The 144,179-nt window shown below is 45.4% G+C and overlaps 1 protein-coding gene and 1 pseudogene across 2 annotated transcripts; both read right to left on the reverse strand.

The window, feature by feature from the left end:
• Positions 1 to 2,699: 2,699 nt before the first annotated feature.
• On the reverse strand, positions 2,700 to 115,243 carry BNIP3L (BCL2 interacting protein 3 like). Of its 2 annotated transcripts, none has more exons than XM_086943525.1 (6): positions 114,970 to 115,243; positions 76,989 to 77,175; positions 69,566 to 69,635; positions 43,932 to 44,035; positions 40,248 to 40,397; positions 2,700 to 8,256 (listed from the first exon to the last, which is right to left on the reverse strand). In XM_086943525.1, the coding sequence occupies exons 2-6, from the start codon at positions 77,153 to 77,155 to the stop codon at positions 8,208 to 8,210; spliced, it is 540 nt and encodes a 179-aa protein (XP_086799651.1). In that variant the 5' UTR covers positions 77,156 to 77,175; positions 114,970 to 115,243; the 3' UTR covers positions 2,700 to 8,207. The 2 variants fall into 2 exon arrangements, with proteins under 2 accessions (XP_086799651.1, XP_086799650.1); XM_086943524.1 differs by lacking the exon at positions 114,970 to 115,243 and adding an exon at positions 114,738 to 114,926.
• Positions 22,095 to 22,203, reverse strand: LOC147679981 (U2 spliceosomal RNA; annotated as a pseudogene).
• Positions 115,244 to 144,179: the final 28,936 nt, after the last annotated feature.

Here is a 144,179-nt window from a genome sequence, read left to right on the forward strand (position 1 = left end):
TTCCGATCCAGAGGCGGAACGTCGAAACAAGGCTCTTTTGATGGATTTTCTCTTTGGTCCCCGTTTTCGGCGTCGAAAGATGCGGCCCGAAGCTTTCAGCTCCGAAGATTTGCTCTTCGGTAGAGAGGAAATGGTCACAGAGACATGTTTTGGTTTTGATGCTGAAGGTTTCGGCTTGGCACCGGCATGGGGCCGACTCGAGCCGGAAGGCTTTTGATTGTGTTTCGGCGCCAGGCCAGAGGGCAGGGCATCCAAAACTTTTCCTTGGTGTCGACTTTGGCCCGAGGGCTAAGGAGGGACTGGAGCCTTTTTCTTCTTGTAGTGCTGGGGCAAGGGGGTTTCTGTACTCATGGTACGCTGACCTGGTATAACTTGCTTCTGTTCTTCCATGTCAGAATCTTTGTGCGATACCCAGGTCAGAGCTTGAATGGAGTCCGTTCCATTGACTGCTAGCGCGCCCGATGTGGGAAGGCCCAATGGCCCTCCACAAGTTTTTCGATCGAAGATCTTTGAGTCGAAACAATACGCGCAGAATGGAGAATGCGATCGAGAAACAATACCGTCGAGGATAGTGGATTGCACGTCGAAGTGAACCCGAGAAAAGGTGCCCGAGCGCAGCAATTCCCATCCGAACCCGATTGCGGAAAAAGACAATCTAACAATTGAGTCTATGCCCATGCGCACTATCACCGAAAGGAGTCATCATCCATCTCGTGACTGGGAAAGACGTCTTTGAAGAAAAACAACGTGCAAATATCCACACCCAACACTAGATGGCAGGAAATGCAAAGCATGTGATCTACAGCTCAAATGCCTCAAACATAATGTTCAGAAGGCATTTAGAACTCCTGCAGGTAGCACAATACAAAATAATGTCTTTTGCAAATGATATGGTAAAAATTTGTGAAAAGCAATATTCCCCAGACAAAAACCTTTGACAACAGGCTTCTGTCTTGTGGAGGCACGCGCAGATGTAAACTTCGTTTGTAGCATAAAAGTGATAAAGAAGATGTTCAGTTGTGGGTGTTGAGTTGAAGTTCCTCAATACATGTGGATTCGTCAGATTGCCGCTAATGTGACTTCCATGAAAGAGGAACCATCCTTTACCACGCAACCATTACAACGCGCAATGGTTACATCATAGTTTTAACAGCGCAAGCCGTTACATCGACTTGCACTGGAGGGAGCTCTAGACTAAGGAAGAGTGTGAATTACTATTCAAACACCTTCCCTACTGTACGTAGACTGGAGTTGGAATAGTAATTCACACTATTCCTAAGTCCAGGGCCCACCAACACATGTCGATGTCGACTTGTGTTGTCAAAACTGCAAGGTAAAATACTGTGTTGTGATGGTATGCGTGGTATCATCATACATTCCTATTAAAAGTCCAAGACTCAATTCTTGAGGTTTAAGGTCTTGTTAAATTTCTAGATTCAGAGGACCTCCAGCAACATCAATGCCTCTACAATCCCACCTTCAACCTCCATCCAGTTCTAATATTCTAATGGAACAGAGGCCAGGACAATGCAACTGGGTTATAGATCTGGGGGAGAGAAGGAAAAGGAGAAAAGTAACATACCATAAAACCTAACAATATGCACAAGCAATATTAATGCACCATACCACAGAATGCTCACCTATAATGGATACCTAGAAACCTTTTGAACAGCTCGCAGCTTAAATTGCAAGAGAATACTTGCTCCGTCTTCAACTTCGAAGACATTTTTAACAAATATAACAATGCACCACTGCATAGAAGTCTTGAAGACCAACAAAGCAGAAGGCATAATCTTCTTTTTCAGACTTTTTCGCTCACCAATGAATAAGCACTTGCTGAAGAAACCAATATAGTGGGTGTGACAGAAGCGGAGGAAAAACTCACACAAAAAGAAAAATTTGAAGAGGTGGGAAATACCTAAATTGATGGATGACATTAAAACAAAAATGCTTCAAAATCACAGTACAAAATTAAAAACAGCAATGTCCTGAGTTCACAGTTCCTTTCTGTTACTGAATGAAAACAAAACTAACTACTTGTCACATAATGTGAGGGGAGTGGGCTACTGGCTACATGCATTAAAATGGCAGCATCAAGCTTTCTAGGTGATGCTGCCAATCTGTTTGTCCATTATGTGTGCTTCTATTGTAGGGAGAGAGATAGAAGGAATATGTAAGCAGCACATTTGATTGTAATATTAGTTTAGTGTTGAGTCACTTAAAGAAGAAAATATCCAAAGTGTTTTAAATGTTTTGGACAGAAAACACTCAATGAGAAGTGCTTCAGATCCCACACGCAGATATAGTCTGACATTTGATATTTCATGTCATGGCAGAAAAATAATAGAATGCTAAGAAAATTGAACACATTTTTCAATTCTCTAATTGACGTCATTGTTTAAGAATACAGGCTAGTGTTAATCTGAAGGCCTACTTATATGGAAGGTTAAATCTTTTCAACTGTGACCTTCATTTGTGAACGATCTATACTAGCAAATAAACCATAACAACTAAATGTTGTGAACTGAACATAATGACTTTTTTTTGAATCACGAGGTCTTTCAGATACAGTTGTAGTTACTTCACTTTATGAAGCCATCAACTCTGTAGATTCGCACAAATCCACTCAATGGACAGCAGATTAATTATGAAAATGTGGCATAAAACAATATTTTGAATCATGGAACCACCACAAAACATTTTTGGGGAGCTTTTAATGGCACAAAATCTTACAGCTACAACGAGTACAGGTACTGTAAACTGTATATAATGTTACAAAGTGCTACCTAAATACATGTAGAATGCAAAAAAATAACTTTGGCTCAGTTAAATTGAAACTGTTTCAACAAATTTTTGATAAAGACTTTATTACATTTTGTTGTTAAAAGATTAAGTAAATAAGTCCCTGCAGCAGCAAAGTGATCCTGCAGCATTTCTGGACATGCAAACATACAGTGTGTTTTTTATCATCAATTACAAAATATATTTATCCAGTTTTTTTACTGGTGAAAAAGCCTGTATTTTCATGTTAAATTGTAAACAGGTATAAAGCTTTCCATTAAAAAAAAAGTCTCAACGATTTCAAATGATAACATTGTTACACATTATGAAACTGTGGCCAACATCAAGGGCATTAGGAGAATCCTCACAAAGTGGATTGCACTGATCAAGGATAACACTACAGTGATCATACCCTCTCCAATCAATGGAAGGTTTCACAGATTCTTGAAATGAGTGGATACATATATACATATATACTTCAGCTGGGCCCAGTCGTCAGTCTCTGAAACTATCTTGTGTTCATACTTAGAAGATCATATCATATCATATGAAATCACTGATTTTACACACAGAGAGCTAAACCTTGCCCCATTTTTATACAAACAAGGTGCTTTACTAAATGCAGAGGCATGCTATTTTGTTACAGCCAGCTGTGCCAGTAGGTATCTTTCGATATAAAATAATCTTCAATGTTCTGAAAAATCTAAGAAATTTTGTGAGAAGGATACTCCAACAATTGAATTTAAAAATATCAGTCTAGGTGTCCATGATTGGCACTTCGTAATAGAACTGTATGATCACTTACATTTTAAAGCTACATACAAGTGGTTTGAAGCTCTAAATCACATGATCAAGTGTATTAAAAACTTACTTATCTAGGGGGGTTTCTGATTGACGTTCGAGTATGCAGACTCATCGCTTTACTGCGACACAGAATGAAAGGTGGAAGTATGAGCTACCATTTTTAAATTAATTAACCACCTTGCAAAAGGAAAATAAAATGTCCTGTGGCTAACAGATCCTCTAGCAAAATCACAACAGGCTTTAAATCCTGCTTAGGGGCGAGATATGCAGCACCACAGGACAGGAAGTGTGGCAGTGAGGGAGGCATGAACCTTAGAAGCACAGTGATTGATTTTCAAAAGACACACATGCAAACACACACACATACATACATAGGGTGTACTCGGATCTCAAAGATTCTTAACAGGTGAGGATTTAGATCTGGAATCAAACTTGCACTGCCTAGGAAGAAGAGAGACAAACAGTAAGAGCTCCGACTGTCGGTGTTGCTCCAGCTCACACAGCATCTCCCTATATTACAAAGCTGAAAAAAATTGCCTATTGAAATTGATATGTGGAATGAAAAGGGACAGGCTCGGTCTCTATGATGAAAGGAATCAATTTTTCAAGGGGAAAGAGAAAACAAAGAATATGACCAATAAAGTATTTCTTGTTCTGAACCGATTTTCTGAAGAAGGGGGCCAAACTTAAAGTAATTCATTTTATAGCTCCCTAAAACAGGCATAACAGATTCAAAGGAAAAGCAAATCATTATGGACAACACAAGTCACCCTCAACTCAGGATAAAATTTGCCACAGGTTACGGATTCCCAGCAGCTGATTTTGACTTGATCAGTCCGAAATCACTAGTTACAAGATAACAACGTAAAAAAAGCATCCTCTGTATAAAAGAAGACAGCAGTGAAAAGAGATCCAATAAATACAGTAACTATGCCAATACAGGAAAAAAGCTGCCTCCATCAGGTGTCCAAAAGGCCACCCAGTATCTTCACAACTAACACCAGGTTCCCACAACACACTAGATGCCCCTCAGATTCCAACTCTACGCTAAGTCTAATACTCCTGCCATGCCCCCGCCTCAGAGAAGTGCTCACCATGAACCACCAAGACCTAGTCCCCTTACCCAAAAGGAAACATTTAACATTTCCTACAGGAATGGCCATGGGAATATTTAGTCACAATGATTGCTATATTATTGTCTGGCAGAAGGGTCACATTCCATACCATGAGGAGGAGCAAATTCATTATTTAGCTTAATTTCTACCTCACCCAAACAACATATAGACACATTTGAAAGACATATGCACACACACAACGTTGACTTTTTACAACTATGGACTAAAGCAAAACTCCAATCGCATCAAAATAAATAGCTTCTTGAAAGGACATTAAAATGTTAAACTATATAAATTGTGATTGGAATCACTGCAGGGCTATATTAATTTTTTTCCTCAAAAATATGTATGTTGTGGTATGCAAGGTAATTATTTAATTTACCGTCAAGGTATGGGACATCCAAGCAGACTTTCATCTTTAACCCTTGCCTAACTTCTTAATAATAATGTTTTCAAAAGCCTAAGACAGAATAAAGACAGTGTAAAAAGTAATTTCCCAATTAACAGGTTAACTTTAAAAAGAGCTTATCTGCTTGTATGAAGCAAATGCTCCATAAAAACACAAACCCCTGTAAGGGCTCGAATCAGCAGCTCTTTGTGAGCTAGTTCTGCTCACTGCTCCTACTTTTGCTACAAAAGAACTGAAACAGAAGAGGAGTATGAAGAAAACATCTTGTAGAATCAAAGGATGTGTTTGCAATGGGTTCTATCCACGCCGTGGATATACTGCATACGCTTTATGTAAGCACAGCAGAAACCCAGTTAAACAAGGACAATTGTGCATATTAATTAAAATTTTAAATGAATGTACTTTATGCATTCAGTTTTCCACAAATCAGGCTAACAAAACGAATGCTGTTGACAGTCAGTCACATTTTGAGATTTCTTTATAAGTCATAGTGTCCTACAATGCAAACAAAATACTTGAGGTCTCTCCCAATGTCTATCTGCTTTGACATAACTACTTACATGCCAGTACTTTGTGCGCATTGCACAAAGCAGACCTAGAGAGAAGCTTGGATATTTATTATTATTCATCCTTTTTAGTTAACTCATAAACAAAGAGCAGACTAGGGACTAGCCATGTGGCCATATATCATGACGGTCAATGTAATTAATCTTATAACAGATAACCCTATTTTCTGGAGTTTTCAAGGTAAAGATGGCTCCCAGCAGCTTCCAGAGGAAGATGACTAATAAAAACAGATAAACTGAATGATTCCCTGGTAAAGAGGTGCCTTGTCGTTTTCCGCTCACGTCAGTGTTAACTGTGGTATGTCTACAGTAGGAAGTGTTGAACAAAAGCAGATGGAAAGACAGTGAATTACAATGATCAACACATGTTCCATTTCAGATGCACTCAAACCAAATCTTCAGGCTAATGGATACCAGGGTGACTGGATCATACAAACCATAGATTTTGCGAAAGAGGCCCATGTTAAGAAACAGATAGAGATATTGAGAGCTAAAGAGGGATATCTTAAATTCGTGATAAGATCACAAGCAGGCAATTTTGTTAATATGGTATAATCGAGATCCTGTCAGACATGTTGAGTAGCTGTATGCACCAAGTGCAAAGTGAAACTACAGAAGAACCTCAAGTGTCTCCTCTTTGCAAAACAATTTCTAGCACTTTAAGGTCACTTTAAAAGTGACACGTTTCTCACATTCCATATTAGAAATTCTAGAATAAAGAGTAAGATATTAACTTATGTACAATAACATTGAATGTCATTCAGAGCCATGCTACATGCGCTGAAATTCACTAAAATCTACTCAAGTGAAACATCAGTTGCCCTAGTGCTTTGTAACAATTTGGTAGTAAATCTTCACATTTAAAAACATTACAGAGACGAGCAGAGATTTCCCTAAAGTTAAATATTTTAGTATTGTTAGTGAAAACTCTATCTAGCTGCATATAATATTATAAGAAACATGGGGATTGACTGCTGGGTCGCCCATGAACATGGTACAATAAACACAAAAAAGAAACAACATTAAATACCAATTGTGTACTACCTGATTTCAGAGCACTGTTTCTATGTGGTAAACAAAAAAGGCAGATAAATATGGAGAACAAATATGTCATCCCTTTCCATTTATGAATTCACGCTGGATGTGGCATTAACTTCATAAACTGGGCATTTTGACATGCTTATCTATAAGAACAGAGGTTCTAGTGTTTCGGGGTTTCAAATGCTTACTTTTTATTTGAGAAAAAAGTGCCTTGGGCCCCTGTTCTCCATTTAAAAGATACAACGATCAACTTTTACTAAAGATTCCCTAGGGGTTTTATAATTTTATATCAAATACTCCCGTACTGATGAGTTTCTAAATAGATTTGTAATTTCTCTTTCAATGTGCATGGATTGTTCCCGCTTTGGGGAAATAACATGCTTCCATGAGGATGCTCCTGAAGACCATTTTTTATTGGTTGCATCGTTTGTCAAAGATATGCTCCTATAACTTCTGCATTCTCTGGAACCAGTTAAAACAATGCCATAACATCACATCATCTAAAATAGTGTGACAATCTTTGCAAAAAGAAAAAAAATACAACTACATTCAGGAATTTCACTAAAGGAAAGACAACATCAACATAAATATAAGCGCTCTAGTCACATCTTAAGACTTCTTAAGAGATATAGGAAAGCAAAAATGTTGGAGAAGAGAACTTCCTGTGGAGCGTTTCGTCAACTTTTAGTACGTGACTTTAGTACCAGCTAAAGGCAGGAGTCAAAAAGAGCATTAGAATGGTCATGCCGAAAGACGAAAGGTATGAAGCATACTCTTCATTAATATTATTTCCTGCTCTAGTCAAATGCTTCAATGATCAGACAATGAAACAGACAGAGCCCCGGTAAAGCTACCAGAGAACTAGATACATGCACTGCCCCTGCATGAAAAACGATCAGAGACAGGCTTACAAAAGTCAGTTTTTTACGACACCAGGAATTTATCTGACAGAGCTACACAAAAGAATATTTTAATTTCAGGTGACAGGTAAGGTTTGGCAGCACTGCTTTTGAAGTTAGGATTTTAGAAGTAACACATGGCTGAAGTGCCCAAGTCACCATTTTAATGTCGCTCAACTTTGGGGAGGGCAAGTTTTACGAAATTCAATACTTCCTTCTGTTCTACAGGCAGACACCATTGATAGTGTATCCCCTTAAAACTGGTTTTACGAAAGGAAGCAACCTCTTGTTGAGATTATTTTCTGCTGGTGGCGTTTGATGGGAAGAAGCCCTTCTGACACAAATGACTCTGGCAAATATACTAGTAGTGACATTTGGGCAAAATAAATGTAAATAAAGTGAAGAACGAAGCAGCAGGAAAGCCTCCAGTTGTGCTCCGATGCAATACTGAATTCCAGTTGAAATGTAGGATAACTGGAAAAAATGTAGAAACAGGATGCACAATGTCATGCTTAAAAATGTGTCAGTCAAATTCACTAATGTGGCTGTAATACAACTTCACGGGACAGGTGTAGCATCCGGCTCTACTCCATCAGTAGCTGCTGGTTGAAGGTGTAGTCAGTCTTTTCCCAATGTAAATGCTGAAACACAAACATAGTGCTTTAAGTTTTTTTTTTTGGCTTAACTTATTGAAGACACAAACAGTATTGTATTTTAGAAATTCAGCTTAAAAAACTTTCTTTTAAGCACACTGTGTTATGTTGCACAAGTGTCATCATGTGAAGATTAATTAATGGAATTGAAAAAGCATTACGGTCATCATAAGAGGAGGAGTACGGGATGAAAATATGCAAAAACAACGGCCAAAAGCTCCGATTAGAGATGGAAGAAATTCTTAAATACATGTTTCCTTCCAGGCTTTAGAAAGACCCACCAGCTAGAGGAGAAACTTATGCCAAAAGCTCATTTTTAGATCTATCATTAGACTTTGATGACCTAGACATCTCATACTTCTACACCAGCCTCATTACGCGACCAGGACACACCACCACACAAAAAATGTTTTGCAAGAGACATTTTCTTGCTGAACCAATCCCTTTACCAGTAACTTGTGTGACTTATGAACACAAGTTACACCTTAGCATTTAAGCATCATTTTGCACAACTTTCCTGATACTTTGCATACTTTTGGGGGAAAGAAATAAGCAATTTCACACATCCTTAACTCTAATATGCAGCTCTGTACAAACTACTACCTATTTAAATGATGATAGCTTAGCAATCTAAATGCTCGCTTATGACACCTGCTGTGATCAATAAGTCATGCGTTTGAATTCCTGTAAGGACAACTAAGATTTCTAGCCTTCCAAGGTCGCTCAACTAAAATGGATAACACCTGGTATTTACAGCACTTAGGACAGCCGGCATAGGGTTTGAAGCGATCTCTAAAATAACCATGTTATTATTGTAACTACTATGGACTAATTCTTGATATATATTTTATATGATGTTATGAGCTCTCCTTTAGAGAACGATAATGATATAGGGTAGGTCACTTACCTGATGTTCAGGTTTTGAATTCTTACTTGTGAGATTTCTTAGGGGAAAACCGGATCCCAAGGGCCAGCACAACCTGTATGTATCTAGAAGTATTACTAATCAAAGCGGAGTGAGCAAGCTACCAAGTTCCTGAAAGATGTCCCTCACACAGTGCGGAATAAAATGCCTTTAGCTTTTTTTTTTACAAGACCCCTCACACACCAACCTTGTTTGGGGCATGCTTCATCATTGGGGTCTCACTCGAGACACCTAGTGATTCACCTGTGTGATTCGACATCTGATTACAGCAGAGCTGAGGTTTTTTAGGGTGTTTCCTTAACTCAAGTGAGATGAGGGTGTAAATTAAAATTGTCTTCATGGTTGCTGATCGATGTGTATTTTTTTTTTATAATGGTACTCTTAGACAAGGATTAAAATCAGTGGTGAATGCATGGCGAGGAATTAATTAACTTTAACATCCTTCATAAATGTAGGGTTCCCGACTCTCCTATGTATCTGTACTTGGGTTCATCACTTAGCTCATCTCGTAAATTTGCCCCCAACCTCGCATACAGTGAAAGGCACCCGATCAAATAGACAAGGGAGTGTTTTAAACTGACGAGGCGTTTTATTGGTCTATAGAGTTTGATGCCCTACGGAGCGGAAAGCTGAAATAGCCCTGTCTTTTTATGCTCGTAGTTACCATTTAAAATTATCATGGTTTGTTCACCCTCCCGATTGCTTGCATATAGCTAACCTGTGCTTTCCTCTGGTGGAATATGAATTAGAAAAAGGGAGGGAGGCATTAGATTATTTAATAGTGTACGCGAGGATCGTGGTTGGGTGTTATCAGCATTATATTGACTGGACTGGGAAGTGGCAGCTTGCACTGAGACTCAATATATCCCCTATCCTGATTACCCTGCAACTTTGCACATTTTGATTAATGAATCCTACTCCTGGAAGGGGAGGGTCAACAACTGGAATCTAGTTGATTGGCGATCTTTTATTTTATAAAAATGTTATTCCTTTATTTCCCATTCTGCGATTTGCACATTATGGGAAGGGCTCACGGTTCTATGGTATTTATTGTTTTAACAGTTCTGTCTGTATTTATCCATATTTATGTTTGCCTATCTTATTTGTATTTATCCATAATTATTTTGAGAATAAATGGTGTCGTAAAATGGTACATTTCATAATGAATTTAACTTACAAACATGCACTCCTACTTTAATGCCCGTCGTGTTTCAGCAAATTAATGAGCCAAATATAACAAAACACTATACCCACAGATAAATATTAGCATTATATACAAATATATGTTAATATTTGCCTGTATTTAAGGAAATCTCAGTTTTACCTCCTCATGTTTGTATCTTCTGAGCTGTTGGCCTGGAATTTAGGAAGGCAAGATGGAGATTTACTTACAAGAATCACAATTTTCTGTATTTTTCCACTTTTAAAAAAAGACAAAGACAGAACACACATTGCTTTCTGTCTGTAATTATCAGTAAAAATCAGTACAAACAGAAAACTGGGAGCCTTAATTATGGGTAATGAACCCGCCATACTTTTAAGCATGCATTTTACTTGATTATACTAATATTGTATCAGACTGTGTGGTAGTTCTAATCCACCTAGTTCATTCTGCGATCTGCCATATTATGGGTATTGACCCCGTAGTTTCTTAACATGCACTTTATTTCATTTTTCTAGTATTTAATTTGATTGTGTGTTAGTTATAACCAATTTTGGATTTTGCACATCTACACTTGGGTCTCAATTACATTTCTTGCACATCTGTTAAAATATTTTAACAGATAGAAGAAACAGTAATGCAACAGAAAATGAATTGAGGTTAAGAATTTGTGTTATTTACAGAATCTCCCTCTCAAACTGTTTATAATCAGTCACTGCAGCTGCTGGGACACCGACTGGGAAGTAAAAACGTTGGCTCTTCTACAGAGGTTTTTGTATACTGGGGCACAATGTTATGTATATTGTGTTTTCGAATATTTACTGAATTTTTAACTTTTTGCACTGGTTTTAAGTAACTGAGCAATAAAAAATAAACTGAAACCGACACTGAAAGGCAATAATACTCAGAGCAGATTCCATCCCATTTCAGCTTTATCACTGGCTGGCAAGAATAAGGTGGATTTCTGCTCACATGACAGGATGACCTGTAAGATTTGAGTAGGTGTGGAAAAGGTCATTCACATGGCAAGTTTATTTCTGAAATGATTGTGCGGCTGATTCAGATTCGCTTACACTGCATTGAAAGATTAATATTTCTGGGTGAAGTTGGTTACATGTCAGGATTACCTTTGAACGACTGGATGTGCATTGAAATTCACGGTCATGTCACTGAAAAATTAGCAGAGCTGGGCATAGTCACTCACGGGTGAAGATAACCTCTTAACTCCTTACTCAGCTGGCAAGAATCAGTGATATATATCAATGACAGTAGCCTTGTGATGACTACGGCATGACCCGTGCAGTTATAGAGCAGAGTGACTCCAGCACTACTTTACCAAGTGGTAATAATAAAACACATGGCATGTATATTTGTAGAATGTGCATGTGCTCTGAGGTGTCTCTTAATGCTATTGACAAGTATCAGATATTTACAGTTATCCACTTCTATGCAACTTATTTGATCAATCTCGGAAAGTAAATTTCTACCTTGCCACCATTTCAGGCTAATTACAAACAAGTTTGGCAAATTAAAACATCTGCAACTAAAATATATGTAACCCCTAAAGAAAGAAAGAAAAAAAGAGGAGTGGCGACTTGGTGGGTCAAGCGGCAATGCAAAATTTTCACACCTGCCACTAAGATGAAATAAAGCAGGAATCAAGTCTGTAACAACAGTTGAAATACTTTCTGACAATAGGTATTTTGAAGAAAAAAACCATAACAATTAATTAGCTCTTAAATTAGACACCACAGATTTCTTACACTACAGTTTAGAGCTTGATAGCAATAAAAAAAAAAAGAATCTTTTCTGGAAAATTGCTTTACCTAGAGGACATTTTCTAGTAGAATTCCTATCACCATACTAGCCCTAAGACGAAGGAAATTCCAGATTCCCCTCAATTCTGGCCCTACATATTGGATGTATGAAAAAACTAAACAAAGAAACTGCATATGATGAGTACGTAGGTAATTGTTGCAACTTCAATGAAGCGTGACCCAGAACCAATATGATGCACAATTCCAGAGATCATTCCAGAAACATTTTTTTTAATTTGCTTATAAAAGTTGAGGAATGGGGGAGAAAACAAAGTCACATTTCGGTTTCAGTCCATCACCGCGGGACCAAATAACACTGGATAAAGGAATGTAAAATAATATATATTTTTTAAATATACCGGGCAATCAAAACATTTAAAATGTATTTCAGGCAAAGGTTGGTTTCCAATTTCCTTACTTTAGCATGACTTTCCATACTGCAATCTCACCACAAGAGGGCAGTAGGAAACAATAAAAGACACATTACAACCTAAATTCAAATTACAAAGTTTTAAAACACTCTTATGATGACCTTTTCTATCAGGTTTGTTAGCATATATTTTAATTGGTTTACTAAAACAATTTAAATGAGGTTATATGTAAGCATTTCTTTTCATCTTATTTTTTGCTAATAATTGGACAGTTGTTACATTTGATAATTTTTTTATGTTCTACCAAAAACATATTAATCAAAACAATTTAGGGCCAGATGAACCAACATTTTTTGCGGTTACAAAGCCTGAGATTCACAAAATCACAGGATTTACAAACACAAAAGATTTTCTAGTCTGGATAAAAAAATTTAAGAGTAGGACAATGTCCTGTTTAATGGCTTTTCCATTCCAACCTTTTCTGAATCGTAAATACGAGTAAGCTTGAAAGGGGACGTCCCCCTATTAAAGAGTCAAAATGGTATCCATCAATAGGTTGTATTCTTAAGTGCAGTCGCAAACCACTGATCAGATTCCAAGCCCCGTGTTGGGTGGCAAATGATTCACGAAAGGAGAAATTTCCCATCAGGTGCTTCTCCAATGAGAATTTCAAAAGGGGATTCACACCCCTTTGAGAGCCCCCAATGTCTTCCTACATAGAAAACAGGTTTTATGCTTTCTCTATGGGGTCAGGCAGAATTACAACAACATTTTTATTTTTCTTCAAAGAAGTAAAAAAGAACAGTACATGTACGATACCCAAAGCAAATGCAGGGGCAGTCCCTTGCTGTCTTCCATCATTAGGTCTTGCCTACAATACATATTGTGAAAACCAGCATACCATTAGTTATTTTCATAGTCACTCTCGTTTGCAATCTTTTGATTGCTTAGCTTCCGTTGGCTTCCATTCCTTTCTTGTGTTAGCTCCTCCCCATAGCATGGACCAAGTACATGTGTTCTTCCTCGGCTTTGTTCTTCCTAGTCTTTTTGCAATGCACAATTTTTTTTCTGGTTTGTTCCTGGACGTGCAATGTGCTTTTCTATTTTCAACACAGGCATATGGCTTATTTATTTTTCTTTCAACTTATCAGTCGTCACTATTGAAAATGTAGTTACATACACCCACAACTGTACTACTCTAAGCCATTCTACCCTAAGCTACTCCACGCCACTCTGCTCCATTTCAAACCACTCCACTCTACTCTACCTCAAGCCACTCCACGCCACTCTATGCAACTCCATTCAAAGCCACTGTACGCCACTCCACCTTCTGCCACCCTACGTAATTCTACGCTGCTCCATTCTACTCAACTCCAAACCACTACCTCCTCTACTCTAAGCCACTCCATTCCACTCTATGACACTCCACTCAATGACACGCTGCACCACTCTGCTCAACGCCACACCCCTTTCCTCTATGCCATTCTACTAAATGCCACTCCACTTCCCCACTCTACTTCACACCACTCCATTCCACTTTACGCTATGTGACTCTACGGTATTCTACGCCACTGCACTCCACAAACATTTAGCCATGCTGAACACAACATGGCTAAATGACATTGAAAAAACCAATGTCTTTTACATAGGTGCGACTTATTGCGTTTGCCAATACTTGTTACATTTGCAGCCAATCACCAAGGGTCATGAATTGTGACCTGCCTAATTCCTATTCTTTAGGCAGGTAATTGTACGACCTCAGGCAAATGTACAGTTAGCAATGCAATCTATTAGGAACACGTTTATACTGAAAATTACACCAGCATTCGTAGAGCAGCAGCCTCGGTGCTATTTGTACATGCCTGGTTTACGAACACTATGGATAGTACATTAGGCCCATACCAAACTATTCTGACAATAAAGAGACCCCCTATGGCCATAGAAAGCTGGAATGAAACTCGGTCACAGGAATCTTTACTCTAGATAGGGCTAATTTAGTGTTTGCTGACATTTCTTCAATTCAAATAAGTTTTTATTGGATGTTTCAGTAGCAAATAAAATAAAATAAAATACAAGTAGTACAGACTTAAAGACATACATTGTTACAAAGGAGCAGTACAGTACAATAGAGCGAAAGCGGTAAAACGTAATGAACAGTAGGTTACGCAATAGTAATGCATACCTCATCATATATACCACATTGGTCCTACAGACAACATTTGTCGGCCTATCCAGTAGATTATAGGTAGAGTGCAGTGATCTAACAGGGTAATTCCACACTGTCGGGTTGGGGTGGTGTCAGAGCAGAACAGGAGCCTCGGGGGGAGAGAATATCTAAGGTGGTTTATGGGTGGTGAAATAACGGTCAAGGGTAGACCACATCCTTCTCATAGGGGGGCGCCAAGGTGATTGTTGGAGAGCAATGTTATCCGCACCCCTTAGGCTAATTATCCAGTTGAGCCAGCAAGCAAAGGTAGCTTTGCTAGAGTCCTTCCAATTACTAAGGACAATTTTAATAGCTGCAGTGAGCATGAGATCAAGTAGTGCCCGGTCGTCGGTGTGGAGGGAAGGCTCTAGAGTGAATCCGAAGGCTAGGTACGGCAGTTCTCTGGACGGGGAGATGGGGAAAAGTTTGCTGATAAAGTCAAATATCTTGTCCCAGAAGGGGGTTACACAGTCGCAATGCAGGATGATGTGTGCTAAGTCGCCTTCCGCCCGCTTACAGTTCCAGCAGAAGGCGTCTTGGGTGATGTTATGAGCATAAAGTCGCGCCGGAGTCCAGAAAGTTTTAAGGAGGAACCAATATTTGGTCTGGGATAAAGTCGGGCTAATTTTGTGTCGCATGCAAGACTCCCAGGTATTGGTCCAGTCCGCTTCAGAAATTGGTCTAGATGACAATTCAGACCAGAACTGTGTGAGTGGTGCGGTGAGGTTGGTCTGTTGGGGGCGGATAAGTTTGTAGAGATGGGACACTTGATGTCCTAGTCTGTTTAACCTACTAAGGTACGATGGGAGGGAGGGTGGAGTTAGAGAGAGTTTCGCTTTAGTGAGGGCGGTTTTTATACTTAAGAAGGTGTAGAACTCAAGAGGCGCAAGACTATACGTAGTTTGTAGGTCTCTGAACGGGATAGGGTAAGACCCCTTCAATAGTTGGTGAGGGAAAAAGATGCCTTTCTTAATCCACTGCGAGTTCTGCAGGGGTTTGCCCTTGTATAGTATGGATCGGTTGTACCATAAAGACTCCCAATCTGAGTGGCTAATATTATGATCTAGAAATTTGTCGATTTTAAGAAGTGCTATTTTGGTGTTACGAAAGATTGATTTCGAGTGGGGTAGTATGTTTAGATTGAGTGAGAGGGCTGCAGCAGGGGTGATACCGTTTAGGAGTGCTTGTTCGACTTCCAGCCAAACTGGGGTGTAGTTCCCCTCGGGGGCTAGCCAGTGGGCCCCTTGTCTCGCAAGGAAAGCGGTCTCATAGCGCCTGAAGTCCGGTAGATTGACCCCTCCTAATGACTTGGCTAATCGTAATTTTTTTATGCTGATCCTCGCTTTTTTCCCTTTCCATAAGAAGTTGGCGAGAGTTTGATCAAGTTTATGGAAGAAGTCTTGGGTGAGGGTTAGGGGAAGCATTGAAATAAGATAGTTCACCAGGGGGGAGATCATCATTTTGATGGTCTCTATTCTGCCCCACCACGTGATGAAGCGGGGGGACCATCCTTCCAGCAGGTTTTTTATTTTAGTTAAGGTAGTCTTCTCATTTTGTTGAAGGGTTTCCAAAAGGGAATCCCCAAATTCGATCCCCAGGTATTTGACAAATCCTGATTGCCAGCAGAGCCCAGAATTCCCCAGCATGTCTTTAGTGGATAGGATGTTTAGGGGTTTGACCTCTGATTTTTCCCTGTTGAGTTTATACCCTGAATGGGTGGAGTATGATTCAATGGTGGACATCAAGGCGGCGATGGAGGACTCCGGGGAATCAGATACTATCAGGATATCATCCGCATACGCCTCTAGTTTAACGTGGGTATCGCCAAAGCTTACTCCTTTAATATTGTCGTTCTTTTTAATGTCAGCAATAAGGGGTTCCATAGCAAGGAGAAAGAGTGACGGGGAGAGGGGGCAGCCCTGTCTGGTCCCCTGCTCCAGGTCGAATAGATCTGACAGTGAGCCATTTATGGCGATGCGAGCGGTTGGGGAGAGATATAAGGCCATAACCATGTCTATGAAGGGGTTACCTAGGTTGAAGGTGGACATGCACTGTTTCAGAAAGAGCCAAGATACCCTGTCGAACGCTTTCTCCGCGGCCAGGGTAATAGCTACGGAGGGAGCATCAAGCGCCTTGGCTCTTTCTATAACATGGCAGAGGAGTCGCGTGTTGTCATTAGACATGCAATGTTTTAGGAACCCAACCTGTGATGTACTGATTAATTTAGGGAGGAGTGAGTTCAGTCTGGCCGCGAGGATTTTGGCGTAGATCTTGCAGTCTAAATTTATCAAAGATATAGGTCTATAGTTTTTTGTCAGAAGCGGGTCCTTCCCCTCTTTGGGTATAATAATAATGGTGGCCTCGCTCATGGATTTTGTTACTCCTTTTTTTGAGGCAAAAGATTGGAACAGCTTTAGTAGGGTTGGGCTTAATGAGGACCCGAGTTCTTTGTAAAAACCAGCTGAGAAACCGTCAGGGCCTGGTGCCTTATTGCGTTTGAGGGTTTTAATGGAAGCCGAGACTTCTTGTAGGGTGAGCGGAGAGTTCAACGACAAGTTCTCAGCGGCATTGAGTTTTGGAAGGCCTAAGGAGTTCAAGTAGTTGGAGCATGCTTGAGAGTCGAAGTCTAATTTATTTTTGCAAAGATCCTCGTAAAAGGACTTGAAGGTGTGTAGAATGAGGTTTTGTTTAGTTTGGACAGTGTTATTCTGATCCTTGATTGAGGCAATATTGAATTGCTTATTCTTATGTTTTAAGTAGGATGCCAGTAATTTCCCTGCTTTGTTACCTTCACATAACCTCAAGGACTTGAATTTATTAACCCAGACCCCCGCCCTCCTACTAAGAATCGCGTTATACTCGTACTTCATTTTAGTGAGGTCATTTAGGAACGAAGTATTGTGAAGGTCCGCAGCGTGAGCTAGTTCCAGGTTCTTAATATCTCTTTCTAAAGCAACAAGCTCTAAATTTAGTGTCTTGTTAGTTTGTGCCCGGACACCAATAATCACCCCTCTTATTGTGGCTTTAAGTGCGTCCCAAACATTCGCAATATCCGAGCCCGGAATATCGTTCAAGGTAAGGTAATCTTGTATGGCTGTTTCTAATTTTTTCTTGTTTTCTGGTTCCATGAAAATATCATCGTTGAAGCGCCATCTCTTCGGGGGAAGGATAGATCTGGAGCCTACTAATTTAGTTTGGATGCTGGAGTGGTCTGAGACCAGTTTGGGGCGATATTGGTTTCCTCAATGAGGTGGGTGAAAGGGCTATTAATAAGGATGTAATCCATCCTGGAGTAGGAGTTATGGGGAGTCGAGTAGAACGTGTAATCATGGCCGTCAGGGTGTTGCAGGCGCCATGAGTCTTGTAAGTCAAATTTGGAGCAGAGGCGTTTTAAGCTGTCGTGTGATCGGGTAGGGTGGTAGGTGCAATTTGATTGGCGGTCGATTACTGGGTCTAGGGGCAAGTTGAAGTCCCCCCCAACTATAAGTAGTTCATCTTGAGGTACTTTTTCGAGTATGGGGGAGAGTGAGTCCCAAAAGATCGGATCATCTCCATTAGGGCCATAAATATTCAGAACGTGGATGTGATCATTGTTCTTTAGAAGGTGAGCCATGACTAATCTGCCATCAGTATCCTGAGTGTGGGATACAAAGGAAATGTTGGATTTTTTTGCAATAAGAGTAAGGACCCCTCTCTTTTTGTGTACTGCTGAGGAGCATAAGGTGTGTGAGATCCAGTGTTGTTTGATAAATTCAGCGTCCTCGTTAGACAATTTGGTCTCCTGGAGAAGGAAAATGTCGCCCTTGGATTTGGCTAAATATTCTAGGACCTTCCTCCGTTTAACCGGGTGATTGAGCCCTTTGACGTTTAGGGAGACAATGTTTAGGCCTTCTGATATAGACATGGTGTGGGTCATGAGGCTGTAGCGAGTCGCTTGTGGAATGATAAACCTACTGAGTTAAGAGTTACCGCATAATTGGCTACGCTAGCTGACATGGCACAGCTGAAATGTTTGTGAAGGTCAGAAAAGGGCTGAAAGAGCATGTGGTAGACAATCAACCATAAGCATTTCTGTTTGTTAGAGATCCGTACTGATGCAAATAAAAGGACACAGCAAGAGGCAAAACAAGAACATAAAAGGCATACTGAAACATTCCAAGAATTTTCTCCCCCCCCACCTCCACCTCCCACTCTCCCTCCCACCCCATCATCCTCCCAACCCTCCTCCCTCCCCTCCCTCCCATAACCAGAGTGAAGGAGCAGCGACGGCAGTACCGTCCAAGCTCGACGTAGGATGAGACTAAGGTGTCATCATAATAGGAGAAATCGTAATATCTATCTAATAATTTGTAACAGGGCATAACCAGGGAATTTCAGGCTATTGGTAGAGAGCCTATAGAGGCAAGAGCTGGTCGGGTTTACAAGTATACCATTATGCAGGACTGCACAACCCTCGGAAGAACAGCAGAGTATATTGGCTATGCCAGAGCAACAGGTAATAATAATATGTTACTACAGAGTTGGACTACTAATAGTGGCTATAGGCAGGTCTTACAGCATGGACTTTCCCGGCTCTCTAGAGTAACAGGGGTCAATCTAACACGAGAGAACATTAAATCAATAAGTCTAGCTATTATTTTGTAGGAGAATGAACCTAAAGCTAATCTAAGCCATTGGCAGAGCTCCTGTACAGGCAATAGCTAGTCACAACTATGGATTTACTTTTTGCAGGACTATAACATCATGGGAAGAACAGCAGAACCCGGTGACCATGCAGGGGACACAGGTGTGAATGATCCATTTCAGGGCGCATATAACAGTAAAGTCATTAGATGAGTCTTTGAACATGGAGCTTCCGGTTCCCCAGGCAACGAGAAGGAGCAGACTAAGGACGTAGTATGGGGCCCAAAAGTAGGTGAAATTCGGTCCTACCTGACGGCGAAGGTCACTTCGGGTGCTAACTTAAACCTGAGCTTACGTTTGAAGGCATCTCACCCTTCCCCCGTGGACAAGTTTTCAGCTTCATGAGTTTCTGTCTTTCTTTTATTAGATGCCATGTTAGATGAGTCCATTGTTTGAGTAGGTGGATCATCCAAAAATTGTGCTAGCTCATTAGGGTTGGAGAAGAAGCGAGGTCTACCGTTGGTGATGATTTTAAATTTTGCTGGGCCTGCAAAGGAGAATTGTATACCTTTTGATCTTAGCTTTTCCCTTTGGGCTAGAAAACCTTTCCTGACTTCCATCGTGTCCTTCGAGTAGTCTTGAGTGAAGGTGATTTTGTGGCCTCCCCAGGTGACGGAGTGGTTGCGTCTAGCGAATTGCAAGATGGCTTCAGTGTGCTGGAACCGCAGTGGTTTACAGATCAGTGGTCGCGGGCCTTTGTATCCCTGAGGGATGAAGGTTGGAACTCTGTGAGCTCGGTCAAGCTCAAACTCATGGTTGAATGAAATACCCGTCACTGAAGGAATCCAGGCTTCCAAGAAAGCAACGCAGGAGTCAGCGTCCTTCTCCGCATTCTCCGGAACTCCAAAGATGCGAACATTTCCCCTCCTATTTCTGTCTTCCAATTCCGCATTCTGGCGTCTGAGGGAGTCAGTTGATCTTTGAAGCTGGAAAATAGTTTTGGTTGAGAGGTTGGTTTTGTCTTCAACAACACTTATTCTTTGCTCTGCCTCGTCTATGCTCTTGTGGACCGAGTTCATGTCTGCCCTTATCGCCGTAAGTTCAAGCTGCATTGTATCAGTATTGCTCTTCGTCGATTTTGCGAGATCGTGCACCTCCGCCAGCTTTTTGAGGATCATATCCAGGGTGCTGTTAAGGTCCGCTCTTGCCTTGATTGGTGAGTCAGATAGGGACGATTCTGGCTTCACTTTCTTGGTGTTCTTCTTGTCTTCTCTCTCAGCCATTTTATTGGATTTCTTTAACGGGCTGGCGGTGAGGCGGAGAGTTTCCAGCTTGACAGCAGGATCAGTTCCAGTGGAAGTAGGAAGGCTGAAGCAGGGGCTGAGTGCAGGCTCTGACACAGGCGACGTGAGCTGGCTGTAGGGTGGGCACCACACGGGATTCGTCGCCTATGTGCCTCCTCTTAGAGCAACTTTGTGAGACTTGGCGATATTCAGGATCCCCCAAGTGCTCTGGGGCAGTAGTGTACTGGGTCTTGGCGTTTGAGCGACTTGGTGTCTTGGTAGCTTGGCGATACTCAGTATTCCCCCGTGAGCCCTGAGACAGTAGGGTGCCGGGCAAAATGTGAATTGGCGGCAGGATGGACACTCAGCAGAGCTTGGAAAGTGTAGGAGCGGCCAATGTACTCTCTGAGGTAGTGCTGTAGGGACCTGGCTCGAGGCGGCAGTGCAGTGCACGTGATCAGTTTTACAGCATTGGTGATTTGGCGTGTATCCTGAGGCCCCTGGTGCATACAATGTTATTAAAAGAGACTTTGGGTACACATAGGCATGTTAGATGGGCTCTTGCTTTATTCACTGGGATCTTCGCGCCGAAAATATGTCCCAGCCGCCGCCATTTTGAGGTCAGGCAAGGCTCCTCTGGAGGACCGAGTAATGCAGGTGAGGGCGCTAGACAGCACCCATTTGGCGCGGGTCGCTCCAAATCTCTATGGGTTGTATGGCTGGTAGAGAGGCCGGGGATGGTAGAGTCACTCAGTGGAGGCCTTAGTTGCAGCTAGGAGTCGCGCCGGGTGAAGGGAGAAGCGGGCCGCCATTTTGGGGTCAGGCCTGGCCGAGACACGAGGGTCGTTTAGCGTACCTAAACTCTGTGAAAATAGCACCGGAACACTGGTGACAGGTATGCGGCGGGCTATGGCTGACATTTCTAATCGGTTTTCCTAGAACAGTGTTTCACATTGTGCAAATGCGCCATTTGCCAACAAGTTTCTGCCAGGTTTTACCCGCCACACACTCTGCAATATGGGTTAATACTCCATGAACAATTAGCTTTGGCACAAATATCGCTCAACTTGGAAGCCCATTTCAGGTGCAATCAGGAGTTTCCACCCAAAGAGAATTAGCTATGCAGGTGTAATCACGGCCTTAATCCAATTCCGTAAAAACCTAAATGTAAAGGAAAGTTAAGCTTGACGAAGGTGTAATAATAGTAGTCACAGCTCAAAAATAAAGACTTCAAATTCACAAAATTATGTTACAGCCTTATCCATAGCTCACAACCCATTACACTCAATTAAATGTACTCCCATCCCCGTCATGCATGTTTTCCATCAAAAATGATTTCACACATACAGTTCCACCTTACATAATGTACAATATCACAAATGACGTCTGTTATGCATGTGTTTTGTGAGCAACACTCCTCTTCACCCAGTCAATTTTCCTAATGGTCCCTGGGAAAAACTGGGAATGTATTTTGTAGTCCAATGTACAATCTTTAAATAATAAGAACAGATACTACACTTGATCTTAGCCAAAAGGCCTAGAAGCGATCCAATGTACAATCTTAACAAGGAAATTAAGTATGGGTTAGTGGTAGTTGATTACCACTCAAAATAGGTTGAATGCAAGTTTTTGAGTGAACCTACCACCACTGCTGTGATCGATCTATTGAGGGATATGTTTCACAGAGAAGGAGTTCCCAAAGTGTTGGTTTCAGACAATGGTGTTCAGTTTAAATCTCAAATGATGCAATCTTTCTTGTTAATGATGGGGGTCAACAGTAGCTTTGTATACTCCCCAAGGCAATGGTATGGTGGAGAGAGTGAACAGGATGTTGAATGACACGATTCAAACGGCTACTGTGGCGGATGAAATGGTCCCTGAAGCTGTACAGGAAAGATTGTGGAGTTATCACAATACTCCACATTCTCTCACTGGTGTCTCACCTTTTGTTCTGTTGAAAGAACGTTAAGTTTCTTGCAAGTTGAGTCCCAGCTGGGTGTTGGAGCACACAAATTGTGCCAACAGGACGCCTGATTTGATGCAAATGAGTGACAAAGTAGAACAAGCATTTGCAATGCAATAGGTCTCGCATTTACGCGAGTTTAAACTATTGGCATTGTAAATGACAATGCCTTTTATTTATGTTTTTAAAACCAAAACATTAATAAAAGGCAATGTCATTTACAATGCCAATACCTCAAGCTTGCGTAAATGCAAGACCTATTGCATTTAGCAAAGCCCTTGTGCAGTGGCACTGGACCATGCCCATCTAATGAGAACCCAGCCATTAAAAATCCAGTGCAACCCATTTGTCCTATAAGTGTGATTAATGCCCACAAAAACTCTGTTCAGAGCCCATTAAAAACAGAAAATACACAGCGCCCTTGACATGATGGCAGATTCTATGTCAGGACCGGAGGCTTCAGATTATGCTTTTTCCCTTCTTCGCTTTTTATTATTTAAAACACACAGTAGCCAAAAAGCAATAACATAAGCCCTAAACCTCAGAACAAAGAATACGATCTACAAACATCACTGGAATTTTTAGAAAAAACTACAAGCCCCATGAAATCCAGCAGAATAGTCCACAGTATAGTCCTTCACCGATGTCCATGGCAGCTAGGTAGGACATCCCTCCTGTGACCACTCCCTCTTTCTTCGCTGCTTCGCAGCCAGTTAAGTGTTTTTTTCCTCTCTACTCACTGGGTTTGCATTGTGGGGTAGTTTAAGGGTTTTGTGTGCTAAACGCTTGTTGGATTTGATATCGTCGACTTAGTGGTTGTGCTCTGTTTTTCCTTTCCAGAGCCCTTTTACATTGCGGGAGCACTTGCTGTTTCTGCGGTTACCTCCGGCCGCTAGGGGGAGCCAGAGCGTCTCGTTCGCCTCGGTGCGGTGCGGTTTTTCTCTTCAGGGAAAACGCGCTGAGGAGAACGACCAGTCGGAGCCTTCCCCGCCGCCTCACCGTTACGCTCAGGGCCTCCTGAGTCTGTACCAACACCCATTGCCCTTAATACGCCCCGTTGGTGGTCGGGGTCTGAAAAGCAGTTTTACCACGCTGCGGGCGTTTTTCGGGCACTTTTATTGTTTCCTGCATTTCTAACTTGTTTAACAGCGCGCAGGGAGGTGGCAGTGACCCTGTCTTCTTGAGCGTCTGCGCGCTGTGGGTTTGGTGCCCCCTTGTATTCCGGTGCTACCAGGGCCAAAAACGTTGCAGATTAGGTCTGCCCAATAAATACTGCGCAGGCTACCACCTGCTGTCCTGATCCTGTGTCCAGCCCTCCACCCCCACCCCCCCTCTTTAGTGGTGTGCAGTGGGTCGGGCAGTACAACTGTAGTGATGGATCAGGACGAATATTATGAGGAGGAGGAATCTCATCAATATTTGAATGATGAGGAGTTTTATTATGCGGTTGATAGCTCCATATACCGCTGTGTGACGGAGATTGGAGGGCCCATGGGGGAGCGCCTATCCGCCCGCATTATTCAGGAGTGTGAAAGAGTGACTCAGGCTCATTTGGGGGTCTCTGGCACTACGCCGACCCCGGTGGGGGGTGACCCCCCCAGACCCTAAGAAAGTGTGCAGGGAAGGGGTTTCTGGTGCGGCGCAGGGTGTGGACAGGGACACCTTTGAACGGTTGCGTGACGCGTTTTTAGCCAAGGCGACCGTGCCTACCCCTGCGCCTCCACCGACCCCGGGTCCTTCGGGGTCCATAGGGATGGCACCTTCGTCCCCTGGTGGTATTTCCCCGTCAGACACCGATGACGAGGATGGGTCTGTGCGTTCTTGGCGGCCTTCGGGCTCTGCCACCGAGCTGCCCCAGGACAGTTCGGGCATGCTAGACCCAGATGAAATAATGCATCTGCGGTCAGCTGCCTGGACCCCTGGGGAGAAGTGGCGAAGTTCATCGCAGGACGCCTCCACAAGCATCTTGAGAAGGAAGCAAGGAGTTGTCTGTGCGGGGAGTGCCCTAGACCCATGTTGGAGGGCAAGGTGGCCCTTACACCCGAATTGGACCCTTAGAAGGCCACATTTCTTGCGAAGTTCGTTAAAGATCCTCGCAAAGGGATTGATCGTTCCTGGCGCTCCGGTCAGGATAAGCTTTTGGATGCCATAGGGCCTATAACTAAGATCCTAGACATGGCGGAGGAGGCTAAAGTATCAGGGGCGGTTACTTCCCCGGAGGTCCTGTCCAACTGGGCACTGAGAGTAGTGGTTTTTCTGGGGAACACCAATTGCGCCTTTTGGACCGAGCGCCGGAGGTCTCTCCTAATAAAGCTGGACCCGAAACTGGGAGACTTGGCCTCTTCGGAGGCGGGGGCGGTGGCCCAGGGGGGCCTCTTTGGGGACCCCTTTATAAAAGAATTAGAGAAATTTGTCTCTACCTTTACGTCCCTGGATAGAGCTCAATTGAGCATTAAAAAGGTTTTCCAGCAGCGTTTCTCCAGTGGGGCCGGTCGCGGTTGGGGCCGGTCGCGGTTGGGGCCGCGCGACCGGCCGTGGCGGTCAGCAAACTAACAACAGAAATCAAGGCTCCGGACAAGGTCAATATAATGCCTCAGCGAATTACAACACCTTCTACCCCACCAGAGGCCAGCGCTTCAGAGGGCGAGGTGAATTCAAGAATACCGCTGGAAACAATTCAAACGGTGAGTGTCATATCGGAGGACCAGGTCCGCATTGGGGGGCGGTTAGCCTTGTTTCCGGAGACCTAGGCCGCAATCAAGTCGGACGCATGGGTCTTACAGACCGTCCGCGGATTTCACATAGAGTTTTACGATCGGCCCCGCCAAGACAGGCCTCCACACCCTATCGTTTTCTCGCAGGCAGACGCGCAGCTGGTCGACACAGAGGTCTCGGACATGGTGCGCAAAGGGGCCATTTGTCGTTCGACACAGCACCCTGCCAGGTTTTTGAGCAATTTGTTTCTGGTAGACAAAGCAGATGGGGGAAAATGACCGGTAATCAACCTCAAAGAGTTCAACGACTGGTTGGTCTACCGGCATTTCAAGATGGAGGGTATCCATCTTTTGCGGAATGTGCTACTCCCGAACGACTGGATGGTCCGGCTGGACCTCAAGGATGCGTATTTGGTGGTCCCTATTCACCCCCGCATTGTCGTTTTCTACAATTCCAGTGGATGGGCCAGGTTTTCGAGTTCACCGCCCTTCCATTCGGTCTTTCCTCAGCGCCTTGGTGCTTCCCCAAGCTGCTCCATCCGGCTGTGGAACTCTTGCGGAGCCAAGGGGTTCGGATGATTGTCTATTCGGACGACATCCTGTTGATGGCACAATGCCCCGGGAAATTGACCCTTCAGCTTCGGCAGACAGTATCCTTGCTCCAGGGGCTGGGGTTTGTGGTAAACGGCGAGTAGTCAGTTCTCTCCCCTTCACAGACGGTAGTGTTCCTCGGCTTTACCGTGGACTCTGTGCAGTGCCCCCTGAGCCTCCCTTCCAGGAAAATGGGGAAGATTTGCCACATTTTGCGCCAGACGATCTCGAGATCCCACACATCTCTCCACCAGATTGCCCGGATGGTAGGGCTGCTTTACTCCTCCATCCAGGCAATCTTCCCGGGTCCCCTCCACTATCGGGCACTTCAGCGCCTCAAAGCGCACCATCTCCGTCGAGGACTAACATACGATCAAGTGGTTCCCCTGTCGGTCGAAGTGAAGGAGGGAATGGCCTGGTGGCTCGCCCATATGGAAGCTTGGAACGGTCGAGCGATCTTCGAGCCGGTTTCGGACCTGGTGATAAAGTACAACGCCAGCAGAGCCGGTTGGGGTGCCCGTTGTGCGGAGTTTTCCACAGGCGGCGCCTGGTCGTCCGAGGAGCAGGAGCTGCATATAAACTGCTTGGAACTGTTGGTGGGGTCCTTAGCGGTGCGCTGTTGGACCAAGGATTCAGTTCGCTCCTGCGTTTTGCTCCGAATGGACAATATCTCCACGGTCCGTTACGTCAACCACCTGGGTGGCCCTCGTTCTAAAGCCCTGGCAGATTTGGCGAAGGATTTTTGGGATTACTGCCTAGCACACCACGTGTCAGTCACAGCGGAATACTTGCCGGGTCAGGCCAACCAAGTAGCGGACTGGCACTTCCGGCACTTGCGGGACTCCAGTCAGGGGAAGCTGGACACGCAGGTTTTCAGGTGGCTGGACAGTCTTTGGGGCCCGTTCTCGGTGGACCTCTTTGCATCCCGTCTGGACCATCAGCTCCTGCGTTTTTTCAGCTGGAGGCCAGACCCCCTCGCGGAGGCCACGGACTCCTTTCTCCAGGACCTGAGTCGAGAGAGGTCGTACGCCTTCCCTTCATTTTCAATGGTGGTGAGGGCGGCGTCCCATCTTCGCCGCCAGCAAGTGGACGTGGTCATGGTGACACCCTGGTGGAGATCTCAAGTTTGGTTTCCGCTTCTTCTGGAACTTTCTTGGGATTCTCCAATCCTACTCCCCCGGTTTCTGCACCTTCTTCTCAACGCGGACGGGGATCCCCAACATCTGGTAACGCAGAGCTCTCTTCGCCTCATGGCATAGAGGCTTTCAGGCGTCGTTGGTCGCTCCCAGGCCTTTCGAGACCAGCTGAGGGCTTCCTCTAAAAAGGCCTGGGCAGGTAGCACGGCAAAGCGGTATCGCTCCGCCTGGAATAAATGGTCCCATTGGTGTCTTCGACGAGACCTGGATCCCCTGGTCGCAGGCGTCCTGCCAGCTTTAAACTTTCTAGCGGAATCGGTTCGGCTGGTCTGGCCTACCGCACTGTCAACGCGATGAGTTCGGCGATTACGACAGCCCACCATCCGGTGGAAGGTGCGCCGATCGGGGAACACCCTTTTGTTTGTAGGCTCGCGAGGAATTCGCTTTTCCTTACCTCCGGAACCGCGTTAATCAGTTCTCTGGGACGTCAACCTGGTCTTGAATCTCTTATTGTCTTGGCAGCCGAACAAGTTCCTGTCTTTGAAGGAGCTGTCGGCGAAGTTGGCAATGCTTTTGTGCCTGGTCTCGTGCATGCGGGTGTCAGATGTGCGCGCCTTGGATGTCTCGGCAAGGGTTTTTTCCCCGGATGGGGTGGTCTTCACGTTGGGGCGTCGCACGAAATGCGCAACCAGGACTATTGCATTACGGAAGCCGCACGAGGCCGTCTCATCACCCACCATCGCCAGATGGGTACGGTGGATCATGCAGGAAGCAGGTATCGACACAAAGCAGTTCGGTGCCCACTCGGCGAGAGGGGTCATGACTTCTAAGGCTTTCTCGTTGGGAGCCCGTTTGGAGGATTTGATGCGTGCTGCGGATTGGTCCTCGGATTCCACTTTTAAACGGTTTTACTTCAAACCGGTGGTGGATATTGCACATTTGGTGGTAAGTAAGCTTTAAACTAGCATAATCTGAAGCCTCCGGTCCCGACATAGAATTGAAATTTGCCTAGCATAGTAACGGTAAGTTTCAATTCTATTAAGGACACTGAGGCGAGGATTATCTCTCCCTGGCCACCTGCAGAAGCGATCCCTCCCGTACTACAGTAGGTACTCAGGTTTTCAGTTGAGTGGTTATGAGGCTGATGTTCTAATGGTAGCGCTTCTAATTGCGTGCACAAGGACGTTTGGCCTTACACCGCTGATGCGGGTGTATGTTTTTTGTTAGGAAACAATGGTACAAAACACGACCAGTGACATCATGGCGTGACTCGCGCGAAGAAAGAGGAAGTGGTCACAGGAGGGACATCCTACCTAGCTGCCATGGACATCGGTGAAGGACTATACTGTGGACTGTTCTGCTGGATTTCATGGGACGTAGTTTTTTCTAAAAATTCCAGTGATGTTTGTAGCCCGTATCCTTTGTTCTGAGGTGTAGGGCTTATGTTATTGCTTTTTGGCTGCTGTGTGTTTTATAAAATAAACAGCGAAGAAGGAAAAAGCATAATCCTCGCCTCTGTGTACTTAATAGAATTGAAACTTACCGTTACTATGCTAGGCAAATTTCGATTCTATTTAATAGAAGATCTCTGTCCACACACATTACTATACTTATAGATTGTACTTGTGACTGCCTGTCATAAAAATGAAATTCCTGCATTTATCAATAGCGAAGATACAGCAGTGCTATCGCTTAAATATTGATCGCCACAGAGGCTTTCCAATACTGTCCGTAGGTCTGCAACTAATTATAGTGTGCCAGAACCTATTTCACTTTCTATGCCCATTCAATCCTTGCCACCATTCAGGAGACGGGCAGGAACAGAACAAGCCTTATATTTGCTTCAGTGATGTGTCCATCTGGGGCCTGATTGGATAAACTGCCAGGTGCTGCTAATTGGCATTGTGGAGCTATTTAGCACAGTGCTATGTATTGTTAATTTGTGCAGCTTGGCTCCATTTAGTCTTGCTGCAGTCACCGTTGTGAAGCAGTGCTGATGCAACAAACCAGAACGGTTAGGCCGGAGGAGCATTCTTCCATGTGAGACACTCTGAAGCCCAACTGGAACAAACCAAAATGACCCAGTTGCAAATGCATGAGTGTTCAATTGGGCGCAATGCTCCATGGTGCAGATTCGCCAAGTTTAAATGTGTAAAGCGGAATGCAAATATGAAAAGCACAGATTCTCATCATTATGTGGGAAAAGGCTCACAGCACATGAGCAAACTGTGCACAATGAAATTGTGCATTGGCTAACTGCTGATGGAAATGTGTTTGCGCTCTTTTACCTTAAACATTTATATTGACTCCTGGTGACATTTTAATATTGATTAAAAGAATGGGAACGTTTTTTATTCGCATAAAAGGTTTATTCCAATCTTCCTTAAGCGAGCTTTAGTATTTCACATGTGCCATTTCTTTGGCAGCAGAACTAGGTGCATCAAAGATGTCTGCAAGTTTACGAAAGCACCTGACAGACTCACGCAGGATATCGATCATTTCCACAGAGTTACGAGTGAGGATGTGGCATAACAGCTAGAGCGACTGACATCGAAGCTGGGGGTTCAAGTCTCGGCAAAGACGCTAAACAACATGTGCGCTGCGTAGGTGAGACCTAAAAAGCACAATTGAAAACAAAACTGAATTATGACATTGATAAGAAGGTAAAAGAGGTTCAGTTTCATGTTGGGGTTGTTGTTAAAGTGAAGAGACCAATGGGAGCCAAAAAAAGCAATTCCAAAACGTGCATTGTTAAGATATCTAAACATGCAGTTTTGGTGGAGAATGGTAAATGGTGGAGCAAAAGTAGTGTGGTGCCGGTGGGTAATGAAATTGCAGTAGAAGCGGACCATGAAAGGTCAGTGATGGGAGGGCACTTATTTGATCCAAAGTTTTCCTGACATGCCAGTCCAAAATCGGTTGGGTGATTTCAACGTTCCTAACACTGGTGGTGGAGATGCCATGTCTGCCCAGGATTGTGTATGTGAGAATCAATTGCTTGGTGTGCGTGAGGGAGATAAGATGGGTAGAGAGTTGAAGGAAGGGGAGGGGAGAGTCTTGGATGGTGCCGCAATGACAAGGGAAAGTGGGCGAAGAGTATGCACCCCTCAATATTTAAAAGATTATGTGTTGGAGTGAGTATTCCGCTTCTCCCTACTCTCTGATTGACACGCTTGTCATCCAACCGCGGAAGTGCTTGTGTTTAGTTTTCTCTTCTGCAGAAATGTGTTGTTTTTACTTTGTTGCTTGGGGTGGGGGGTTTGGTAGGATGATTTTAAGTTTCCTTTTGTGGTTGTGTTATGGGGAAAGATGTGTGGTGTTCTTATTGTCTATGTTCCTTTAGAATGGGAAGGTTTTAAGCTCTGTAGGGTTCTGTGTTGGGAGTTCGAGGTTTGTCAGTTGTTGCCGACACCGGGAGCTGAGGGCTGGAGCTGTAACTGGGGAGCTGTGGGTGTTCGTGTGCTGTCTGAACTAAAAGAGTATCTTCATCCATACCTAGCGTGTGCTCGTCATTCCACCGCTCAGAGGACCCCATCACAGTATGTCACTGAGAGCCGCTAGCATGACTACCTGATTTTGAACTTAGCTATTCACTTCTAAGAAATAGCAACATTGCTGCCATGTAATAAGAAGAAACTCATTACTCCCTGTGTTCCTGTCTTGCACAGTCCTCCAAAGACCAGAGCAAAGAGGCAAAATGGCGGTTGGGTGTCTCCCCATGTCTCTGGGGTCTACACAGATATAAAGAAGGCAGAAGAAAAAGCAACCAGCAATCTTCATGGCCAACCTCCACATTTTCTGTCAGCCGTGGGTCTCTTCTAACATGAACATGGCGCTCTGAGGAGCGGCTCTCAGGGGACGTGGCTTTGGGCATGAAGGTGAGAGAATGCACAATGGGTGTTGCATAAACATGTATGCATTATGCAGTTGTGAGGCTCTGTCAATCAGAAGGCACGCGCATGTAAGACGACGTATGCACATGTACGCTTTACCACACACTGTTGCTTACTTATTAAATGACTTGAATGCCATTTAAAAAAAATTATATATATACTGATCCAAGACCGCAGAGGCTACTTTGAAGAATAAATTTAGACAAGCATTTACAATGCAATGGTCTCGGCATTATTAAAGGTAGAGCTATTGGCATTGCTCATGACATTGTTTTTCTTTTGTTTTTAAAACATAAATAAATGGTATTGTCATTTACAATGGCAATAGGTGAGCATTAGAGAGTAGTAGAGAGTATTCGCAGACACAGAGCCACACAAACAGAAAGCCACACACACACACACACGCACACACACACAGAGCCACACACACACACAGAGCCACACACACACACGAGAGCCACACACACACACGAGAGCCACACACACACACGCACACACACACAGAGCCACACACACACACACACACACACACACACACACCCGCACACACACACACACACAGAGAGCCACACACACACAGAGCCCCCTCCACACAGAGAGCCCCACACACACAGAGCCCCACACACATACACACAGAGCGCCCCACACACACACACACACACAGAGCCCCCCACACACACACACCTTGAGCCCCACACACACACACACAAACGGAGAGCCCCCCCCACACACACACACAGAGCCCCTCACACACAGAGAGAGCCCCGCACACACACACAGAGTGCCTCAAACACACACACAGAGCCCCCACACACACACACACATACAGAGGGCAATGGCAATAGCGGAGCATTGATGTGTGTGTGCTCACACTGCTCACTTCACACTAGTGGAGAAGTTACTGCATGAAGCATGCATGCAAAGGGACAAGGGGGTGGGCGTTCTGAGGGACTTGAAACAAAACAGGAGTTACAGGTGAACTGAGACGGGGCACAGGAATGGTGACCAGTGCACATCAACACCATTCAAACAGAGCAACAGTGCAAAATAGTTAGAAGGAACGACCCCAGAAGACGTGCAGCGGAGACAGTGGCAGCTTACACAGAGAAGACAGACTAGTCACTACCCCCGTACAGCATTCACTACATATAGCACCAAGCCCGCTGGAGCATATCTCCTCGGGCGCAAAAAATTTACGGAGAACTGGGTGAAAGGACCATCTCCACTCCTCTATCAAAATACGAAAAGAGTCACTAAAATGCACAGTGAGGCGGCGGCTCTCTAGTAAGAAAGGCGAAGATTGAGGAGACCGGGCCTCTATAAAGATTGCAAGAGTGCCTTCGGGGGCACTTTATCGAAGAAAGAAGCAAAAGTTAAAAGCAGAACAGGACACACAGTGGTAGGGGGAAAAAAAGACTCTGACCTGATTGAGCCTACGAACGACGACTCCGCCACAGCCGAACCCCAGCCTCACGAGCCTACAGGAACTTCCGTTGGCGTCGCACAAAGCATGCCGGAAGAGGCTGAATTACAAGTTCAAGGAAGCGCCACTGTAGGATTTGGCGCTGCCTACCATCCACTGAACACATTGACGAGACAGAAGAGCCATGCAGGCGATATATGACAGGAAATTTTGTTTATTGTCTGTATGGACTTACTTATAAATATAGCACGTATATATGAATCTTCACCGAAGTCTTTCAACAGTCTGTGGCACCCATTCAGCCACAAAGCCACCATAACTGAAAATATAGCCCCTTCACCAGGAATGACTCATTGAGAACATCGTGTCAATCGGTTGGTTTTCAAAGGAGGGTGAGGTTTAATGCAACTGGGTGTTCCCAATAGGTAATGAAGAACAAGGGCCGGACGCCGTCGGACAGAAATGGCTGCCGCAAAGCTCCGAAATTTTCGGAATCTGGGGCGTGTTTTTTGGTGAGTGACGGATGACGTCATAGATAAAAAAAACTTAATCAACACGCCCCCGAATCCGAAAAAGACAGGGCTTAAAGGGAGTGACGCCCCTCTCCTCCAATGGCTGGCCAGCATTTACGAGGCTAGCCAATGGAGAAGAGGGGTGGGTTCAAGCCCTCTACACTAGGAAACATAAAATCTCGGAGCTCCGCCCTCTGCTCTACTTAATGAGTGCCTCTTAAGAATGGAAGGAGGAAAACCCCAATACTCAAGTTAGTTAGAATTGTGTCTTACCTGAGTTTATGAATACTTTTCTAGACCCCGGACCATCTTAGAACCGCTGTCTTATTGTCAAACTCTGCGTGGGGAAACGCACACGAAAAGGTAGGTTTTAAAATGCAGTAAATATTGTGATTAGGTCCCCTTCCTTAGTATCTGACTCCGCTACCTCACTGCTGCCAAGTATCACGCATCGGGTGTGACATTCACGCATTTCAGTGTGGTGTTCTGCATCACCGCACTGAAATGCATTGTCACGCATTTTAATGCCACTCTCACTCTGCCATACCAGAGCCGACCTGGCTATGCCAAGCTGCTAGCGCCGGCGGTTGTGACCTGTGCGCCGGCTCTGCTGCTCCTCGCAGACTTGTCAGCAGGCTCACTAAATGGTTAATGATCTTGTGCACTGCTGCCTGCTTAGTGCTACAATGTATCTTTTAGTCCTGCTGGGCCTGGCTGCATTGAAAATCCCGCCCGCAGGCGGTGCCGCGCTGACTCCTACCGAGACGCAGGGCGGGGCCTACCCTCAGCAGAGTGTGGTTGCATACTGGTTCTGCAGTTAAAGATATTAGCTAGGCTGCGTGATAGCACTGCTCGTACCGCCCCAGTAAATTTAAATCAATGATGAGTGTCCCGCTCTGAGCTGTCACTGCTGTGACCCTGAGTGAGTCTGATGGGGATCGCCGGGGGTGAGCGCAAATTTGCCATGACAGAGGGGTGCATTGCAGCCACCGTAGTGTGTGTGTTTAATTATATATACATATACTTTCCCTTGGGCAACTGCCTGCAGTTAGTGGGTGCCCCGGCCGTGCTGGCTTAGGGGCATGGGTGGCTAGGCTGCTACGCAGCTACAATGTTACACATAACACCCGACAGCGCTCAATGAGACCGTGTCAGTTTGAGAGATGCACTTCAGGCGGGTTTGCCCTGCCGCCTGCAGCGCGAGCAGCGCTCAGCGGGCGGAAGTTGCTTTCTGTTCGTTTTGGTGGTAATGGACCCGTGACTAGATTCGAGCCCCCGGTGTAGGCGGCTGACTTGAACTTGCACTGCTGTGAGTGCTCTTCTAACTTTAACAATGGGAGTGCAGAGGCAGCTGCTGTGCTCGCACTGCAGTATAGTGGTTCCGCGACCGGACCCAACCCGAGCAGTTCAGCTGAGCCAGACTGCGGCCGGGTGTTACCGAGGAAGTCCACAGGTCGATGTGGCCACGGCTGGAATTGCTGTCGGCTCGCCTCAGTAAGGTAATCTCCTCCTAGGCCTCCTACATTTCGAATCCTGCATGTGTAAATATGGTTTAGAGAGTTAAAGAGGGCTTTCGAGTAGACACCATCAGCGGCGATCACTTTGCACATTTGTATGATGTTGTTGTACACGTGTGCATGTATAATCCCCAGTTGGGCAGCCCCCGCCACATGACCTTCATGTTCATGTAATGTTTTCTTACATACACGTCTGCCTTGGTCACCGGCGCATCGGTATATTTCAATGAACCACACTAGTGACCTATGTGTAAAGGTGTACTACAGTTTCACTTTAAAGCACAGTGTTATTTCCGCTGCTTCACATGACGAGGCAGCGTTATTAATCATGCCATAAAATGTGCTTCAGCAGCACGCACAGTGACAGTCTTGCTCATCTTCCGAGATGCCGCCTGCGTGCCCCATTACAGCGGAGAACTGCTCACTTATGGTTTTAGGCTGTGTTAGTAGTCGCACCCACTAACTCTTTTGGGTCGGATGAATGTGAGAGCCACTGTGGTGCCTGTCAATGTAACTTCTTAGCATGCCGCACGTCACGAAGTAGAGCTTGTAGGAACAGGCTGCGGCTGGTTTGATGGTGACTGCCGCCCACAGGGCTCAGTAGTTAGTGGGCAGCGTGCTGGACTGAGGCGGACTGCTCGGTCAGCTACTTTGTTTGAGCTTATTTTCTCTTGAAATAATACTGCAGGTAGCATAGGATGTCACTCTTCTTGGAGTTTCTCATTGCTGAGATGGGTGTAATTGCTTTTATTAATATGTTACCCTCGTCTTTATTGCTTGGTGTTGCTCGCCAAAAAGTGTCACTCATAGTCGTTGAAATGTCACTCATATTTACTCTTTAATTATGAAAATGTCACACATAGCAATCTGAAACCTTGGCAGCTATGCTACCTTCATGGAGTACCATGGATACATGTCAGGGCATGAGGCTCCTTCTTTGCTATGGAAGTAGTCTTGTATCCCTAAACAGCAAAGTTTTCCCTCCCTGGTAAGTCTTTCATTTCAGTTTCTCCCATCGCAGAGCACCCTTCATTCGCGCTACTATTTCTAATATCTAATGCCCATAGAGACACTGGGATTAGCTTTCAATCATGTTAAAAAGAGGGTCCCTGGAGTAGCGTTGTACACCCGCAATACCCTCTCTCTCGTCGCCTCACTTACTTCAAAGACCGGCATTCGTCCTCACAGCCGCGCTTGGGTCCTCCAACGATGCCTTACTCTCCCTTCAGTTGCTTATTACTGTTTCCTGTGTCGTCACATGGTCAAAGCTGTATCCCGTAAATCAGTCCAGAGACAGCTAGACTGCTACTGAGTGCAAGTCCTGTATCCTGTGTATAGCAGCCATCTTGAAATGTCCGCGTTCGTCAAACTATCTCTCTGAGTGAAGACCGAAAACGGAGGATGATCAAGAGATAACAGAGGAAAAGCATTTAATAAACTCGGATCCCCGCTCGCTATATTTCTATACACGTGTCCAGGTCAAGAGAGTTCTTTAATCTTATTTACCCCATAGTGTCAACTAGCTCGAAGCTCTCATGTCAGGCACTTATAATATAGGGAATATTCTTAATACATATTCTTATAGTGGTTATATTTGAACTCTCAATTGTCATTGATTGGTGCTCTAAATTTCGCAAGCTCAGGGAAAATGCACGGTCGGGCAGAAATGGCTGCCGCAAAACTCCGAAATTTTCGGAATCGGGGGCGTGTTTTTTGGTGAGTGACGGATGATGTCACATATAGAAAAAACCTAAAAAACACGCCCCCGAATCCAAAAAAGACGAGGCTTAAAGGGAGTGACGCCCCTCTTCTCCAATGGTTGGCCATCATTTACGAGGCCAGCCAATGGAGAAGAGGGGCGGGTTCAAGCCCCCTACACCAAGAAACATAAAATATTCGGAGCTCCGCCCACTGCTTACGCAGTGCGACGGAGTCCTCGACCTAAAAAAGGGATTTTTACTCGTGCAAAAGCAGATTTGTAAATGAAGAGCAGCCGGCTACAAAGTGGAGCGGTTGGTCCCTCCAAAAAATATAAATATTTTTCTTTAAGGACCTCCAGGGGTGGTAGAGTCTTGTAGGACATGGTATAGGGATAAAGTCTGGGGGAAGCAACGGGGAGTAGGTGGGGACAGCAATCAGGTTGGCGCACAAAATAAAATAAATGAAGAGTTGGGGAGAAGGGAGCCACATGAAGAGAATTAGTTATCCAACAGAAAAAGCAGCACACAAGGGAGAGAGCAAGTAGGAGGAGAGATGAGCAACATGGAGCACAGAGGAGGGTATTTGGGGGTGTGGTAATCAGCACATGAGGGAGGGAGCTGGAAAACACATGCAGTCACCCTAAAGTTAACTAAAGGTGAGCAGTAGAATGATACAAGTCAGACAGTCAAAAAGACGGTAAGAGACTATGCTCCAGGAAGAGTTAAATGCAAGAAAAGGAAAGCAAGTCATCAAATAAGAAGCAAGCAAATGAGAAAGACAATAAAGCCAAACAATGGTAAACAATGGTCGGGTTCTCAGCCTCCTATGATGTTCTGGCAGGGCCAATGGAATTACGCGATTGTGTGGCTCCTGCACATAATTACAGATTTGCCCAATTTGCCACATAATCCATCATCTGGCGTATAATTTGCAGATTTAACCAACAAAAAAAAAATAGAAATTCTAGCTGAAATTATTAAAAAGTTACTAAATATGCAGTGACTCGTGTTGTCACGCAGTGGAAGGGCCTTTGCAAAGCTGGACTAGTCACCTTTATGTTGCTCAATGCTATATTTGGGTGTTTAACTGGTACTACTGAGGTGCAGCCAATGCCCAGACTGTTACCAAGTTGAAAAATGACCAAATAATGAAGTAATTCTATTACAAATGTGCGGCATAATTTATTTTCTTGCTGTATAATTACTCAATCGTGCTGCATGATTTGGCCTTCTCCTGCGGCATAATTCCATTGGCCCTGGGTATTGGTATGCTCCACAAGAGACTTTTGCATCTAGATAGCTGAAAGCAGTCCGACAAATAAAAAACGCATAGTAGAATAACAGGTGTATCGTAGGGTACATTTGTTATATTATACTAGCTGGCTAGATTTCTTCTCAAACACATCTAACCCCCTATTCTTCCTTGATTATTTAAATAATTTGTCAAACCCCTTTTCATCCACTACGCCATGAACCTCTAACAGTGGATTTTACTTCCATCATTCCCAGTCTGTGCTTCTGGACCTAATCATAGCTTCCTGCCACCTCCCCATAGCAACCTAGTTACACACAGTCGTTAAAACAATGCCATCTGTTTATCAAGCCTGGATAGTATTCAGAAGTTCTTCATTTGTGGGTGTTTAGATGAGAAAGTACTGTAGATTGCAGGGTATATAAAAACCCATTTGTACATTATAAATATTAGTTTGAAAGCAGAACCCCCTAAGATATTACCCACGAGGAGCACATACACTGTAGTCCTTCATCAACAACATTCATCTGTTATGGGGTGTCTGCAACAGATTCCTTTGACTATTTTACAATGCCCCCTACACGCCATTAACCTAAGAATGTAACTTGTAACTGTTGTACCTTCTGTAACAATGTGTACTTTTTAACCTATGTAACTCTCCTCATGTAAAGCGCTCTGATACCTCCAGGTTTAGCCAGAGCTATATAAAACGAGTAAATAAATAAATTCTGTGGTTAACTTGGCTCGTGCCATTTAACTGTGGTCAGGACGTTGGAGTGCTTGGAGGGCAGATTGCCTCTTCCTTGACTCCAGGTTGGGGCCATCTCTGTGGTGTGGTTTTCGAAGCCTGTTTTCCATCTTACCATGGCTATTTTGAAGACCTTTGCAGGCATGTTATCCCTTCATACGCGCTCACACATAAGTTAAATATTTTCACCAATTATGTATTTTATCTCACTTGAATAAGTGAGCTTGCAATACTGTACATGAATTTTAGGCAACGTGAGGCTACTGTACACAGTGGAAGCTATGAGTAGTTGTGTATTAAACAAAACTTGTGATTTCTCCCATAATCATGCTATGTTATAACACTGCCAAATCCTGATCTTCCTCTAAAGATGATGTACTTTGTGTTGTACTGAGGATCACTTAATTAACATTACATTTTCTAGCAGCCGATCTCACATCACTGAATAAATATTCTTTTTGCTTTGCCTAATTGTTGCTTTTTGCGATCACATAGCCAAGTACGCTCAATGGTAATGGTTTTATCAATGGTAGCATGTTTGCTCATATGGAATGCTCCATAGCTACTCCCCAGTTCAATCAGCAGTCATTACGCCTCATTCTAAAACTCTGACATGTCTTAACAAAATGGTACTGAAATTACAATTTCTGACTGTTTTAGAAAATAAATATTTTGCAGCGAATGCCCTTTCTCTTCTGCCTGGGTGGAAAAAGCAGAGAAAAGCTACAAAAGTAGCAATTTGGTTTAATTGTGTGAACAGTGAATTGAAAATGAAACAGCGCACTGAACAATACACATAATTCGTTAATTGAAAGAAAGAGAGACACAAAGTGGTTTGCTTTCCTTCTCAATTATTGCACCACCGGCTTCTGGACTCGTTCCAAACCCTTTAACACAGATTACACAGACTCTTTGCTTTGGTTATCAAACACAGATGACCTCCGACAGGACAAGCACTTTTTAACAATTTCACGGTCTCAATTTCCAACTTGAAAAATGTAAATCAATGCTAATATATAGCAAAGGTGACATTTTATTTCAATTTGTGAGGGCTGCTATATAAGAGCAATTTTAAACTTCAGGATATTCACAAAGGTAAAACTTAGAGATAGTGTAAATTTACATGTGTCGATTTACTTAACACATTTCAGTAACTTTACTACTTTTGGCTATTCATCATTTCTGAATATAAAGTTACTCAAAAGTGGCGACTTACATGCAACCCCCCCACACCCCCTCCGAACAGGGAGTGCAGTCCGTAAAATATCACTTACGACAGACCGTAAATACTTCTACATATATATATATATACATACATACATACATATATATACATACATACACATATATATATACATACATACACATATATACATACACATACATATATATACATACACATACATATATATACATACACATACATATATATACATACACATACACATATATACACATACACATACATATATATACATACACATACATATATATACATACACATACATATATATACATACACATACATATATATACATACACATACATATACATACATATATATATATATATATATATATATATATATATATATATATATATATAATATAATTGTGAAATCAAAAGGTTTTGTTTAACGCCAGACCAAAAAAGTAAAATTTAAAACAAATATGCCCCCACTGGATATGCTAGGGAGGGCACAGTAGCAGTGCCTGGAGAGCTCACAGCCGACCCATGCACAATAAAAGAAATACTTAGAAATAGTTTTTTTTTTTTTTTTAAAAGGTCGGTCCCACGCAAAGAAGTTGATTTATTTGGTCAGAAGTACACATTGTGTACACCATGAATGCTATCACTTATGTGAAAGGAGCCAATAACTCAAGTGCACTGACGCAGTGTCTCATATTGCATGCTTTGGTGGCTAGAAAGACGTAAAAGACAAAAATAGACCAATGAATTAAGAGGTCTGGCTGAAAACCCCAATACTAAGTATTATATACATATTTTTTGTGACAAAGGTTCTTAGTTAATGCCGTACCTAAAACCTGTACTTTCATAAACAACATGTTTCATGTTTTATAGGAGAGCATTTAATTCATAACAGATGCATGCCTTGTGTTAGTCCTGTAACGCTTGTACTTACCCCACTCCCAAAGCTAGAACATGAGAGATGAACAGTGAAGGAATGAACACTTTGAGGAATTCTGCAGAGAAAAGGCCGCCTTTCTTCATAGCTCCAGTCTTCCTCATGCTTAGTGAAACTGCATGCTTAGGGTGTCTGAAATGGAATTCCCTGAAAAAATACATGAAACAATTTGTTAGTCTATAAACGCAAGCTAACAATTTTCTTCCGTAGTCTGATTTTTAAAGAAAACGTTTAATTAAGCAAGTATAATAACAGGAGTACTAAAGGGAAAGTAGAAGTCCTGAGAATACTCTGGCTTTATAGACACTCTGACTATATAGACTTGTAATAAGGCAAAGTTAAGAGTATGACAACGGTATGCATGTACGGGCAGAACTTGGCTCTTGCAGCTATGAGCAAACAAAGCAGCAGCGATACAGGTATTCAAGAGATTAAGAGGAAAGTCCTTATGTCTTAAGGCACTGGACTATGCAGCACTTTGACCTTATCAAAAAAGCCAAGGAGGGAATCACGCTAGTTTCAGACTTAGGACCTTATTTAGAGAAGGCCAGATGCAAGAAAGACATCACCAAAAAGTGGTGGATGTCTCGTCCACCAAATTAAAAGTGCATAGATGTACTCTTAATGCAGCAATGTGTCAATGGCACTCTAAATAAAGTGCATGGGAAATCAGCCATTTTTTGGAAAGTGTTCTGCTACTCCAAACTCCAAATAAGGCCTTTAGTGTTGTAGGGTGTTAAAAAGGTGTGGCCTTCTGTTGAGAATGTCTTGGCTTCAAAAATTTAAAGACTTGACATCCAAGACACTCTTTCAGGAAATCAAAAATAGTAACATGGTCGTCTTCCCTGTTCGATCGTTCGGAGAGTAGTCTTTTCTATTTGGCCAATCCTCAAACGTGCTGCATCCCATTAAAACCAACAGCTGAACACTACACAGGTGTGGGGGGATTTATTAGTCCTACACCTTGGTATGCCAAAGGGCACTCTCTTACTTCTGATCCTAGCACTCACTAATGAGCAGAGGAAATTGCAGAAAGCTAGGTGTTAATCATTCATCAGCCTTTGTGGCTGCTGCCGGCTTGGAAAAAAAAAATCAGAAATTGCACTACTGTAGTGAGAATGAAACCGTATTCCATACACAAAGGAGACCCATGCTGATATTTAGCTTGTAGTGGTCTCTGGGGCCCATGATACTGTAATAAAGAAAACAGCTTCCTCAGTAAGGTCTTGGTTGATACAATAGGCCTATAAATCCTCCTGGTCAGACATGTCAGACAAAGGCAATAATGGACTGGGAAGTCAGCCAGAAGGATTCATGCGATGGTCCTTGTGAAGTGAGACCGGATTGACTAACGTCTAGAGTTAACCGAATCATCCAAAAATGAATAACGTTCTTTTGTCTGCCGACTTAGATGAGAAAACCGGGAAAAAGTAAAAACATGGAACACGTATAACACAACCCACAGCTCCGGTCTACAGAAAGGCATCCATCCTGATGACTCTAGAAACAGTCTCTAGCTGTGCCTCTGTGCCACTAGTTTCCCCCTGTTTTTTTGTGACCTTTCTGCCCTTCCTTGTGACCGTTGTGCCTATGTGCCACTCGTTTCTCCCAGTTTTTTGTAACCTTTTCTACCCTTTCTTGGGACCTTTCAGCCTCTGTGCCACTCGTTTACCCCCGTTTTTTGTGACCTTTCTGCCCTTTCTTGTGACTTTTCTGCCACTCGTTTCCCCCCGTTTTTTGTGACCTTTCTGCCCTTTCTTGGGACCTTTCAGCCTCAGTGCCACTCGTTTTCCACCGTTTTTTGTGACCTTTCTGCCCTTTCTTGGGACCTTTGTGCCTCTGTGCAACTCGTTTCCCCCCGTTATTTTGTGACCTTTCTGCGGACCTTTCAGCCTCTGTGCCACTCATTTCCCCACATATTTTGTGACATTTTCTGCCCTTTCTTGGGACCTTTCTGCCTCTGTGCCACTCGTTTCCCCCCGTTTTTTGTGACCTTTCTGCCTTTTCTTGGGACCTTTGTGCCTCTGTGCAACTCGTTTCCCCCCGTTTTTTGTGACCCTTCAGGTGTTAGCCTTCACAAGGATGAATGGGCCAGGACTTTTCACCATTTGAATAAAACATCCAAGGGCGTTGTTCCTGGTCACATGTCACATTATTAAAACAAATACAGATGAATAAGCAAAGTAGTACGTATATGGGTACTTTTCCTCAAAGGAAATCCGTATGGATACCTACTAGGTAAACCGGTAGGCCAATAACTAGCAGGAGGGGCACAGGCCCACTCTAAAAGGAAGAAGGGTGCAACAATAGCCTTCCTGGCTAACCCACCCTTTCAAGACATATGCCTGGCGGCAACATGGGCTTCAGTGCACACATTCACGAAGCACTACGGTGTGGATATACAAATAAATAAGGAAGCACAAGTCGAACAGAAGGTGCTTCAACATATATTCAACAACCAACGCTCATCTTCCACCCAGCCGCCGCAAACGTAACTAAACCGCTACAAAGTCTATGCACAGCATAGTGAATCCAGAAAGATTCACGCTGCAAAACAAACAGTTTCTTACCTGTCGGTTTAGTTTTGCAGCTTGAAGATCTTCCCTACAGTGTACCATCTGCAACCCTAACCTTACAGGGTTACAAATGTGTGTACAACCTCAGAAAATTACAAGCCTGATCCCCCAAAGAAATTGTGGTAGCTGAGCTAGAATCCTTTAGTTTGGATTCTCATGCATACCCAAAGAAATACACAAGAAATACCCAGCAAGGCGTTTCAATATTTATTGAAGCATTGTTATTCTTGTATAAAATACAGGTGCTGTGATAATCAATAGAATGAAACAGATCACAGTAATTAGCATTAGAAGAAGAGTGAAAAAGATTAACATTCCCACCATTGTGCTAAGACATTGAATATATGAGGCATGTAATTACTGTGTATAGTGTACTCCTACTTTGTTGTCAGGCCACAATTGTTTAGTCTAGTTGGATAGCGTTGTCGCCTACCGAACAATAACAATGAAATCATCTGCAAGGTATACTTTATCTTTTGTGGTAAATGTTCAGGATATTGTGATAGAATGCCTATGAAGGAGAAATGTAAGCAATGACGATTCAGAGAATGTTAACCCGCAAATGTATGTCAAAAGTCATTGTGTGTAAACGAGAAGGAAACATAAGAAGCATGAGTATGTAAATGGTGGTGTTTCTTACCAGGCCTGTTCTGGCCACGTGACACTGGGACTACAAGGGCAAGTTAACAATAACATATTTTCCAGAAAAAAACAAACATGACCAGAAGTCGAAATCTACATTATGGCAGGTGTATACAACAGTCCCTAGCTGCAAGTCCTATGAAAAGTGCATCTAACAAAAAAATAGAAGCAATAATCAGGAACAAGAAAATAGGATAATGTACACAGAGAAAATATCTGCAAAACCTGAAAACAAGAGAGGAGTCTCCTGTAGGCTATAAAAATCATTCAGGAGCAAATTAAGCTAATTACAATTAGACCCAGAAAATAGCTACTTCAGAATTAATAACTGCATAGTGCTGCTTTATGCAACTGGGAAGAGGGTGGTGGCTATTTTATGGAAAATACCGTGTTGCCAGTTATCAAGAATGTATGGTACAAGCGTTATGTCATATAACCAATAACAAGAGTTAAAAACACTTACTTTGGTGGGATGTTTTCAGGTCTACTTGACCAGTCTGATACCCAATCTGCACTTTTCTTCAAATCTTCTGGTTCTGTCTCTCCTTCAACTGCTTCCTCTTCCGACTAGAAAAAGAAACGTTATATTTACACAACATTTTAATGCAAGAGTATAACGAAATGGAGGTATCGTCTAACAAGCTAATAAAGTGACACCCTAAACCTTCAGACAATCAGGCACATCATCACCTAGAGAACGAAGAACACTATAAAATAAATTATGTTCACAAACATTCAAATACCCTCTTGAACAAAATATTTAAATGGTTTGTGACTTTCACACAAATCTGCAGCAACAAATCCACCAGACAATCTTGGGTGGAAGTGATTTGAAGGGGTGTGTTCAGGGTAATAGAGGGAGGCAAATCAAACGTTGTATATGAGAGATGGCTAGCACCCAAGGACTACTGTGTATGTAGCAACTGATAGTGAAAGCAGGGGTACGAGTTTACTTGAAGGGTGGTGCAAGGATTAAGAACTCAACTATTCAACAAAGTTAACGGATAACAAATGTAAAGTTCAAAGCAGGTCCATGAACGAAAAATGTACTTCCTCATTAAATGCTTAAGTAGAAGAATGAAAAAGAAGTAGAGAAAAATGGGTCTAACCATTCAACAAAGCCCAACAAGTTACTTATCTTCTGCAATGATTGTTCTTGTGGATACTCCATCGAACATCAGATTCCTCACCTTTGGAATATTCCCCAGGCACCACAATGGATCCGGATATTATTTGTATTTATTTATTTCCCAGCATCGCTCTGAGCGCTAAGTGGCACCATGCTGCACAATGCTGGCTCCGTACAGCCCTCAGCAAAGACAGAAATAAGTGCCACTCCTGCACATTGAAGTCAGTTTTTGGCTGGACTCCTCCACGTCCTCATACAAAGTATAAAAAAAAAAATCAGTACTAGTGTGAAGATCTCTAACTTGGGACTTTTTTAGATGGTAAGAAGAGGCCACTCCACAGAACTGGGAGGGTGGAGGATGATAAGAAAACTGTGGTTAAAGGTGGTATCCACCATTAGAAGTGTTATCGAAGGTAAGTAATTTGTTCTGCTGAACAAGTCTAACCACAGATTCCTCATCTATTAACGAGGCTGAAATATCGTGATCACAGACAGAGTGTCCTGGACTGGTTGTAACTGGAAAGAAGGCCCTGAACAATACCGTATCTAGGACAGCTCATTTGAAAGATAGCCTCTGTGAAGGAGCGAGGTATGACTTTGGCTGACTGATAGTGAGCCCAAACAATGTCAGGAGGTTCACCGTCGTCTGGAGGCGGTCTATGACTGATTGCGGCGAGCCCGCATTCAAAAGTCAGTCATTGTGGTAGGGCAAAATTGTCATCCCTGCCCACCTAAAATGGCCAGCCACCACTGTCATCACTTTTTTTTTTTAAAACCTTTATTGCACCTTACAATCTTACACAGCTTCTGGCCTACAACCCAAGGGGCCGGCCGCCATACAGTCACAACAATATTGTCTTTATTGGATAACTCTGCATATTAAGCGCCATTTTCGGGGTTCGTCTATTTCGGATTATAGTGAAGGTGCATCCTTTTCGATTATTTGCTAATCTGATTAGGTTTTTGTTTTTTTGTTTGTTTAACAATAAACAACGTAAAAAGAAACAAAGAAATCACATGTAGGTCATTAATTGTTTAAGTAAATTTGCACTGACGGTTTCCTGGCAGATTTCTGGTAAGCCTATCAGCATCTAAGCCCTCAGGGTCAGTCGCAACTTTTAGTTCTAAGAATACGTATAGGTGTGTGGTTCTTCTGTGTCTTCGCTCGGTTGGTCCCGCCGTCTCTCCCCTCCCAACACTCAAAGTACCCCCAATCCTAGCTCCCTATTCCCACTCTACCCACCTCCGAGCATCGCTAGTCGTCCTCCCCCTCCTCATCTGATGTCATTGGGTCGTCTTCCGGCAATGGTTCGCAAAGTTCTCCCCTGTACACGTTCCATGAGGTCCAAATCCTGTTCCATTTTCTCGGGTTAGCCCGGCTAGCGTACACCGCCCGTTCTGTGAGCATCACCCTGTCCATATTTTCACACCATTGTGTTCTCGTCGGCACCTCTACTGCCCCCCACTTTTGTGCTATGTCCCGCTTGGCGATCCCCATGCCCAAAGTAGCCCATTGTTGGTTATGTCTGGACAAATCGTTGGGTCCCCACACATTGAGTATGCATTTTCGTGGCTCATGGGTCAGGGAGGTTCCCACTGCCTGCGATATTGTGCGCATTATTCGTCTCCAGTACTCCTGGATGCGTGGGCAATCCCATATCGTGTGGAAGAATGTACCCTGCTCTCCGCACCCACGCAGACAGTATGGGTGTTGTGCGTGGTGTATGAGGTGCAGTGTTGTTCTTGTATAATATACTCTATGCAGAATTTTAAGCTGTACGAGCCGGAATTTAGCTGAGATGCCTACCTCTTTGGGCGATGCCAGAGCCTCATTCCATTCGTTTTCGTCCATAGCTGCTATATCTCCCTCCCATTTGTCTTTCAGCTTGACCATAGGATCTGGCAAATTGTTAATTAATTTTCGGTATGTGAACGATGTTGCTCGTTCCGGCATAAAGTCCGTAAGGAGGCGATCCTCAAGCGGGGAGGCCTCCGGTACTTCCGCCTCCGGGGGGATGGCTTTAAGCAGTGCGTGCCGAATCGGAGCATAACGGAACGATTCTCTTGAACCCAGCTCATATTGCTCTCTCAGCCGGTCAAAGGGAACCACTGTGCCTCTTTCCCATAGGTCTACCACCGTAGATAGTCCTATCTCGTGCCAGTGGGAGAAGCCCTTGCTATGTCTTAGGCTTCCCAGGACCCGAGAATCCCACAGTGAAGTGAGTTTAGTTATTCTCCCTTTCCACCCTAGTGCTGCCAGCGCCACATGCCATAGTGCTGCAGTGAGTCTCGTGGGTCCCACCAGTCTGCGCACCAGTCGCTGGTCGTATAGAGGGGCCAGTAACGTATTGGTCCCTAGCTGTGCCCGATCTGGCCGGAATGCCGGGTCGTCCTGGGGGGCATGGATCCATTGATTTATAGTTTTCAACTGCGCTGCCCAGTAATATAGTTTCAGATCTGGCAACGCAATCCCTTCGTCATACCACCCCCTGTGCATTTTAGCCTGTACAATGCGTGCCGGGCGGTTACTCCACAGAAGACCAGCCACCAACGCCGAAACCTTCCTGAAGTACCCCGGTGCCACTGGGTATGGTGTATTTTCCAGAATGTATAAAAAACGGGGCAGTGACATCATTTTATAAAGTGCTGCTTTACCCAGCATTGTTAGGGGCAACCCGGCCCAATATACAACATCCTGTTTAAGTCGTTCTATGGGTGGCATCAGATTTTTCCGCACGTATTCTATAGGATCCATGGGGACGTGGATGCCCAGATATTTAAAGGACGAACCGGCCTCCCTCAAGGGGAAGTCTACACTCAATGTCGGGATTGGGCCCTTCAGGACATACAGCTCCGATTTACTCCAGTTCAGCGTGTATCACGAGGCTTTCCTGTGCTCATCACACAGGGTCAGGAGCACTGGAATACTACGTACTGGGTCTGTTAAGTATACCAACATGTCGTCGGCGTATAGTGATATGCGATCTTCCCATCCCTCAGTCCAGGAAATTCCCTTTAGTAGTGGGGTCAATCGTATCAAGTTCGCTAATGGTTCTAAGGCAATTGCAAAAAGCAATGGTGACAGGGGGCAGCCTTGACGGGTACCTCTCCCCAAGGGGAATGTTTGCGAGATGTGGCCATTCGCTACCACTTGTGCTACCGGTTTCGCGTAAAGCAGTCTGACCCATGCTATGAATTTGGGTCCGAACCCCAGGTGTGCCAGGACCTCGAACAGGTAATTCCATTCCACCAGGTCGAAGGCCATCTTCGCATCGAGTGCTAATATAACCGCCGGTTCGGGGATCGACCCTGCTTTTGCCAACACTCCGTGTACCCTTCGTAAATTCAGTGCCGTGTTTCTGTGTGGCATAAACCCGGACTGGTCTGGGTGTATGATATCGGGCAGATATGTCATCAATCGAGTAGCCAGGAGTTTGACCAGAATTTTAACTTCTGCGTTGAGCAGGGATATGGGGCGGTATGAAGAACAATCTTCTGGTGGTTTCCCAGGTTTGGGTATTGCGACGAGGGTCGCTAGTCTTTGGTCTGGTGGGAGCTCGCCCTTAGACAAGCAGTCTGTATACATATCCAGTAGGTGTTCACTAAGCCTTTCCGATGCGGCCTGGTACCATTCTATCGAGATGCCGTTTGGTCCTAGCGCTTTCCCGGGTTTTATCGCTCTTATTGCTAATTGTATTTCCTCTGTAGTTATATCGGCTTTTAATTCTGCTGATGCCTCCGGTCGCAGCTTCGGGGTTTGGATAGGCTCTAATGCTGCCCTGGCCATGTCCACGGACACCTCTCTATCAGACGTGTAAACCCCCTCGAAGTGGTCCGCAAGTGCCTCTACTATCTGTTCGGGGCTTGTGTGAACTATCCCTCTCCTGTCTCTCACTCGTGGGATCCCTCTGGAGCTCCCCCCCTTTTTATCCAGCCAGGCCAACATCTTACTCGCCTTGTCTCCTATATCATAAATCCTGTTCTTTGTGTCACTTATTTGCCCCCTCACCTGGTGCCATAGATGTTCCGTGTATAAGTGTTGTTGGAGGTGCAAGGCATGGGATGTGTCAGGTGTGGGGTGAGTCTCATGTGTTACTGTCGCTTCTCGCAGTGTTAGCTCTAGCTTGGCCAATTCAAGTGCTTTTTCCCTTTTGAATCCTGTGATCGAAGTTATAGCCTGTCCCCTTAACACCGTCTTGTATGCTTCCCACAGCGTCGCAGAGGATTGTACTGATTCGACATTCTCTGCAAAGTAATGTGTCGTCACCATCTTAAGTGCCTTCCTGACCTTGGGTACTTTGAGGTATGCAGCCTGTATGGGGTAAATTCGTCTGCGTGTTTTCTCCTGGGTGGAGATTGTCAAAATGATCGGGGAGTGGTCTGATATGCCTCTAGGTAGAATGTCTATTGTATCTACATGCTGTATGCCGTCTCCTAATGCCAGAAAATAATCGATCCTCGATAAGCTGTTGTGGACAGTAGAGTGGAAGGTGTATTGTCTCTCTTGAGGGTGTGTGTGTCTCCATATATCAACTAGACCCATAGTGGTCAGGAAACGCTGGAAGCGGGAAGGACTCCCAGTCGGGTCTGTCTCTGGGAACCTGTCGGTTAGGGTGTTCACTGTGGCATTAAAGTCCCCCCCAAGTATAACATCTCCCTCTGGAAGGGACAGGAGGAAGTCTCCTGGCGCCGGAAGCATGACTGAGTGAAGTGCCGGGGGGATATACACCGAAACTACGTTAATGAGTCTTCCCTCCCATTGTCCTTGTAGGGCCGCAAAGCACCCCTGTCCGTCGATCTTTGTGCTCAATGGTATAAAGTGTGAGGATTTCTTAAGTAAAATGCCAGTCCCTCGAGAGCCAGATGTGAACTCTGAGTGCACTATCATTTTGTAACCTCTCCTGTCAAGCGCCTTTTAGGCCCCTCCCAGTAGGTGCGTTTCTTGAAGGAGTGCTAGGACCAGTCCCTGTCTCTTCAGTGCAGTAATTACCAGCCCACGTTTGACATGATCTCCCAGCCCTCTCACATTCCACGTCAGCAGTCTAAGGGGTGTGCTCTGCGACCTAGGCATGCTATCTACCGGACTACATGTTGGAGAATCTGCCATAGCTAGTCGTGTACTTAAGTATGTGTCTATTACGCCCTGCGACCCAGGCGAGCCGTTTCTCTCTGCCACAGAAGTAGTGCAGTTGTCTGATGATACATCTTGACCCATCTTGTGGATTTCTGAACAACCAAACTAACGTCCCCCCCACCCTCCCCATTCCCAACGTGATTAAATGTGTGTCCTGTCTCTTCATGCGGTTTGCGTTGAACATTTAAACAGTCCCCCCACGCCTCCCTCCTCCCTGCCTCCCTGCTAGACGGACCCAGAACTGCCCGCCACCCCAACTCAGCAGAGTGCTTTACCCATCCCATGAACAGTTACTTGCTTGTAGGGTGAAGTGTCCTCCGGAGTAGACATCTCCCCTGCCCTCTCTGGTCTCACCCAGGTCAGTGTCCAAATCGGGCCCCGTCCAGAAAGTCATTTTGGTGTTCATCCTGCGTGGTGCCGGGAGTCTATTCTTCCACGCCTTCCAGTGTGTTGGATTTATCCGGTGTGTGTGAGTGCGTTGATCCGTCTCTTCCCGAGGCCTGCGATCTCTGTTGACTATCTCCCCGTTGGTTCTGGTGTGTCCTGTGAGAACGGCGGGGCAGTCCCACCTGTCGCCATCCATCCAGCCAGTCACGGGCCGATTCCGGCGTGTCGAAAAACCAAACCTTACTGTCCGCTACCACCCTCAAGTCGCGCCGGGAACAGCATGGAGTAAGGTAATTCTTTGGCTCTTAGTTCCTTCTTGATTTCAAGAAAAGTCCTCCTCCGGCGCGACACCTCAGCAGTATAGTCTGGAAAGAAGGCCAGTGTGGAATTTTTAACCTGTATTGGGGTGGCCACCCTTGCTGCCTGCAGGATTACGTCACGGTCGCAAAAGTTAAAAAGTCTTGCCAGTATCAGTCTAGGGGGCGCTCCAGGCTTAGGTTTTCCCCCTGGAACTCTATGCGCCCTTTCTACGGAGAAAAATTGCGATAGTCCCTTTGGTTTGAGTTGAGTCTTGATCAGGTCTTCTACATATAGATCCATGGCTCTAGTGCCTTCCGACTCTGGAACCCCAATAATTCTGACGTTGTTACGTCTGGAGCGTCCTTCCTGATCGTCCAGCTTCTCTTTTAGTGTCCTATTCTCTGCCGTCACACGCTCCATCGCTATTTGTAGGTCAGACACGTCCTCCACTAGAGATTTTGTGACTACCTCGACCTGCTACACTCTTTCGCCCATCTTTTGAAAGTCCGCCCTAAGAGAGACTTCAGTGGCTGTGGATCCCACTGTTGCTTGTACGTGCACCAACGTCTTCATCACATCTTCCAGTGTTGCTTTCTTTGTTCCGTCGCTTTCCGGCGTCTTCCCCGTGGATGTGCGAGGCTCCGAATGGGACTGGGCCTGTGTGTCAAAAGCGAATTTCTCCAAATTGGACTGGGATGTGTTGCCTTTCGGGCCTCTGCCTGCCATGATTCTCTCAGGTGCACCTGTCGTTTGTTATGTCTATGGTATGTAGCCCCAGGGGGGATTTCTGCACTTGATATGTTGAGGCCGCGTCGCAGTGGCGTTTCCCACCGGTTTCCTCCACTCGGGGAAAGTGTGTTCACTCCTGGCGTCCGGAGCAGCCACGCCTGTCCCATCCGCTTCTCAGTTCCCTTGGCTGCCGCCTTTCGCCCTATTCAAGTGGACCAGTGCCACTTATACAGCCAGTGATGTTGATGCCTGCCTTGTCTGCTTGCTGTTCAGTATTGGCCCCCCCCGGACATCGGGTGCGTCTGCCTGCCTTCTCACTGTTTCAGGGCGCCCCAGGTTCTTTTGCGTTCAGCCGTGCCTCTCTGCCCCGGGCCCTCACTGTTGCCGTCGCCGTGTTACCTCTTTCTTCAGCCGACCTGCTCCCACTTCCGTCCGGCCACAACACGCACCAGAGCTCGGTGTCTCAGTTTCGATTTAGGCCCACCGCTGACGGAGTGCAGAACTTCACTTCCCGGCACTAGATTTCAACCGCTGTTCCGCCAGGTGGTTCCCAATCTGTCCTGGACCCGGGTTCCTCCGTCCAGAGGTCACAAATATGCGGATCAGTGTGCGGATTTATGTGGGGAAGCCGCTTCACTCACGGAGCCTCGCGTCTATGCCACCGCCATGCTAGGCTGCCAAGCCACGCCCCCCACTGTCATCACTTTTGCTAACAACCGAGGAGCACTGGTAGGGCTGAAGTAGAGCAGGGCAAACTGAAAGTGCTCCAAGCCTACTTTGAACTGAAGGTAACATCTGTGGACTGCAAGGCAGGTGTAGGAAAATACATGTCATGCAGGTCCAAGGACACCATCCAGTCACTCGGGTCCAGGGCAGACAGAATCTGGCAGGGGAGAGCATTCTTAATTAGTCCTTCTGCAGGAAGACATTCAGAGGACGAGCATCGAAAACAGGTTATAGGCACCCATACTTTTTCAGCACAAGGAAATAGTGAGAGTAGTGACCAGGGCTCGAAATATCCCAAAAATGCAGGACTAGTACCTTAAAAAATGTCCTCGACCTAACTGAAACCAACTTAACCTCCATCTCTGAAAGTGGAACAAATGTGACAAGATAACAAGATTTAAAGGCATCTTTATTGCTCATTAACTTTGTGAGCAATAAAAAATGCCTTTAAATCTTGTTATCTTGTCACATTTGCTCAGTTTTCACAGATAGAGGACAAAAGTTGTTTTGTTTTCCTACTCACCAGAAAGGGCGAGTAGGACCTAAAAATAGCTCGACCTTGTTAAATTTAGCTCGACTATGCGAGCGGTCGAGTGGAATTGCCGAGCCCTGGTGACCCCCTTTCCAGATCCAGAAACCTGTTGATTGTCCTTTGAAAAGAAATACTCACATCTTTTTCGACAGAATGGACAGGTGCTCCTTTGAGATTCATTGTGTTGTGGGGGAGGCAAGGAAAGAGTTGGTGAAGCAGAAATAAAAGGGTAGGGCGTAGCCATGCTGAACTATTTGAAGGATCCATCTGTTAGACATGAAGAAACACCAGCCTGGGAGAAAGTGCTGGATCCTGCGCCCCCCAAAGGGTGATGCGTGTTGCAAGCTAAAGCAGGTTGGTGTATGTTAATGCAGGGGAAGCGGACTGGAAGAACGGATGCCCTTGGATGTTGCCTGCCAGATCCAGGTCCCCAAAAGGACTGGGGTTTTTGCAGAAGTGGCCAGGGAGACTGACGCTGCCTAAAATGCCAACCTCCGAGACTTGCTTTAGAATTTTCTAAACTGGTGTGGAAAATGTTTGGCAGGTACCCATCGAAAGGCATATCCATGAAAAAGGCCTGTACATATCCAGAGAATTCTGTAGAGCACATCCACGCATCGCGGTGGAAGAACAAACTGGTGCCAACTGCCCTTCCCCGACAATCAGTTTTCAAGGCTGGCACAAATCAAATACATCTGGCTGCATCTTGACAATCCTAAATGGTTTGAGCCAGTGAGACCCTAGGGTTTGGCTGGCAATGACCCAGAGGGCATTTGTATATCAGTCTAATTAACAGACTTCATTGACTGAACTCTTTGCTAGGCTTGTCAAAGAGAACAGGAGTTTATTGACGGCCTCAATTCACTTAGACTCCCTATCCAAGGAAGTTGAGGGGAATTAATTGGGGTTTGACCTTACTGGTTGAACCAGACTCGGTAGTAAGATGTATAGTGAGAAAATAGGGGTCACCAGGCACCAGTCCGACATCTGGACACCTGTCTATTTACTGATGGAAAGAACAGTGCCTTGACCAGGCGCCTATTAAGATGTCGGTGAGGGACTCATTTTAAGAGAGAAAAGGTCTCAGGTATGGCTGCCCTAGGGTGTAAGATTTCCATGAGGATATTTATCTTCAACTCAGCAGAGGGCAGTTGTGGGTCCAAGATATCAGCTGCTCATTAAATTACCAATGAAAATATTGTACTCTCCTCCAAATGGTAAGTTTAACCCAGTATAGGGGGAAATATCAAGCCCACTATCCTATTGTAAATCCATGTGAAATGGTGACCATCATAATGAGGTGATAAATCACCCCATACCCAGTAATATAACATGTTTTCAACCCCATTTTAGATTACAATTTTGTCAAAACCAACAGAAGTGGAGTAAATTACATAAAACAACTGAACCAACAAGACTATTACTAAGATAGCAGTCCAGTCTCAGAGCAAAAAGTAAGAGCATAGATATGCTTAAAACCAAAGGAAAAAAAATAATCGATACATTTGGAAACAATAACAAATACTGTTAACAGTTCACACTCGTACAAAGTGCAACTTATCTATGCCTAGACATAAAGTTAAATCTATGACCACATACTCAAACAGTTATTTAAAAACAAACCAATGTTTAAAATTCTTTAAAGTAAAATGTATCCACTGTAAAGGAGTAAATTAAACGTTTGTTTCCCAATTTACACCAGTTGCCCTGCAGCCTAACACCAACGGCAAATGTTCCACTACTATCTTTCATATTATAGTGAGACCATGCTCAAACTTCCTTGCAGCTTCAAGCAACTGTTGCAACTCCTGGACATAGTCTACCAGGACTGTGGAGACAAAGGTTGGAACGTCGCAGACTGCATTTATAGGCAACAATGGATTTAGGCATCTGAAGCACTTCTAGAAGAGCCTTGATATGAATACGTAAGCACCGTGAGTGGGATATGCTATATAAATGTAAACATCAGATGTAATTCTTGAATATCATTTTTTTAAACTTACTGAGTATGTTCTGTCCAGAGAGAACAATTCAAAAGCACATGAATCTATGAAATATCAGATGCTGCAGAAGTAAAAGCAAAGTGGCACCAAACAAAAACAAGCATTGACAATCTGTAGTTTACCTCTACACGCAAGAAAAAAGTATTCATAGTGCCAATGCTTGTTTACAGTAGTCTTCGATATCTGTCAAAATCGATGTTGCATAGTCCACATTTCTAATGTAGCTTTTACTAGTGACCACTAGGGGGTGCTAAAATGCAGCTAACATGTCTAAACGTGGCTCTGTTTTCTTAGACGCAATGCCACCTTTGGAGCAGGACGAATGACGAATTCACAGACATCGAACCCAACAAAAAGCTCACGTGGGTGGGTCAAACATAGAAAGGGAGGAAAGCAACAATTAAAATGCAAGGCAAATGAGAATGACACGAAAGCCCTCCAATTTTAATCAGTGATGGCTCTGTGGAGCATTGAATACAATGCGGTTTCCCGGCAGACCCCTGGCGCGGTCTAATGCGAGACCACAAAAATTAAAGCACTAACAGGGGTCCACACAGGAGCGCTGTGCATGTAGCATTCAAGAGCCACACATGGTTGAAAAGGTTGGGCGCTCAGAAAGCTAGCTCGCACATAAGGTGGGTGGCCTGGAAACAGCAGTGATGTCCGAGGAGTCTTTAGGCGGGAGAGCACCGATTCAGTATCAAGGATGTAGAATTTCATTCAGACCTGTAGACTGAGTTAAGCAAGGTTTCCTAAAACACTGGGAGCACCGAGTCTACAGAAGCAAGGACGATTGTAACCTTATTTGTAGTCTAAACGTTCCTCACGATTGTCTGGAACAACTCATTTTTGATTTTACTTCACAAGGTTTAGGCAGAATATATTTTATTTGACAGTTTATTAGCAGACACTCTGCAATTAAACGATGTGGATGTTTTGCACTCGGAAACAACCAGGCGCTACATAACCCACCCAGATGATCGCAAAATAATTATTTGATTTATATAGCACCTCTTTCTGGCAAATCAGGGTTTGAAGCGCTAACCACTGACAACTGGAGTTGGAAATAGTACCGAAAATCACAGAAAGCGCTAATTAAGAGGGAGGGCCCATCACCAGCCCTGCTGACAATCGTGTTCAATTCAAACTGGGTTCGCTGGACCTCTCTCGTTTTACATGTTATGTTATTGTTCTGTGAAATGGAAGAAACTGCAATTCATGAAAAATGTGGCAACGCCATGACTCCAGCAAGTAGGAATCTGCGGGGTATGTATGACAACACCCATCATGACAAATTAATAACCAGCTTCGAGAATGCATCTGTGGGGTATAATTAGTAGTTTAATTAGCTGCATTAGCTGCTGTGCAGTCTTTTTCTAGGTTACTAGAGGAGTTGTTTCGATGGCGTGTATTTATTTCCCTGACAAATGGCTGCGAGTTTTAGGTTTTTTTTCTAGCAACTGGCTCGCTCGGCTAACTTGTTAACTGTTTTCAAATTTTTGTTTCCGAAATAAACGCCATTTTTCACTGTGTACAGGCAGCAGCGGAGAGCTGGAGGTTCACTATTAAAAACAGAAAGCTCGACATTTTCCGGTGCTCTTACTAGGAAAAGGGCGCTCCATTCCGCCTCACGAAGCGAATAACCTTTCAACCAGTAATCCCAGCACAAGCGAACAGGCATGAAACAAAACAATGACATGGCTGAACAGTTTATTTCTGGTTGCTTTCTTCTCTCCCCCGCCCTGCCCCCCCCCCCCCCCCCCCCCCCCCCAGCGCTGTTGACGACAGCAGATTCCAATCAAGGGAGTCAGACGGGGTCTCATGGCTGTCAATGCAGTGATTATTCAGAATCACTTGGGGGTGAAAATCACTTTGACAAGAAAAAAGGTGCAGTAAATGGAGCAGCCGGTTCAGGCACGTAATCCACGCCAGTGAGAATATCACGTTCAGCGTTTACGCTCGGAAACAGCAAGCTGAGGCACGAGCCGGATGGCTAAAAAGTCAGGCTGTCAACGATTATGGGGGGGAATGCTCAGAAAATAGCAGGGCAAATATTTTTATTAAACGGTCTCATACAGTATACAAGCTGAACGTATAGTACAAACATCGTCTCAAATGATCATGCGTTGTTTTTACCGGATTGGTTTTACATGGTCATCAAGGGAGTCTCAATTCTCCATCATGTCCCCGCCACAATTCGTGCAGATCCAGGAATACACTTCTGTCTCTGCTTTGGTATATAGTGTCTTGTTTATGTTTCCCGGGTACCGCATGACCCCAATGTTGTTCCTCTGTAATTCTTCCATGGGGACCATATTATCCTACCATTTTCTGGGGCAGATCACTTCCCCTGCCCTCCGGCTTCCTATTCCGCTATCGTTGGGGGCTGTGAGGCCCCCCCCATTTCCCTGCTGGATTTCTTTTGGCCACCCCTGTTGCTAGTGCCAGCCAGATCCTAGTAGGCCGTGGTCACTCTTCCTCTCCCTGGATCAGTAAGATTAGCCACTTTGCGCTTATGGGTACTCTCACCCCCAAAGCCTCGGCCATTCTGTCAGTCACCACCCTCCAATATCCTTGTATCACCAGGCAGTCCCAGAGGATATGGTTGAAGGAACCCTCCGGGTACATCCTCTTACACATTGGGGTGTCTACACCTTTACTAATCTATGCAGCAGGATTCGTGAATAGGAGCGTTGCAGGACCTTCAGCTGTATTAGCCTAAATCTATATCAGATCGCTATGTCTCAGGGGCCTTGGAGGGCCTCTTTCCATTCCTAGTCATCCATATCATCGTCATCCGTCCAAGTGCGTCAAAGTTGTCCCATCAGGTCGGGGGAGTTGCTCATCAGTTTTCAGTAGATCACCGATATTCCGTTTTCTGGGATGGGGTCTGCCAGCAATCTGTCCTCCAGGGAGGAGAAAAGTCGGGGAGGTGCGTGCCTTCCCGGATATGCTTCCTAAGTCACTGCATGGGGGAGAGGTCAAACTCCAGACGAAGGGTCTCAAAGGGGAGCAGCGGGCCGTTTCTCCATATGTCTCCCAGGTGCTCAATTCCTATCTTTGCCCACTGTGTAAACCCTTGCAGTCCGGACACTTCCCCCAGCTGGTCGCAATGCCAGAGCGAGGTCATGGTCAATCTAGATTGTCATCCTAGGTATCGATTGGCTTCAGTCCAGCTCCTTACCTCTGTCTCAGTATGTGTTGGTAGCACTATTTTCTTTTTGCGAGCATATAGGATGATTTCATGATTTTCAGCTGGCATGGCTGCTCGGTCGACCCTATAAGCCAGCTCACTCCGGTCTGTGTATACCCAGTCGTGAACCATCAGGAGTTGTGAGGCCCAATAGTAGTTTTTAATGTCCGGGATTGCCAGTCCGCCATCGTAGATCCCTCTTAGTAACTTGAACAGGGCTATACGTTGCACTCCCCATTGCCAGAGCAGTGATCGGAGTTCTTGAGCAATTTGCTTGAAGAAACTTTGTGGGACTGGATAAGGTGTGTTTTGTAAGGCATATAATAGTCTTGGAAGGGCCATCAATTTGTATAATGCTGCCCTACCCATTAGCAATAGCGGAGGGTGCGCTAATGCTCCGCATCTGCGCGGAAGCGATACAGATGTGGAGTGAGGTTTCGTTGCATGAATAAGTGCTGGTCCCTGTTCACAAATATCCCTAGGTATTTAAAGCCTTCCGATACTATTGGAACCATTACACGTCGATGGAATTCTTGGTGGGGGCCTCGAAGGGGAAATATTAGTGATTTGTCCCAGTTTAGTGTGGATCCTGCATAGCTCCTGAATAGTTTGACAATATGTAGCATGCGCGCAATGGAGGCATATGGTCTGGAGAAATAGGGGACTATGTTGTCTGCATATAGGGAGATGCGTTCCTCCCATCCATCCGACAATGGAATGCCCCATATCAGCGGGTCGCCACGTATCCAGACTGCAAGTGGCTCCAGGGCCAAGGCAAAGAGAAGGGGCGACAGTGGGCATCCCGATCTGGGGCCCCTGCCCAGCAAGATGAACCGAGAAAGCATTCTGTTGACCTCTACCCTGGTCAATGGGGCCTGGTAAAGCAATTTGACCCAAGTGCAGAATTTCTGGCCAAATCCCAATCTTGCTAACATGGCGAATAGGTAGGGCCATTCTATACTATCAAATGCCATGGAGGCATCCAGTGCCATCATTGCAGTCTACTGAGTTGAGGGCTCGCTTGTCATGTGGAGAACTCAGTACATTCTGTACAATTTGAGTCTGGTACTCCTTCGTGGCATAAAGCCTGACTTGTCTACGTGAATAATGTCTGGGAGTACAGCCGGGAGTCTGTCCACCAGGGCTTTCGCAAGGACCTTTGCCTCCACATTCAGGAGGGAGATCGGTCTGTAGGAGCCGCAGTCCTCGGGAGCCTTGCTAGTTTTGTGAATGAACACTATTGTGGCTGTTCGTTGGTCTTCCGGGAGGAATCCCGCCTCCACTGCCGCTCGGAACATCACCAGTATGGCCCTGTGATTCTGCACAAAAGCCCCTTGTAAAACTCGACCCGCAGGCTGTTCAGCCCCGCCGCCTTCCCTGAATGCAAGGAACCAGGGGTCGTTGCCCACTACTCCTCTGTCAGTTTGCCTTCAAGACTATCCCTTGACTCACCAGAGAGCATCGGGATGATAAAATCACTCAGGGGCTCCTCACAGTCAGTATTTGACCACTTGCTATTTGGCTTGTAGAGGCTCTCATAGTATGAAGCAAAGGTGTCCACAATTACCACGCGTGTCATCTGTAGGGCTCCCTCCTGATCTCTAACGACCGCCACCCAATACTTATTCCTATCCATCTTTGCCAGCCAAGCCATAAGTTTGGAGTCTTTGTCACCAACTTCGTATAGTCGGCTCTGTGTGGTCAGGGCATATGATCGGGCCGTTTCGTCAGCCAGGTCCCTCAAGTCATGTTGTCTTAGTGTTAATCTGTGTCAAATGTCGGTGCTGCCCTCCCTAGTTGCCGTTCTCGCCAGCTTCAGGATGTCTTGTTCTATCATGCTGCATGCAACCTGTGTCTCCTTTCTCTTCCCACCTATCAGGGCCTGAGCCTGGCCTCGTATCAGTGCCTCAAATGCCTCCCAAAGGATGCATGGAGAGGAGACTGATCCATTATTTTCATTAAAGTATAACTCTGTCCCTGAGTTTAGTTTGTCTTTGATATCTCGATCTCTCAAATACCAAGGGTCTAGTCTAGGAGAGTTATTGGTGTGAATAGTGGGTCCCCTCAGTAACACTCCCACTGGTGGTGGTCCCATATGCCCTGCGCCAGGTGGTCGGAGCCTTGAAAGCTTCCAACTAGGTTGTGTGAAAAAGTAGTGAATGCGTGAAAAGGACCCATAAGGCACTAAGTAATAGGTGTATTGCTTTAAATGAGGGGTTTGAGTTCTCCACAGGTCTGTCAGGCCCAACGCTAAGGCGAAGTGAGGAAGAGCCCCCCCCCCGCACCCTCAGCTTGGTTTCTAATTTATTCTAGTCGATCCAGCGCCATGTCAATTACTTCATTCATGTCTCCCCTTACAAGGAGGGTCCCGGTGGCCTGATTCAGGAGTAGAGCACAGAATTGTGACAGGATAACCACATGTAGTTTGGGCTGAATATATAGGAACCAGAGGTTTACTGATCGGCCCTCCCAACTGCCAGACAAGGCCACATGACACCCCAGAGTGTCCCATCATATTGTCCTTATCATGAATGGCAATAGTTTCCTAACCAGGCTGCCCACCACACAGGAACTGATTGAATACCCAGAGTGGGCTACTAGTTTGTAGCCAAATGGGTCTAGGGCTTTGTAGTGATTCCCCTTCAGGTGTGTCTTTTGTAGCAGTACAATGTCGGGGAGGTGACATTTAATGTGTTGCAGGACTAGGGTACGTTTCCCCAATCTGTTTACGTTCCATGACTATATTCGTAGGGTCGCTTGTTTAGTGACCTCCATGAGTGCCTGTCAATACATTTCCATCTTCCCACCCCTCCTGAGTTGACGTTCTGTGTTTTTGTACTATGCTTTGACTGTTAGATTGATGAGCATAACTATACAACCATACAAAATAATCAATGAAAGCCGCAAGAGCAGACCCTCCCTGCATCCCTGCTTAGTGAGAGAGAACCCCTCCCACTTCCCCAACCTGCAGAGTGCCGATCACCCAAAACTGTGCATTGAACAATTAGAAAGCGGTTTGCCGCAGACTCAAATTTATCGAATTATGGCTAACCCATTCAAATCATGTGGCCCCCAGCCTTCATAAGCATTGGTTCAACTGCTACCTAGTTATAGGGCATAAGTGTCCTAGTCCAACGACTCATACGAGATAGTTTAGTTTTCCCCCGGCTTAGCCCCATCTGTTGTGTAGGAGGCTCAAAAAAATGAAGAGGTCGGTGACACACCTGTCAACTTTCGTCCCTTTCTGTTTCTGGGTTTGGCTGGCTTGCTGACCGCCAGAGAAGCACGGCCACTCACCTCTGGAAGTCGGTCCTTCTGGACATTTGTTTTCTTCAGCTTCTTTCCCCAGCCAGCAACCCTCCAGCCAGTCTCAGGTATCTTTCGGCGACATGAAGAACTGTTACCCCTCCGTCAAGACGTTGAGCTTGGAAGGGAATAGCATCATGTATTTGAGATTTTTATCCCTCAGGGCTTTCTTGACCAAATCAAAAGACTTTCTTTGGCGTTGCACCTGAAGGGTGAAGTCTGGAATAAAAAAATGGGATTGTTGCGTTCTCGTACTGTAGGTCTCCTTGAGAGTGTGGCGCTTGTAAAATTGCATTGCAGTCCCTGAAGTTCAGTATTCGGGCTATGATAGTACGTGATGGGCCCCCAGACGCGGCAGCGGCCCCAGAGTTCTGTGTGCTCATTCAACTGAAAAGTAGTTTGACAGGCGCTTGGGTCGGAGAGTATGGAGGATAAGATCTTTGAGAAAAAGATCAACTGATTGACCCCAAGCCCCCTCAGGGACCCCCACCACACAGATGTTGCTGCATCTGGCTCTTCCCTCCAGATCTTCAATGCGGGCCATCATGTCCTTTTGTTCTTTTGTCAGGCAAGCAACCTGTTCCTCCAGTGTTTTAGTGTTACTTTATAGGAACCCTATGTATGTTTGTTGACACAAATTGACTCAAAAGATTTAGAGAGCATGACACATGGATTGAGTTTTAATCCGATACTGCTGTCATAACCAAGTGTTGAGAAGCCTGAAGAAGGAGGTTGGACCTATGTAAACCCTCCGAAACGTGTCGCTTTTTTTGACCTATGAATATACGTTGTGTTTGTGTTAACTAATAGAATTTAAGAACACATTACTGAATCTATTGTTGTATGCTATTGTGTCCTTAAGTAAATGAACCTGTAACCTCTGGTTTCAAATTAAATTTAAATTTTATTTTTCATGTTTTTAACTTGCATCATGATGTATTACTTCCAAAGCAAATAGAAGTTTTTATGAGTATACATTTTCTTGAACTAACTGAATAAAATTAAAAAATGGTTATTTTTTGCAGAAATTTGAGTGAGAATTGACTTCCTGGTAACGGAGATACGGACCCGAGTTGATACGGAGTGGTATGTGTGTTGTGAGTGCATGATTGGCATGCTAACATAATACCCCAAAGGGAGTTTCTTCCAGACCTAATCATCTATGTGGTGTTCTGTCCCTTTGGAGTGTTGAACCCCTCTCTTTTTTTAGAGCCTCTCACTTTAGTGCAGTCCGCTCTGTTATGCTAATGTGTTGGCCGGTTCGACCCCCCCAGCCCCACACCCCCACCACACCACCCACACTGTGCAAGGCTCCAGAGGCCTCGCTGGTTCTGGAACTTTTCCGGGCGTCATATGTCCACACCACCTTCCCATCTGGTGGCCAGGTATGTCCAGCGCCCAAGTGGGCCCTATGGGCCACAACAATACTCAGTGGCCGCCGACATGGCCCCCAGCAGTCCACACTCCCCATGTGAGGGGGCCGCATTTGGTCTCCACTCTCTAGTGCGCCGCCTTCTCACCTCCTTGACCCGCAACCGTCCTCTATGAACAGGCCGTTCTTAGGCATCGCCTCCTCCTCCATGAGGGACCCCCGGATTTACTGCCCAAGTGGGGAAAGGTTGCCCCCAACTCCCGTCATGCCACTGATTATTTGAATGTCTTGCGCTGTTGTTCAGGAGTCCGCTACTCTCCGCCCTGCGCTTGATTAGGCCCGCCGGGCCACAGCAACTCTTAAAGACCCCCTTTGGTGATCCCCAGCCGCCACACTCACAGTGTATCAGACCTGTGAGGCACTGGGCCGGGGAGGCCATGTCTGGTCTCCGTGCGTACGTGTGCCGCCGCATCACCTAGACGGCCCGTGGCCGCTCTCTGTCTGCGGATGGTCCTCGGGGGCCGTCCCTGCCTCCACTTTGGGACCTCCGGATAAACTGCATGAGGGGGAAGCTGCCCTCGGCTCCCCTCGTGGTCTCAGATTATTTACTTGTTGTGCTTCTGTTCGTCATGCCTCTGGAGGTCTGCTTCTCAATAGCGGCAGGCCGAACTCGTCCGCCCGTCACTGCCTTCCACTCAGGTCCGTCAGCAGCTCCGTGCCTCCACGCTCTATCAGCCCTTATTTCATCTAGAGATGAGGAGATCGTCCGCTCCGCCAGGTGGTGTCCAGCCCGTAGCCGGTTGGGGTACTTCATTCTAGATCGTCTCCGCTTCCCACTTCTCCTTCTCTGCGGAAGGTTTTGTTCTGATCTGCGCCGTCTTGGGCCACATTCGCTGCTTGTCTCCGGTTCTGAACGCCTCCTCCAGCCTCCTTGAAGCGTCGGAGATGGCTTTCCCTGTGCTCCAAAGCCTCTTCCCAGTTACCAAGGTAGGCAGCACTATGACCAATGGATTATTACAGATGTTTCTTGGGGGCTACACACTGTTGGCTAGTGGAGCTCACTCATTGTGCGGTCATCTTATTCAGCTGCAAGCCATGCCCCAAACTAATATTTTTAAGGGCTTAACTTGTAACATCCTATATTAATCGCACAAAATACATACCGAACCCCGGGATATCGGATTTTACTGGATGCAATAAGTATCAGAGATGCTTGTAAATATGGCCTTAAGATTTTACCAAGCACACACAAACATTTTAAACTACGGTAGAAGTAAGACATGCAGGTATCCGAGAGGAAGCGTCCCAGCTAATCTTATTTTAGTATAAGTTAAAATGTCAGGAACCAACATTGTTCTAAAGCTAAAACATTTACATAGCAGGCTAACAGAGCCTCTTAATTTGTCATGTACAAGCATTCCATTTAAGAAATTGCAAACTGAGACAAATATGAATTGCAATGTACTATTTTATTAAAATATAATTAACTAAAACGCAATAGCTATGTTTCAACTACATTGCACTTTACTATTTAACCTCCTACTTTACCAGTTGGGAGGGACAGTCCTTCACATTATATTCCTACCTAAGCATATCATGCACTATGGTTTATAATCATAAGTATCTGTAAAGCAATCATTCATCACTTTAGAGGTTTTGCTGTCCTTAAGGTTCGAGTTGGACATCATTTAATAATCTATGTGATGCCAAGTTTAAAGTAAGTAAACCTTTTTACACACCAACTACACATTATCATGCACAAACATGTAGCCTGGAGTATAAATAATAAACGTCTAGTGTAACTTTACTCATATGAAGAAATAAGTATTCATTTGTAGACCAAGGCCCTGATTACAAGTTGGGTGAAACAGAAGTGTGTATTTGCTACACCCCATAAACACCATAACCCCATCTTGAGACCTTAACCAGGTGTGGTAAATAGCTCAGATTCCGAATATTTAGAATGGAAATACGGTATAACACGCAGACACAGTTTCGACACATCCAATTTTACCCCCGTTCTGCCTCCTTTCTTGGCCTGATACTTTTCTGCAGGTACGACCTGCCGAAATCTGTCAGAGGAGTATTGTGAGGGTGATAATTATTACACAATCTGTAATTAAAAACCCGGTGCAAACATTTCTGTTTGTACAGGGATCAGAATAAAGCCCAGACTTGTAACGAGTGCCCCGGCCTAAGTAAACTCAACCCCTCTCTCAATGAGGCAAGTTATTTTGTCTCAGCATTAAGAAAGGTTTTGTTTCAGAATGTTTCACTTCCTGAACCTAGGACTCTTTTAAAAAAATTTGCAAAAATAAAAAGCACCTGACACTTCCACTTATGTGGTTGGCATTACCAGAGCACATGCTCCGTTGAAGAAATGGCCACGTAGCACCTTTGGTAGTCTGGTAAACTTTTCACATTGATTTGACAGTTACTGCTCAAAAACGAAGTCTTATTCAGTTAATCATGAAGTTTTACTGTTAGCCTTCTTCTGGGACTTTTTTCAGTTAAGTCGCTCTCCTTTATTTACGGAGGCCTGGTACATGATTTTGGTGCTTAAGGGTGGAGGTCAAAAGTTGATGAAAATTTGCCGACATATTTTCTAGATAGGCAAGACCAGAGGCAGCAAACCGAGATGTGTGTGGTATTTCTTGGTAGCAAGTGATGCTGGGTACCATGAAAGTCAATCACATGAACATACCAAGTTAAACTGGATGGATGCTAGTGAGGTTCTGTTAAACATGTTCTTTTCCATAGTAATGTGTGGAGTATTATGTTTTTAAGTGCAGCTGTGAGCATGGTGATAACCACCAACGAGGCACATCTGTTGGCTGGGATGCATGTGAAGTGTTGCGTCCAAGCGGCAACCAACTAGTCTTCCCTTGACTGACAGAGCCTGTGAAAGTTGTGTCTAATGTGTTAGTTGGAGGATGGATAGCCCTATCAGAGCACCACTGAGAGCAAGGCAAGATGGCCGTGCGGTCGTGATCCGCATCGGCTCCGCCGCCACAGTGCCGTGCCACCAAGAATCCGAGGGCCAACACACAAGGTGATCAGCAATCTGAAGTGCCTGCATCAACAGGAATGCAGCGGAGCAGAGTTTGGGTAGTGCAGCTGCCAGAGAGTCAACGAACAGAGTGCTAAGTGAGATGCGGCCGCTGAGGCAAGACGACAGCCTCGAATCTCGAGACGGAGGCAGCGACACACAGGGGAAACGGAGCAAGGTCGGCGGGTAAGAGATTCCGGGGACTACGGAGTGTTGCTCTCCTCCCGCTTGTGGCTGCCATACATCGTCCGGGACTGCTGCACGGACCTGAAGCGCCCGGCTTCGAAGGCAACGCTGTAAGTACCTACCTCAGAAGTGGGGGGTGAAAAAACTGTTCAACGGGTCCTGGGTCCTGGGTCCAGCAGCGGCCGTGGCACTGATCTCGGGGTCGGCGTCAGGGGGAGCAGGCAGACACGGTTGCCTGACCTTAAGATGGCGCCCCCCTGGGGCCAGCAATGAAGGGTCGGAGACGAACCACTTTGTTTTCACACACAGTGGCAGCGGATTAGAGGCGCAAGTGAACTGAAGGGCCTGATTTTGTAGTGCAGCGCAGGACAACAAATCAGAGAAGCGATGGAGAGCGCTCCTGCGTGTTGAAAGGACCAATCCAGAATTTTATTATGTAGCTGCTGCATGGATAGCTATGCTCATACTCCATTGTTGGGTTTCACCCATATGTTTCTGGGAACACTGCTGTACCACAACTTATGAAGACATGGTGCCTATAGCTAAGTGATCCGTTTAAGGACCAGCTCTCTCCTTTGCTCACAGATAGCAACCTGAGTGAAGTGCAAGATCTTAGTGTCTACTAATGCTATATGCTGTTGTAGTTCCCTTCCAAACTTTTGGCCTCCCAAAAAAAAAAATCAAGTAAACAGAGTCTCAAACTACTTTACGGAACCTGATACGAGGGAAGTAGCCCCCGTGGGAAGCTCAAACAACAATATGCCACTTACCAGGGAAGATATCTCTGAAGTGACTTTAAACGCAAACTGTGGGAAGATTTTAAGCCTGACATGAACGCATCACTGGAAAGTCTGCGTGCATACCTTCAAAGCAAACTTACATCACCCAACAAGATGTAGACTATGTGGGTACTTGTACTAAGGACCTTGAAACTAACTCCCAAGACCTAAAACAACCGCTACACAAGGTAGAGGCAACGGCACAACACTATCGGATGCAACTTCTGAAATCGGCACTTCTGAAATCGGAAGATGCTTTGAGGTTTGTACTGCGCTCAGGGTTTCCCAGTAACACCGGGATTGTGCTGCCGATGGAACTATGACAATGCCCCCCGGGCAGACACCATTGAATGTTGTACTTACGGCGGAGAGCGAGCAACAAGGCTGATGCCCGGTGGAGCGGTTTAGGCAGCTACAGAGCAGTATGGCTCTGGTTCAGCCCCCAGCCATCACCTACCAAGCCGGACTTTGGTTTTTTCCTCGTCTCCCCGTTGTGTTTCCTTTCCCTCCCCCGCATCGTCCTTCCGTGATCCTGGTGTCTACCTCCCCTTTGCCACCCCTGCATGTTTTTGATTGTTGGTCCCCAGGCGGTTTGTCTGTCTCTCACTTTGACTGCTTTGTCCCTCTGAAGTACTTTCCCCCTGGCCGGTCTGCCTGACACTATCTGCATTCCTTACCCCTTTTACCATTCCCCCTCCTTCCATTCCACATTTGATATGTGTCTTGGCTATGCTATGAGTTAATATCTTTTGTTATTGTATAATCACTGTTTTTCTCCTATGCTTACTCTTGGCTACTGTAACTGATATTATTTTTGTAACCTGTAACTCGCTGATCCTCATGTAAAGCGTTTTGATACCTCCGGGTCTAGCTGGCGCTATATAAAACTCTGCAAATAAATAAAGAATTATGTGAGAGCTGTGATGGCTTTCAGGAAGTTGCAATGAGCACATATAGAAAACAAAATAGGACTCCAGCATAACACGTCATTTGATGGTTGAAGTGTCACGCAATATATTCTGTTTCAGCTCCAATCAATAACATAACAATTTAATGGACACTGCTATCGGATATTACATTACATTTACATTAACTCCACATAACACATTTGTCTACAAATTATCAGAACGTTATATAGTCTCAAAGAGCGTAGCTGCGCCACCACCTCAGTATTTTAGAAATTCGGTCCAAAACCTTGCTTCTTTCATAATGTGCAACTACAGACAGGCTGCTTGTGGTCGAGACCACCAAACCCTGGACGAGTTTAAATTGAGTATGGAAGTCATGAAATGGTGGGGTTGTACACGAGGTCTAAGAGTTGGGCACTAGGCAATTGTAAGATACCGGATCTATGTTTAGCCAGCTGATATACAGATCCTCATCATCACAGGGGAACCAAAGCAAGTAAATGAAAAATTAATGACAAATAAAACAAAATGAATTGGTGTGTGCAATGTTGGGATAAAGGATAATTAAGGACTACGGCTAATGAATTCAGAAATCGAAAATATCCATTTTAATGTATTACTATTAGAGCCAGAATTCTTATAAATGCTACCATATAAAGGAATACAAATCATTCTGTACTCATCAATGGAATGAGGCTTCAAAAGGTGCCAGGTACTGAATCCTTCCTCCTCCACATCAAAAACACACATCACACCAGTCTACAATTGGCTACAGACTCTAACCAACTTACACATAATCCCCACTTTAGTTCACACTGCGAAATCTCAAGGATTCACCCCAGATCAAAGTATCTCTATCTCCCTTCACATCACCGAAATAGCAAGACTATCCACAATCCAACTCCACCACATAAAGAAATAAACTCGCCATCCCCACATGAAGACTTCAAGAACACTGTCCAAGCGCTGGCTAGATCGCATATAGACAGCAGGAGCCCTACTCTAGCTGACTTTCCCAAAGTGGCACTGGGTCCACACAGAGATAGCCTACATGCGTCTGGCAATCTAATAAAAAGGAGCCAAGTAGTCATACTTATCACCCCCACCCTGAGGGAAATCCACTGGCATGCCATTCACCTTGATCTACTCACAGTCATTCTACTCTTTTGTTGATACTACTATTAATCCTTAGTTCTGTTACCCGAGTTATGCACAGTATGTTACTCGCAAAGAGTTCAGCTGCCCATGTAACTATTTCTGCACTATATAAGTAGGTTTAATAAATAAAGGGTTCCAGTGTTGCTTAAATAATGTACCACTTAGTGAAGGGAGTTCACATGTATTATTTTGCATTGGATGCACAGCTAACACGTCAACAAGGCACACTGAAGGACAGCCACATTCATATCCATTAGGCTAATTTTGGCATATAAAGGTTTATTTAACAAGCAATACAACAACTGAAAAAAATGCAATCTTGAATTGAATTTTGTTTCAAATGAAGACTGCCTGGAAGTTGAAATATCTGACTTTGAGGTAATGGAAATACCATAATGACGAAAATGTTGGGAACTGTGCAAGGGTGGTAAGGGGGCTGGATGGACTCGGTTAACCATGTTCAGGCCTGGGGGGTGGGGGAAAGAGATAGTGAGAGAGAGCGTGTGTGTGTGTGACAGTGTGAGAGTGATAGTGAGAGAGAGTGTGAGAGAGATGGTGTGAGAGAGATTGTGTGAGAAAGAGAGAGTGTGTGTGTGAGAAAGAGAGAGTGCGTGTGTATGAGAGAGAGAGTGTGTGTGAGAGAGAGAGTGTTTGTGTGTGTGAGAGAGGGATGTGAGAGAGATTGTGTGAGAAAGAGAGAGAGTGTGTGTGTGAGAAAGAGAGAGTGTGTGTGTGTGTGAGAGAGAGAGAGAGAGAGTGTGTGAGAGAGTGTGTGTGTGTGAGAGAGAGTGTGTGTGAGAGAGTGTGTGTGTGTGTGAGAGAGAGTGTGTGTGTGTGTGAGAGAGAGTGTGTGTGTGTGTGTGTGAGAGAGTGTGTGTGAGAGAGTGTGTGTGTGTGTGTGTGTGTGTGTGTGTGTAAGAGAGTGTGTGTGCGAGTGATAGAGTGAGAGATATAAAAGGGTAATTATAAACATTATTGTAAAAGTATTAGGAGAAGAGTGCTGCCGAAGCACTATAATGGTGAAGGGAGTACGTTTTTGAGACACGGGTCATTGGTTCAAGGACTGGTTTTATCACACAAAATGCCGGAGTAAATCTGGACTTCCCCTGGCTTCAGCTCTGTACACAAAAGATTAATGATCCCTTAGTTCACGAAAAAAATACCACTGAATCAGATCACCATTTGTTAGGTGTTTAAAGACTGTACCTGAGAACTATTGTCCTTGCTTGTGTGCATCTCCACCTCAAACATTATGTGTTCGTCCTCAGGCGAGGGGCTGCAATAAGAACAGTGAGATGTCATTGTATAAACGGTCAGTATTACAATCACTTTTGTTCAAACATGAATAGACCTAACTGTAGGCAAGTTACTGAACTGTAACATTGGGTTAATGCTGGTAAGTGTGGGACAGGACCATGATGCCCCAGAAGTGAAAAAGAGAATTACCTGTAACTACTCCTGCGTTGAACTCTTCCATACTTTCACAAGCATCTCTATATCCCTTATGGTCACGCAGGACATGTTACATATCAGTAAGCATTACATTTAGGCGTTAACTCCAGTCTAGAAACTACCTTTATCAGAATTTAAACCCCAAGTGTTCCACCGCAAATTATCTGCCCTACTGTTGAAACTCTATTGTTGGGGAATTGCTGTTACAGCAGAGAAACTTTTTCTACACCAGTATTGGACCTTTAATATATTAGCATACTTCTGAATAGAAGAAACATCTATACATAAAGCCAGGAAGGAATTCTGGTTATCATCCACCCGAACACAGTCTGATAACCTGCCTTCCCTGGTCTGGCTTCTCGCCTGAATTGGATTACAAACATCATTGGTTGGTGAAACTGTGCGGGCCTCAAAACGTTATGTGATGCAAGCATCTTGCAATAGGGTCCTTGCTCATACACCCACTGTTGTTTTTTTACTTGTGAAATGGCACATTATTCTCCAGTGTTGTAGTCTGTAAGCCTTAATGTTGCACAAAGCAAAGAAAATTGTAACCCATCAAGATGGTCCCTGCTTGGGTGTGATACAGCTTTTCTTTCCAGCCCAAAAATCAATAAATAACTGGTCACTTTTCTTCAAATCCTTTCTTTCAGCCATAACGTAGCCATAAATTAGCTTAGTTTCTATGGCACCGTTGTCCAATGAAGTTCCATGAAGTTTTGTAAAGATAATATATTGAGTATAATCTCCAGCTTTGTACATCAATTCTATTTATAGTCATTGTATGTATATTTTGTAAATGTGGCTATCCTGAAAATATGTCATGAATCCAGCCCGCCCAGAACTGTAGAGGCAGCATGAAAATCTGAAGTAAGATAGCAATTAAATGTATTTTTTTTGTGGAAATTAGAGAGAACATTTGAATTGAAGCAGGACTCCTATGGAGCACTACCCTTTGCTTAAGAACTTCAGCTGTGGTTTAAAAGGTTTGCAACTCCCCAAACCCCCTCACTGTGGCTATCAGAAGAATGCATACTGCCTTGTAGGATACAAAGTACCAATCCCCATTGCAAAAAGGCTCAAGCTGATGAACTGCTAATTTGGAAATGAATGACTCAATTTCTAATCAGGGTCTCGCCTTCAAATGGGTCAAAAAGTTCAATTACATCTTCCTTCGATACTTTTGTCAATTATTTCTGAAATCAAAGAAGGTTTGTTTGGAAGTTTATTGTGCCTCAAAATTGTTGTCAAATGCATCTTTATCACTGGGTGCTTCTGGTCAAGCTCTGTTGGCAATATCAAGTAGGACACTAACTGATCGAAAGTGATGACAGGTTACACATGCTTAACGCACACACAATGGCTTCCAATTCCATTCATATTTATTCATAGTTTAAGCTGCTACAACAGCATTAATTGAGCATTGTCTGAGTGTCTGAACTAAAAACACTTCGACCAAGCTGGTGCTATCAGCAACAGTTTGATTTTGCGCCTTCTCATTCGGGTATCGCACATGGTTATTAGGGAAATGGACAGAAATGTATATTTAAACTATATATTTAAAATATATCTTATGCAGTAACTAGTAGCAAGTAGCTGCTGCTGACGGCATGGAATGGCATTGCAGGTCTGTGTGTTGCATACAAGTATATCTGCAGTGTGCCAGATTCTTCAAAGATCTCCTGTAATAACAGAAGTTCGATTTACCCTTCATGGCAGGATATTTCAGACTTTGGATGTCTTCTAATGATTAATGCACACCTCAGTGTGCACGTATTTGAGCATCTTGATTCACTCTAAAGGCGAATGATACAATTGTGATCACGATACACTAAAACAGAAGCCCCTGAAAAGGTATGCCATAACTCAGTTCTAAAACAAAATTCCATAGTTAGAAAAATGGTCAGTAACTGGCTATTTCTACAGTCTGTTCTGCTGGGTAAAGCGCCTAGATGGATTTAGATCACAGGAGTGCATTCTATTGTCTCACTGCACAGGACGCTTTTTACTTCACTTCCTAGATAATAATTTTAATGTATGAAACCAAGGTCCAAATAGTTCTAGACACTGTGAGACTACATCCCTGCAATTAGGTTACCCAGAGAGTTGAGGATTCTCCCCTATTCCTTTGCCAGACAGTGGAAGGCCTGGACCCCTTATTTTGAGAAATAGCGCTAGAGCTGTGTCAGGAGGGACCTGTCTGCCAGGGGCCGGGTGAGGACTTTAACGCTTGTTCCTTTCCGCCCCGAGTGCAGGACAGCCACGGTCCCTTTAATGCTGCTTGGACCTTCCCGGAGGTGGGGACTCCGCCAGTGATGTCATCGGCCGTGCTCCTATCAGGAGCAAAGGAGGAGCTGAAAGCACCATACCTGAAAGAGAATTGCGCGCCATCAACCCCCGAAGCAGGTGTGGAGAGAGAGAGTAGTCCGGTGTGGCTACAGAGGCGTTCTGCGCAGTGGAGACGGAGGTTTCGGGAGTCGCGGAGCCCCAGGGACAGAGAAAGCCAGGAGGCCAACGAGCAACGAGCCGCCCCGCCACGCTTCAGGAGAAGTGTGGCTCCACAAGGTACGGGCCCGCATAACGGGACTCGTATTTGCACGGGGAGGGACTGGGTAGGGGGCTTTGAGGGAGGTCACAAAACGGGTCTGCACATGAATGCCAGAAGCCGCAACCCTTCCCCTTCGAGCACTAAAAGCGCCTTGGTAGTTATCGACGTGTTGTGGTGGCAGTCCCTGTTGATCCTCTCACTCCCCGCCCCCCTTCTGTCAGAACCGGAACTCCGGTACTTATCAGTAATCAAGGGTTTTGTTTTGTTTTCTCTTCTTTCAAGTGCCTTTGCGAACCCCTGACTTTAAAGGACCTACAAGGCCAGGACCCTTGAAGCAAGAAGTCGCCTGCTACCATACCACCAGTACTGTTACTCTCGGGATAAAGACGCTTCCCTGTTATCTTTGTTTTGAGCTAGTCTTTTGAGCTGGACTTTGAAGCCACTGAATAAAAGTGCACTCCTTTCCAAACGTACTTGAGTCGTGGTGCTTCGTTTATGGTTCCCCCACCCTGTCCCAATCACCACAAGCTGGTATAGGTTCGAATATGGTCAATTAAAGAAGTAGACTACTTAGGAACTTGCACCACAAAATAAACATCATGACTATGCATATATTAAAGAAAGGGATTTGAGAAACAAAATTTCAAGCGGCCAGATGTGCCCAAGTATTGATGGAGCAGGGTTTTTGTGAAATAAAACCTGCTCGGATTGAACTCCTCATTGTGTGAATTATTAACCAAATGGAGTAAAAATGAACAGTGCAAAACTAAAAGGGGAAAGATGAAAAACTGCACAAGCGCATGCTGGGAAAGTAGAGTATGCCGCAAATGCACACGATTAATGCAAAAAATAACAGCCAAAAGCCGCAAGTTTCTTTTTACGGAATTGTTTGAAAACAATGCACAAGGCGTAAGAAAATGTAAGCAAAAGCGTTCATAGAGCGAATAATAATGGACATTTGTAAAATAACTATGAAAATTACACTTGTATTTGTTTTCCCTAGAACGTGCTTTACTGCTCTGGAGAAGAGGACTCAGGACTTTATTTAGTTTAATTTTGCTTATTGTTATGTTATGTTATACTTATAAGATATGTAGAAAGGAGAAAGTCATCTGTCCTTCGCAAGTTCCTGATGATGGCCAAGGTTGTACAGAGGAAATAATGAACATTATGAATGGAACTTCCTTGCCGAGCATAGCATTTGGACACTTGTACTGCAAATTGATACATTAGTGAGATGGAGAAATGTACAAGCCGCAGAAGTGCGATGATAAACTTTCCTCTGCAGAAGGCTGATGACGTGAGATAATTAAAGACCAAAGAACTAATGGAAGTTTGGCACATTGAGAATGGTGTGATTAGACACCCGTTGTTTTCGACCAATGGAAGACAATAATTTTATGTGTGATGATATAATGAAGGTTGGACCTTTAGTGAATCTAGAGTATAAATATTAGTAGAAAGAGGGAGGGGTTTAGAGTGAGTTGGAGTGAGCGCGTTTTCCTTCTTTACGAGAAGAGAGAGCTGTGTTGCGGTTTCCTAAATTCAATGGGCTGGCTGTTGTTCTTTTGATCCCGACTCAGACTTTGCTCTTCAATTCTTTTTTCGGGTGCCTAGCTTACTCTCATGGCCAGAGGGGAGCTTTTCAGATTTCTAGAACCTTGTGAGATTGGTTAGTTAAATATTCTGAATTTGCATAAGTCTAATTTCCAAATGTCTTTATCCTTTTGTCTCTACGCCTATCCACTCTCTCATTGCGCTGACATTTGAGATGTACAATTGTGATTTATTTTGCTAATGCTCTTTTGTGTAATGATCTATGATTCAATCTGTATTGCACTTGATGAGCAATATTTAGATAAAGCATTTTGACGTATAAACAGAGTTTGTCATTATTAGTGTAATTGATTTAGTTACATTGAATGATTATTTCTTTATGAAATTGCTTGAGAATTCTGATATTGTTTTGCCAATCCCTGTCAACTAAATAAAAGATTCATCGGAGTAGGAAGAAGAGAAATAAAAGGAGCAAATTGGTAAGATTGGTTGAAACTCCTGCAGTGTGGAAGGAACTGTTGGGTATTAAATTGGGTCCAGATGATTAACATTTGCAAGTTCCCAAACGGAATAAAGAGCAGTGCAATCTACAGACTGTGAAAGTGAATTCTTAAACCCAGCGTTCCATTTTATTAATAGATTCATAAATCGAAGACATCTCAAACAAAACACATTCGATACTGATCAGGGGACTAAATGGTCCTTAAGCATATAACAAGCGAACAGAAAAAAACAGTCATACACAAGTGCTAATCATAATAAAAGCTGGATGTTTAAAAGACAATGCAACCTGTGGAAATATTAGATCTTTGAACTTCACATGAGACACACATTGATTACATCTTCAGTATCACGCTACAGAAAAGATGGCACATGAAGAGGAGCACAGTGCATGTAATAATTGCATCACCAGCAAGTTCAAGAGATTAATGCTGAGCGTCATCCAAACAGTACCATGACTTGGAGACACTAAACCTTAGAGAAACCTTTTTAGTGCGCAGAATGGGCAAAAAGGGAAAGTGCTCCACTGCAGCATCAGGGACTATCCCTGCCTATGTGCAGGATCGAAGAACACTTTTAACAGAGACTAAAACCACTTCTGTCTACATAAAAAACAGATGCTTATTTAAACAATGTACAAGGGCAGGAGAGCACTGTTTTACCAAGTCAGGCTGAGGACTTTCAAGAGGACCCACAATTCACCCATTGGTTCACTGCACCAAAAGTCCACCAGGTGACTGTCTACTAATGGAAAATCAGTATGTTGATTGTAGTTGAAAGTGCCGGCAATCGGTGTGCTTAAGAGAAGACACTATAGCGGTGATCTACTGGGTAAACTGTGGGTCCTCTTGCCCTGATGAATATGCCTGAAATTATCTAAGCATTGAAACATTTTGGCCTGTCTTCAAGTAATGGTGTGAGCATGTTGGGATTGTTCTTAACCATATGCCTAGGTCTATGCTAATAAAGGACTGAAGTAATACTTCGCACACATTTTTAGATCAGTAGTCATGAGATCTAGTCATTTGCAGAAAAGCTATAGTCCAATGTAAAGGCACGGTTTTCGCAGGGATAATGTTAGAGTTGTACACTGGGTTCTTACTGCCACATGGCTGTACAATGTGGCAAGTATTTCTGCATACATAGGAGTATGCCAAGGATGAGTATCGCCCACCTTCTGGAAATGCTAGTCAATTGGCTCACATGGTTGCTTACTTGTGGCGTCCCCTACCTCTTTTGTATTAGGATTAGTGCCCACTGCTTCATCAAAAACTGACACCCCTTAAGGATCCTGATGTTTTCACTACTTTGTAATGATAATAAAGCTCACAAGGTAGATGTTTGATGAACCACGTGGGGTGTAGGAGTCTGGGATTCATTTTGACCTTTTCCAGTGGTCGTGGGGGGTGGGTATGTCAAGGCATCTTCTGTAACATGTCACAAATATGGTAGATAACATCAAAGGCCTGAATATAATTTCAACACTCTGTTCACAATTCCCCTAACAGGTGGCAGGGAGCAAAGGAATGTTCATTGCCACAAGCAGGGAGTAGAGGATTGAGTCCTCCACTTCTGACCGGGGTCACTCAAGTTAATCTAGCATTTAAATAGAAATAAAAAACTACAGAAAAAGCTAAATGCATTAGAAAACTAAAAGCATTGGAGCAAACTCATTGTGCAAATATTCATGAGGGAATGAGTGAATGCTTATGCTGTAAAAAAAAAATTTACTCAGAGCCGATTGATTACTCCCCTATCTGTTCATGGGTAGAAATTCCCATTTCCGGCTGGAATGGGATAGTGAGCATTCTGGTATTCATGGGGACAAATTCACTTCCTTCCATAAAGCAAGTGGAAATAAAACTGGAAATGGGCCACAATTGGGGAAAACATGCAGGTAAAGGTTTGGTTACACTACTTTCCCCAGATATTATTACACTTCATTACCAGGCCACTCACGATCAGCTCCAGTGTACGGAAAGGGAAAAACTTGCACAACTTTAGTTTGGATCAGCTAAAGAATAGATAACAGTGACATGTCTGTTACACTGGTGTAGTTTCACATATTTTCATTATGCTTATTTTGTGAAATTCGCAAAAATTTTCCATTACACCAAAGGGCACACATATTTTGGCAGGGAAGCAACGGAGCAATGCGAACAATAAGAACATAGGAACGCAAGCAGTTGCTGTTCACTGCACTTGTGTGTTTTCTGCTACTTTTTTAGCGAGAAATGCATCCTCCCATCTTAAAAATGGAGGTGAGGAAGCATTTTTGCTAATAAAGTGCTAAAGCCAGTTTGGCACATTGCTTCATTTTTGTGAAATTTTGCTTAAGTTCTCCAAGGCAAATTATGCGAATTTCGCACAACCCTGCTAAAGAATCAATTTCCACTTCTAGCAGTTACTAGGTGACAGTCTATTCACACCTGATAAAAGCAGAAAGACAAACACAGGAGAACTAATATGCAATATATACCATTAGTCATAATAAAGCCCTGTGTAACTGGGCGCCATAAATTAACATTCAAGCGATACAACCACAAATAAGCAAAATAAAGCACACACTACCTGTCACAATGCGAGCTCGCCCTTGAACTACTCTGCCCTGATTCGTACTGTGCATCCAGGAGGATCTTCTCCATGTCCCCGTTGTGGATGGTAGAGGAGGATGGAACATGTTCCAGACCTCCATTACTTCCATTGCCGTTGTCGTCGGTGTTTCCGTTGTCGTTCATCTGTAACTCGATGCAAGAACCTGTTGGACAAGGCAGATAAGCTCAGCTTTAGTGACTCAGAGGCAAATCATGCCTTGCTGAAGTTATAGCTTCTGTGAGGGAGCACAAATACTGTAATGGAAACCTAAGATAAGACAACTTGAAAAGTGCACAGTAAAACGTTCCAGTGTATTAAGATTCTATGTCAGGACCGGAGGCTTCAGATTATGCTATATCTTCCTTCGCTTTATTAACATAAAGAAACCACAGCAGCTTAGGAAAAGATATAATAAGAACAAAAAATGCTTTAAACATAAAGCATTGACGTAATGTTCAACAAAAAATCAACAACAACTCCCAAGAGTCTCTTTGTTATAATCATAGTCCACAGTCCTTTGTCACTGTTCATCATCCCTATATAACCGGACTTCCCATCATCTTCCTCCTCTTTCTTCGCTGCTCCCGCAGCCAGATAAGTGCTTTTCTATTTGTCTTCTTTATTGTGCTTGATGTCTTGCGGTCTTTGGGGACTCCTTGCATGGTTAATTTCCTTTCAGAGTCCCTTAGTTGCGGGAACGTTCTGCCGTTCCTACGCGACTTTTTTCCCACTTGTGTGCGGTGTGTACATAGACCGCAAGGGGGCGGCCTGTCGCCTTGCCGACCCTCCGGCGCGCCTCCGCGGTGCGAGGAGCCGCGCCGTGGGGTCTGCTTGCGCAGGGGCCGACCCTCGCGTACCCCTCTGACACCTGGTGCTCCGGGTCTGTACTTCACAAATTGACGCCCTTTGGGGTCTGTATGGCGGTTTGGACCGCGTGATTCGCCTTCGGGCGAGATCTGTGCACCTCTTTATTCGTGTGTGGCCTAGCGCGCTTGAGGGGTACGTAGACCCGGTCCCGGCGAGGAGGGTCTGCGCGCTTGGGGGTTGGTGCAGCCCACCTGCCACGTCAGCTGGCCCAAAACGTGATCGCAGCCGCTGGGCCTGCCCACATTCGAGAACTTTCTCGGTTGCCGCCCTCTTGGGTGCCCCGCATTTGCCCTTGGTTCCGACATGGAAGGGGAGTATGATGAGGAGGCCTGCCCCTATCTGCAGGATGATGAGTCTTATCAGGCGGTGGACAGCTCCATCTATCGTTGTGTGACGGAGGTGGTAGGGCCCATGGAGGACCGCCTTTCGGCCCGCATCGTAGAGGAGTGTGCCAAGCTGGCAGCGGCGCAGGTGCCGCCGCCGCCCGAGCTCCCGGGGACGTCCGGCGGGTTGCCGCCCGCCCCGAAGAGACCCCGGGGTGAGGAGCCTTCATCGGAGGCCCAAGGCGTGGATAAGGGCGCCTTCGAGCGTCTTCGTGACGCCTTCCTGGCCAAGGCGACGGCGGTGCCTCCGACGCCCTTGGTGGACCCTGGCACTTCGGGCGGTCTGTCAACGGCGCCCGCCTCCCCGATCTACGACTCTCCGGACACGGATGACGACGGGGAGTCGACCCGGTCTTGGCTCCCGGCGCCTTCGGGAAAGGAGATGCCCCGAGATGAGTCGGGCATGCTGGACCCGGACGAGATCGTCCACCCCCGATCCGCGGCCTGGGCCCCGGGGGAGACGGTGGCGAAGTTTGTCGCGGGCCGGCTGCGCAAGCCCCTGGAGAAGGAGGCGAGGGGTTGCCTGCGAGGGGAATGCCCTCGGCCTACTTTGGAGGGGAAGGTGGCTATGACCCCAGAATTGGACCCCAAGATGGCCACCTTCCTGGCGAAATTCATGAAGGACCCCAGGAAGGGGATCGATCGGTCCTGGCGGGCCTGCCAGGACAAGCTGTTGGACGCGGTCGGGCCCGCCACGAAGATCCTCGATATGGCGGAGGAGGCTCGAGCGAATGGCACCGCCATTTCACCGGAGGTGCTCTCCAACTGGGCCCAGAGGGTGATCGTCTTCTTGGGCAACGCCAACTGTGCCCTGTCCACGGAGCGGCGGCGGTCGCTCCTTATTAAGCTGGACCCGAAGCTGGGGGACCTGGCCTCGTCGGAGGCAGGTGCCGTGGCCCAGGGTGGCCTCTTCGGTGAACCTTTCATCCGCGAGCTTGGAAAGTTTGTGAACACGTTCACGTCGCTGGACAAGGCCCAGTCCAGCATCAAGAGGGTGTTTCACCAGCGTTTTTCTGGAGGGGCCGCGCGATCGGCCGTGGTCAGCAGACCAACAACCGTGGACAAGGCTCCGGAAGAGGTCAGTACCAGACCTCGGCCAACTACACCAATTTCTACCCCACGAGGGGACAACGCTATGGTGGAAGAGGATTCCAAAAGAAGTCCGGACAAGGAAATGCCCCCGGTAAGTGTACTTTGCTTGGATCAAGTTCCGATTGGGGGGCGGCTGGCAAGCTTTTACGGGGAGTGGGAGTTGCTCACTGCCGATGCCTGGGTTTTGCAAACTGTGAGAGGTTTCCATATAGAGTTTCACGACCAGCCAACTCAGGTGAGGCCCCCGCGCCCGATGGTTTTCTCAGATTCCGACGCGCGATTGATAGACGGGGAGGTCTCGGACTTGCTGCGCAAGGGAGCCATCCGCCTATCAACGCGCCACCCGCATGGGTTCCTCAGCAACGTCTTCTTGGTAGACAAGACGGATGGGGGCAAGAGGCCTGTCATCAATCTCAAGGAATTCAATGGGTGGTTGGTCTACCGTCACTTCAAGATGGAGGGGATCCACCTCCTTCGGGACGTGCTCCTCCCTCGGGATTGGATGGTGCGACTGGATCTCAAGGATGCCTACTTGGTCGTTCCCATCCACCCCCCTCATCGTCGTTTCCTACAATTCCTGTGGGACGGCCGGGTGTTCGAATTCACCGCCCTGCCGTTCGGCCTTTCTTCGGCCCCGTGGTGCTTCACGAAGGTCCTCCACCCGGTAGTGGAGTTTCTCAGAAGCCAGGGGGTCCGTATGATAGTATACTTAGACGACATCCTCCTTATGGGGCAGTGCCCGGAGGTGCTGGCTGGACAACTGCGTCAAGCGGTCGGCCTGCTTCAGAGACTGGGGTTCGTCGTCAACGGCTCCAAGGCGGTCTTGGTTCCCACTCAGCAGATCACCTCTCTAGGTTTCGTGGTGGACTCGGTGCAGGCGGTCTTGAGCCTACCGAGCCGGAAGGTCGCAAAGATACGGCACCTGCTTCGGCAGACGATCGCGAGGGATCGTACGTCACTGCGCCATGTCGCCAAGGTGGTGGGTCTTCTGTCGTCCTCCATCCAGGCGATTTTCCCAGGCCCGCTGCACTACAGGGCTCTTCAGCGCCTGAAAGCGCAGCATTTGCGCCGTGGGATGTGTTACGATCAGTGGGTTCCCCTCACGGACGAAGTGAAGGAGGAGATGTCATGGTGGCTGTCTCACATGGAGGCATGGAATGGGCGAGCGATCTTCGGGTCGGCTCCGGACTTAATCATAGAGTCAGACGCCAGCAGGTCGGGCTGGGGCGCCCGGTGCGGGGATTTTTCCACCGGCGGCGCCTGGTCGTCAGAAGAACAACAATTGCATATCAATTGTTTGGAGCCCCTTGCGGGCTCCTTCGCGGTTCGCTGTTGGACCAAAGATTCGGTCAAGGCTTGTGTCCTGCTCCGGATGGACAATGTTTCGGCGGTCCGATATGTGAACCACCTGGGAGGTCCTCGGTCCCGCGCCTTGGCGGATTTAGCGAAGGACTTCTGGGATTATTGCCTGTCTCGTCACATTGCGGTGACGGCGGAGTATCTGCCAGGCCAGTCCAATCAGGTAGCGGATTGGCACTCTCGACATCTCAGGGATGCCAGCCAGTGGAAACTGGATCCGGGAGTCTTCCGGTGGCTACACTCCCTTTGGGGCCCCTTCTCGGTGGACCTCTTCGCGTCCCGTCTCGACCACCAGCTGCCGCGGTTTTACAGCTGGAGGCCGGACTCTCTGGCGGAGGCCACGGACGCGTTCTTGCAGGATTGGAGTCGGGAACAGCCGTTTGCGTTTCCCCCGTTCTCCATGATCATGCGGACGGCGGCTCAAATACGCCGCCAGGGTGCGGACCTGGTGTTGGTTACACCGCTGTGGAGGTCTCAAGTATGGTTTCCGGTTCTTCTGGAACTTTCCTGGGATTTTCCAATCCTACTCCCCCTGTTTCCTCTGCTCCTGACGAGCCCGGATCGGGAACCTCACCCTCTCGTCATGCAGAACACTCTCCGCCTCGTGGCGTGGAGGCTCTCAGGAGACGCTGGACGCTCCCGGGCCTTTCGGGGTCAGCTGAGCACTTGCTCTCCAAAGCATGGGCCGATAGTACGACGAAGCGTTACAGATCCGCTTGGCTTAAGTGGATGCGTTGGTGTTTACGAAGGGATTTGGATCCCATGGTCGCCGGCCTTGTTCCCGTGCTGAATTTCCTGGCTCATTTGGCCGACAAGGGTTTGGCGTATAGAACGATCAATGCTATCCGGTCGGCGATTTCTGCGGGCCATGATAACATCGATGGCCATCCGGTAGGGGAACACCCTTTTGTGTGCCGGCTTCTGCGAGCGGTTCGCCTCGCGCTGCCGCCAGAGCCCAGGTACTCCGTCCTTTGGGACGTCAATTTGGTCCTGAACCTGTTCCTATCGTGGCCAGCGAATTCTTATCTGTCTCTGAAGGAGCTTTCGGCGAAATTAGCCATGTTGTTATGTCTGGTCTCTTGTAGGCGCGTCTCGGACGTGCGCGCGCTGGATGTTTCTGCACGCATTTTTTCCCCGGAGGGGGTTACTTTTACGGTGGGTCGACGCACTAAGACGTCGTCGCGTTCCATTTCTTATCCAGCCTTTACTGACACTCCTAAGTTGTGTGTCGTGCAATGCCTCAAAGCATATGAGGACCTGACCTTGGATCTACGCCCTCCGGGCGAGCGTCAGTTGTTGATTGCCCTGCGGAAGCCACACAAAGCTGTCTCCTCCCCCACTATCGCTAGGTGGGTGCGTTGGGTCATGCAAGAAGCGGGCATCAATACTTCTCTCTTTGGAGCACACTCCGCCAGGGGGGCCATGGCCTCTAAGGCATTCTCGGTGGGTGCTCGTCTGGAGGACCTTATGCGAGCGGCGGACTGGTCCTCGGATTCCACCTTCAAGAGGTTTTATTTTAAGCCGGTGGTGGATTTAGCTCAGTTGGTGGTAAGTAAGCTTTAAACTAGCATAATCTGAAGCCTCCGGTCCTGACATAGAATCGAAATTTGCCTAGCTTACGTAACGGTAAGTTTCAATTCTATTAAGGACACGGAGGCGAGGATTATCCCACCCGGACTACGGTGGTGTCTCTACCCACCCGTATGGCAGTAAGTAAAGCGTTTTCCTTTACGTTGTCTGTACTGTGTTGTTCACTGAATGCTCCTCGCCTTGTTGTAGCCTTTTCCTGGGCCACCTCGCTGATGCTGTTCCTTTTTTGGCAGGCAACGACGGTGCTAAACAGGACCAATGAGGCTTAAGCGTGATCTGCGCGAAGAAAGAGGAGGAAGATGATGGGAAGTCCGGTTATATAGGGATGATGAACAGTGACAAAGGACTGTGGACTATGATTATAACAAAGAGACTCTTGGGAGTTGTTGTTGATTTTTTGTTGAACATTACGTCAATGCTTTATGTTTAAAGCATTTTTTGTTCTTATTATATCTTTTCCTAAGCTGCTGTGGTTTCTTTATGTTAATAAAGCGAAGGAAGATATAGCATAATCCTCGCCTCCGTGTCCTTAATAGAATTGAAACTTACCGTTACGTAAGCTAGGCAAATTTCGATTCTGTAGCCTGTAAGATGACGCACATCATTAGTAAACAAGCATTTGCATGCAATAGGTCTCGCATTTGCAAAAGTTTGAGCTCTTCGCATTGTAAATGACAATGCCTTTTATTTATGTGTTTGGGAAACCTGTAAGCGGTGCTTAAACATGCACTTTGTACTTATAGTTGTTGCCTACGTAATGAATGCCAAAGCAACCATATCAAGGGAACTTCTCTAAATATTCTGACAAGAAAAGCAAAAAAGATCTTGGTTACCAATTTGTCACACACTGTCTTATTGGCAGATAATCACTCATAACTCTTGATTACAAAATTAGAGGTGTAAGCGATGATGCAACTTTTGTCACTATCAGCACTCCTGGTGGAGACCCACTGCCCAAGTGCTAAGGTGAGAACACTGATAAAATATCGCATTAGTGCTGTACACTGTTGTGTTGCACATCATGCAACATAATCCCGTATTTGGACCTATATTAATGACGCATATTTAAAGCTCCAAAGGGTCTTAGAGATGGGTAGACCCTGTAGTCACACTCTACAAAGAAAGTACACAAATTAAGCATTCATTTTTTGATAATTAGCCTTCTTAAAATTGATTGTCCAAAGAATGCTGTGAATTGACAGATTGTACAAGATTCAAGTCTCCCCCGCAACTTATTTTGTCAAGGATTCGTGCCTGCCGGCATACCGAGAGGCTTCTTCTAAGCCCTCTATATTGAAATACTGCTGTGCGTGGGGAGGTAAAAGACAATCTTTCTGATCTCGTGGTGCTCCGGATTACGTTCCAGCATCAACGCGTGATAGGAGAGTTTTTTTTATTTTTATAGATTCATGGGAGGTGTAGGTTTGACTAAATCACATAGTTCGCTGATGGGGGCACTTTTACAACAAAAAAAAAGTATTTTTTGTCAACTTGACAAACATACTTTTCTTTTTGTAAATGGGCCCATGCAGCGCTTCCACTTTAATGGCGGCTGCGCACCTTTCTTTAGCGTGCCGCGTCTAAAGAAAGGTGCACGGCTGTCATTAAAGTGAAGGGTGCTTTTAAAAAAAAAAAAGCATTTGTTTATGAAGCTGAATACGTTGAGCCGCGCCTAAAGAAAGGGGCGCTTGCCGCCATTAAAGTGAAAACACATCATGGTGTGCTTTAAAACAAAAAAGAAGACTGCTGCTGCTGTATTTACTGTAACAAAGTGTGCCACGCTGGTTTAAAAAATAAAAATAAAAAAGTTGCGAGAGGGCATGTCCAAAGTCATTTAAGAAAATAGTGCTTAAGGCTGTAATCAAAACTACTTAGCAACAACACATGTAATAGGGGGTGTCCTCATGGGAGGTTACAAGAAGAGAAAAGACAGGACTAAGGAGAGACTACTATGCCTATTGACCAACGAAAAGCCACCATTTACAAAGGACAGTGATATGAGCCTAATAAAAAGATGGGTGCAAAGGGGGGGGGTGCTTCATGCCCATATCCTGAATGCAGCATGTCTCGAAGACCTACAAATATGTTAACATCTTAAAGCTTTAACCACATTTACGAAGTAAAAACCACAACGGCCTGTTGCATGCGTTGCACGCCAACTTTTTCTTAAAGTCTTCTAAATATATATGTTTAACTGATTTTCAAACTTTGGGGTCCACGCTGCATCGATCCTCACCCATCGGCACTGCAACTTCCTACCCCTGATTATGAACCATCCCCAGTTCAGTGCAGCTTTGCAGAACTTTCTTCTCTCATGACTTTAAATATTAAGCTGGAGTGCTCAGGCACTAAGAGTTGCAGGGAATTCAGTTGGGGAGATACCAGGGCCGGAAGTAACAATTCCACTTGATTTCTCCATCTTTGACGCCGGGTATTATGACTTGGAAGTCCAGTTATGAGTAATAACAATGGGTCTCAGTAACACTGTGACCTAGCTTTACTATATGCGGATCCCACATTCCAGAGGCTTTACTGTGGATATTTTCTACAAACTCTGAGTAGGAGGATAACGTCATTGGACCCATAGGTGGTTGTAGTGAGGGTAGAAATGCACCTAGCAAAAACGGGTTCAGTATTCCCTAACCCAATAATTTCACGTACATGAGCTTACTCAGAATCAACTGGAGCAGTGCTCCACAGAGAGAACGCTCTGGTTGACTCGTAATTTAGGCCACTATGTTTAGAAGATACAATAAAGAAAACCAGATAATATCAGGTCGTCCCGGTGCACTGCTACAAGTCCCTCTAGCTGAGTGTACTAAGTTAAACAATAATATCAATTACATTTCAAAAAGCGTTATCAGCATTGTTTTAATTTTCACAAAAAGCAGTTTCAAACAATTAAACAGAAATAGTCCTTTTGGTTTTGAATCGAAAGTCTTCATGTAAATTCAGATAATTCAAATTCCAGATCCAAAGGATAAGATCCAAGAAGATTCATGTTGAGTTTCAAATTATAAATCCCAATGCATTTCGGGCAAAAACAACACGCCCTTCGTCAGGGGGTTCTGTACAGAATAATATATACATGTCAAAACATTCGGTTGCAAAGGCAACAGGCAAAATAACAAAGTCAGTGGCCCCACATTATTAAAAAAATATGCGAAACGATCATGAAGTGCTGAAGACTAAAAGGTTTAGAAGCCAAAAAGTAAGGTAAAGTGTCGGGGTCAGGGAGAGGAAAAAAGGGAAAAAAGAACCGCTGAAGGTACCGATGATCCCATAGTGCGATGTGAAAAACGAAACTTACGAGGAGGGAAAGGCACTAAAGATTACCAGTGGATACCAAGGAGTGCTGCATGAGAACAACAATTAGTATACAGCTAACGTAAAAATTGGATTAGTGACGGTGAAAGTTAACAAATGTTCGGTGAAGAGATTAGGTTCTTACCAGAACACTCAACGTAATAAAAAAATCGAGGAGCAGGCTTTGAATTCACTAAAGGTGGTGAAACTATGGGAGAAACTTAAGTTTAAAAGGCTGAATGGCATAACGCTAATAGAACTGTAAGCGAATGCGCAAAGCGGGATGGCTTACCGGATAAGTGACTTGATAAGGGTTATGTGAGTGGTGAAGAAGTCGTAAAGACGATCTGGGAAAAGAAAATATATAAATGATCTAAAGTCGCCGGGGGTAGGAAGTATACAAAATATTTATGGAGTCAGTGCAAGTTACTCACCACCGGGGTCGGTGAACGCTGCTCAGAGTCTCCAGACGCCACAATTACCAAGTGCGGTGTAACAGACTCGGGGGGAGTTAACGTTCGAAAATAACATGGGAGATGGAAGACGGACTACGTGAGGATGAGTCAATCAATCAATCAATCAATCAATCAAAGACATTTGTAGAGCGCACTACCTACCCGTAGGGTCTCGAGGCGCTTGGGGGGGGGGGGGGGGGTTGCCGCTACTGCTCGAACAGCCAGGTCTTGAGCTTCTTCCTGAAGGAGAGGTGGTCTTGGGTCAGGCGCAGGTCGGTCGGGAGGGAGTTCCAGGTCTTGGCGGCCAGGTAGGAGAAGGACCTTCCTCCTGTAGTGGCTCTGCGGATGCGTGGGACGGCGGCGAGGGCGTGGCTGGCGGAGCGGAGGTGGCGTTTGGGAGCGTAGAAGTTGATTCGGTTGTTGAGGTAGCTCGGACCTTGGTCGTGGAGAGCTTTGTGTGCGTGGGTAAGGAGGCGGAAGGTGATTCTCTTGTTGACCGGGAGCCAGTGCAGGTCTCTTAGGTGTCCGGAGATGTGGCTGTGTCGTGGGACGTCGAGGATGAGTCTGGCTGAGGCGCTCTGGATGCGCTGGAGTCTCTTCTGGATCTTGGCGGTGGTTCCGGCGTAGAGTGCGTTGCCGTAGTCCAGTCGGCTGGTGACGAGGGCCTGGGTGACGGTCTTCCTGGTCTCTGTGGGGATCCACCAGAAGATCTTCCGAAGCATGCGCAGGATGTTGAAGCACGACGAGGAGACGGCGTTGACTTGCCTGGCCATGGAGAGGGAGGAGTACAGGATGAAACCCAGGTTGCGTGCGTGGTCCGTCGGTTTGGGTGCGGTGCCCAGGGCGGGGGGCCACCAGGAGTCGTCCCAGGCGGAGGGCGAGGAGCCCAGGATGAGGACCTCCGTCTTATCTGAGTTCAGTTTCAGGCGGCTCGTCGTCATCTACTCGGCTACCTCTCCCATCCCTTTGTTCAGGTTGGCTCTGGCGGCGGCTGGGTCGTTGGTCAGGGAGAGGATCAGCTGGGTGTCGTCGGCGTAGGAGATTATGTTGAGGTTGTGTTGGCGTGCGATGGCCGCGAGGGGGCTCATGTAGACGTTGAAGAGAGTCGGGCTCAGTGAGGATCCTTGAGGGACGCCGCAGATGACTTCGGTGGCCTCTGACTTGTACGGTGGTAGGCGGACTCTTTGTGTTCTTCCGTCGAGAAAGGAGACGATCCATTCCAGCGCCTTCTCCTGGATTCCGACGTTGCTGAGGCGCTGCACTAGGGTGCGGTGGCAGACTGTCGAAAGCCGCAGAGAGGTCTAGGAGGATGAGGGCCGCTGTTTCTCCGTTGTCCATCAGGGCTCGGATGTCGTCAGTGGCGGCGATGAGGGCGGTCTCGGTGCTGTGGTTGGCACGGAATCCGGACTGCGATGGGTCGAGGGATCCATTCGTCTCGAGGAAGGCGGCCAGCTGTTTGTTGACCGTCTTCTCGATGACTTTGGCTGGGAACGGGAGGAGAGAGATGGGGCGGTAATTCTTGAGTTCGGTGGGGTCTGCCGTGGGTTTCTTGAGTAGAGCGCTGAGTTCAGCGTGCTTCCAGCTCTCGGGGAAGGTGGCGGTGTCGAATGAGGAGTTGATGATGTCCCGCAGGTGGGGTGCGATGACCGCGTCGGCTTTGTTGAAGACGTGGTGAGGGCAGGGGTCGGTCGGAGATCCGGAGTGGACGGAGTTCATCGTGTGGGCGGTGTCTTCGGTGTTGACTGGGGTCCAGGCGCAGAGGGTGGTGGTGGGCGGCGTTGCTGCGGTCGTGGCGTGCGTCGGTTGGGTGCTGAAGCTGTGGTGTATGTCCGCGATCTTGTTGTGGAAGTAGGAGGCGAGGGAGTTGCAGAGGTCTTGCGATGGGGTGATGTCGTTGTTTCCGGCGTTGGGGTTGGAGAGCTCTTTCACGATGTTGAAGAGTTCCTTACAGTTGTGTGCGTTGTTGTCCAGCCGGTCCTTGTATGCAGTTTTCTTGGCGATGCGGATCAGTTGGTGGTGTTTCCGGGTGGCGAGCTTGAAGGTGGTCCTGTTGTCCGACGTGGGTTCCTTTCTCCAGGCTTTCTCGAGGGCTCGGCAGTTCTTCTTGGAGCTCTTGAGTTCGTCGGTGAACCATGGGGCTCTCTTACTGCCGGGTCTGCTGGGCGGGATCCTCAGAGGGGCGAGTTCGTCTGCGCATTTGCTGATCCACTTTGAGAGGTTGACGGCGGCCTGGCTGGGGTTCACTGAGCTGGCCAGGGGGTGCTGGCTCAGGGAAGCGGCGAGCTGGTCGGCTGCGATCTTGTTCCAGCATCTTCGGGCAACCTGTTGCTGGTGGTGGTGGATCGTCGTTCTTTTGAAGGTGAAGTGGATGCATCTGTGATCCGTCCAGTGGAGTTCTGTGGCGCGGCTGAAGGCGATGTCTTTGCTGGATGAGAAGATGGCGTCGAGTGTGTGTCCGGCGAGGTGGGTGGGGGTGGACACCAGCTGCTTGAGTCCAAGGTTGGCGAGGTTGTCGAGCAGGGTGCTGGTGTTGCAGTCGTTGTTGTTCTCCAGGTGGAAGTTGAAGTCCCCCAGGAGGATGTAGTCAGCGGAGGGGAGGGCGTGCGGGCTGACGAAGTCGGCGATGTCCTCGCTGAATTGAGTGCGTGGTCCCGGAGGTCGGTAGATCAGGGTGCCTCTGAGGGTGGTCTTCGGGTGGGTGTGGATCTGGAAATGCAGGTGTTCGGCGGAGGGAGGGGTGTTGTCGGTGCTGGTCGTGATGCGGATGGTGTTCTTGTGGATGATGGCGATGCCTCCTCCCACCTGGTTGGCGTTGCGGTCCCTCCGGGTGATCTTGTAACCTTCTGGGATGGCGATGGCGATGTCGGGCGCTGAGGAGGCGTTCATCCAGGTCTCCGTGATGAAGGCAACGTCAGGGGCTGTGGTGTCGAGGAGGTTCCAGAGTTCGATGGCGTGTCTGTGGACGGAGCGGGTGTTGAGCAGGATGCACTTGAGGTGGTTGCTGCTGGTGTTCGGCATGGGAGGTGCTGGTGTCGGGCAGGTCCGGATGCAGGTGAACTTGCAGGCGTAGCAGCTGAAGGGTCCGTGGACGCGTCGTGGGGTGGCTCTGCAGCATCCCGGGGCTCGGCCGGTGTCGAGTGCGATGAGGGTGGCGGCGTTGTACGTCAGGCGGGTCGGTCGGGGTCCTCGGGGGCCAGGGGTCCTGGCACTGGGCGCGGTCCAGGCGCGGACGGGCGTAGACGGGCTTACCTTTGGCGCGCCTTCGGCGCACAAATCGGCGCACCCGCTGCGCGTTCGCACGGTCGCCATATATGGCGAAGTGCGCGGGTGGGCGGAGCAGCTGGGAGGCGGGAGCGGGGAGGGAACAGAAGGAAAAAAGGGGCGGGGTCAGCGGAGATGGCGGGAAGCGGGGAGCGGGGAGGGAAGACGGAGGGCGGGTAAAAACTGGCAATACGGCGGAAAACAACAGTTATGGCATACACAATTACATAAAATTACAATACCACAATGACAACAGGCAACAGTACAAACAGCACCAGGGGCACAGGGGGAAGAGCGCTAAGCACGGACCACGCCGCTCGAAGGAGGGGGCGTGGTCACGAAGCGGCAGTCGGGCAGCGAGGCACACTGGAGGGGGAGGCACACGCAGCAGCTGGTGGCCGTGCGGCGCGGGAGCGTCCAAGGGCTAGGACACACTCACCTGCGTCGCACGGCCGCCATATATGGCCAAGTGCGCGGGTGGGCGGAGCAGCTGGGAGGCGGGAGCGGGGAGGGAACATAAGGAAAAAAGGGGCGGGGTCAGCGGAGATGGCAGGAAGCGGGGAGCGGGGAGGGAAGACGGAGGGCGGGTAAAAACGGGCAATACGGCGGAAAACAACAGTTATGGCATACACAATTACATAAAATTACAATACCACAATGACAACAGGCAACAGTACAAACAGCACCAGGGGCACAGGGGGAAGAGCGCTAAGCACGGACCACGCCGCTCGAAGGAGGGGGCGTGGTCACGAAGCGGCAGTCGGGCAGCGAGGCACACTGGAGGGGGAGGCACACGCAGCAGCTGGTGGCCGTGCGGCGCGGGAGCAAAAGTAAAGAAAAATGGTGGCGGCCATCTTACGTTAGTATAGTGAGTGTAAACAGTGTGAAGAAACTGAAAGGATAGGCATAAAAAGTCGATGCGACTGGAGGGTGTCGCCAGCAATATTATAGTTATTAGTGTGGACTTTAAACATAAAAAAACATACAAAATGTTGTGAAAATACACAGATACAAAATAAGAGCTGCAAACATGTTGCGAAAAAAGTAGAAAAGACACAGGTGACTTATTGGACATTACAAGAAGAACGTTTCATAATGTGCGTTATATACAGGATGTGCATAAATACAGTGGTTAGTAAATGCATAATTACAGAAAACATGCCAGTTCGAATTTGTCATTAAGGCCCTTAGGTGTAAGGGTTTGCATAAACCAGATCCAGTGGCTTTCGCGTTGTGACAGAAATTTGGTGTTATCGCGATCAGAGCATTGTTCAATCATCTCAAGAACACCACATTTAAGTTGGGAAATGTTGTGTCTAAATGTACACCAATGTTGGGCTAGAGGTGAACTGATGGTATTGGTTTGAAAGCGACTCTTGTGTTCAGTTATTCTGGTTCGTAACGCTCTCTCAGTTTTGCCTACATAAAAGAGGTCGCATGGACATTTTATAAAATAGACAAGATGTTGACTAGTGCATGTGGCATTAAAGTTGAGGTGGATGGGTTTGCAAGATCTGGGGTGATGTATAGTTTTACCTATAATGATATTATTACAGTTGGAGCAGTTCATGCAAGTCATCATACCTCTGAAAGGTTTGGTGGGTGAAACAGATTTAGCTGGTGAGTTAAGAATCTCTTTTAGATTGCGTGCTCGTTTGTAAGCAAACATGGGTGGTTCCGCAAACATGTCTTTGAAATCTGGTTCAAGCTGTAAAAGCGACCATCTGTTAAGGATGATGGTTCTTATTTGTTTGGAATATGTGGAGAATGTTGAGACATAAACCTCTCTTCTATCAGAGGTTGGTTTGTTCTTCTTAATCATCAAGTCTGTGCGTTTGCAGGCAATGGCTCTATTCGCAGCTTCTTCTATGACTGTGGTAGGGTAACCTCTTTCTTCAGATTTATGTTTAAACTGATCAATCATCTGCAGGCCAGTTTGCTCATTAGAGTGGATACGTTTGATACGTAAAAATTGTGAGAATGGTAGGTGACGCTTAAGTGACCAAGGGTGAAAGCTTTGATACAGTAAAGCATTGTTGGGATCTGTTTTCTTGGTGTAAAGGGTGGTTTCAATATGACCATTTTTGAGCATGACCATAACATCTAGAAAAGGTATATGATCAGATCGCCACTGATACTTGGTAATTGTGGCGTCTAGAGACTCTGAGCAGCGTTCACCGACCCCGGTGGTGAGTAACTTGCACTGACTCCATAAATATTTTGTATACTTCCTACCCCCGGCGACTTTAGCTCATTTATATATTTTTTTCCCAGATCGTCTTTACGACTTCTTCACCACTCACATAACCCTTATCAAGTCACTTATCCGGTAAGCCATCCCGCTTTGCGCATTCGCTTACAGTTCTATTAGCGTTATGCCATTCAGGCTTTTAAACTTAAGTTTCTCCCATAGTTTCACCACCTTTAGTGAATTCAAAGCCTGCTCCTCGATTTTTTTATTACGTTGAGTGTTCTGGTAAGAACCTAATCTCTTCACCGAACATTTCACTGTCACTAATCCAATTTTTACGTTAGCTGTATACTAATTGTTGTTCTCATGCATCACTCCTTGGCATCCACTGGTAATCTTTAGTGCCTTTCCCTCCTCGTAAGTTTCGTTTTTCACATCGCACTATGGAATCATCGGTACCTTTAGCGGTTCTTTTTTCCCCTCTCCCTGACCCCAACACTTTACCTTACTTTATGGCTTCTAAACCTTTTAGTCTTCAGCACTTCATGACCGTTTCGCATATTTTTTAAGTAATGTGGGGCCACTGACTTAATGTTATTTTGCCTGTTGCCTTTGCAAACGAATGTTTTGACATGTATATATTATTCTGTACAGATTCCCCTGACGAAAGGCGTGTTTTTGCCCGAAATGCATTGGGATTTATAATTTGAAACTCAACATGAATCTTCTTGGATCTTATCCTTTGGATCTGGAATTTGAATTATCTGAATTTACATAAAGACTTTCGATTCAAAACCAAAAGGACTATTTCTGTTTAATTGTTTGAAACTGCTTTTTGTGAAAACTAAAACAGTGCTGATAACGCTTTTTGAAATGTAATTGATATTATTGTTTAACTTAGTACACTCAGCTAGAGGGACTTGTAGCAGTGCACCGGGACGACCTGATCTTTATCTGGTTTTCTTTGTTGATATTCGCAATAGGCCTGCAGAACCTATTTTCCCGCTGCACGCATAGTTTTATTTTTGGTAAAAACAGTTGAATTGTTAACAATTCTGTAAAAATTGGTTTACTGAGTGCAAGACGGTTGCCAAGTCCTCCCTATTGTTAGAAGATACAATAGGCATTGGCAATGGCAACAGTCTGGCTTTATAAGAATGTTGTTAGGTAATATGACATTAATCAGTAAATATGAGATTGGATATATATTTCAGTTGCATTGTCAAGCCAGAGAAAAATAGCATACGTTAGCTAGGTCATTCCAATGTCATGCGTGTGCCCCTGAAAGTTCAAGCTTGGTTAGCTGGCTTAATAAACAAAATGATCAAGACAGCTGTGTGGAGGGTAAACATAATAAAACCAGAGGCTTATTTTATCTCACTCATATGGTATTGTTTGGACCTGTGATTGTACCAACAATAATACATCCCAATAACCATTTAACCACAGAACAAAGCAGTAGAAAATATGGATTTAACACTAAAACAATCTTCATGGCATGTGCGGGGAGGAGTTTCTTCTCAGTGCTATACAAACTGATAAACACCTCCAAGGGATACAACAGATCTATTAAACAAAGTAGGAAAGGAATCTGGGCAATTCATTATTAAAAGGAATAATGGGGTAAAGGAATAATAAATGGCGAGACATTTTGCAGGAGGATAAATGTATGAAACTTAGAGGAAGACAAGATTATGCTCAACTGGTATCTCACATAATCATAATTAAAGAAAAGGTATCAGAATAGGTCTTGTGTCTGTTGGAGAGATGGGGGAGGGGGGGCAGACGGAACTCAGTTATATGTATGGTGAGGATTCCACAAAGTAAAAGATTTTAAAATATTTTGGAAAGTGGTTCTTTATGGAATTAAATGAGATTTTGTGACAAAAGGGCCTGACTGCACATCATGTTGTTAAAGCCTATATAGTAATGCAGGGTGCTGCCAGATTGAATACAGGAGGGATCTAGAAAAAAGTACCTTGCGGAAACTGATACGATCCATTGAGAAATTAGCTTATGTGGCATCGTTTAAGATTTGAAAAGCTCTACTAAAGTATTAATATGCTGGTACAGATCAAGCTCGCTCATGTACTCAATGCCTGCATTATTAGTAGGCAGTGGAAGAATTAACCAAACTGGAAGAGAAGCATACTTGTCAGAAAAGGAGGATTCTTTTACCAGAACTTGTTCTCACAGTGTTCTTTATTTCTGACTTTGGCTGCTCCTAGATGAGAGCGTTGGCACACATTGCTGGTGGGGGGGGGGGGGGGGTAAACTGATGTGGAGTGGACATTGTGTTACAAGAACTGGAGGTAAAGGAAGAGGCTGGCGATTATCAGATGTGCTGTAAAGAGGAGAAGAAGCATATTGCTTCCTTTTTAGGTAAAAGACTACCTGACAGCGCTGCTATCTGGTTTGCTAAAGACATCTTGGGGACATTCAGAAAGCTTCCCTGGGAATGCATTCTACCCAACTGCTAACCATTGGTTTCATGGTTTGCAAAGGACTCTCCAGTCTAGGCCTCTCCAGTCTACAACACTGCACTCTATGCTACTGTACGTCAAAGCACTGAATGCCAATGGAAGCTCCTCTGTACCAATCCATGCCACTCTAATCTACTCTGCACTGCTGCACTCTACGCCACTCATCTCTACCCTGCAGCACTCCACTCTACTCTGAAACAATCCACTCCGCGACACTCTATTACAAACCACTGAACTCTACGTCAATGCACCCTACTCCACAGTACTCAAAATCAATGCAGTATGCTACTGCACTCTATGCTAATCTACTTTGCACCACTGCACTCTATGCCACTATACTCTACAACTCTACTCTACTCTACCCCACTGCACGTTACACAACTCCACACCACTGCATTCTGTCACTGCACTCTACAATACTTTACTTTTCAACCCTTCACTCTCCTCCACTGAACTCTATGCCACTCTACTCTGCACCATTAAACTACTCTAAGCCAAAGCAATCTATGCCACTACACTCTGCAGCAAGCTACACCCGCTACACTCTACTCTGCATCATTCTACACCACTCTATATCACAACAGTCTACTCCACTGTATGCCACTCTTCTCTACTCTGCACCACTGCACTCTAGGCCACTGTAATGTATGCCAAAGCATTCTAAAATACTGCGGCACTCCACTCTACGCCACCTCATGCCACTCTATAGTACTCAACACCATCATTTGACTGCGAAAGCAGTGAGAGTTGGCATTTCTGACACTACCAAAAAGAGGCTTTGAAAAGTTGTTCACACATGCAGTAACACTAAACAAAGATGGAATTTGTTAAACAGAAAATAACAAGGGTAGGGACTATTAAGGTCTCCATAGATACTAAATATTGATAAGACGAGGATTAAATCAGACCTACTTTGAGACTCCCAGCTTTTGTTAACCCAGGTCCAACCCAAACCCCTACCTGTACTGCACAAGGTTATTTCCGCTCCTTTTGTCTATACTACTAAAAACAATGCTAATTGGAGGGATTTCAAAATACCACATGAAGATGCTTTACTCACAGTATTACCTACAATAAAACCCTCCAACCACTTCAAGGATTCCCTGCCTGCCTAGCTCATTAAACAATTCAGTCTTTCTATATCCCTCCTTGGACCAAGCTTGTCAATACATTACTCTTGCAGGGCATATTTCCCCGATAGCCTAAAGATCGAGCAGGTTACCTTCTATTCCAAAAAAAACTAACGCAGACCTGTCTGATCATAACAACTACCGCCCTATCGCCAACATCTCTACTTTCACAAAACTTTTACAGAAATACATACACAAGCAACTTTGCAAACACAAACATTTTCAACTCATTGAACATCATTAATCTAACTTCAGAACGGGTCACAGCACTGAAACTGCTCTGACACACATCATTGATTATGCCCGACAATGTCAAACTAAAACAAACCCTGTCTACTTCTATTTCTTGAACTCACTTCGTCTTTCAATACGGTCAAACATGATAGCATGATTGGCCTTCTTGAGAATAGGATGGGGCTATCTGGTCCCGTCCTAAAATGGTTTGCTTCTTTCCTTTAGAATAGAACACAAAAAATCAAGGTCAATCAAACCCTATGTGACACTACTCCAGTCACGATTGGAGCTACCCCAGGATCCAAACTGTTTCCCACCTTATTCAATTTGTTCATGGAACTTTTTAGCGATCTTTTGTATCTCTCTAGCATTAATTAGCACATGTACGCTGATGACACACAACTTTATTAGAACATTTCCTCTGTTGACAACATCAAACTGCTCAACTACACCCTACAAAAAACCCAACAATGGCTGACCAGCAATCACCTCATGCTCAACATCCTCAAAACTGAATTCCTCCTGATCACACCTCACAATCACTCTTACCCTATAGAAGAATGGCTGAAGCAACTAACTGCTTTCAACTAAACCTTGACCTCTGGGCCAAGGCCAGCACTCTCCCCAGCAGCTCTGCCTCACAGCTGACGGCGCCGGTGCGGAGCCGTTTTAGAGCAGGGTTCGAGCGGGCAGCCCGTCCCTGCGCCTCAGGTTCTCCTTTTGCCTGCCGTCCGTTCAGTTCTCATGCTTTTCCCCGTTTGCTCCATTGATTTATTTGTACTTGTTGCATTTCCCATTGCCCTGTACCTTTATTTGTACTTGTTGCATGTGTACTGTATCGCTGTGTATTTTTTCCCTGCGCTGTATTAGCTCAACTCTTTCCCACCGCTACTGTCCCTGCGGCCCTGCCACCCGACTAAGCCCCGCTCCCGCCTTCCACCTCTGCTCCTGCCCCCTCCCCTACTTAAGCTGACCGGACGTGCCGCTGGCATGCCAAAGAAGACACACCGACTGCGAAAGATCCTCGCCTAACACCACCCATTGACAGTTCTTGTGCAGACTCTGCCAGAGATACTTCACCATCGACAATACCACTGAAGGCCTGCCTGATGCACGCACCGCCGAAACACTGACATGCATTCTCCTCAACGTGCGCTCCCTGCACCATCATGCCGTAGAGATCTGGGGCCTGATAGACGCCCTCTCACCCGACGTTGCGTTTTTAGCAGAAACATGGAGCAACGCCACCTCCGGTCCGACATCGCCACTGCCATCCAGGACGGATACAAGATCCAGAGAAAGTACCGCCCCCACCGCCCAGGAGGAGGACTCGCCATCACACACACACACTCACAAGACCACCCCTCCGAATCTCCACATCCAGCACGATCGACCCCCACTCCATCACAGAACACCTCCACTTCCAGATCCAGACCAGCCCCAGGACCACGCTACGCAGCACCCTCATCTACAGACCGCCGGGATCTCGCATCCAGTCTGCAACAACCATCGCCGAGCTCGCCGCACCACACATCATCACCTCCACTGACTAAATATTACTTGGGGACCTGAATTTCAACCCCGAGAACTGCGACGACCCCGACTCCACCACTCTCCTCGACAACCTCAGACTGAAGCAGCTGGTCAACACGCCCACTCACAAAGCTGGACACACCCTCGACCCAATCTTCGCGGGAGGAACTAACACCCGCTTCAGCCACACCACCCAGCCCCTCTGGATGGACCACCACTGTGTCCACTTCACCTTCAACAAAACCCCCGCACCCAAGTCTCCCAGATCCCGCCACGAAGGAACTGGAGCAAGTTACAGAGGTACACCTCAACACCACCCTCCTCCAACGCCACGACTGACACCAACTCCGCAGCCATATAATTTCACCGCTGGATCTCCTGCTGCGCCAACAAGCTAGCACCCCTCCGCCACCCCGTCAAACAACGCCCTCTAAAGGCCGCCTGGTTCACCACAGAACTACTAGAAGCCAGACACTCTTGCAGACGCCTAGAAAAAACCTGGCAAAACCAGAAAATCATGGAACAACCACAGGGGCGCCCCGAAGGACTGCCACCAGCGCATAAGAGACATCAAATGGACCTTCATAAGAGACAAGGTGCAGACTAATGCGACCAACCCCAAGGAACTGTTCAACATCATACAGCAGTTCGCAAAACCCCCCAGCGAAGCCACGGACATCACACCTTTCAAGGAAGTCTGCGACAAGCTCAGCTTCTACTTCCATCTGAAGATCAAGGCCCTCTACGACAACTTCAACGAATTAACGCCGGACACACACCCCCACATGCCACCAATAAGCCAACCATCATGACCTAGAATCCCGCCACTGTAGAACACATCACCGAGACCATGAAGAAAATCCACTCTGGAGCCCTGAACCAGGACGGGCCATCAACAACACCTTCTTGTCCGGCATCTTTCCAGATGACTAGAAGCGGGCGGAGGTTAAACCCCTCCTCAAGAAGCCAACGGCCAAACCAACAGACCTGAAAAACTACCGGCCCATCTCTCTCCTCCCCTTCGCAGCCAAAGTCACTGAGAGACTTGTAAACACCCAACTGACCGCCTTCATCAAAGAGAACTTCATCTTGGACACCTCCCAGATTGGATTCCACAGCAATCACAGCACCGAGACCGCCCTCCTCACTGCCACGGACGACATCCGCATGCTACTCGACCAGGGGCACACTGCGGCCCCCATTCTTCTAGACCTTTCTACAGCCTTTGACACTGTCTCACATTGCACGCTTGCAGCCAGACTTCACGACGTGGGGATACAAGGAGCCGCCCTCGACTGGTTCCAATCTTTTCTCTCTGGCCGAACCAAGAGGATCAGACTCCCTCCCTTCCTTTCCGAACCCACCTACATCAACTGCAGAGTACCCCAATGATCACGGCTCAGCCCCACGCTCTTCAACGTCTACATGGCCCCCCTCGCCGACATCTTCCAACGGCATGGGCTCAGCACATTGTAGCCTACGCCGACGACACCCAGCTCATCCTCTCACACCCGAAAAATCCCGAAGACACCAGACTCTGCTTCCAGGAAGGGATGAAGAACGTGGCAGCCTGGATGAAAAACAGCAGTTTGAAGCTCAACTCAGAGAAGATCGATGTCCTCATCCTCAGACCCTGCACCTTCGCCTGGTACAACACCTGGTGGCCCTCCGCCCTCGGGAACCCACCCACCCCTACAGACCAAGCATAAAACTTCGGCATCATCCTCGACTCCTCCCTCTCCATGAACCGCCAGATCAACGCTGTCGCCTCCACCAGTTTCAACTGCCTGCACATCCTCCACAAGACCTTCAAATGGATCCCATCTGATTGCAGAAGGACCGTCACACAAGCGCTCATAACCAGCAGACTGGACTACGGAAGCCCTATACACTGGAATCAAAAGAACCCTTCTACACAGACTCCAAACCATCCAGAACGCCGCAGCCAGACTCATCCTCGGGACACCGCGTTACAAACACATAATCCAACACCTACGAGACCTCCACTGGCTCCCTGTCGAGAAGAGGGTCACCATCACAGGGATGTGGAAATTAATCAAATATCTACTTGTCCATGGGGCAAGTTGCTTCATAAATCTACATGTCCTGTAACAAAATCCACTTGTCCCTTTAGTGTCATGTAATGTGGCGACAGATTATGGCAGCAATCTCATAATAAAAGAGCACTAATATAACCTCACTAATTATGCCAGGGCTCATATAGTAGGATTTGAATACCAGCAATTATCTTATGTTGCCGTGTTTCTTCAGATCTACAAACTGGTGCTGAAGGTAGTGGTTAGCAATAGTTCCAGGGTTGGAATGCCCTTTTGAGTCTGTGGAAACCTATTAACTTTCTTGTTTAAGGGTTTTCACCAACTCTTCTCTAATCTTTTACTACACTGAGAAAGGTTGATAATTTACCCCGGACAATAACAGTCGTAAAACCTGTTCCAGGGATGGGAAAAAAGTGGTTGGAGAGAAAGTGAACGTGCAAACATGCAGTTGACAAATAGTTCCGAGGAGTTCGATTTCTTGGCTTACTCCTATAAATTATTGTGAATTCATGAAAGCCGTATTAGCTGCACTTATAGCATGGACATATAACATGGGCACACTTTCGAGACTTTATTTAATAATTGGGTCCCTAATTACGTCTGGCTTTAACCATGACCTTTTGTTTTTATTAAAATTCTGTCTCTCTCTCTCTCTCGGTCTATTGGCTGGCTTCACTGTGAGTGACCGCATTCTGCTCTTTCACAAGGAGCATATTGGCACATAAAGTAGTTTTGATAAGTGCCAGGAAATACTGTGGCAATGTGTGCATTTTGAGACCAAAAACAATTTTTGCTTTTGCTAATGTTTGTTATAATGGTGAGGGCCTAGCAGCTCCCACGCCAATAAGGCTTTATAAAAACCATGCCAAAACAAGTCACGCACTGACATAACCAAAAGTCTGACTACCAATTTCAGTTATATGGATTTGCCAATGCTTGTTTATTGTTTTTTCCTATAATCTTATTGAAACTGGTGACACTTATTTTCCATTTTGAATATTTTTGGGAAATACTAGCATGCATCAACACAGGTTACTAAATGATGCTGCAAAGAAAAGGTTCCTAAACTTTTACAGTACGTTAGCGAACTGTTTTTTTCCTACTTGCATTTTTTTGTGAACATTTTATTTTGAAAGCAAAGAATCATGAATCTTGCTTTCAAGCTTCTGCTAATATTTGCATCTTATCAGAGAGCATTCTGAGAGCATTATACATAGACGCAAATTGCTAAACTTTGAAAATGTGTGTACACATTTTTATATCGGAACCACTGTCCGTAGTGCTGTCAGAGCTAACAATATTTACTTACAGCGCTCACCCTAATAATAAAGGCTTTCCATTAATGAACCATAAAAGCAAGTCTGAACAGCATTAACACATGGATACAAATATTACCTTAACTGCAGAGAAATCACCTTGCCTGATCCATAATGTGGTACTGTAAACTGGCAGCCAAAGGATTTGTGCTGTAGGTTGGGCCTACTTGTCCCAAGGACAAAATGCACATTAAAACTTGTTGCCCTTGACCCCAAACAATATGTCCTGGGCGTCGGGCTATAGGAATTCCACATCCCTGCATCAAATACCTCAACAAGAGAGTATCCTTCCACATACCCAAGAGAAACCTCCGCTCCGCCGACCTCACCCTGGCAGGAGTCCCCCGCATCCGCAGAAACAAATCAGGCGGGAGAGCCTTCTCTAACACCGCAGCGAAAACCTGGAATAAGCTCCCCGTGAACATCAGACGCTCCCCTCAAGACCTCAAGACCTGGCTCTTCTACTGATCCGGAACCGCTTACCCCCTCCAACCCCACCCCACCCCCACCTCCAGCGTCTCGAGACTCTCACGGGTGAGTAGCACGCTTTATAAACCCGTGATAGTTCAATCAATCTAAGTCCCGCACTTGATAGATTCCACTAGATCACTAGTAATCACGTAGAACAAACACCTGATTATGCAAGATCATATCAATGCCACTACTAGGGGAGCTAACTACCATCGAAAAATATAATAAGGAACATGAAACCTTTCCTGCCCCCAGCTGACTTTCAGTTAGCAGTTCAATATCTGGTTATCTCCTGTCTGGATTATGGGAGTGTTACTCTTGATGGTTTACCCAAAGTACAGCTGCCTCCACTAACAGCTACTTTAAATGCCGCTGCCAGGCTCATCACTGGATCCAGATGATTCAATCAAATCACACCTGACCTCAAACAACTGAAATTGCTCCCATTTGAAGCAAGAATCAAGTTGAAGATAGTTTGCATGACACACACGGCACTTCACCAAAAGGCACCTGTCTATCTGGCCCAAAAAAACTGAACTTTCCGGAAGTAATTGCTCCTCAAGTAGCTTAAACTCCCTACTGCTGAAGCCGCAGAAGTTCAAAAAGAAGAAGACTTACAACCGATCCTTCTCTGGTATAGCCCTTAGAATATGGAACTCACTATAGCCTGCAATCTGGACAAAGCCCTCCTCTACCTTCTTCAAAAAGGAAGTAAAAATGATTCTGAAGAATAGATTCCTTCACTAGTCATCCGTAGCCATTCAGTCCCATCCTTCTGTTGTAGACTTCTAGAGATCATGATCCTCCAAATTGTTTTGATATACAGTATCTGTAGGTATTTGTGTTTTTTGCTCCCTGTTATGTCCCTAGTGCATCTTGTTTTTTATGTATGATATGACTGCCACATGTACAGTGCTCTGACAGCTTGTAGGGCCATGTCAGCACTATATAAAGCTCTGCAAATAAAATTTAAATAAACATAAAACATAATCTACTGTACAGGAGATGACGAGACAAAAAACAAATGCGATGCCAAATATATATAATATTGTTTATAGCCAGGTATGGCTGCCTCCCATTTTGGAAACCATTTGAAACATTACAAACCATACTAGATTTTTTATTCCTTTTGAGCACAATTTTAAAGCAGCAATTTTAGCAAAAATGTTATTATAGGTAGGTACGAGTAGCACTTTGTAATGAATACAGAGAACTACATGCAAATCAGCACAAAGCAGTCTGCATTCATCTGATCAGCTTCAATGAGACAGCACAACATGCATCATGCATTGTAGTTTTACCAATCTACGAAGTCTGTAAAACGGTCCTTAAAGGAACTTAAAAGAATGTTCTCCAAAGTGCTGGGTCATTCCTACAAACAGCTTCACAAAATGGACAACAAGATCCTGACTTGGAAGACGGCCTTCTTATATGTAGTTGTGTCAGCCAAATGAGCGTGACAAATGTAAGCTCTCTCTACTAATGAGTCCTTCACTAGATTTCACAAGAGGAAAGCCTTCTTAAAAACTCAGTTCTTCCCAAATGTCTGGTATTTTGATTCGAACCATATGCTTATCTAAGTTCTTCCGAAAATATGTATCTGCAACTGAGCATAAGACCTACTGAAGAGGCACCTAATATACTATTTGGACATGCCTAGAGACTTTTTAAAATCACTCCAGCTATTCATCTTATTTGGGAGGCAACAAATGCAGTTTTGATTTTTTTCAAGCAGGAACGAACCATGTTGATGTCACTTTGCATTACCCTCAACACGGTAAAGCTTTTTCCAATAGGTTATCAGGTCATTCAACGAGGGGGACTGCAACTACTGGTAGGTACATTCGTGGCAGGAATTCCCTTTCTGTGAAGCAGTCAGATGGAGACTGTTACTTCCTGGATGTGTAGTCAAGAAAGGAAGGTAGATTGGGACAAGCAGTCTGAACGTTTTGCCAGTGTTCCAAGCCACTGTCATTTCTTTTGATTCCTTGAGCCTCATTGGTTAAGTACACATATGTTCTCCTACTTTCACAATGTCCTGATAGACATAGGCTTGACATTTTCAGATTCAGTACCAAAGCTCAGCTGGAGATGATGGCGTGCTGTAAACATGGCCTGCAATGATCCCACCTACTAAAATAGTTTAACTAGTCAGTCGTTCCAAGTACAGGAAGGAAAACATGATGGCAGTGGTGCCAATCAATTTATGAGAATCCATGGAGCAAATGTGCACCCCAAACAGAGGCTCCAGAACCAGAATACTGTCCATTGATTATGAAACTGAAGCACTGTCTGTGACCACAGGGAATGGACATGTGGAAACAGTTATCCTCAAGATTAACAGACACCAGACTATCACCTTACAGAAGTAAATGTATGATTTCTTAGAGCATCATCAGTCTCACAATTTGCTCTATAACAAACATAAAAGGCTTTGACTATATGTTGGATTTTTAGTACTTTATGTATTGCTCCTTCAAACAACATACTAAGGATTGTCTTATTTCACATCTAGTTTAGGGAAGTCTCCTGATGAACTCAAAGTCATGCACAAGTGAACTAAATGAGGGATACAAAAATAGATAATGTCTGAAATGCAAAGAGCGCTATTAAGGATTCACATGCTTCACAGTGCCCGCAGATGCCTCCCTCCCACTGGAATAATGAGAATATACGTTAGAGATGCCTTACAGAAGAAGCTACTAATACCCATTTTGATCAGTGCCCCTCGTTTCACTGATACTTGTATGGTAGTTGTTGCAAGACTGAAGAAAAGGTGGATTATAACAGGATCCGAATCCCATTGCCCATCCTCTCCCTATCCAACGAACCCAACACTGCCAAACAGAACTTTTGAGAGGCATGGAAGCCGTCGCCAAATGGATGAAAAACAGCTGCCTACAACTAAACAAAAAACGTAAGTACTCATCATGGGCCCAAACCCAGACACCTGGAACGACACCTGGTGGCCCCCCGCCCTCGGAAGCCTGCCCACCCCCACGGACCACGCATGCAACCTGGGAATCATCCTGGACTCAGAGCTCAAAATGGATTGCCAGATCAACTCCATCTCGTCCTCCTGCTTTCACACCCTCCGCCTCCTACATAAGACCTTCAAATGGATCCCCCTCGAACATAGAAAGACAGTCACTCACGCCCTGGTCACCAGCATGCTCGACTACGGCAACATACATCTATGCCGTAATAAACAAAAACCTCACTCGCAAGCTACAGAACATCCAAAACGGCGCCGCAAGACTGGTCCTCAACCTGCCAAGCCACTGCCACATCTCCCAGCACCTGCGCACACTCCACTGGCTCCACATTGAAGCTAGAGTCAACTTCAAGATGCTAACCCACGCTCACAAGGCCCTCCACGACACCGGACCAGCATACCTGAACAGTCGACTCAAATTCCACGCACCCCAAAGGACCCTACAATCAGCCCAGCTCTCCTACGCCTTGGTCCCCAGCACCAGAAAGACCAGATTGGGAGGCCGCTCCACCTCAGACAGATAATATCGCTCCCCATCTTCGCAAGAAACCTCAAAACCTGGCTCTTCGACAAACCCCCTTCTTGATGGACTGGAACCTGCGAACCGCCCCCACACTCCCAGCGCCTTGAGACCCTTACAGGCGAGTGGTCACGCTCACAAACTCCTGATTTGATTGGATTGCTGGTGTCCTGCTAAAGTCACCTTTAAAGGGCTAATACTACTTTTCTTTGTTAAACACTCACAAACCCAGGAGTTTCCCCATCTTAAAGTTTTTCAGTTCTTACCAATATGCTTTCTGAAGTGAGCATCACTATCAAATAACTTACCAAAATGCTCTCCTGCACCTTCAGTGCAAAATTGACACTGTACAGACAGCCTCTCTTCTCAAAATCATTGCCCATTTATTTGAAGCTCAAGTTTGCTATGTCTATCATTGCCACTATACTGACAGATGTCCACTCACAAATTAAATCTAGGTACTGCACAATATAACTTCATGTTTGCCCGTCACTTAGCGTCAAAAAGATAAGCATGTTACATGATTGCTGCTATGCCTTTTTATCAAGTATTAGTCCCTCTGGAAGGGAAGGAAACTTTTCTACATTTAAACACACGCTAACACATCAGTTCTAGCCACACAAGTCTCGAGTTTTCAAGACCAGCACCTCGAGACAGCCATTACTGTATAGTATAGTGCACTTTATAAATGCCCTATGCAATGCTTTGGTAAAGTCCAGCGGTTACTTGATGACCTATTTGCAGCTGTAAAAATTATGGAGTCAGAGGAGGCATTTGGACAAGAATCTTAAACATTCTATTTCATTACAGTCCATCCATTATTCTCATCAGCTCTATAGCCGAAGCTGATGAGAGTGACCGTTTTGTGAGTAACCGTTACAGGGATTGTTAAAGTTATATATTGTTTTCATAGATTTACAAAGCTTCTTGCAAAAGTCACACACGAAAAAAATCTTTCTTCCTCTTTAGAATTTATGAAGAAATAAAATTCAGCAGCGACTCTACTGGGACACACAGTAAGGAATCATTGGTAGGCCTCCCAAGTGAACATTTCTTATTTATAGTGAAGCTAGGGCTCAGCCAGTTCTCCAAGTTAATAGGAAGCAAAGTATCTGCAACGGACGTTCCACAATCTGGGATCATCAGAAGTAGGGAATGCAGGAAGAAAGAACAGGTGACAGAGAATGTGAAAAAAAGTAGTATGAATTGTCTGACTCGAACAGTAGGGTATGGAAGAGATTTTGGAGAACTTTCAGTGAATTAGTCCATCAGGGGCAAATAAGACATCAGAAAAATCCACCAACATCTGAACCATACAAAAGGTTGTTACTGAAGCCTCTGGTATCTGACTGGGAAAAAGAGGTGAACATTTTACATCAGTCTCCTCCTAACCAAAATTTGTCCTCAGAAGCTCAGAGTATCTGACTGGGAATTGCATTTTACTTTTTGTATCAGTGACCCCATAATAAGTTTCCTCTTCCGGTTTCCCCTGAGAAATCAACTAAATTTATAGAACAAGTTTACGTAGCCGTCTGAAGTTGGTGTACTCCAACTCCTTCCTGCTGATTATTCTAGTAGTACTTCATTGGGTGGTCTTTAGCAGGGAGTGGTGCACAATCCCCAGCACTAGTGCGGACATTTAGCATGGTAGATCCAGGAACTGGTATCAACATCAATTAGTTCTTTAGTTGACGAGAAGATGATCGCAAGGAAGACATGGACAATGGAGGCACTGTCAACAGAGAATACTTGGCCAAAAAAATCCTCATTGTCTTATGTAGTTGGTTAAGGATGGTTGACAAGGTCATGATTAAGCTGGTATGATCGATAAGGAAGAGGTGGTTGATGAGGAGACAATTATCAATTAGCTAAATTACATTTTTCTCAAATGCCCACTTCTAGTGTCAATGTTGTTGTCGAAAGTCTCTGGAGGTGGTCTGCAAATGGGAGATTATCATTTCAAAAGAGGATGCCCAGATCAGTTAAGTGCCTTTTATACTTCTAAACCCTGAAACATGAATCTTCTTGTATATGGAGGTTTCTCTCATGGGAAGGACACTATTATTATATTCTTTTCCAGAGTACAGGCACCCTCCACGAAGCTAACAGATGGTTTTCCAGTGATCTCAAAACTCTTAAACTGGCTCTTAGACAGTCAGAGCGTCAGTGGAGGCGCAATTACTGTCTCTCTCTGAGGGCTCGATACATGTCTCTTCTTTACAACTATAAGAAAGCTATTCTCTTAGCTAAAACTGAATACTTTACTGGGAAGATCTTACTGGCGGCTAATAAACCCAAGGAGATCTTTTCCATCGTGCATAATTTAGCTGCATCTGACAGAGCTAATCCTAATCCTGTCCCCTCCCAAGTTCTTTGCCATTCTCTCAACAATTTTTTCCTTGAGAAAATCGCTAACATTAAACGAAATATTCCTTGGTCACTCTCCTCCCTTCCCTTTTCCTTCTCCCCCGCCGTTTCCTTCCCTTGACCATTTCTCACCTATTTCCAAAGAGTCTTTCCTTGCTCTGCTCAGAAAGATCAAGTCAGGCACCCCCGCCGACTGTGGCCCGGCGCACATCCTGAGGGAGTTGTCTTTCGGTTGCCCTGATCCTCCCATTGTCCCTTCTTAACGCTTCCATCTCTCAGGGTATAGTCCCGCCTCTTTCAAATCGGCCACAGTCATCCCCATTCTAAAAAAACCCGGTGCTGACCCCACTCTTACCGCCAATTTTAGGCCCACTTCCTTGCTCCCTTATCTGGGCAAGATCCTGGAGAGCCATATTACTTCCTGTCTCTCGGTTTACATCGAGGACAACCATCTCCTGGCCTCCCATCAAGCGGGTTTTCGTCCGGCCCATTCGACGGAATCTGTGGTCCTTTCCGTCCTGGACGAGCTGAAGAGCAAGGCAGATTCTAACTTTCCCCAAGCCTTGGTACTTCTTGATCGGTCCGCTGCTTTCGACACGGTCGACCATTCCATTCTCCTCAACCGTGTCAGAGCAGCGGGCATCCGGGGGACCACTCTCACTTGGCTCGCCTCATTCCTTCAAGGCCGGACGCAGGCGGTCCAACTTTCAGGCTTTACAGCCCCTACCCGCCTTGTGCCCTGTGGGGTTCCCCAAGGCTCTTCCCTTCCTCCTCTTCTTTTAAATCTTTACATCTATCCCCTTATTGTTTCTCTGCTCAACATGGAGGTCTCTGTATTAAATTACGCAGACGATCTCCAGCTTGTTTTTGATCTCTCCTCCGCCCCGGATTCCATCCTTAAATCCCAAACTACACTTATCTTTATTTCTACCCCCCTACTTAAGTCTCTTCATTGGCTCTCCATCTTGCAGAGAACTCTCTTCAAGTTGGGCTGCATGGTCTTCATGGCTCGCGCCGGTACGGCCCCAGTCTACATCAATTCCATGATTACCCCCTATCTTCCTTGCCGCAACCTCCGCTCGTCCACCCAGGCTCTCCTCAGTGTCCCTCGTTTTCGAAGGTCCAGAGTGGGCGGCACCAGGTTCTCCATTCTTGCCCCCCGCTTATGGAACAGTCTCCCTTTGACTATCAGGTCCATGGCTGCATACCTGCACTTTCGTAAAGCACTCAAAACCCATCTGTTTGCCCAAGCCTTCCCTCTATAGTAATTTCCTGGGGTTCCCCCTTCCCCCGCTTGTCAATCCCTCAGCGCCAGGAAACCGCTTGGTAGCAGAGCGCTTTACAAATCCTTTCAACTTCCTCATTAAGGGAAAAAAAAACACACAGCCCCCCCCCCCCCCCTTGTTAATAGTTGAAAATGACTTGGAGATTTCAAAGTCTTCAGAAATCAAACTGAGTGAGGGGAGGGTACATACTCTTCTGGTAAAGGATCAGAAGTATTTTTGGGGGCCACAGATTTCACACACTGGAGGGAAAAAAAATCCAGTACTTTAGGAAAAGTCAGTCGAGATAAAGCAGACGAAAAAGGCCAGAGGATGACTACCAATCCATCTTCAGGGCTGCACCCAATCCAAAGACAGGCTGTGACAATGGTGCTTACAAGGGCTGTAAAGGGTAAAGGAGACCCTAAGACGTACTAAACCATCAAAACATATTCCTAAACATTGGAAGAAAGCTGCTGAGGAAGGAATGGTAATCAAATATTAATAAAAAGGTGGTAGAAATCACATTGAAGAGTAAAGCCCACATCATGGACTAAATAATGTCATGCTTTAATATATATAAGCATGACATTATTTAGTATATACATACATGCACATACATGTATATGGCCTCCAGCTCATTGCAATGAGAAGGAATGGCTACACATATTAATTAAATATTGCTGTGTTAACTGTACTGGGGAGTCAGGGCATGACAATGAGGAAACATTCAAATGCAAAAGCCACAACTGTGTTATTTCCTCAAAGGATTAGTCAAGGGCAACCACACCTTACACTGCAGCTGTCATTAAATCTTAATCATGATTTGGCTTAAAAATGGTTATTGTAGGGTGAAAAGCTCACTGGCTACGCTATACTGCATTAATTAAAAACGTAATGCATTTATTTTTGACAATCCACATTTAGCTTAAATATATACATACTGCACATACTTTCTCTTATGTTTTTACAGCCTTTTACAGACAGCACTTAAACAGATAAAAAAAAAAGTGAGGAAACAGTTCATGCAGTTTTCAAAATTTCCAAGACCAACTGTAATTTATGTTATACAATGTGTATTTGTAAAGCGCTCTATCGCCCGCGAGAGTATCCTGGCACAGAGCAGGTGTGTGTGTCTAGTGCTGCTTATGGAAGGTTGATTAATTGAAAAGCTAGGTCGTCAGCTTCTTGCGAAATTCATGAAGAGAGGAGAAGGCTCTGATGTGGATTGGGTGGCTATTCCACACTTTATAAGCAATGGAAGAAAATGCCCATCCTCCTGGGCTGCTTCTGTATATGCATTAGGATGTGTGCGAATAGGTGTCCTGCAGAGCTGAGGTGCCTGGGTGGTTGGTGGAAGAAGACGCAGATGTTTAGGTAGATGTGTCCTAAGTTGTGTAGTGTATGGAATGTGTGTGAGGAATTTTAAATGAGCGTGCCATTGGAGCTCCATGAGGTGTAGTGTGATGAGAGTTCTGTGTGGGAGGTTGAGCCTTTCTACCAGGTTCTGGGTAGTTTGTTTTCTCCTAGGGAGTTGCTTGGTGATCCTGGTGTCGAGGGTGTTCCCATAGTTGACCTGTGCGGTCATATCCAGTTTCCTGTTGACGATTATGCTGAGGTTCCTGGTGTGGGTCTGAGTTCGGCCAGCCCATGATGAGGTGTTCTGGTCGAAGTTCACTACTTCAGTCTTGCCGGTGTTGAGATAGCTGGCTTTCATCCAGTTAGCAACTTTAGTCATGCAGACAGTGAACTTGTTTTTTTGTGCTGGGGGGGTCTTAGCCGAATAGAACACTATGAATTATGTGTCATCTGCAAGAATGCCGATGTTGTGTGAGCGGATGACGTTGGTCAGTGGGCTCATGTATATGTTGAAGAGAGTGAGGCTGAGCAATGAAACTTGAGGCACTCCACAGGTGAGTTTGTGGTCTTCCAAGGAGAAAGGTGCCAGGCTGACATGTTTGTGTTCTTTCCTTTAATAAGGAGCAGATTCGATTGACAGCGGGTCCTGGATGTCAGTCTTGTGCAGGTGCCTGATAAGATTGGGTGTGAGACTTTGTCGAATGCTGCAGAGAGGTGCAGGAGAAGGTGAGCTGCCATGTCTCCTCGGTTACAGATCATTGGGATGTCGTCTGAAGCGGTGATGAGTGGTGTTCCTGTCCTGGGATTGGGCTTGATTCCAAACTGTGTGGAATTGAGGGGCAGGTGGTTGCTGAGGTGGTCAGTAATGCATTGGTTGATTAGCTTCCTTAAGACCTTTGCTTGGTATGGTAGGTGGGAGACTAAACTGCAGCTGAAAAGTGTGGTTGGGTCATCGGGCAGTTTCTTTTGATAGTGGCATGATCCCAGGTGTCCGGGAATGTGGCTAACTCCATGAAGGCACTAAAAATCCTCAGCAAACGCAAATATTAACACAGTATTAAAAACTTCAATCATAGTATAAGAGTAATTTGTTGTATTCAGTTCCTTGTCTTTATTTCACAACGCCTATCCGAAATGTGTTTTGTCAATAGGGGATTGCCCCGCGACTTTTTCAGGGCTGTCAGGCTCGTCACTTCTCTTACTTCTCCTCACCTCTCTGCTGGTTCTACTTCTGACCCAGCTGGCTAAATGGATCGGTGCTGAGGATTGTTAATGATTTTGGAAATGACCTTAGGGTCTGAGATTGGAGGGTTTTGGGTGAATTCCCAACCCTTGAGCACCGCTGAACATAGCCCATTTTACAGGAAATGTACGTAATTTTATGAACGCCAGGGACGTCCTACTACTAATAACACCCCAGTAGGACATTAAACTCCATGAAGGCGTTGAGAATGGGTGGTAGTGCTTTGCTGACATGGTGGGGTGAGGGTCAGATGGGTCCCTGAGAAGATGGACTTTATGGTAGCAGCTATTTCAACGTGTAGGTGGGCCAGGAGGTCAGGGATTGTTGTTAGGTTGTGATGGGAAGTTGAGTTGCGACTGACTGGGTCCAGCTGAGGGTCAAAGATGCTGTATATGGAGTCGATTTTGTTACAGAAGAATTCCAGGACCTTGCTGCAAAGGTCTTGTGAGGGAGTAACCGTGCTGGAGGCGGCAGGAGGCCTGGTGAAGTCTTTAATGATGGCGGAGATTTCCTTGCTGCTGTTAGTGCTGGCGTCAATATGATCTGCAAGAACTGTGTGCTTGTTGTTACGTATCTGCTAGTGGTAACACCTTAGGGTTGATAGTCACACACAAAGATTTTTAGATTACAAGGTTATTTTAATTCCAACTTGAGACCAACATATTCCAATAACTCATAAACAGAATGCACAGTCAAAATATAAACATGCTTTATTTAGAAAGAGAGGTTGTATACATTGGATTAATAAACAATTGCCTCCATTGACTATAACAGCTGGGTGGTCAAAGGTTTACGAGTTGTAGTTAACATTAAAATTAAAAGCAGTCATGCAACTTCCTGCAATGTCTTCAGAAGTTATACAATTTCCTCCTATGATCTATTTTTCAGACTATTTCCTTCCTGTTGATGTCAATCAGGTCAAAGGTCATATGATTTTACAATGTCGGTATACTAGTCATTTTAAAACGTGGCAACTGCTTTTAAGTCATGCAATGTGTATCTATTAGGATTTAAAAAAAAGAAATTCCATGATGGCGCTTCCTCGATTTCTGTATGCGCTGGAAAACACACTGCTTCCAGTACCACCAAGCTCCTTCAAAACGATAGCAGCCCAGGATTCCAGCCTGTTGTGGAAAACAAACCGGCATGCATAGCGCAGAACAAGTTGGTTCGCGGATGGTATGACGGTGGGATAGCACTCCCAAACATACAATTATACTACTGGGCGGCGCAATTGAAGGTGGCCAACCAATGGATACATGCCCCACAAACAGACCCAGCATTTAAGGCAGACAGATTTGTCTTGGGACCGGGAAGTATGCTGTCTGCCCTTTAAAACAAGAAGCAAGCCCCTGCATTAATAGGGCCCACAAAACTCACAGTCACCATATGGCACGCTGTGCAGACTAAATTGGGCTGGCGAGGGGTTATAACCCAACTCACTCCTCTTTGGGACACGAAGCGGCTGGGAAGGCTCAGGAATAGTAAGGGCTTCGATCAGTGGGACGCAATAGGCATTTCCACTGTTGGGGACATGTAGAACAAGGGGGAAGTTCTCACATTCGAGCATCTTCAGCGACAATATGAGCTGGCACCCTCTGAAATTTTTCGATACACGCAGATAAAACACACACTGACTGCGGTTCTACCATCTGGCACCGAGGTCCCGGAGGTCTCACCTTTAAAGGACAGATTACTAACAGAATGCATGCATGGGCAGGCCACATCATTCACCTATCGAAAGTTAGTCAACAACCTGCCGGACCCCACGGTGCCACTCAGGGGAAAATGGGCTCACAATGTGGGTGACCTTGACGACACTGAATGGCAGGAGGCATTATTCTCACCGCAGGAGGTGGGTTTACCTTCACGACTCAGACTAGTGCAGCTATAAATCCTGCGTCGAACCTACTACACTAGGCCTACCCTATATAGGATGGGTAAAACATCACACCTTTATTGCCGGCGGCACTGTGGGGAGGAGGGTACTTTTTATCACATCATGTGGCAGTGCCCGATGATTGTGGAATACGGGACAAAGGTGATGAGAACAATATCACAAACAGAGGAAGTGCAATTGGTACCGGAGCCCAAGAGGTGTATGTTAAATATGTGAGAGCCAAATGACCTTACTCATCCGGCACAAGATTGGGCTACGCTCGGAATAATGGTCGCAAAACGTAATATCGCACAAAAATGGGGGACAGCAGAGTTACCGTCATTCGCCACATGGTGCATAGACATGGTCACAGCTATGGTGGCAGAGAGAACAGTGTTCGTCAATCGTGGTTCTTCCCGGAAATGGAGCAAGATCTGGGGAGCGCCGAATAAATTCAGGGGAGACATTTGTTAACCACCGCAGGAACAGGTGGAAGAGGGATCTGATGAAGAACACTAGGGAGGGTGGCATGAATAACACGTGGGATACCGTTAATGACTATGATGTAATGAATGTCAATGAAAGAATGCTGCGGAGTTATGTATTACTGATTTACAATGTGTCTGTATGCCAACTGGAAGATTTGTGCCTTGAGAATACTGAATTTAATAAAAAGAAGATTTTAATAAATAAATAAATAAATGTATTTATTTATTTATTTGTGACCCAGGAGCCATTAAGATACTCTATAAAGCCTAGAAGCTGCTTATAGAGAGGCTACGTTTGGCTCACCACATTGACTGTGACTATTAGTATAACCACTCCTCTAGTGCCTAAAACTGCACCTGTACTTGCTATTTGAAAATTCATGTAAAGAGGCACCTCTGTTATACGACTTTGTGGTGTAAACTAAGAAACAATTTTAAACAACAATACAAACTCTCCTACATCACATTTTGGATCTACACTACTTTCAGCTCAGATAGGCACAACAGATCTGTAATCGGTTCATTTACTTTGTCCCAATCTTGAGTTATAAAAACTGTCTTAATATCACCTCAACAAAATATTAATACCGGAATTGTGGAGCTAAATGCTTCACTGTCTATATGCTCAAATAACACTGAAATGGTAACTCTGCTTACATCTCTTGTAGAAGTCACGTTTTTAGACAAGCTGTAACAACTTATTCCTCATTGCGTGGCATCAGCTCAGCTCACCAAAACCGGTCTTTCAATTCACAAATTCTACTTATGACAACGGCATTCAGTGTGCATCAGTGATTACATTACAGGAAATGCCAATAATTACAGCGCTCCTCGTGCTTATGGATGAGTAAGTAAACTGCAATTCAAATTATTTGCTACACCACGTGCCGTGGAATACATATGGGCAGAGGCAACTCGTGGCTATTGACTCTAAACCAGAAACTTTCTCAGGTGTACTCTTTGCGGTTCTCTCAGAATTAATAATCCATGCAAATAGTAGATGTTAACCAAACATATACTTTAATTATGCACTAGAGAGCCTAGCCAAAAGTTTTAACTTACTTTCATAAGTGTGCCAACGTAAATCAGAAACGCTCACACAGCAAATGGATCGAGTTCTAGAAAGGTTTTACTTTATCATATAATATATAATTTTTTAAAGCACATTATACCCCTAACGAGGTCGACACACAGTTTGGCGACCTTATAAATTCAAAACAATCAAACAATGGCTGCTGTTGCATGTTCGATCGCTTACTTTCACTTAGAATCCAAAGCCTAGACTTCTAAATCTGAAAAATACACACTCCAACATGCAAGACTAATAAATGTAGTTTTCTACCTACAAACATATTGAAAATAAACCACCAAAAAAAGATAAATGTCTGGATCATACACACAAAGATTGAGTTAAAAACTGTACAGCTGAGAATTAATTCGGAAACAATACCAATCATTTATAGATAAGACACACCAAGCTCGAAAGAGGTAGTTATCGCTGCAGAAGTGACATTATAATACTATACAATCGTTTCAACAGGGAGAGACATGGTCTACTTTAACATGAAATTACCCGCAATGATCTGGATTTAGTTATGGAATACCTTTAAGGATGCCTGTTGATATAAAATAAACTAATGCGTAACTGCTTCGTCAACAACAAATATATATATCAATAGAACACCATCATGGGATTGGTCCTTGGCATGTCTGACAGCACATACTTTTAAAGGATGCAATTTGCCACGCAAAGGAAAATGCTGAAAAACAAACTAGAGCTTGTGAGAAAGAATAATCAGAAACTCTCAGTGTCTAGTCTAAGGAAAACATTTTGTAGGGTGCAGCCATGTTTGAGCAAAATAGACAATTCCTATTAGTTCTTACTCATTTCAACAGTTGCGGCCAACGATACCAGGTTAAAATTACAAACACAGCTGGGCTGGTGGGGTAAACATCGACCCGTTTTAGCAGAAATGCCGTCTTCCAGGTCTGGATTGAAACGTGAAAGGCGGAATGATGGCAACAGCTAGAATGGTCAAAACACTTTTAGAGGCAGTAACGGTGTACGTGACCAGCCTCCCGTATCAGGCGGGAGCTTTCCAAGTGTGGGCCTTACCTCCCAGTAGTACCTCCAATCAGAAGATAGTAAATCTCTGGTCAGCTGTGCTTCCCTCTCGGCTCTAACAGATTTCACTAAACAGACGACACGAACCAACTTCAATTAAGTGAAGGTATAGAACGTCGATCGGTACCCTGGTTTATAGTGATTGAAATGTTAAGGGATTGTACTGGGAGGGGCCTGGTGGCTGTATTGCTCCATAAATATTGCTGTGATTGGCTAAAAAACACATGATTCACTTCAGAAAAGACCGCCCCCCTGCCCCGGAAAAAAAACGTATTTGTTGCTCTCCCGGAAGGAACCATCTGCTTCGCTCCCCCGGAAGGGAATGCCCAGCCGTACTGGGCCGGCTTTGGACATGCAATGTTTACCTGTGGGTTTCGGAAAACACTTTTCCCTGGAAAGACCAGACTCTTGCAGCGCTGAATCGTGCGCTGCTTTTGAGATATCCGAGAGCAGTCTTTAGACGTAGAAAAAAGCCTGACGGGGAGCTGCGTTCAGGCTGGTCAACTTGTGGCGCTAAAGTGTGGGTATTGTAGAGTTCTCTGACCAGCAAGGAGGACATATGCCGTGTCAATTGGGCTCTTATGGATGGTTTCAGATTTTGGACTGAGAGGGCTTGGAGCAAGACACCTGACCTTATTATTGTTGTGTGCTGGGGCTCTAAAATATGACATCCATACAGCGGTGGAACTTAGTGCTTAAAAGAAAATATGGGAACTCTGATGCTGAGTGCATTGGGGTGGGGTTAATGACCGTGGGGAGAGATCAAAGGTTTGGCTAAAAAGTAAAAAATGTTCTGTTACTATTTTATGTTATGTTATATAATTTGTTAAGCGCAAACAGCTGCCCCAGCAACGGAGCGTCCCGGCGCTGACCTAACCAATACCAGAGGGGAGAGGGGGAACCAAAGGAATTAAATGGCAGAGAAGAGGTGGGTCTTAAGTGCTTTCCGGAAAGCGATCAGATTGGTTTGGGCACGGATGTGTGGAGGCAGTGAGTTCCATAGCTTAGCTCCTAGGACTTTGAAGGAACGTCCACCCTGTCTACAGAGCTTAGTTCGAGGGATCATCACGAGGTGTTGTCCCAAAGAACGCAAGTTGCGCTGGGGCGTGTATGGTGTCAGAAGTGGGCGTAGGAGTTCAGGGCAGTCGGCTTTGAGAATCTTAAAAGCCGTGGTCAGGGCTTTAAAATGGATCCGAGATTCCACAGGCAGCCAGTGCAAATTGCGAATGGTGGTTCTGGCAGAGCACCTGCGTGGGAGACCAACCACAGCTCTGGCGGCCGAGTTCTGGATACGCTGCAGTCTTGTAAGTTCCGCTTTGTTTGCTCCTAAGAGCAAAACATTGGCGTAATCTAGCCGGGCAAGAATCATGGCTTGCATGATGAGTTGACGGGTTTTGGAGTTGAAGAATCCGAGTATGGGGTGGAGGCGTATGGGTATTGCGCTCTCACCTTCAACTAGCTGCATATGAACTTAAATAAGTAGTATTCAAACCTTGTTATGGAAAGCCACCATGAACAAAATATTTGGGGGCCAGCACCCATCCCCCCCCCTTTTAAATCTTCGTAAGGCCAGACCGAGACAAAGGCAGGAAGACTTACTAAATTGAGGGCATATTGGAAATGCCACTGGGCGAAAGCCCCATAATGGTTCTCTATCAAAGGCCCATCCGGACCTCCTCTTCAAAGCACCATCCTGACCCATCCTTAAAATGTCCTATCCTGAATGCTCTGCAAATTCGCAGCCTGACTCGCTCCACATAGCTGAAATAGACATCCTCTATAAAGCCCAGTACTACCCCCCCATCACCCACCCCCCCCTGGAAAGCACCACACAGATGTTATGTTATGGGATTTGAGTAGCACATGGCTGCCCCAGCAACTGGGCATCCCAGTGCTGGATCCTCAGAGATAGAGACTGAATGACGAGACAAGCTATAGGGAGAAATCAAGGAAAGAGCCAGGTCTTTACTACCTTCCTGAACACCCTATGGTCTAGTATGTTCCTGATGGTGCTCTGGAGAGCGTTCCATAGAGATGCAACCAGAGCCCGAAAGGAGCAACCAACTGCCCGGTCTCTTCTGACTCTGGGGGTACACACCAAACGTTGGTGTGATAAGCGTGTGAGGGCCTGAGAAGATTGGTTAGAATGGAAGGGGCCTTGCCGTGAAAATTTCTGTGAGCGATGCACAGAGATTTAAACATAATTCTTTTTTCCACTGGGAGTCAGTGTAATTTATGTATGTATTTGGCCGAACAGCAGGACCGCAGGAGGGCAAAGATGGAACAGGCAGCAGCATTTTGAGCCCTCTGTAATCTAGTGATGCCTGCCTTATTGGCATCCAGATACAGAGAGTTGCAGTAATCTGGTTTGGAGAGGATAGTGGACTGGATGATGATTTGGTGAGTATGAAGGTCAAAGAACCCGAGCATCGGCCTCAGGCCTCATAAGAGGCCGAAGCAGTTGACCGTTACTCGTTTTGTCTGTGTAGATCCCAGTTACAAAAGAAGTACCCAGGCCCCATTCGACAAAGCACATTTCAGACATCCTTTATTGAACCCCACAGGCACCATTCTGAAAGACATCATTTAGGCCCATCTTTATACCTCATTCAGAACCCATTTTCAAAGCACCATCGACCTTTCTAAGAACGTAATCAATAACCCCTCAAATGCCCATCCAAAATATTTCTGCAAAGTATCATCATGGTTTCTTCTTTAAAGCCACAACCACTACCCATCTCCGGAAACCCATCTAGACTCCTATGCAAAACCATTGCAGAAAGTTATATCATCACAAATCATCTTTCAATAGATGGCAGGCCCCCTCAGTTTAAAACTTTCCATTTGTAGAGCTGCTGCAATTTTCCCTAATCTTGTTCTGGCCTGCACTGCTCATCTTAGTTCGCTCCTCACAATTTTCTTTGCACATAGGAGCGATACATTTTGAGCATCCGCTGTCCACAGTTTCCACCGGAATCTCAGAGTTCATTTGAAGGCCAGGTAATTCCAAGCCTATAAATCCCTTTCTAATCTCAGGCCCATCGCACTTTTAGGCAGACTGAGAAATCTTTTCAAGCATTTACCCTGAACCTTTTCCTAATTTGGCCTTCAAGCTTAAAGACAATAGTTCAGCCCCTTAAAGGTATTGGGAGGGGACCATCAGATTATAGTCTGTTAGGAGAGGAGTCCATGAAGGACCACCAAAAGAGCTCTTAAATCACACCAGACCTCTGATAGTCGAGGCTGCATGTATCTCTACTATTTATTTATGTAGACACCTGCTAATTTTTTTAGTCAATCAATCAGGGTCTTATAAAGCACGCTACTCACCTGTGAGGGTCTCAAGGCACTGGGTGGGTGGGCTGTTCAGCTTGTTTTTTGGCAATCTTCTACTGAGACTGAAACTTCTGATGTCCAGAAGCCATATAGTGGCGACCACTAAGCGCCACGGGAAAAACGTGGAGTCTGGTCCTGGGGCACGGGCCGCCTGGGCAGAGCAGGGAGAGGGTGCACAGCACAGCTACCACCCTCCGGGGGCTCCCATTATTCATTTGTACTTGTAAGAGGTAACCACCTCCACTGTCCTGCTTCCCAGGCACCACTTATATGGTTTTCTGTTTTTCCAAAAGACAATGATTTTTGTTTTTCTCCATGTGTACCTCAAGCTTGTTTACCTCACAATAGATATTAATTCGATGCAATTTCCTTTGGAGGCCAACTTGGATCAGATCTAAAATGACCAAATTGTATGCATAAAGGAGGTATGGAATATGGCTCCCCCCCATCTCCGACAAGAAGCAGTCAGTGGCAGCAAGGATTCTAGGGAGATCTGCAAGGAAAATAGAAACCATTTAGGGGCCAGGAAGCAGCTCTGCCTCAGCCCTAATGGGATTTCTCCCAAGAGGGCCCCGTTTCAGTCAAGCTCCACTTGAGCCCGGTTCTGTGAATGTAGTTCCTGTACTATAGTTAATAAGCAGGGGGGAATTGATAATTGGCACATCTCCCACAGGATACTACGATCCACTAAATCAAAAGCAGAGCAAAGATCAATGAAACAGAAAAGCAAATTCCAGTAGTTTCCATCGCTTTTTGCCCCAGAGCCCACAGTCCTGTGTCACTGAGGGATGGGTCCACCATCCTGTTTACGGCTTAAATTTGGCTGGTAGGATGTGACCGTTGGATCTTGTTGCCCACGTTAAATCGGCTGATCACTGATGAAGTGTTGCTGAGAGCTTCTACGAACTCTGACTGGGCTCCTTCGTCATGCATACCGGGCTAAACGGTTTCCATCGACCTCTATAAGAGGTACGTGTGGTGCTGCGGTGGGCCCTTTATCCAACCATCCAGGAAGAGAGATATGTGGGGTTTCTCCAGGACCCCTCTACCATCAGCATTGTGCAGCCTGGCCCCAACATGGCGGCCCTGAACCAGTCCGGGTCAGCCATCTTAACTAAGACTCCCTCAATGCTGTATTATTGACTCCACACTCTCCGGGAACCTGTAATTGTCTCTACATGACCCTCCTCATAATAAGGGAAAGCAGGCTGCTCCTAGCACACAGTGGAATAGAAAGAGGACTGATCAATCCCTCTGTCCTCTCATATCTCAGGGAAAGAGAAAGAGGACTGCACAAAGTGTACCTGGGCCTAAGAAAGAGGACGCTGGGTTCCTTAGTTGATGCCATCTTGAAAGAGAAGAAAGAGGAAGGAAGGAGACGGAAGTAGGGAAGATCCTTAGCAGATGCCATCTTCAAGGAGAAGAAAGAGGAAGGAATGAGAAAGAAGGAGACAGAAGAGGAAGGAATAGAAGGGAAATAAAAAGGGAAGAAGAAAGGGGAAGGAAAGAGGAGAAGAGAGGGGAAGGAAAGAATAGGGGGAACATTTTTTATTTTTTTTACCTGTCTCTCTGGACCCTCACTAAATTTTGCTCCCTTTAGAGGGGGCAACTCTTCTTGGCATTACTGCGCACTAGACAATCCTTGTGCATAGGACAGACATATGGGGGATTTCGACCTACCACCCTCAACAGTCCTCCGGGACATGAGTATCCATACTTTCCCAACATGGCTGAGCCTGGTCTGACCCCCACAGGCGACAACTCCTACACCGTTATCTACCCTCCCTATCTCGATAAAAACGCAGCTAAATCCTTTAAACACTCCATCCTGAAAAGGCACCCTGAGACCCTAGTCTCTGACCATCTATCCACTGCGGGCAAGGGCCCAATCATCAATGACCTTATCTTCTACTCTAGGAGAACGTCCGTCTGGCGCAACACACTCTCGAACCTCCTCAACGTACATAATACCAGAAACATTCCGCAAGGCAGCAAGCTCACGATCGCACCTTCCGCAAACCTGCATGCTGACCTCACCATTACCCTATACAACAAGCATTTGCAATGCAATAGGTCTCGCATTAGGAGCTATTGGTATTGTAAATTACACATTTTTTATTTATGTGTTGATTTTGAAAATAGCGAAATTAATAGCTTTGTCATTTACAATGCCAATACTGTTAACTTTTGCAAATGTGACACCTGTAGCATTTGTAATGCAACATGTTTTGTATTTGTGACTTAGATGTATTGATATTACAAATAACAATGGCTTTGAATTTTTTTAAATAATTAATACTTAAATAAAATGTATTGTAATTTATAATGGCAATAGCTTAAACTTTTGTAAATAACTTTTGTGAAGATTATGTTCAGTGTATTTTATTGTGACGAAAATCCAAGAACAGAAGTGAAATATTAACATCTTTTTATGACATTTGTAATAAAGCTTGAAACATTGAGAGAACATATTTGAACCAGTTGTTGTTGAATGGTTGCACAGATTGATGCTGTGGTGGCGCTGAGTGATGTTGTGGTGGCGACGAGTGATGCTGAGGCGTTCAGTGATGCTGTGGTAGCGCATAGTGATGTTGTGGTGCCCCTGAGTGATGCTGTGGTGGTGCTGAGTGATAGATAGTGAGTGCGTTAGATAGTGTGAGGGCGGATGTGGCGGTGGACGTGGTGGTCGGTGTGGTGGTGGTGGACGTGGTGGTTGTGGACATGGTGAAGGATGTGGTGGTGGAGGAGGTGGTGGAGGTGGACATGGTGGTGGATGTGGTGGTGGGTGTGGTGGTGGGTGTGGTGGTGGTGGACATGGTGATGGACGTGGTGGTGGTGGTGGTGGTGGACATGATGGTGGTGGATGTGGTGGTGGTGGTAATGGTGGTGGATGTGGTGGTGATGGACGTGGTGGACGTGGTGGATGTAGTGGTGGTGGAGGTGGACATGGTGGTGGAGGTGGTGGGTGTGGTGGGTGTGGTGGTGGTGGACATGGTGGTGGTGGTGGTCATGGTGGTTGTGGACATGGTGATGGACGTGGTGGTGGAGGAGGTGGTGGTGGTGGACATGATGGTGGTGGATGTGGACATGATGGTGGTGGATGTGGTGGTGGTAATGGTGGTGGACGTGGTGGTGGTGGTGGATATGGTGGTGGTGGACATGGTGGTGGTAGTGGTGGACATGGTGGTGGTGGGCGTGGACGTGGTGTTGGTGGACGTGGTGTTGGTGGATGTGGTGGTGGTGGTGGACGTGGTGGACATGGTGGTGGTGGACGTGGTGGTGGTTGGTGTGGGAGGGTTAAAATCTGAAGCACTCCAGAGGCGACGAGAATCGCTTTTACAGAAATTCAATGAGACAGGTATAATCTTTCAAAGATATCTGTAGTTTAGTCGTGGATTTATTTTTCCGTATTACGTCATATGAAACGTAAATGTTCAATCCTTGTAAATACAGTCCGATTAAATCATAGGACAGTTCATCACATGTGTTGATGCTAATTATACTTTGAAACGAGCAAAAGCTCTTTATCAGGGGGGATTTTCTGGGAAGTAAAACAAATGAAATACGTGTCTGAATCCAAGAAGACAGATTGCGAGCAAGACAAAAACATTCAACTGTAGCAAAATGCTACGTCTGGGGTGAAGGTAACAAAACTACAGCAGTAAAAGACTCTAGGAGAAGGTGCAGAGTAGGGCGCCCCGTTTTGCGCGAAGCGTGTGGGTGAAAATACTGGATCTAAAAATACCCGAGTGAATTCACGTGTTCCGAGGCATTTATGTGCGGAAAACAGGAGAAAAAGAAATGTGCTTAGGACACACAAACGTGAGGGTTAAGAACTTGAATGGATCTGTGACACTAATCAGTGAGTGAGCTCTCAAAACAAAGAGAAGGAATCTTGCTGAAAAAAGCAAATGTGTCTTTAGATGTGCGACACAGACAAAAATAAATGACCTATGGACGTGGAAACAAGCATTATTAAAATGTAGCCTAGCCTAACAAGAAACAGCGCGGCAATCGGTGCAAGTGATGCCGCACATTAAGCCTGCTGGTTACTGAGTTAAATACGGGTGACCGAAAGTGATCGGTGAAAACACAGTGCTCTGAACAAGTGAATATGTAAGAGTTAGCGCGGTTAACAAGTTTTGAAAAGGGCCTTCCACCACGCAGCTGCATTTTTAGTATTGTAGGAACCGTTTGAGCTAGAAACAAAAAATATTGTTGTTAAAATATGCAGACGATAATGTAAATGCGGAAAATCTATAATTATGCGAAAATCACGCGACCGCACAATGGTATAATTCCCGTAGCCTTGCTTTTAGCCTACATGCATCATTCGGGCAAGTTCAGCGGACTTAGGGACAGATACTTCCCCAGAAAGATACTTCGACTTGTGCTAGAAACAAAAACTTAACAGAAATATTGAAAGTATACTCAGTATATTATACTACAGTATACCAATTATAATGGTATACCACATGAACAGGAGAACAGTAATGGAATTAGTAATACGAATAATGACCATAATAAAACAGTACGCAGCACAGCTCTGCGATGCACACGAATGGCGGCACGGCGCTGTAAACATCTCAACATAGAACTCAATTGTAACTTTCAAAGTAACTCGCATCACGGTGACAGTGACAACAGGAATAACGCCGACACTCACAATAATCACATTAATAGGTATCATACAGTGTGTAGTGATGCGGTGCTTATATTCAATAACCAGTTTAGGCCAAGCCGTGGTGATATGTTATGTGCAAGGGAGTTATTGGGAGGGGGAGGGGCGGGAGTATGTGCAGGAGGAAAGGGACAACCTGAGAGGAGAGAGGCAAGATAACGGACAGAGCCCGACTGTTGTGCTCAATAATAACACGGAACTTGAAAAACGGGTTTGTTGGAAAGGAGGAAAAGTAGAAGGTTGGAAGGGAAAGGAAAATGCACCGGGGAGGTGAAAAAAGTAACAAAAGGGAAAGAAGCGAGGAGAGCGAGAGAGTACATATAGAAGGGAAGGCAAACCTCGAAGACTTTGGATAAAAGGTGAATGACAGAAGGAAGGAGGTGAGGAAATGCACTGGTAGTGAAGGAAACAGTGGGAGGAAGGAAGGAAACTGCGAAAGGCGGAGTCAAGCTAGGGAGGTGAGAAAAGAGAACGAGGTGAAAAGACGAGGGAGAGAATAATCTAGAAATAAGGAAACAACCCAAGACAGAGAGAAGGAAGGGGGTTGAGTAGAGTGGGGGAAAGGGCAAGAAGGGCGGGGGTGAAAGGCCAACGCGAGAGAGGGGCGGGAGGTAAGAGATGAGTGAAGAGAGAAAGTAGGGCTCGCAGAACAGAGGGTGGTAGATGGAAGTTTCCAGAGGAAAAGATATTAGGAATGGCAGGAGGTGAGAGAAAAGAGACCTTGGTAGAAGGAGGGAATATGGGAAAGAGGAGCTCAGTGGAAGTCGGGGAAATGAGGGTAGATTGGGGTAGGTAAAAGTATGGAAAGACGGGGGAGCAGCAGCCTGTGGTGTGAGAGACAAATGTTGGAGTGCGAGGCTTCCTTTCAAGTCGGGTGGGGGAGCAGGGGAGCCAGCAAGTGGGAGGGAATGACTGAGGCCAAGCGCGCGCTAGTGAAGCGTCACGCTTCAATACTTAACATGCATTGTGAGAAATCTGCTTGTTTAAGAGAGTTTGGTCACATGTAATAGATTCAGAGCAAAGTAAAACATTGGAAATGCAAGGCCTCTAATTAACAGAAACAATACAGCTTTTTACACATATGCATGCTATTTGTAAACACCTGTGAAGTACTTACTTGTGGCTCCAAGAAGACTGACGTCAAGCCACGCAGCCACTTTGAAGTTATTGGTTTCTTTGTGCCCGAGAAGCACACAATTGTAAGAATACCTGCAAAGTACTTTGGTGCGGCCTTAACACCAAGCCAAGCTGGCACAGCTTTCCTAGCCCCTATCACAGTTACGTTGGAAGATAAAACCTGAACTACATTAATGTCCCTAAGCAGCAGGGAGTCACAGCTGCACAGGGAAAAACAGGTGCAGGCTCATAATAATAATGATGAAATATAAAATCTGTGCTTACAGTGTGCGCTACAGTACAGTGTGCAGCAGAGAAGTGTGCCACACTGAGGAGAGCGCTCGCTGCTATTGCTCTACCAAGGCTTGTGTGCACTAACATTAACATTTGGGCAAAATACATGGCGTTGCTTTGGGCCGGATAATGGTGTTGCTTTGGGCCTGGTAATGGCAGTGCTTTGGGCCTAATATTTAAAGGCCATTGCGGTTGCCAGGTATGTCCGTCGTATTGGGCTTCCTGAAAAAAAGTGAGGAATGCTGGCTCTGCTGGTATCATAGGAAGAGAGCAGACTCGGCAGGGTCTCCAATGGAGTACAAGAAGGACCATTTACAGCTCCGGGTTGGGAAGGGAAGACTAAGCTTGCCGCGCCGGTAAAATATAAGGAGCCCGCTTAATTACTTTTTGATTCTGGTGGGCTGGTTTTTACTTATCGACCAGGCCAAGATGAAAGGCTATACTGGCTCCTTCGGTATTGAATAATGTGGCGCGCAGATGCACTAGCATTCTAGCAGCATGTACAGTAACTCTAAAGTATCCTAGCATATAAGATACGGCTGGATGAAGTGTTCGCATCTAACATGGGGCAGCTTCAGATATCTGCACCAATAGCTATATTATGGGGAAAGACGGGCATTTTACAGCATATGCTAATAAATATTTACAAAATAAAAACAAACAACAAATAAAAGTGTTCAAATCCAAAATAATAGACAATAAAAATATGTGCATTTAAGAGCCCAGGAGTGAGTGACTGCCCAGGGCATTCTTCACACCGCTACCACACAAGAGGGTGGGTGCATTTAAAGGGGAGCTGCATGTTTTGGGACAACTCAAGCACAACCGAGCTAAGGAAGCACAGAGCTATTTGTCGTGCAGCAGTCTATGCATATTCTTGATCCAAAGCAAATGGTATTTAGTCACTGTTTTCTGCCGGCTTGCGGCACTGATGTGAGAGTAAATTCACACAATGTTTATACTTTAAAAACCTGTGAAGTACTTAGCTGCGGCTCCAGAAAGACGGACACAAAGCCACGGAGCTACTTTGAGGTGATTTGTTTTTTTGTGCACATAAAGCTAACAATTTCAAGAGCACCTGGGTGCAGCTTTAACACCAAGCAGCAAGTTTAAATGTAGACGACCAGCTCAAACTAAACAGCTCTAATAAAAAAAAGTGTGTGTTTTGGCCAAGAATGCAACTGATCGGCAGGGGCTGTAACTTTTTGCATTTCATGAACATCACCCGCTTAGCAAAATACAAAAAGAGCATAGCATAAAAATAAAATGTAATCCAAAATAATAATACCTAGCGGACCAAAACTAGGCAACATCTGGAAATATATATAAATGATAACCCGATATTCACACAGTTGGTAGGGGAAAAACGACACATAGCAATCTCAAATTTTAGCAGCTATAGGTAGACAATTTTGAACAAAAGCGCCTCCTGAGTTGGGCTTATCTCGAGGAAGCGCATTCCTCAAAGGCTCTGTTAAAACTAGCTGAAACGCGAGAACAAGCCCCCAGTAACAACAGGATGTTTATGGGCTGTTACCAGAGCTATTATACACATTAAACCAGGAAATATTAGAAGTTGATCCCAAAGACAATTTAAACCTATGCACAAAACAAAAAAATATATAAAACACACACTGATTTGCAGCAAGCAAAATAACCTACAAAGTTACATGCAGATTTAATGGTTAAAAAGAAACAACGCGATTAAGAAGGCACATCCTTTTTAGCCCCGGTCACAAAGTAATGTTGGAGAATAAAACGTGAACTAGGTGAAAGTTCCCCTTAGCAGCAGACAATAACAACTACACGGGGAAATAGAGGATATATAAAATATGTGCATGGAGCGCACGTTCTACCTAGGTGCTCTAGGCACTTTAGTGCGTTGAGGAAAGATACAAGGTCCGTAAAAAAAGCTACGAAGGTTCTGGTGTTATTGTAAGGTGGATGAGAGTTATACTTCCCTTACTGCAGCGGTTCTAGGGGCCTATGGAGAGTCTTAGTGGCACCATTAAAGTATAGTGTACACGAGTCAGTCATTAAACCACAAAAAAGTAGAAACTTATCCCAAAGACTGTTCCAACTATAACTGCTGTTCTTACAGTAAAATACCGCACTGGCAGGGTTCAAGGTGCCCGGTGCCACTGCACCAACTGTAGGTGCGCCCTTGCTCTGCAGTCCTGGCAGCCGTCTCTTGGGTAGCGTAAAATAAATGGCGTCTATTTTAAGAGAACATGGGAATCTTCAGGTCACGCACTTTCAGTAAAAGCAGTCGGTTCTCGAGCTGCTCTGGGCCCGTGGCAGGGTGAGATGCGCCTGGGGCCTACTTGAGGACAGACCTTGCCCTGGCGCTGAAGGAATGCAGCCGGCCTTGAGAGGCACTTCGCAGTGAGATTTTTTTCCATTTCTCGCAGAGAACAGGCTGGGCTGGGCAAAGTCTGCAAATAAAGTGCCCTCTCGCATACCTTTGATTTTCGCCTTCCCTGTGTGAGTGGGCTGGGCGCCAAGAGGCACTCCCCGCTGTCCTCTTTACGCTTTTACTTCCCGAGGCAGGAGGCAGCTGCAGGGCTTTTTGTTCCCGCTGTTCAGGTCCACCTTCGGCGCGGCCATGAGTGATTTGCCGACCTCAGTAGAGGAGAGCAGCGCGCCCCCAGGAGGTGAGTGTGTGCACGTGCCCGTGTGCTAGTCTCAGTGAAAGGGTCCGTCAATGAATGCTGTGACGTCACTACCATTCTCAAAGCCCACACTCTGACAGTGTGGAGATCTGTCTGATGTCAGTGGGCATTGGCTGATCAGGATGTATTGATTGGGTGAAGAGGACAGAATGCGATTATAAATTCAACAAGAGGAACAAGCCGTGAGCGTGCACTCTCCCGAACTTCCGGTGTCCGGATGTGCACGCTCACGGCTGTCGTGGGGCGGGACATCCGTCTTATGCGCCCACTGAGTGGATGGCTGGTCCAGAGGAGCTGTGGCAGCAGAAGACAGGAGTGGCGGCTGAGGCGCTGATGTGGTAAGTGGAGCTTAGTAGTGGGGGTGTGTGTCTGTGTGTGCGCGCGTGTGTGCGTGTGTGTGTGTATATATATGTGTGTGTGTGTGCTTCCGTGAGTGTGAATGTGGAGCAAGAGATGTGCGTGTGCCTGTACGTGCGCATTCACGTTCCTGAATCGCCGAGCGTGCACCATACTATCTCCCTTGAAAGCCGACTCCATAGCAATAGGTCTCGAACGAGACCTAAAAACAGCATCATCTTGATCCAAGCTCCACCAAAAGACCTCAACAAATTTACGGACCTCTTCCCTCTCCTTTAAACACATGTACAGGACCCCCCCTTCATCCTCGCTCCCCCTGTGCCTTCCCCCTCCAAAACCTCCAAGGGAACTTACCCTCTCTCCAGCCACCCACAACAGGGCTCCCAACACAGACCGACAGAGCCCCCCTACTATGCCTCCAGCGCCTACCAACTCCAGCGAGCCCTTACCCACTACCTCGATTCCACATTCCCATCCCTTTCCTACTGGAACTCATGACTCTGATCCTCTTAGCCACACTACTAAGCCTAATCCCGCTACCTCAAACCCACCTAACCGTGTGGATACTGGAACTCATGACTCTGGTCGTCTTAGCCACACTACTAAGCCTACTGACACCCCCCCTTGGCCCAACCCTCTAGACATCACAGCCTGTCTACCAGGCCCCCTACACAAGCCATCAGTAGTCTCCCTAAACGATCTACCTTAAATCCTCCCTTCCGCGGGGATATTGGAACTCATGACTCTGGTCGACTTAACCACACTACTAAGCCTACTGTACTCTCCACCAAGTCTGTTCCCTCACCGCCGACTCCCTACACGCAAGAGCACCCCTCGTTTAGGGATTTGGACACTCTCCACCGTAAAGCCACTGAATTAACCTTGAGCATCCACAAGTCCTTCACAGACCTCAAAAACCTCCTGCACCTCTCCGAGCTCACTCTCTCGAAGATCAGGCTCTCACAGAACTTTACCCCCCCACATCCTACTTCAAGCCCGGTCTCCACCCATTTCCGTTACCCCTGAGACACCTGCACCCTCACAGGCAGCCCTGCTACCTCGCAGAAGAAGAAATACTGGCCCTCCTCCTATCCTACAAACCTACCCCTGCTACGACTAGTACGATGGAACTCTCAGAGGATGAAATTGCTGACCTCCTCATTAGCAATGAACACCCATGCCCCTCTGACCCGAAGAAAGATCAACCTATACGCATGGTTGCAATCAATCCCTATAGATCAGCCACTCTCCACAACAGAGGAATAGTCAACAGTAACCTAGCACGAGTCCCAACCTCGGCCCCTAGTCACGATCCGCATACCGTCCCCTCTCTATCCGGTCTTATCAACTGCCGCTCTGCGGTAAAGCATGCCTCCGATGTTGCTAATCTCATCCTGAACCTAAACACAGACGTAGCGATCCTGACGGAATCTTGGCTAAATGAATCCTCTGCGCCCTGCCTAGACCTAGTCCCACTCAACTATCTCATCGTAAGGTTGGGCAGGCAATCACAAAAAAAAGGGTGGCATTGCCTGCTTCTACCGCTCCAACCTCCTTATCACTGAATTTCTAGCCGAACCTACTGATTCCAGTGAATATCTTGCCCTATCTGTCTGCAAAACACCTCCCTTCAGTGCAGACTGCACATCTTTTACCACCCCCCAGGCAAGAATGACACCTTCACAGACTACCTCATGGAAATCATTACAGCCAAGGCCTCTAAGAACGCCAATGACATTTTTCTTGGCGACTTCAACTTTCACTGGAACGACCCCAAGGACCCGCAGGTCAACGCTTTTAGAGACTTCCTGGCAGACCAAGCCCTTATCCAAGCCTGCTTTATCCCTACTCACGCAAAATGGGAAACTCTAGACTGGATCATCTCAAAGGAATCTGCGGTCAAACTCATTTCCATAGATCCCTGCAACTGGTCTGACCACCACGCTATCACCTTCTGTCTTCCTGACACTCACAACATGGACACCGCAACCAGTGATCCCCAAAAGATGGATCAGGGACACCAAGAACCTGGATCACGAGAAATTGGCTGCCCACTGTGCAACTGACCTCCCCCATATCACCACGATCGACAACCTCACTGAACACTATTCCACAACGATAGCTAATGTAATCGATGACCTTGCCCCGCTAAAACTGAAAAGAACACAGATCAAAGACAGGAACCCCTGGGTCAATGGATCCCTTAACAATGAGAGGTGGTCCCTCCGACAAACAGAACGAAACTGGAAAAAGCACCCTTCCGCCGACCATCTTAAACTTTTCCGTCTGTCCAGAAACGCCTACAACAACAAAAATCATCAATTCTAAAAAAGAATTCTTCAGAGCTGAACTGTATAACTCTAAGAAAAGACCTCGCAAATTATTCGAGTTGGTCAAACACCAATCAAACAAACTTGCTAAATCATACAAAGAAACCTCTATTTCTACAATCCCATGTGAGCAATTCTCCTCCTTCTGTGAGAAAATCTCTGCCCTAGGAAAGGAACTCATATCTGCTACCTATTCCCAAACCCCTCCTGTTCTTCATCCCCACTCAGCGCTGCCCTCCCAGACCTCCCCCAAAAACCAAGCGTCATGGTCCAACTTCAAAGTCTATGATGAACACTCAATCTCAAAAACTCTTTCCTCCTTAAGCCCCAACGACCCTCTCCCTTCAAACTGCCTTGCTTCCGTTTCTCAGGCTATCATCCCTTCTTGGACGATTATAATCAACTCCTCCCTCCTACAGGGATCGATTCCTGACTCTCTCAAAGCCGGCCAGGTGGTCCCCATTCTAAAAAAAACACTTTAGATCCAGCCTCTCCTGACAATTACAGACCTATCTCTAACATCCCTCTCCTAGCTAAAGTGCTGGAAAAATGTGTACAGCAACAGCTAAGCCAGCACATCTCCAACTTCCACCTTCTAGATGACTTGCAATCTGGTTTCAGACCTGGCGGAAACCACACTCCTCCACATTGTGGATGATGCCCTTCAAGCCCTTGACCAAGGCAAAACCTGTCTCTTGATCCTCCTTGACCTATCCTCGGCTTTTGACACGGTTAACCACGAAATTCTCTTGGATAGCCTCAAACTTAGGATGGGCCTGGACGGCACTGTTCTGACATGGTTCTGATCATTCCTCCAGAACCGCTCGCAGAGAGTCCTGATCAACGGCAACCTATCCACCTCATCTCCGATCACGGAGTTCCCCAAGGATCAACCTTATCCCCTACCCTCTTCAATCTGTACCTCGAACCGCTCTGAGAGGTGCTGCACACTGCCAATATCTCCTACCACATGTATGCCTACGACACACAGCTCTACATCAATATATCCTCTCCAGAGGATATCCGTTCCCTGAATGAGGCCCTGAAACTAACTGTTCACTGGCTCACATCTAACCAGCTTAAACTCAATGCCCAAAAAACAGAGTTCCTCTTAATCTCTCCACCCAACACCAATACAGACATCCAAGTTTAGACCAAGGCTATAACAGCGCTAAACTGCTCTCCTACCTATGGTGGACTCTGCTAAATCCCTAGGAATTACCTTAGACGGCAACCTGAACATGCGGGGCCATATCAACGCGATGGCCAAAACCGCCAGGTTTCACCTGAACTACCTACGAAACTTGAAACATTTCCTCGACCCCCCTGATCTAAAATCGTCTCTCCAGGTCTTAGTCATCTCTCGACTAGAATATGGTTGCTCCATCCTCGCAGGCCTACCCAAGATCTCCCTGGCACCCTTGAAAGCCTGCCTCAATGCTGCCGCCAGACTTCTAACTGGCTCTAAGAAGCTTGACCACATCTCATCCCACCTTAAAGCCCTGTACTGGCTTCCTCTTGAGGCCAGAATCCAATTCCAACTGGCTTGCATCACCCACAAGTCCCCTGCTTTTCTCACACAGAAACTTGTGTTATCTGGAGGAACCAGAAACTCCCGATCCGCCAGAGCCCTTTTGCGCCAACCTGCACGCTTCAAGAAAAAAAGAACTTACAATCAGGCTTTCTCTGGGGCCGCCCTAAGAATATGGAACTCACTCCCACCCGCCATTAGAGGAATACCATCTCTAGCCCACTTCAAAAAGGAGACCAAAACGTTCCTAATGGGCAAATTCCTCTCCTAAAGCTCACGCTACAATCACCCCCTCAATCTGACTTTACCTATCGTCACTGCCCTATTCCTTGGCTTCCTCCCCCTATGTTACCCACCCTGCACTTTGAACAATCCTTCAGGGTGATTAGACTGCTTTTCTAGTTTATTGCATCGCATTTGCTCCTATCCCTTATAGTAGTCCGATTTTATGACTGTTTGTTTTACCATATAGTGTTTCTATTTGTTTCCCTATCCCTGGGCTCTCCTCCCCCCTTTGTTCTGTATCCCACCTGATACTACTGTAAAGTGCTCTGATACCCTCACACGTCTGGTTTGCGCTCTATAAAACACTAAATAAAAAAATAAAAATAAAAAAATGATGAAGGGTTTAATGTCCTCAATTGAAGGCTCCCTATTCCTTAGGGACAATATCATTACCCTCAATCCAGTTGTTCAAGGAAGTAAGTATTACTTTTGAATATAATTTTTCCCCTACAACTAAAAGGCTTATCAAGCAAAATTACCCAGATCATTTGTCGTCTTTTTTTTGTGTATAGGTTTAATGATTGCACCTTTCCAACATGGCGCAAATGTGCCTGTCCTTGTTATAGACATAAAAACATTTGCAAAAAATGATGCCTACCAAGATGGATTAGACTTGATTATGATTGCCAGGAGATTGTCCGGTCCGGCTGCCTTTGTGAAATTTAAGGAGGCTATCAATTTTGTTAACGTTTGTACTGAGAATGACTGCAATTACTTCTAAACTAGACTTTGCCAGGTTCCTCTCACGGTTTCCTCATAGGCTTTGTAATTATGACTGAAGTGAATAACTCAGGTATTTTCTGGTACTGTGCACCTCACCAGGGGATCCAACCTTGTGCACCCTCTCTACACTAGCTTAAAAAAGTTTGTCATGTCCTTATCCTCGAGCATGTGAAATATAAGATTCCAATTTGTCTGATAATAGGTCTGCTTTTTAGCACTAATCAGCGCATCATAATACTTTCTTATACTTTTATAGCCCTCTATCCCAGATGCCCTAGAGGATTCCTTACCCCTTCCTGCTTTCCTTCTACTCTTCTTGGCTGCTAGGCACTCTTTATCAAACCAGGGGTGATTTACTCTACTGGCTCTTTCCTTTTTGGCCCAATGGTTACACAGCCTATCAGGGGGGGATCAATCATTTGTCTACCTCAGTGATGAGTTCAGAGTACCGGTCCAGTATGTTTGGGCCTAATTCCCCAGTGAGCCTCTCATATCATTGCTCTCTTGATATTGCAACAAGATAGTCATATATCTATCGTCAGTGATGCTTTGACATGGAAGGTGCAATGATAGCAGAGAAAAAGGTATATGTACATAGAGGGGGGCCTAAGAAATGGTCAAGGTTGTGGGAAAAATGGAATGCCTTCAGGGGTAACGTTTGTGATCCGCCTCTAGTCAGATGTCAGTTACTAAATGTGCATACCGGGGGCACTGCAACGCTCTTAATACTCTACATAACTACGTTGGAATGATTGTGAGGGAAACTGTGAAGAAGAGCATTTAAATGTAATCAATCAGTATATGACTAATCAATGTACCATGCTGTATCTATATTTTTCAGTATATAATAATATGTTCCAATTAATGAAAAATGCAAATAAAAATGTTTTTAAAAAAAAGAAATTGTCATATATCTCTCATCTATTCTCACCATAAAGCGTCTAGGGAAGGATACCTCCATCGGGATTACCAGCTCTCTTTACCTGCTGCAGCACACATAATCGTTTTTAAGGCCCAATGGTCACTGTCTCTTATTTTTTGGACCTCAAAACTTGTGCAATGGTTGAAGAACCAAGCCTGTATGAATACATAGTCAATCGGGCAGCATTGAGTACCATACACAAAGGTTTGCGCTGCGGGGATACCCTCCCTGAACCACCAATGTCAGCTAACAAAGCCTAACTCAGAGAGAAATTGTATTAGTTGCAACTCCTACTATGAGTGCATTCGCGGAAAACTGCTCTTTAAATTCCATAACTCTCTAGCATGACATTGCCACCAACCTCCACCTGAGCAGGGGCTAACCTCTGGTTAAAACCCCCTAAAAAGAGGATGGGAGGGGCTCCCGGGAACTCTGTCAAAGCCATCAATTCCCACTGGAGGCCATCCCGTATATCCCTCCGGGGGTTCACCTTGGTTTACATAGACATTAGTAATAAAGAGGCTGTTTCTGTGGCAACACTCATGCAGGTGCAGGAGGCAAGACAGGAGCCAGTCACTATATGTCGGAATCACTGCTCCTTTAATACACTTTGTAGATACCAAGGTCATCAGCCCGCCTCTTAAGTGCCCTGATCCCACTTTTGTTTTTACAAATTGCATGAACCCACTCAGATGGGATAATTCACCTGCCAACCAGGTCTCCTCAATACTGATTACCTTATGTTCTTCCCATACCTTTATAAGATTTATTGTTCTATAATGGTTTTCCAGCCCATATACATTCCACGATAAGACTCCCTGGTTTGCGGGTACACTACAACCTAATCTACCTTCCACCCCCACCCCACCCTCAAGGGAGACACTCTCCCTTTCCACGCTCAGACCCACAAATCTATTGCACAGGGGGGTTGAATCTACTACTCCATCATGTGAGTGGGCAGAAATGGTTACCTCTAAAGTACCACATTTATAGCCCACCGAACAAGTCTGGGGTTCCTTTCTTCAGGATCTATTACCAACTGCAGATATTGACTGAGGCCTGCATGATTTGGCAAAAGGGGCAGCTCGGGCTGATGTATCTCTACTTCAGCTAGAGGCATGATTCTTAAACCGATTTTGATAAGTTCATCTCTGGCCTCCAATACGAAGCCCACAAAAACTAGAGAACTAAAGCTTACCTTCTTTACTTCTCTCCCTACCAAGGATTCTCTGAAGGCTACTTGCTCTATGTCACACATTGTGACCACCTAAAGAGTCTTGCTTGCTATAAATGCATTTACCAGGCTTGATCTGTTTCCACTTATTCACTCTCTTCCCCTTTTGTGTCACTTCCAAGAACAGATATTTTGCTCTGAGACACCTACGGAGTCCCTGTGTATGGTATGGTTCCCGTTCTACTGCGATTTCCTATTTATGTTAGTATCTAGGCACTTTCTGGACTTAGCGCTCATACCTCTATTCAGAATAGCCTTTCTCTCCGAGCCCTGAGCCACGTTCACTAATACTGTGCTGCCCTGATTACTATCCTTGTCGGGATTACCGTTGCCAATACTTTGGGTCTCGGGGATAAGAGGAGCCCCTTTATCCTCCACCCTCCCCTACTCCCCTTGAAGTTTTCTCCTATTCCCTCTTTGACTTTTTCCAAGGTGACTTTTTGCCTTTGTGCCTCCAGTTAACTATACTTTCTTGAGGCTGTGTCTAGCACATCTTTGGTTTTAACTGGCCTAATACCTTTCCTACCATTATGGTGGCACAAGCACCAATTTCCAGCCGACCCTTGATACCAACATAGGTGTTCTTGATACATGTACTGTTCCCTGGCTCCCCCTTGCGCAGTAGCCACCGCTTCTGCTTGCAGCGGCTGGGAGGTTACAGGATTTACAAGAGTAGGCATACAAGAATTAATTGACTTTAATTCTCCATTAATCCCCTTAAGTAAACCCACTTCCAATCTCAAGGTCCCATTAGTAGCAAGTTATGATTCAAAGAGTCCATGCAAAGTTTTCTGCATTAATAGATGGACGTGCAGAATCAGCAATGGACCAGTCAATAAGGACTCCATATTTGTGGCTGAAGTTGCTAAGGACCCTAAAAACAACCCTGTGAAGAGTCATGCCAGACATAGTGGCCGCTGTACCCCAAAGCCGACCTTTTTCTGATTTATTCCTGCTGCAGTTATTGTTGGTGGTGCCCCCCAATACCCCAGACTCCTCTTCTGAACTTGCAAAGCTGAGTTCAATTGGGCAGCACAGACAAGAAGATGAGAATAGATGGAAGTGCAACATCCCAGAATGTTCTACTAGTTCCAAGGCTTCTTTCTCTTTGAGCTCCAATAACTCCCAAGATCCCCCTGACGGTGATAACACAGCTTTACAGATTTGTTTGGTGTGTAGACCTAAAGTGTTTCCCTACAAATTCCTTTATTGACTCTGCCAGCTATTTTAATGAAGATTGGACATTCCAGTGTTTGACAGAACCGTTTAGGGTACCAGGGCAGGCCCTGTCCAAGCCAGGGGCATTCAGGTATAGAGGTGTCCCCAATTTCAGATGCATTGACAATTTGACTGCTAATTATTAGCTTTTTTTTGGATTGCAGGATTTTTGGCCCTTTTTTCCTTGGTGGAGGCATCTCCAGGTGAACTTATCTGTGTTATATGAAATTAAAAGCAAAATAAATAAGGGGGGGGGGCTCAGTTGGGGCACTCTTACTGAGGTTCACTTACCTCCTCCCTCGCCCGTCACCCCGTTCTCACTTTTTCTGCTTCCACCTTTGCCTGCTCCAACCCTTACAGGGCTGGGCTGAATCCAAACATATACTCTGTGCCACTGGATTCAAGCTAGCCTGACTGATGAAGTGTAATACCCAGAAACCGGTCCCAGGATGCTTGTTTCTGCTCCGGGGAGGACCTGGCTTGGCAGTTTTTTCTGGACTGGTCCCATGAGGCCCAGGGTCAAGACTAATTTGCATATGGCTGGGTCTAAACTGGGGTGGCATGGTGAGCAAAAAAACAATGGCTTTAACCCAGATCTCTTGAGTGGGGGTGAATGTAAGATTTATTCAGCATTCCGTCCATCATTTGTTTGCGTAGCACTTTTCGCCCTAAGTGGGATGGGTATGCCCAGACGTGGTTCCCTTGCTCACTCTGCCACTGGATTCAAGCTAGCCTGGCTTATGAAGGGTAATACCCAGAAACCGGTCCCAGAATGCTTGTTTCCGGTCCAGGAAGGACCTAGCTTGGCAGTTTGGTCTGGACTGTTCCCATGAGGCACAGGGTCAAGACTGATTTGCATATGGCTGGGTCTAAACTTGGGTGGCATAGTGAGCAAAACAACGATGGGTTTAACCCAGATCTCTTGACTGGGAGTGAACATATGATTTAGTCAGCATTCCGTCCATCATTTGTTTGCGTAGCACTTTTCACCCTAAGTGGGATGGGTATGCCAGACGTGGGTCCCTTGCTCACTGTGCAACTGGATTCAAGCTAGCCTGGCTGATGAAGGGTAATACCCAGAAACCGGTCCCAGGATGCTTGTTTCCGGTCAAGTGAGCCAAGTTTCTTGCATCATAACGTGACCCAAAGTGGCAACATTTGATCGGCTGGTATGTCGATAGATATTAGAACTCCTCTGCATTTCCCATTTACATCTGCAAATAGACCAGACAAAGACATTCATGATAAAATCGTTAAAGAAAAGTACACGAAAATAAAATTCTAAATAAACAATAAACCTTAAAAAACATGAAGTTGGACCCCGAGGACAGAATACAAGCGAAGAATTCGTCCTAGATGAACTAACATTTCCTCATCCAGATTCAAACCTGTAGGGGACAGAGTCTTGTATTTCACAATCATTTCTAGACTCAAGTTTCCTTAATTCTAATGTTCTATTGCCCCATCTTATCCCCGGGGGTATACTGTCAAGGACAAAAAATTTCAGCAAATTGGCATTCTGATTGTGGCATACACTGGAAGTGACGGGCAACCAGGTATTGTTTGTCATTTTGCATTATGGCCCGTAGATGTTGAAGTACCCTCTTTTTGCCTTTGTGGATTGTGCTCCCTACGTAAACTTTGCCATAGGGGCATTTCAGTGCATCAATAGCAAATTCAGTGTTACAGTTTAGGTGTTTCCTGATTTGGTAGGCGGGTTTGTCTTTGCATAGTTTAATAGTTTTACAGCTAGAACTGAATTTACATGATTTGCACTGATTACAGGTAAAGAAGCCCTGAATATCGGTGCGTTTTTTAGGTTGGTTTTTACTACGTGAATCATGTAACAATCTGGGTTTTCTGATAGTGAGAGAGGGATATTCTCCAATGTATTCTTTTAAATCCTCATCGCTCTTAAAATCTCCCCAAAAAAATTTCAAACGCTTCCTGATTTCCCTGCCTTGGTAATTATACTTGATTATGAACGTTTTGGGCTTGTTCTGTGTTTCAGTGACTCGAATTTTGGGAATAAGCAGCTCGTGTCGTTTCAGTTTTTCTACTTTAGATATGGCTTGTTTAATGATCGTTCTACTGTAGCCATATGCTCTAAATCTCTGAGTCATTATGTCACTTTCTATTTGGTAGCTTTCCTCAGTACTGCAGTTCCTTTTGGACCTAAGTAACTCACCAAAAGGAATACTGTGAATTAAGGTTTTAGGGTAGCAACTGTTGGCATGTAACAAGCTGTTGCCAGCCATGGTTTTCCTGTAAAGTTTGCTTGAGATTTTCTCACCTTGGATCTCCAATTTGAGGTCCAAGAATTCAATGGTAGTGTTATTGGTTTCACTAGTGAAGTGCAAATGTAATGAATTGTGATTAAGGACAGTAACAAACTCCTGCGCCTGGGTCTCAGTCCCTCTCCAGATGCAGAAGATATTGTCAATGTACCTAATCCAGAGGACGACATGGTCAATGAATTGTCTGGTGTTATTGACAACTTGATCCTCCCAGCCGAGGTAAAGTCCTGCAAAGCTGTGGGCAAAGCAAGTTCCCATCGCCGTTCCCTGGGTTTGTCTGTACATCTTATTATCAAACAAGAAGAACTTGTTTTTAGGCAAAAATGGATCATCTCAAGAATTATTTCAGTATGGAAAACAAAAGACAAGGATCTACCTTTCATGAAAAACCTACAAGCTTTAATGCCAAGGTCTTGGGGAATACATGTGTACAGACTACTCACATCTATACTCATAAGTAAGTAGTCTTTCTCCCAGGTGATTTCAATATTGATTCTTAGAAAATCACCTGTGTCTTTAACAAATGATGGTAATGATTGGACTAATGGCTGAAGAAAGAAATCCACATACTTGGTTGTGTTTTCTAACACACTGTTTCTTGATGACACAATGGGTCTTCCTGGTGAGTTGCTAGCATTCTTATGGATTTTCGGCAGAAGGTATGATACTGGGATTTTCGGATCTTTACATACCAAAAATTAATATTCACCTTGGTTCAGGATACCCTTATCTCGCCAGTCTACCAACTTGCTAAGGACATCTTTGTTAGCTGCATCATATTCTAATTTAGATGTGAGGCAATATCTATCCCTGTCAGAGAATTGTTTGTGCCCCTCCGCAAGGTACATTTCAAGGGGCCAGATTACGACATTTTCTCCCTTATCTAACTTTTTTATGACAATATCAGTGTAGAATTCTAACTCTTTTAGTGCTGTTAAGTGAGTTTTTTTTAAGATTCTGCACTGTGTTTGATTTACGTGATTCTAGTTTCGGTAATTCTCTAATCATGCCTTTTTCAAAACAATTGATGACATCGTTATTGATTTGCGGAATAAAAGCAGACTTAGGTTTAAAACCGGTTTCACCCCCCCCCAACCCCATATCGATATCAGTGTTAATGAGATTGAGAAATTGGTCGTCAATAAAACATTCATCATCAGCCAGTTCATGTACTGTATGTAAAATATGTATGTCCTTCATAGTGAGTGCAGAAGGGTTAGCTTGCCCTGGTGTTGACAATTTAGGTTTGTTGCTAGAAAACCATTTTTTGAGTTTAAGTTTCCTGAGAAAACCAAACAGATCAATGCGCGTTTCGGTGTAGTCATATTTGGAGGTGGGGCAAAACGATAACCCCAACGACAGTACTTCAAGTTGGTTTGTTGGCTTACAGTGAATAATCGATTAGAGAGATTTACCACTGTCATGGTGTCCGTCATTGTTTCGCCTTTCGGCCCCTTGTCCTTGCTCCCAGGGTGCTGTCCACAAATTTGCTGTTGAAGTACTTTGTTTTGTTTCCTCCTCTTGCGCTGCGACCATGACCTCTGACTGGGCTTTCGCTGTCTGCCTATATGCGTTGTCTTTATTTGGCCATCAGCTTGAATTCCTTTAAAATGAGAGCTTTTTCTCCTCTTGGCTCTGTTTGAATGGAACTGTCACTTCCACTGTTATCGCTCTCCAATGTCTCTAATGTAGTAGTTCGTCTGTCTTTTCATTAAGTGTTCGTGTGACTTGTACCCTTGGAGGTAGAAGGTTGTTTGTGCTCTGCTGAGTCTTTAGCCTTTTTTCTAAGTTGGTCAAATTTTTTGCCACAGCTGAGAATCTGTCCTTTGTTGTAATCAATTTCATTGCGCTGAAACTTACTTTGTTTTTTGCCTTTATTTAATTCTCTACTTTTTCTAGTCTTTTTTCCATTTTAGCTATTTCTGTGTCAAATTCTTCTTTTGTGTATAAATCCTTCAATTTCTTAATGATGTATTTGCTGTCATTCGTTAAAATAATGCATTCTTTTTCCGCATACTTGATCAGGATCTTTAGCATGTTCATGGAACACTCAAGGTTATTCACCATCCACTCATTGATCATTTTTGGATCTGGTTTTTGAAGTGTGGGAATAATAAAGATGCGCAGGCCTTTTGGTATTCTACCACATTCCACATACTGTTGTAATGCTGTAACCTCCCACCACTTTAATTGTTCTTTTTTTAAAGTCTTCCAGTGTTTGTCCCATAATTTCTATTTGTCCTCTACAGCAGGCGAGCAACTAGAGCCAAATTTCGGGGGGGGGGGCTAATTCTTCCAACCACAGACAGAGTGGCTGTAAGAAAGGGTGAACACACAACAAAAGCCTCATTTACAATTGATGGTCTTTTAAAGACCTGTTAAGTACTCAGGTGCGGCTGCAATTAGATGCTCGCCAGCCCCCGAAGACGTGTCAGCCTGGGATGACACACACGATGTGGGGGGGCAGAGGCCCCGTGAGCCCAATGGGTGTTGCGCGCCTGCTCTACAGTGTTGTCGTTCAGTGGTTGCGCACCAATTCAGTGTTTGCACACCATTGTTACCAAGTGGTGCTGTTGATTTTGTGATCAGCTTGCTTGCTGCCTCACGTCTCTTCATGTCTCTAGTGGTTGCCTTGGTAATCTTTTTAGCTTTGTCCGGGCTGCATCAGGCAGTACTACTTTACTGCAAACACTTGTTTCTTTATTCTGTGTAGCTCCCCAAACAGTATATACCACAGCCACAATAGAAAGACACTTGCGTCTCTACTCAACTGTTTACTAGCGAAGTCTGGAATAGAGGAGCCGACCTCCGACCACTCCTCGCCCTCCTCCGTTTTCAACCCAGCTGTTTCGAGCACAAGTGCCTCTTTCGTTCCGGCTGGATCGCTGGGTGCGGGCAGGGGATTTTAATAATATATACAATCCAAGTTCGGCGAAGCCCGAGCATCTTTCCATGGCGGGCACACGGAGGGGGTAGCCACCCCCAAATATCCACAGAAATCCATTTAAGTCAGAAAAACTACGGAGATGTGGCCTTAGTTCAAATCGTGTTTATTGCAACACTAGGTCCCCGCGCGTTTCGGAGCTGCGTCACTCCTTTCTCACAGGCAAGGTTTAATGCATTGTCACTTTCTTTTAAAGAAACAGGTGCTCCTTCTGTGTACAATCATAGAAAGGAAAAACATACTACTGTGTCAATAAAGTTGTGCAACGTACACATAATTTACAGGCAATGCATAATGATACAAGATAATGTAACTAAAACATTTATCTGGAGTAGAAACAACATTGATTAACAGTGCGTCAATATATACTCCCCGAGGTGAAGTGAACCACACAAGTGCTTAACACGCTAGTTGTAGCCTAACTCGTGTCCATTTACGGTGCATGCATTCCATAGCGTGAAAATGTCCACATCAAATATATATATATATATATATATATATATATATATATATATATATATATATATATATATATATATATATATATATATATCCCAACATAAGAGTTGAGCCCTCAGTGGGAAGCAGCCACTTAGTCGGAAAATTTGCATCCATTTCTTTTTCGAGCAGATGCAGCAGGAGACACATCCGGGCACAGTCATCTCCCTTTCGTCTTGCCAGACCGGTTTTGGGATCATCATTCCTTTCTCTATGGCAGCTGTTCACTTTAAAAGTCTTGCGTGCACTCCAATGTTAAGAGCCTGCCCTAGTGGGCATGTCCGAAAAACGGCATTCTGGTTCTTGTGGTGCTACTTGTATGATAATGTCTCAGGTGAGTTTATTCAAAGTGGCAGCGAAGTAAAGTTAATTAAAAAACCCCAGTGGGCTGATGCGCTGTGGCGTTGGGCATCCTGCTGTTCTCATTCATCTGATCAAGGACTCCGACCTCCCGCAGAGACATCACCGGTTGGCGCCATCACGGGTCCACCCTGAAGCGGCCTGCATGCTCCCCGCGGCTGGACTCGAGCCGCAAAATATCCCAACATAAGAGTTGAGCCCTCAGTGGGAAGCAGCCACTTAGTCGGAAAATTTGCATCCATTTCTTTTTCGAGCAGATGCAGCAGGAGACGCATCCGGGCACAGTCATCTCCCTTTCATCTTGCCAGACGGGTTTCGGGATCATCATCCCTTTCTCAATGGCAGCTGTTCACTTTGAAAGTCTTGCGTGCACTCCGATGTTAAGAGCCTGCCCTAGTGGGCGTGTCCGAAAAACAGCATTCTCGTTCTTGTGGTGCTACTTGTATGATAATGTCTCAGGTGAGTTTATTCAAAGTGGCAGCGAAGTAAAGTTAATTAAAAAACCCCAGTGGGCTGATGCGCTGTGGCGTTGGGCATCCTGCCGTGCTCATTCATCTGCTCAAGGACTCCGACCTCCCGCAGACACAACACCGGTTGGCGCCATCACGGGTCCGCCCTGAAGCGGCTTGCATGCTCCCCGCGGCTGGACTCGAGCAGCAAAATTTCCGATTAATTGGCTGCTTCCCACTGAGGGCTCAACTTTTGTGTTGGGATATTTTACGGCTCGAGTCCAGCCGCTTCAGGGTGGACCCGTGATGGCGCCAACCGGTGTTATCTCTACGGGAGGTCGGAGTCCTGGAACAGATGATTAAGCACAACAGGATGCCCAGCACCACAGCACAGCAGCCCACTGGGGTTCTTTTATGAAATTTTACTTTGCTGCTACTTTGAATAAACTCACCTGAGACATTATCATAAATTAGGCACCAGAATGCCGCTTTGCGGACACGTCCACGGGGGCAGGCTCTTTATATTGGAGTGCTTGTAAGACTTTCAACGTGAACAGCTGCCATTGAGAAAGGGAGGATGATCCCGAAACCGGTTTGGCAAGAGGAAAGGGGGATGACTGTGTCCGGTTGCGTCTCCTGCTGCATCTGCTCCAAAAAGAAATGGATGCAAATTTCCGATTAAGTGGCTGCTTCCCACTGAGGGCTCAACTTTTGAGTTGAGATATATATATATATATATATATATATATATATATATATATATATATATATATATATATATATATATATATATATATATATATATATATATATATATATATATATATATATATATATATATATATATATATATATATATATATATATATATTACCTACTGGCGGTTGCCAGTAGGTATATATAGTTAGGATTTTTTCTCTATGGAACTTTTGAAAATTCTATGTCTAATAACTTTGGCGTTTGTAGATGGAATCGGCTGAAATTTTCAGGAAAATGGCACATTTTGTTTCTGAGCAGCCCCTGAAAATTTGGGGGGGTTTCGTCAAGGGGGGGCCGAGAAAAAAGGGGGGTCCCAAAACGCGTTTTTAACATTGAGTTTTCCATAGGGCGTTTGGCCTCACTTTTAGCTCGAACGGCTGAATGAATTTGCACGAAACTTGGCAAAAATGTAGGGACTGTTAGCACGATGTGCCTTTGCTGGGTCTCAATATATGTGCTCCAGTGGATTTTGAGAAATTAACGTTTAAAAAAACAGATATATCTGTGACAGCGTCCCGGGTAGCGCTCCGGTTCGCGTACTTTTTGCGTAACGGAGCTTTGCGAAGCGAAGCTGATTGGCTCTCCGGTGTCTGTCAACATTCAAAACAGTCCGGAGCGGCCGCCATCTTGTCTCTCGGTAGGATCGAGAGACAAGAGGAGGCCAAAACGAAGGGGCAAATGACCATAAGGGGGCATAGTAGATCCTCCTTGACCCCCTAGGTTTGATGTGGAGGCTTTAAAAGGGCCCCGCGGGGCAAAAAAAAAAAAAAAAATCGTTTTTTTTCGTGGGGTGCGCCCGGTACGCGCACCGGAAAGCGTTCCGGGGAGCGTACTATAAGAAAACAAGAAAGATTGACTTCTAGAATTCTAGTAATTTTTCATAAAGGGATGGTAGTTCTTAAAAGAACTTTTTTTAATTATTTTTGTTGTTTTTAATTTTTTTAATTATTTTTCTGAACATTTTTATACTTTTTTTGTATTTTTTGAACGGTTTTATATTTTTTGGGGGTTTTTTTCAGGGGTAAGAACGAAAAACAGGCATTAGAAACGGCTCAACAGGAGCAACAAAAAAAAGAATCACTTTCTGGGGCGTTTTGAGCACTTGTGATTTTCAAATGCTCTGTTCATTAATGGAAAGCTCATTTCGCCGTGACAAAGCAAACCCCCACAATAAATGCACACCAGCTTGATATGT

Source organism: Lissotriton vulgaris, chromosome 11, assembly GCF_964263255.1.
Source record: "Lissotriton vulgaris chromosome 11, aLisVul1.2, whole genome shotgun sequence".
In the NCBI taxonomy this organism is placed as follows: domain Eukaryota; kingdom Metazoa; phylum Chordata; class Amphibia; order Caudata; family Salamandridae; genus Lissotriton; species Lissotriton vulgaris.

What these genes read in the sequence shown, in the direction of transcription:
- BNIP3L (XM_086943524.1), bottom strand. An exon ending in GCGAGCTCGCATTGTGACAG is followed by an intron (nt 69,636 to 76,988) that starts GTAGTGTGTGCT and finishes TTCTTATTGCAG; the next exon opens with CCCCTCGCCTGAGGACGAAC. An exon ending in CCTGAAAACATCCCACCAAA is followed by an intron (nt 40,398 to 43,931) that starts GTAAGTGTTTTT and finishes GTATTTTTTCAG; the next exon opens with GGAATTCCATTTCAGACACC.